General features: G+C 46.0%; 1 protein-coding gene across 1 annotated transcript; it reads right to left on the minus strand.

Annotated features, from left to right (window-relative positions):
• Positions 1 to 34,635: 34,635 nt before the first annotated feature.
• On the minus strand, positions 34,636 to 103,735 carry LOC141055972 (uncharacterized). Its single transcript, XM_073552664.1, has 15 exons — positions 103,612 to 103,735; positions 97,936 to 98,085; positions 97,627 to 97,806; positions 97,420 to 97,543; positions 97,239 to 97,336; positions 96,954 to 97,044; positions 89,745 to 90,671; positions 89,642 to 89,698; positions 89,433 to 89,490; positions 40,690 to 40,840; positions 40,381 to 40,560; positions 40,174 to 40,297; positions 39,996 to 40,090; positions 39,702 to 39,792; positions 34,636 to 37,073 (listed from the first exon to the last, which is right to left on the minus strand). Exons 2-15 carry the CDS (start codon positions 98,011 to 98,013, stop codon positions 35,458 to 35,460), a joined length of 3,870 nt encoding a protein of 1,289 aa, XP_073408765.1. The 5' UTR covers positions 98,014 to 98,085; positions 103,612 to 103,735; the 3' UTR covers positions 34,636 to 35,457.
• Between the last annotated feature and the right edge of the window lie 40,444 nt (positions 103,736 to 144,179).

The raw sequence follows: 144,179 nt of genomic DNA on the forward strand, positions 1-144,179 counted from the left end.
AAAATTATTATTAATATTATTTTTGCTTGTGGAAGTAGCACTGTGCACTTTTTCTACTTACAATGTGAGTTTATATGTATTTTTGTGTATAGCACTGTGCACTTTATCTATTCCTATTGTTAATATACCATTTCATATACTATTTGTATATATTGTCTATTGCATTTCCTTACTCAAAGTGGAGATTATTAGCATGTGCCATTTCTTCATTTTATGTTTCCAGCTTATTTTCACTTGATTCATGTGTAGTGTTGAGCATTCCGATACCGCAAGTATCGGGTATCGGCCGATACTTGCTGTATCGGAATTCCGATACCGACTTCCGATATTTTTTCAATATCGGAATTCGGCATCGGAATCGGAAGTTCAAAGTTGATTGACAGCCTGACGTCATCATGATGCGCGGTGTGTGCGCATCATGATGCGCCGTCATTTCGGGCCTTCCGGGGGTCTCTGCCGGCCTGCCGGGGGGCTGTGTGGACTGCCCGGGGTCTGTACCGGCCTGCTGGGGGGCTGTGCCAGCCTGCCGGTGGTCTGTGCACCCTGTGGGGGTCTGTACCGGCCTGCCGGGGGGCTGTGCCGGCCTGCCGGTGGTCTGTGCACCCTGTGGGGGTCTGTACCGGCCTGCCGGGGGGCTGTGCCGGCCTGCCGGTGGTCTGTGCACCCTGTGGGGGTCTGTACCGGCCTGCCGGGGGGCTGTGCCGGCCTGCCGGGGGGCTGTGCTGATGTCCGGGGGTCTGTGCAAGCATCGTCCGATGGGACTACAAGTCCCATCTGGCGATGCCTGCTACCATGACAGTGATTGACACATTAGCCAATGATGGGACAGTAGTAGTCCCATCATCCGGCTAATGTGTTAAATGTTAAAAAAAAAAAAAATACTACATACATACTACATGCATGCTACATACATACTACATGCTACATACATACTACATATATACTACATGCATGCTACATACATACTACATGCTACATACATACTACATATATACTACATACATACTACATACATGCTACATACATACTGCATGCTACATACATACTACATACATACTACATACATACTACATACATACATACTACATGCATGCTACATACATACTACATGCATGCTACATGCATGCTACATACATACTACATGCTACATACATACCACATACATACTACATACATACTACATACATACTACATGCTACATACATACTACATATATACTACATGCATGCTACATACATACTACATGCTACATACATACCACATACATACTACATACATGCTACATACTACATACATACTACATACATACTACATACATACTACATGCATGCTACATACATACTACATACATACATGCATGCTACATACATACTACATGCTACATACATACCACATACATACTACATACATACTACATGCTACATACATACTACATATATACTACATGCATGCTACATACATACTACATGCTACATACATACCACATACATGCATGCTACATACATACTACATGCTACATACATACCACATACATACATACTACATACATGCTACATGCTACATACATACTACATATATACTACATGCATGCTACATACATACTACATATATACTACATGCATGCTACATACATACTGCATGCTACATTCCCACACAGCAATGGCATAAAGTGAGACTAGGGACTTTTTTTTTTTTTAAGTGGCGGAGGAATACAGTGCGGAAGGATACCTACCTTCCGTCATTGGATTCCTGCAGCCCGTAGAGAACGGCAGCATCAGCTGATGCTGCAGTTCTCTACCCAAGATCGTCATGGGACACACTCGTGGACTGCTTCGGATCGTGGGTGAGAATTTTTGTGGTTTGTTATGTTAATATTTATTCCGGAAAAGACAATGGCTTCAGGGAACAATGTGACAAGTATTGGTAAGTATGTTACTCTATGTTATATGTACTGTATGTCTATGTATGTATTGTATGAATGTATTGTATGTATGTAGTATATATGTGGTATGTATGTAGCATGTAGTATGTATGTAGTATGTATGTAGCATGCATGTAGCATGCAGTATGTATGTAGCATGCATGTAGTATATATGTAGCATGCATGTAGTATATATGTAGTATGTATGTAGCATGTATGTAGTATGTATGTGGTATGTATGTAGCATGTAGTATGTATGTAGCATGCATGTAGCATGCATGTAGTATGTATGTAGCATGCATGTAGTATGAATGTAGTATGTATGTAGTATGTATGTAGCATGCATGTAGCATGCATGTAGTATGTATGTAGTATGTATGTAGTATGTATGTAGTATGTATGTAGCATGCAGTATGTAGCATGCATGTAGCATGCATGTAGTATGTATGTAGTATGTATGTAGTATGTATGTAGCATGCAGTATGTATGTAGCATGTATGTAGCATGTATGTAGTATGTATGTAGTATATATGTAGTATGTATGTAGCATGTAGTATGTATGTAGCATGTAGTATGTATGTAGCATGCATGTAGTATATATGTAGTATGTATGTAGCATGTAGCATGCATGTAGTATATATGTAGTATGTATGTAGCATGTAGTATGTATGTAGCATGCATGTAGTATGTATGTAGCATGTAGTATGTATGTAGCATGTAGTATGTATGTAGCATGCATGTAGTATGTATGTAGTATGTATGTAGTATTTTTTTTTTTTTTTTTTTTTTAACATTTAACACATTAGCCGGATGATGGGACTACTACTGTCCCATCATTGGCTAATGTGTCAATCACTGTCATGGTAGCAGGCATCGCCTGATGGGACTTGTAGTCCCATCGGACGATGCCTGCACAGACCCCCGAAGCCTGCACAGACCACCGGCAGGCCGGCACAGCCCCCCGGCAGGCCGGCACAGCCCCCCGGAGCCTGCACAGACCACCGGCAGGCCGGCACAGCCCCCCGGCAGGCCGGCACAGCCCACCGGAGCCTGCACAGACCACCGGCAGGCCGGCACAGACCACCGGAGCCTGCACAGACCCCCTGGCAGGCCGGCACAGCCCCCCGAAAGGCCCGTACAGACCCCAGAGAGGCTGTACAAGGCAAAAACAGGGTTTTTCTTATTCCGATACCGGAAGTCCCATAGACTTGAATGGGACTTCCGGTATCGGAATCGGCGATACCGATACTTTTTTTAAAGATCGGCCGATCCATTCCGATCCGATACTTTGAAGTATCGGACGGTATCGCTCAACTCTATTCATGTGTAATAATCATTTAATCAAGCTCATATATACTTCTATACAGTTATTAGCACCTTATAGTACACAGTCCACTTTGTGGGATTTAAATTGATGGCACGCATGTGCTCCAGCACGGGATTCCTCTGCCTTCATTTCCTGACGCATCGCACCTGCGTGGTATGTGGCTAGGCGCCAGCTGCCCCACATGAGCGTAATGAGAGTGGTGTTTGGACTCCTATTGGCTATTATCTTGTCATGTGACCGAAGTGGCATCATTTATATATTGGATGATTGCCGCGCTTAGTCTCTCCCCCTAAGGAAGCGACATTACGCAAAACACTCGTTCGGGATCATGGACGATGCGCAGGCAGGACACAATAAGTAATTCCTAGGGTTTTTTTAACAATACTTTTTTATTGATTTTTAATATCTACAATTATACAATGAATTATGTACACTTAGTTTACAAACACTCAGATTTAGTTTACTTTTTTCTATTTTCAAAATGAAAGGGTCAAAAACAGCGTAATAGAAAAATTAAAAAAAAAAACATAATTCCCTAACTCCTCTCCCTCCACCCAGACATGCAGGATATACAATTTATATTTCCACTGTTCACTTCTATCCTATCATTCTCTTGACCACAGTGACCCCTCGGATGTTGCCCTTCCTTATTTAAACTCTATACAATGTTCTGTTAGCCGGTATCTCTCTCCTCTTTTTCCTCCGCATTCGAATCAATTATTTTTATCTTCCCCAATGTTCCACCAAAGTCTTTCAGTAAATACCAACTGGTCTGATCAAAGGGCCTCATGATTTTATGATGTTCCTCCTTTGTATAATAACTGATTAAAAAGTCTTTCCATTTTATCATAAGTGATTTTTCATATCTCTCCTTATCACATTCTGCTTCCATGCACAGTTCCACACATGGAACGACATTTACCCTATTGAGACTAAGCCTGTTTTCACCTTCCTTACCGGGCCAATTTTTACAATTCTGACCACTGTCACTTTATGAGGTAATAACTCTGGAACGCTTCAACAACTGTTTTTTCGTAACATATTTTATTTTATGATAGTGGTAAAATTTCTTCGATTTCTTGTCCTTATTTATGGATAAAACGGACATTTGTCGAAAATTTTGCAAATTTAAAATTTTTATTTTTTATGCTCTTAAATCAGAGAGTAATATCGCACAAAATAGTTAATAAATAACATTTCCCACGTCTATTTTACATCAGCACAATTTTAGAAGCATAATTTTTTTGTTAGGACCTTATAAGGGTTAAAAGTCAAAATATTTGCCTAACCATTTTTTTAGGGACCACCTCACACTTGAAGTGACTTTCATGGGTCTATATGACAGAAAATACCTAAAAATGACATCATTCTAAAAACTGCACCCCTCAGGGTACTCAAAACCACATTCAAGAAGTTTATTAACCCTTCAAGTGCTTCACAGGAATTCCTGGAACGTGGAAGGAAAAAATAAACATTTACTTTTCTTTCACAAAAAATTCCTTTAGACCTATTTTTTTTTTACTTTTGCAATTTCTCCTGAGCATGCCGATAACCCATATGTGGGGGAAATCTACTCTTTGGGCAGCTAAGCTCCATTTCATTTTTTGAATGTACAATTTGATACAATAATTAGCGGACACCATGTCGAATTTGAAGAGCCACTGATGTGCCTAAACAGTGGAAACCCCCCCACAAGTGACACCAATTTGGAATCTAAACCCACCCCTTATGGAACTTATCTAGATGTGTATTGATAACCTTGAGCACCTAGGTGCTTCACACAGGTTTATAATGTTAAGCCGTGAAAATAAAAAAAAATCCTATTTTTCCCATAAAAGTCTTTTTTAGCTACAAATTTTGTATTTTCAAAAGTCCAAAAGGAGAAAATGGACCCCAACGTTTGTTGTGCAATTTCTCCTGAGTTCACCGATACACCATAAGTGGTCAAAAACTACTTTTCAGGCACAGTGCAAAACTCAGAAAGAAAGTAGCGCCATATTACAGTGCAGATTTTGCTGCACTTGTTTGAGCCCCTGAGGTGCCAGAACAGCAGAACCTCCCCATAAGTGACCACATTTTACCAATTAAACCTCTCAATGAACTCATCTAGGGGTGCAGTGATTATATTGACACCACAGGTGTATCACAAACTTTTAAACCATTGGGCAGTGAAGAAAAAATAATTTACATTTTTACCACCAGGATTGTGTATTAGCCCTAAGTTTTATACTTTCACACCAGGAAATGGGTAAAAAATGCATCAGAATTTGTTCCACAATTTCTGCTGAATGTAGAAATATCCCATATGTGGCTGTACAGTATTACTTTGCCGTACGCTGTGACTCCGGAGGGACAGAGTGCTATTTGCCTCCTGGCATGCAGATTTTCCTAGACTAGCTTGTGGATTCCATATAAAAGAGCCTGTTAGGGTTGGCGGAAAGCACCACATAGTAATAAGTTGCATTCGTCACCCGGAGTCCACCATGTAGAGATGTACAACTGCAGCTAATGTGAAGAATGGCAGCGCAGAGCTGCGAGCAAGCACCATGTAAACACCGAGTTAAACGTCACTCTGTGTGATCAGAGTGCAAAGTACCTTACTCTGTTACTCCACAGAACAGTACAACAGAGAGCACTCTAAGCTATGCCCGGTTAGATATCACAGGAGCATAGTGGTAATGACACTAGTTGGGGTCCCTATAGCTATCCCCCCAGGAAGTCTAAGCTGTTAGTTGAACCTGCTCTGACACACGAGGACGCCCGATGCAGATGCTAAGTTCAAGTGGGAGTTCCCACCCTACACTGCATGTCTAGAAACACACTCGCAGTGCTTTTAGAGGCACATGAGCACACAGTGTGGTAATGTATCCACCAACACACCAAACACATATGATCTTAGCATGCTGACGCGTGCTCCAGAGGACCTTTTATACATTCCTGTTCAAGTACAGTCAGACAGGACCTTGCTCTTGGACCAATCCTGAACTACCACATCACCCGAGCAGCTGACGACTGACCACAAATGAGAGGTCGTCTCACGAGCATGCTCAATAGAGTGATTTGTGGACTTAGTCCTAGAAACGTCTGTCCACCGCTGCCTATTGCTAGTTACTATAGCTTTGGCTGGAGAGCCAGAAGTAACCAAGCGAACAGCACGAGTCTGAGCAAAATGCTGGGACCGATGTCTTTGCTGAGCAGCACCCACTGTGGCTGAAGCTGAATGGGAGACCGCAGAGGGCGACCCAGCTTGGGATCCATCTATTGTAGTGGAAGAATCCTGGCACCTAACAGAGCCCCTAAGTGCTAGAAAAGCAGAATTGCTCCCTCAAGTTACCCCCATTTTGGAATTTATCTACAGATGTAATGATGATTTTTACTCCATGGCTGTTTTCCAGAAACAAGCAGCAGTGGATGTTGCTGAGTGAAAATTGCAAACTGTCATTGTAGTCACTGTAATGTATAATAATTAGATCTGTCTCTTTAAGCAAGCCAGACTTATGGGACTTGGAGGGTGGAGACAAGAGGGATAAGAAGGGAAGTTTCAGTTTCACTTCTGGTAGCATGGGAATGCAACTGTTATGCTGTGTGCTGGAGGACGAAGAATAAAAGATATCTAAAGTTTAATACCTTGAATTCTTCATAACGTGTGGATATTACAACTGGCGACGAGGATGGGATATAATCACCTACTGCTGTGAGTACAGACTCTATTTTACCGCTTCACACGCCAGCACCACTGAGAGACTCTATCATGGCTGACTACTTGCACACATTCCCACAGTTTGATATGACTGATGTCATTAATCTCTCCCATAACTGGAAAAAATGGCTAAACAGATTTGAGAATTTCCTAGAAGCCATGGACATAAAGGAGGAGAAAAGAAAGAGAGCTTTGCTCCTGCATTGTGCAGGCACAGGAGTCTATGACATATACAGTACATTACCTGCAGCAGAAACAGACACATACAGCAACTGCACTAAAGCTCTCACTGGCTACTTCAACCCCAAACAGAACATCAGATATGAAAGATATAAATTCAGGATTGCCAAGCAGCTTCCAGAAGAGTCCATAGACACTTATGTCACACGGCTGAAAGAGTTAGCACATGGATGTGCCTCTACAGATGTAGATGATGAAATCCTAACTCAAATAATTGTCACCTGCTCATCTAATAACCTAAGGCGTAAGGCTCTGCAGCAGGATATCTCTCTACATGATTTGCTCAAAATGGCCCGTGCTATAGAAATAGCAGATCATCAGGCTACCGTAATGGAGAATGGGGATAAATTACATGTGCATAATCTCAAACAGAAAAATTTACCAGACAAACAAGCCCAGAAACAGAAGAAATGTTATAGATGTGGACAAGATTTCCCTCACCACCAGAACAAATGTCCAGCTATGGGACAAACCTGCAGTAAATGTGGAAAAGGGAATCATTTTGCAGCTGTTTGCAAATCAGCGCACTACAAGCCTCCGCTGCCTATGACAAAATCTGCAGATGTAAAAGTGATAAATCAGGACACAGAAGAAATGTCTGCGACTGAGAACTATGTGTTCACTACCTCTGTCACTGGTTCAGTACAGTCTCCCTGTGTTACACTCTCAATCTGCAACACTGACATTACCTTTACAATAGATACAGGAGCTTCAGTGGATATCATAGATGGCACTACATATGAACAATTGAAAACAAGGCCAGTCTTACAACAAGTGCAGACTAAAATCTTTCCTTATGGATCTAAAACACCTCTAGCTATAATGGGACAATTTGATGCTGAAATTAGATATAAAGAAAACAGGCAGAAAACCACTTTCCACACATTACAAGGATCGGGAGGCTGTCTTCTCAGCTATCACACTGCCTTGGAGCTAGGGCTCATCCAGATTATTCATACCATAACTGACCCTGCGGATATGGATGTACAAACTATGGTGAACAGCTTTCCCTCCCTATTTAGTGGTTTGGGAAAACTAAAGGACTCTCAAGTACACCTTCATGTGGATGACAATGTTCGTCCAGTAGCCCAGCCTCACAGGCGTATTCCATTTCACCTGAGACATAAGGTAGAAAAGGAACTCCAATTGCTCATGGATGAGGACGTTATTGAAACTGTTACTGGTCCCACTCCGTGGGTCTCTCCACTTGTGGTAGTTCCAAAACCAAAGACTCCTGATCAAGTGAGGCTGTGTGTTGACATGCGCCTGCCCAACACCGCTATCCAGAGGGAAAGACATATCTCACCTACGATTGATGACATTATTCATTTATTAAATGGAGCCACAGTCTTTTCAAAGCTCGACCTCAATAAGGGATATCATCAATTAGAACTGAGTCCAGAGTCCCGATATTTGACCACATTTTCCACCCATGTGGGCCTCAGAAGATACAAAAGATTGACTTTTGGAGTCTGCTCAGCAGCAGAAATTTTTCAGGATGCAATAAGGAGTGTCATTCAACACATCCCAAATGCCTTTAATTACAGTGATGACATATTGGTTTTTGGTAAAACTCAAGCTGAGCATAATCGTGCTCTATATGCTATCTTCGAATGCCTGCTTTCTGCTGGACTCACTTTAAACAAAGAGAAGTGCGAGCTTGACAAGGGTTCATTAGAATTCTATGGTCACATCTTCTCGGCAAAAGGAGTACAACCAGACCCCAAGAAAGTGGAAGCTATCAGAACAGCCTCAATTCCACAGGATGCCAGTGAAGTGCGTTCTTTCCTTGGAATGGCAAGTTACTGTGCTAGATATATTCCGAATTTTTCAACAATCAGCAATCCACTACGGGAACTTACAAAACAAAGTTGTATTTTTCAATGGTCTCAAGGCTGTCAGGCCTCTTTTGAAACAATTAAAAATGAACTCTGCTCGACAACCACTATGGCTTATTTTGATCCAGCTCTTCAAACTGAACTGATTGTGGACGCCAGTCCCGTGGGACTGGGTGCTATTCTAGCGCAGTACAAGGATAACAATCAAAATCCTCACATCATTTCTTATGCAAGTAAGAGCTTAACAAACACTGAAAGAAAATATTCTCAACCTGAAAAAGAAAGCTTGGCAGTTGTCTGGGGATGTGAACACTTTCACTTATTTCTCTATGGAGCTCCCTTCACCATTGTCACAGATCATCAAGCACTTCTTACAATTTTTGGAAATCCCAGAGCTAAAATGCCTGCACGAATTGAACGATGGGGCCTACGTCTACAGGACTACAACTATAAAATTGTTCACAAACCTGGAAAATACAGCAATCCGGCTGATTATCTTTCAAGACATCCTACTAATGATAATATACCTGTGCATTCCTCCATTGAAGAATACCTACGTTTTGTTACAGATCATGCCGTGCCAAAAGCACTTTCTCTTGATCAATTTATAAATGAAACAACAAAAGACAAGACACTCTGTGCCCTAATACAAATCATCCAAAATCGAAGGTGGCATGAAATTCAAAAAGAAAAATTTCCTGATTCTGAGATCGATCTGAAAGAGTTAAAACTATTCTCAAACGTACGTGAGGAATTATCAGTCACTGAAGAACACCTCATTCTTCGAGGTACCAAACTAGTTGTACCTAAGACTTTGCGTAACTTAGTCATACAGATAGCACATGAAGGTCATTTAGGAATTGTTGGCACAAAGAAGTTACTCAGAGAAAAAGTGTGGTTCCCAAATATGGATCACTTGGTGGAAGAAAAGATTAGACGCTGTTCTACTTGTCAAGTAATCACTCCATCATCAAACTTAGAGCCATTACAAAAGTCTCCGTTACCCACTGCTGTCTGGGAGGAAGTGGCAGTCGATATATATGGACCATTGCCAAATGGCCAATACATTCTCGTAACAATTGATGAATATTCTCGATACCCTGTCATTTCATTTATCTCTTCAACATCTGCTAATAATGTCATACCAGAGCTGGACGACATTTTCTCGGCATATGGTATTCCAAGAGTGGTCAAAACAGACAATGGACCTCCATTCAATGGACATGTGTTTACACAATTTTCTGAATACTTGGGATTCAATCACAGGAAAATCACACCTTGCTGGCCGCAAGCCAATGGAATTGTGGAACGTTTTATGCGCACTCTGGGGAAACGTATCAAGGCAGCGAGTCTGGAGCACATCCCACTGAAACAGTCATTATACAAATTCATGCGTAATTACCGCCATACGCCACACTCCACTACCAATGCTGCTCCAGCTCATTTAATGTTCAGCAGAACCCTGCGTATACGTCTCCCTGATGTGACCAGCCATCCCCGACCGAGTGACTCCTCAGTGAGATCCACAGATTTCTCCAACAAACAAGCCATGAAACGTTATGCAGACAGAAGGCGAAGGACACAGTCAAGTGCCATCGAAAGGGGATGTCGTGGTGGTACGTCAAAGACCAACCAACAAGACCTCACCTGTATATGGTCCTGCAAAATATTATGTTACCAAAAGGAAAGGCAGCATGATCACAGCTGAACGAGATGGACACTCCATAACGCGAAATTCTTCATATTTTAAAGTCATACCGCAGAATGATGACAATGAACTCTCTTTGGTGGAAGATTTAGTATCCGATGGTGGAGAGGACCAACAAGAGGTAGATGGTCCATCAACAATGAACCCTCTCAATGAGCCCAGACGTTATCCTACACGAGAGAGAAGAGCTCCATCGAGGCTTATTGAAGAAGTGTAACTACAGTTTTGTTTGTGTTTTTTTGTTGTTGTTTGTTTTCTCTGGTTTTAGAATTGAACAAATAAGACAAAATGGAAATATGATTTCTTTGGACGTTTTCATGTTGTTGCATTTATCAGTAATATAGATTATTTAAAAAAAAAAAGGGGATGATGTAATGTATAATAATTAGATCTGTCTCTTTAAGCAAGCCAGACTTATGGGACTTGGAGGGTGGAGACAAGAGGGATAAGAAGGGAAGTTTCAGTTTCACTTCTGGTAGCATGGGAATGCAACTGTTATGCTGTGTGCTGGAGGACGAAGAATAAAAGATATCTAAAGTTTAATACCTTGAATTCTTCATAACGTGTGGATATTACAGTCACCAGTACATTATGCCCAGCTCATGCTTCTGGAGATACGCACTTGTTAACTAGGTGGGCTTTCATAACTACAAAAATGACAAACATGTGGGCGCTTTACATGATTTAGGCACACTGGGACTCAGAAGGGAGGGGGGTATTTGGATTTGGGAGTGGAGAATTTGCTGAATTTCTTTTGGTGGGTGAAGAGCCATTTCGATTTTCCAGAGCCTTTTTGCTACCAGTAACGTGGAAGCCCCCTATATTTCCATTAATAGATGACAGATCTGAGTGGGGACTTGCTTTTTTTGTGAATTGAGTGGAAGCTTTTATTGGAAACATTTTACATAATGTTTGGGATCACAGTTATCCGGCGCTCTACGTTGACCACTTATTTTGGGGTTTCCATCTAAATCTCTGAGTGATGTGATTCAGATGAAACCCTATAGGGATCTATTCACTATAGTGATGCAGCAGAGTTACTCTTGGCTCCGTCTGGCCTCTGTTCATCCGTGTCCTTCTTTTCAGAAGTGCACAAAATTGTGGCCGATTGGATTTTTATGAAATCCTAAAAAGACTGACACCGCCGGATCACAGGTCAGATGGCATCCACAGTGCCTCCATCTAGTTTTGTGCATTATAGGGAATCTTCCGCCGAGGGTTCTGTCTGAATCACGTATTTCAGAGATTTACACAGAAACCCCAGTGTAAGCGCTCAGCGCAGAATAAATATGCGCCGAGCCTTACTGCGATCTTTGGGAGGCAGAATGAAGAAATGAACAGCATCTGAAGAATTGGTTTTATTTTTTATGCTGTACCATGCGGTATAAGTGATTAAGCGACTTTATTCTTCAGGTCGGTGTGATTCCAACTATACCAGATTTACAGTGGGTACGGAAAGTACTCAGACCCCTTTACATTTTTCACTCTGTCATTGCAGCCATTTGGTAAATTTAAAAAGTTCATTTTTTTCTCATTAATGTATAGTCTGCACCCCATCTTGACTGAAAAAAAAACAGAAATGTAGAAATTTTTGCAAATTTATTAAAAAAGAAAAACTGAAATATCACATGGTCATAAGTATTCAGACCCTCATACTTAACTCACATGCTGTCCATATCCTTGTGATCTTGAGATGGTTCTACTCCTTCATTGGAGTCCAGCTGTGTTTAAACTGATAGGACTTGATTTGTAAAGGCGCACACCTGTCTATATAAGACCTCACAGCTCACAGTGCATGTCAGACCAAATGAGAATCATGAGGTCAAAGGAACTGGCCAAGGAGCTCAGAAACAGAATTGTCGCAAGGCTGGTGTTGTAAGACCTGACTGACATGTACCTGATGTGACTCAAGGTCAGGTGAATAAATAAATGTCATCAAGATAGATTGCCACAAATCTGCCTACCAGGTGACTAAAGATGTCATTTACAAAGTGCTGAAAGACGGCGGGCATGTTTGTCAACCCAAATGGCATCACCAGGTTCTCATAGCTGTTTTCCACTAATCCCCCTCTTTAATGCAAATTAGATTATACACTCCCTTGGGATCCAATTTTGAAAACCATTTTGCTCCTACAATCTGATTAAAGAGGTCCGGGATGAGAGGGCATGGATATGGATCTGATTGAGTTTGTGGAAATCTAGAAATGGGCGTAACCCCCACCTTCTTAACAAAGAAAAACCCCACAGAAATGGGGGATGAGGATGGTCTGATATGACCCTCTGCCAAACTTTCTGCGATATAGCCCTTCATAGCTTGCCTCTCTGGACCAGAGATATTATACAGTCTGTTTTTAGGCAACTTGGCTCCAGGAACAAGATTAACGGCGCAGTCATAAAGACGATGGAGAGGAAGTTATTGGCGCCCTTGCTCTGAGAACACATTCCCAAAGCAGCCAGGTATTTAGGCACAGACCGCCGAGTATCCAGCCCAGCAAGCCGAGTACCTAAGCAGTGTCCTTGACAATACTCACTCCACTTTTCCACTTCCTAAGTCTGCCAATCAACCACAGGATTGTGCAGAGGGAGCCAAGGAAGTCCAAGAAATACTGAAGAGAGCAGACCCTTTAGCTCATAACATAATTTACTTCATTCGTACATGGCCCCTATCTGAAGATGTAAACCTTGACTTGAGTAAAGTACCACCATCTCAAGGGGGTGGAGTCAATGGCTATTATGGGTATGGGTCTGGACAGAGTATGTGGATTGATGTCCCAGACGAACCTAGTGTCTATTAAGTTAAACCCCGCCCCACTGTCCAGAAATGCAGACACAACCACCTTAATTTTACCCAGGTGAATCTCAGCTGGCAGAAAAAATAGTGTTCTACCCGCGGAGTTGATAAGTACATCCAGATTGATAACCTCCCCGCAACCCGGGCCTCTTAGTTTTCTGGCAGTTGCTTTACTGTGAGATCGGGAAGGACAAGTGCCCACAAAATGGCCCTTTTTACCTCAGTCAAAACACACTCCCCTTTTGAGCCGAACAACAACTGTTTTCTAGGATGAGATGCCGCACCCACCAGCATTGGTTCCTCAGGTGACTCGGACCCAATCTCCCATGGTTCAGGACCTCCCGCACATTAGGATGTCTCCCTATGTCTCTGGCGGTGTGCTTGGGATCATTATCATGCTGAAAGACCCATCCATGTTTCATCTTCAATGCCCTTGCTGATGGAAGGAGGTTGCACTCAAAATCTCAAGATACATGGCCCCATTCATTTTTTTATGTACACGGATCAGTTGTCCTGGTCCCTTTGCAGAGGAACAGCCCCAAAAAATGATGTTGACACCCCCATGCTTCACAGTAGGTATGGTGTTCTTTAGATGCAACTCAGCATTCTGTCTCCTCCAAACACGACGAGTTTTGTTTCAACCAAGCAGTTCTACTTTGGTTTCAGCAGACCATATGATATTCTCCCAATACTCCTCTGGATAATCCAAATGCTCTCTAGCAAACTTTAGATGGACCCGGACATGTACTGGCTTAAGCAGGGGGATGTTATGAATGAGTCAACGAGGAGGAAAAAACAAAAAGCAAGCTAAGCCCAGAAAACCGGAGAGGTGGGTAACTAGCGTATTGCAGACCCATGATCCTATCCTCAACAACTAGCAGTAGCCGTGGAGCGTGCCTACGGTGGTCCTAGACGCCTCGTCACGGCCGGAGAACTAAATAAGCCTAAAGAAAGAAAGGGAAAATCTAAACTGCCCCAGAGCAGACCCCAAAGCGGTAGACAGCCCCCAACATGTATTGTCGGTGAAACAAGATGAAAACACAGACACAGGTAGAAAGATAGGCTGAGCATACGATGGGGCCCTCGCTAACTAGAAAGGACAGGAAAGAAAAGCCGGTCTGCAATCACGCAAAAAACCTTCCAAAAAGAATGTCCAACACGTCTGATAGAAAAAGGCCCTGAAGTCGCTAGACTTCAAATAACTATATCAGCACTCAGGTATATTCTGAAGACAGAGCAAAAGAGATCAACTGATCAGAGACAAAATGGGGATTCAGCCCAGTCCCAGCCAGGGCTGGTTGAACACAAAAACTAAGTAAACCAGACAAAAACTCATATGAACAATAGCAGAGAAAACTTAGCTTTAGGAAGGCAGGAACCAAACTGGAAACCAGGAGCCACAGTCAGGAAAAATCACCAGCAAGAAACTAGGGAGTCGGCAGCCTTAAATCCAATCAGAAACTCCTGATGTCCAATCGCAGTCCTCTTCCTCAGGTGGCCGGTCTCTGCCATTTAGATCAGCTTCATTACCTCCCTTCACCAACAGAGGGAGTCCAGATAGAGAACTCACTACTCCTCTGTCAGCACAGCCAGCTCCATAACCCTCACCAGAAGCCGGAGTCAAACATGAAAATGAGCTCATAACAGGGGGACATGTCTTGCACTGCAGGATCTGACTCCCTGACAGCGTAGTGTGTTACTGATGATAGCCTTTGTTATGGTGGTCCCAGCTCTATGCAGGTCATTCACTCACTAGGTCCCCCCGTGTGGTTCTGAGATTTTTGCTCACCGTTCTTGTGATCATCTTGCATGGAGCCCCAGATCAAGGGAGATTATCAGCGGTCTTGTATGTCTTCCATTTTCTTATTTTTGCTCCCACAGTTGATTTCATCACACCAAGCAGCTTGCCTATTGCAGATTCATTCTTCCCAGCCTGGTACAGGGATGCAATTTTGTTTCTGGTGTCTGTCAGTAACACCGCACTGCACTTGCTCACTGAGCCAGTGCACGTGTCCTGAGTAAGACAAGCTGTGCTCAGAGATACCTGGGGAGCTGGGCAGCAGCAGAGAAGCTGCATGCTTCAGACCAGCAGGAACTGAAGGACGTGACTGCTGGGGGCGTGGCCTAAATTCCAGAGAGCTAGGAGCTGCAGGAAAACTCCTAGAATGGTAACTACAGGACAAAGTTACCAAGGGGCATAGACCAGTTCAGGCTGGGGTCAAAGCACGAGATAGCACGGCAATACCAAAGGGCTAGACAGAATGGATATTCAGAACGTAGCCAAGAAGTCAGAAACCAGAGAAACAGATATACAGTACAGAATCAACAGGCAAACTCACAACAGGGGACAGAACCGGATCAGAACCATATAAGCAAGCTAGAAGACAACGAACAGGCACACAGGGGTCAACACACTCGGCCAAAGGCAAAAGTATAACTGACGGGGATTAGAGTTTCTCAGGGCTATAAGAAGCTCTTCCTGAACCAAAGAGAGGCCACAATAATTAACCCCAGGCGTGCAGGTCAAAGCCTGCACTGAGATCAAGACATTAACCCCTGACGTGCATGTCAAAACCTGCACTGGGATCATGACAGTACCCCCCTCTCAACGGGGGCCTCTGGACCCCCAGGCTTCCCTGGGTATTTGGCATGGAAAGCCCGAACCAGGCGATCTGCATATACAGAGTGAGCAGGGACCCATGAGCGATCCTCCGGTCCATATCCCTTCCAGTGGACCAGGTACTGCAAAGAGAGGTGCACCCGCTGAGAGTCCACAATATGTCAGACCTCATACTTCAAGTGACCCTCCACCAATACTGGAGGAACAACAGACTCAGAGTCCTCCTTGACAGACCCCACGGGTTTCAACAGAGATTTATGGAACACATTGGATATTTTTAAGGAGGCAGGGAGACGCAACCTATATACCACTGGGTTGACTATCTCCACAATCTCATACGGACCAATGAACTTTGGTCCCAATTTAGCTGACGGTACCTTCAAGCTGATGTTACGTGTGGAAAGCCAAACCTTCTCCCCCACCGGAAACATGTGTCCCGGGGCTCTCTTTTTGTCAGCAAAATATTTGTACCTCTCCTGGGCCCGAGAGATATTACGCTGGACTTCAGTCCAGAGGTTTTTTTAACCATTGGACGGACCCCTCTGCCCCTGGACAACCGGAATCCACCCGTGAAAACTCCCCAAAATGAGGATTAAACCCATAATTGATTAGGAATGGGGACATGTTGGTGGAATCACTCACCCGGTTGTTAAAAGCGAATTCCGCCAACGGTAACGCATCACACCAATCCACTTGTCTGGCAGAGGTCAGACACCTGAGAATTTGTTCCAGGGATTGATTGGTGCGTTCCATCTGACCATTACTCTCTGAGTGATATGCCAACGAGAAGGAGAGTGAGATGCCCAATTTCATACAGAATGCCCTCGAAAATTTGGCCACAAACTGCACACCTCTGTCAGACACCACATTCAGGGGTACCCCATGCAATCGGACCACATGCTGCACAAACAACCTAGACAATGTTTCTGCTGAGGGTAGTGCTGCAAAGGGAATTAAATGGGCCTGTTTTGAAAACCTTTCCACCACCACCCAGATCACGATATTGCCCCCGGAAGGTGGAAGACCGGTAATAAAGTCTATGGAGAGATGAGTCCATGGCCTATCAGGAACCAGTAAAGGTATGAGTTCCCCAGCCGGCCGGTTATGCGAGCTTTTGGAACTGGCACAAACTCCACAAGCAGCAATGAATTTCTTGACATCGGACCCCATTGAAGGCCACCAAAAATCCCTGGCTACTGCCTCTCTAGTGGCCGTGATACCGGGATGAGCACTCAGCCTCGACTCATGAAACTCCTGCAGAAGTCTAGGCCACAATAAATCTGGAACAAACAATTTATCCCCTGGCCTGGTAGCCGGAGCTAGGAACTGAGCCCTCAAAATTTCTTGCTCCAACTCTGATGAGATGCCCGCCACTACCACCCCTGGGGAAAGAATGGAGGGTGGCGGCTCGGGGGGAGACACCGGGTCAAAACTTCTGGACAGGGCATCCGCTTTAACATTTTTGGACCCCGGTCGAAACGTAATCGAGAATTGAAATCGTGAAAAAAAAGTGACCAACGGGCTTGTCTAGGAGTAAGCCTCTTAGCAGATTCAAGGTATGCCAAATTTTTGTGATATGTGATAACAGTGATAGAGTGAGCCGCCCCTTCCAAGAAGTGTCTCCATTCTTCAAATGCCAGCTTGACCGCAAGAAGTTCTCTATTGCCTACAAAATAGTTTCTCTCGGCGGAAGATAACTTCTTGGAGAAGAAGGCACAGGGTTTGAGATTAGTAAGGGTGGCCGGACCCTGAGACAGCACAGCCCCCACCCCCACTTCAGAAGCATCCACCTCCACAATGAATGGTTTGGACGGGTCTGGTTGGACCAACACCGGGGCGGACACGAAACATTTCTTAAGAGCTGAGAAGGACTCCTTAGCGGGTACAGACCAATTTTTTACATTAGCCCCCTTCTGGGTAAGATCCGTGAGTGGTTTAACCACTTGTGAGAAACCTTTAATGAATCTCCGGGAATAGTTTGCAAACCCTAAGAAGCGCTGGAGCCCCTTGAGATCTCGAGGCTGAACCCAGTCAGCGATCGCCAGCACCTTCTTAGGATCCATACGAGACCCCTCACAGGACACAATCAGCCCCAAAAAAGACAGTTCCTGTACGAAAAATGAACAATTTTCCAATTTAACAAACAATTGGTTCTCTCTGAGTCTCTGGAGAACTGTCCGTAGGTGTTGCAAGTGAGACTGACCGGGGAATACACCAAAATGTCATCCAAATAAATGATAACAAAACGGCCTATCAGGTCAGAAAACACAACATTGATAAAGTTCTGGAAAATAGCGGGGGCATTAGTTAACCCAAACGGCATAACCAGGTTTTCAAAGAGTCCCTCTGATGTGAGGAACGCAGTTTTCCACTCGTCCCCTTCCCGAACCCCTATCAGGTTGTAGGCCCCCCGGAGATCTAACTTGGAGAACCATTGTGCCCCAAATAACTGGTTACATAAGTCTGGGATGAGGGGAAGCGGGTAAGTGTTACTAACCGTTATCTTGTTGAGTTCCCGAAAGTCGAGGCACGGCCGCAAACCACCATCTTCTTCACAAAGAAGAATCCTGCTGCCACGGGTGACACAGAAGGCCTGATATGCCCTTTGCGGAGACTCTCAGCTATGTACTCCTTCATGGCTTGGCGCTCAGGCCCAAATTGAACAATCGAGCCTTAGGTAATTTGGCCCCTGGTACTAACTCAATGGCACAATCGTAGGGTCTATGTGGTGGCAGCGCCTCAGCCTCACTTTCGGAAAAAACGTATTTGACATCCTTCAGGTACTCCGGAATACCTTCCAGACCGACAGACGACACAGATATGGATTTAACAGAGTTAACAAGAGGTCCCAGGTTAAAACAATTATCTTTGCATCCCCATTGAGTGATCTCCCGTTACCCAATCAATGGTAGGATTATGGCATCGAAGCCAAGGCATCCCCAGTGTTACGTGTTACAGAACCGCTTAGCACCCAGAATATGTTGTATATGTATGTATAATAGGTTCTATGTGAGATGCATGTCCCTAATGCATAAGCATTCCCCTTTTGTCTGCCCTCCCCCCACCTTTGTAATTTCCACAGTAAACATCGGCAGGCTCTGGCCACCTGCGGCTTTTGTAATGCATGTCTGGCCTGACGCTTTTCTATTGACCTGCCCTCTGTATCTGTGTGATATATTCTGTGTCCTGTGAGTAAAGTGTTGTCAGACTGGAAATACATGGAGAAGCAGTGATCTTTTATATGCGCCCATGTAACCAAGGAATTCCGGCCAGCGAGATTCATTCAGACTCCAGCCAACACAGAGCGGACCTCCGAAAACACGGGGTGGTACTGAAAGAGGTACCCCAGCTTGGTAGACCCCGTTACACTGGTGGCAGACAGCGGGATTTGATACCCCTTCTACAGGAGGAAAGGAATGAATGGAAAATAACTACCAGAAGTTAAAGAGGACTACATTAAAAGATCTGGTGGAAGCCCGAGGGTTGATCGCCAGCAACAAAACAAAAGCGTATTTGAAAGCAGCCATCATGGAACACGACAGTGCAGCGCCCCCCCAATGTGAACGTGGAGGAGACCGAATTCCAGAGGGAGGAAAAGAACAGACTGGCGTTCTAGGGCCTAAATCCTGCAGTAGAGATCATACGAGAGGTGATGGCTGATGTGCGTACTGATCTGAAGGAAAAGATGGCCGAGCGGACCAGGATAGAGCTAGCCAAGATGGAGATGGCAGAGCGGACCAAAGTGGAGCTGGCCAAGATGGAGATGGCAGAGCGGAGAGCCAGCGAGCAGGGGGAGCTCTGGCCTTCGACCAGGTACCTTCAAGAGTAAGCCACAAAAAGATCTAGTATAATGCCTTCCGACAGTTGGGGAGGCAGAGGAAGACACTGATGGCTTTCTGCAGGACTTTGAGCGGCAGTGTGCCCTTCATCAAGTGAAGCCGGAGGAACGGGTTCAGATTCTGGCCAGCAAGCTGACAGGCCGGGCAGCGGACGCCTATCGCACGGTACCTGATGAGGACTGTATGGACTATGAGTGGATCAAAGAAGTGATCTTGGCCCGATATGCGCTGACACAAGAGGCCTACCGCCAAAAGTTCTGCAGACTTATAAAACGCGTAACCGATACCCACGCTGAATGGGCCTGTAAATTACAGCGGTCACTGCTACAGTGGGTACAAGGGAGCTAAGCAACCACTAAGGAGGACGTCCTCCAGCTCTTCCTGTTAGAACGATTCTTTAATGGACTAAACCCCGAGACACAGGAATGGCTTCGGGACAGGCGGCCGACTCTTGAGGAAGCCGCTCGCCTGGCCAATGAACATCATGGTGCCAGGAGGCCGCAGTTCTCCGGATCAAGTGGTCACTAGGGGCCCGCCCATGGACCTGGAGGGCCCCAAACCACCGAAGATTATAGGGGGACCAGCTAGAAACCCGGCCTACCACAGTCCCCCTGGGGCGCAATGCCACACCTGCCGTCAGCTGGGCCACCTGCAAAGACAATGCCCCAACCAGACTCGGCATACCCAGTGGCCAAAGGCAGGAACAGCTACCTTCAGCCGGGCTGCTGTACACTGCTACCAAGGTGAAACTGACCCGGCATTGGGGGCTACGACTAACCAAGGGGTGGAAAAGATGGAGGAAGTGCTGCATGAATTAGACCCCGTGCAGGCAGCCCGGGCAGATAATCGACAACAGCATCGACAGGTCATGTGGGTTAATGGGAAACGTATGCAGGGACTAAGAGATTCCGGGGCAACTTTGACCCTTGTGAAGCCTCATCTCGTCAGGGACCAAGAGAAGATGGACCGGACAGTGACATTCCGTGTAGCAGGGGGAGCTATACATCGACTACGCACTGCCAGGATTCACCTGAACTGGGGAGTCGGGGATGGCCTTGTTGAGGTCGGCTTGATGGAGGATTTGCCTGCAGACGTCTTGCTGGGAAATGACTTGGGGCCCATGTTGTCTGCATTCTCGGTGGCGGCTATAGCTGAGACCTATCCTGTGACCACATGGAGACAAGCTCGAGCTGCGGAGGCGGTATCACACTCAGAGGAGTCCCAGGTAAGACATCCCAGCCCTGCACGCATTCCCATAGCCAGACACATTTCTTGGGCCACCCCAGATGAATTTAAGAGGGAGTTACTTGAGGATCCTTCATTAGAGGGATATCGTGGGAAGGCACAGGAGGGGAGAGTACTGGAAGGGGAACAGTTTGTATGGAGGCAGGGACTCCTCTACCGGATCACAGAGCAGCACCACACAGGGACGAGCCCCACTATAAAACAACAGCTGGTAGTTCCCAAGAAGTATAGGCAGGAGTTACTGCGAATCTCTCATGATATACCCTTGGCCAGGCACTTCGGCGTCAGTCGCACCAGGCATCGTCTGACACAAAACTTCTTTTGGCCGGGGGTAACCTATGATGTTCGTCAGTACTGCCAGACCTGTGACAGTTGTCAGTGCATTGGCAAGAGGGGGGATCGATGCAAGGCCAAATTCCGCCCCCTCCCCATTGTGGAGGAACCATTTAGCCGAGTAGCGGTCGATCTGATAGGGCCGTTAGCCAAACCCAGTCCGTCCGGGAAAAAGTATATATTGACAGTGGTAGATTATGCCACACGGTATCCAGAGGCGGTTGCGTTACCTAACATACTGGCAGAGACAGTGGCGGCCGCCCTGCTCCAGGTGTCCTCACGGGTTGGATTTCCCCGGGAGATTATCTCGGACCAGGGTACCCAGTTTACAGCAGAGGTGACCAACCAACTGTGGAAGCTGTGCGGCGTAAAGTCCATTAGAAGCGCCCCGTACCACCCGGAAACCAATGGGTTGTGTGAACGCTTTAACGGGACATTAAAACAGCTCATTGGGACTTTTACCAGGACCTACAGGGACTGGGAGAAATTCTTGCCACACCTCCTGTTTGCCTATCGGGAGGTGCCCCAAGAATCCACGGGGTTTTCCCCGTTCGAGCTGGTATACGGGAGACGGGTAAGGGGACCCCTAGACTTAGTGCTGAAACACTGGGAAGGGGAGGGCCTCATAGAAGGGGTACCTATTGTACCCTATGTGCTGGAATTCCAGGACCGCCTACAGGAGCTGATTCAGGCTGTACGTGAGAACATGCAGGCGACCCAGCGGCGCCAGCGCATATGGTACGATCGGAGGGCCAGAGAGCGCACTTTGGAAATAGGACAGAAGGTCCTGGTGTTAGAGGCCACTAAGCAGAATAAGTTTCAAGCTGCATGGCAGGGGCCCTACCAGTTAGTGGGGAAAATAGCCGACACAACCTATAATGTTGCCGATTGTGACGACCCCAGGGTTATCCGCATGTTCCACGTGAATATGCTGAAGTCCTACCGGGAGCGCCCTGAAGAGATAGTGGCCATCTGTGCACCTGAAGCAGAGGATTTAGCCGGACTTCCCTTGCCGGATGTCTTAGGGGAAAGGACTCAGTCTAAAACATGGGACCAGGTACACTTGGGTGAAGACCCAGGCCCCCGGGAGAGACAGCAGGCGGAGGCGTTGTTGAGGCTGCGACAGAGGATGTTTTCAGAGAGACCGGGGTACACTCGCCTGGCCCAACACAAGGTTGAGATCCAGGATCAGACCCCCCTGCGACAAAACCCCTTCCGCGTCCCTGGGTCTGTACGAGAGGGGATGCGACAAGAGATACAAGAGATGTTGTGTTTAGGGGTCATTGAAGAGTCAGATAGTCCCTGGGCATCCCCCGTAGTGTTAGTGCCCAAGAAGGATGGGACTACACGGCTTTGTGTAGACTATCGTAAGCTCAATGAGAAAACAGTGACGGATGCATACCCCATGCGTGTGGATGAGTTGTTAGACCGGCTGGCGGGGGCAAAGTATTTGACCACCATCGATCTATGCAAAGGCTACTGGCAGATTCCCCTTAGTCCAGACGCTATTCCCAAGTCAGCATTTGTCACCCCGTTTGGCTTATTCCAGCTTCGAGTTATGCCATTCGGGATGAAGAATGCCCCGGCGACCTTCCAAAGGCTGGCTGACCGGCTTCTGGATGGTCTCCAGGACTATGCTTGTGCCTACCTGGACGACATGGCCATCTACAGTGCGACATGGGAAGAGCATCTAAATCACCTAGAGAGAGTATTGGACTGGATCCACCAGGCCGGAATCACCCTAAACCCAAACAAGTGTCACGTGGGCAAAGCAGAGGTTCAGTATTTAGGGCATTGGGTGGGAAGTGGGAAACAGTGACCAGAACCAGCCAAGATTGAGGCCATAGCCAAATGGCCCATCCCACGCACTAAAACCCAGGTCATGGCGTTTCTAGGGACAGCGGGGTATTACAGGAAATTCGTTCCCAATTACAGCAGCGTAGCCAAGCCCCTCACTGATTTGACCCGTAAGAACCAACCTCGCCAGGTAACCTGGACCTCAGAGTGTGAGGAAGCCTTCCGCCAACTAAAGGACACCCTCACCAATACAGGGGGTATTGGCCGCACCCGATCCAACTAAATGTTTCCTGGTTCACACAGACGCTTCTACGTTTGGATTGGGGGCAGTACTGAGCCAAGTCAGGCCGGACGGCCAAGAACACCCGGTAGCTTACCCGAGTTGGAAACTACTGCCCCGTGAAGATATGCGGCCATCGAGAAGGAGTGCCTGGCGGTAGTATGGGCACTCAAGAAGTTGCAACCATATTTGTATGGACGACAGTTTTCCCTCCTAACGGACCATAATCCCCTAGTCCAGCTTAATCGGATCTCCGGAGACAACGCCAGATTGCTGCGGAGGAGTTTAGCCCTACAACCTCTGGACTTCACCATCCACCACAGACCCGGCAAACAAAACGGTAACGCCGATGGACTAAGTCGACAAACGGAACTTGTACCAACCCCATAAACTTCGGTCATCCCCAAACCGATCCGTTGAGGATCAGACTGTGTATGCCGATCGCGTCGCTGAAAAGGGGGAGCCGTGTTTCGTGTTACAGAACCACTTAGCACCCAGAATATGTTGTACAGTTATATGTATGCATAATAGGTTCTATGTGAGATGCATGTCCCTAATGCATAAGCATTCCCCTTTTGTCCGCCCTCCCCCCACCTTTGTAATTTCCACAGTAAACATCGGCAGGCTCCGGCCACCTGCGGCTTTTGTAATGCATGTCTGGCCTGCCGCTTTTCTATTGGCCTGCCCTCTGTATCTGTGTGATATATTCTGTGTCCTGTGAGTAAAGTGTTGTCAGACTGAAAATACATGGAGAAGCAGTGATCTTTTATATGCGCCCATGTAACCAAGGAATTCCAGCCAGCGAGATTCATTCAGACTCCAGCCAACGCAGAGCGGACCTCCGAAAACACGGGGTGGTACCCCAGCTTAGTAGACCCCGTTACACCCAGTACCAGTCCTGCAGGCAAGCTATCTAACACAAGACAGCTTAGTTTTTCCACATGAGTGGGACCCACTTTTAAAGAAAAAGGTTCAGACCTGAAACAGATACCGTCCTGGGTAAGAGGGGACGAGTCATTTGCCACAAGTTTGACAGGATCCTGAAGCCTAACTGTCCCTATCTTATTAAGAGTCATAATTCGGGTATCAATCAGGTTCACAGCAGAGCCACAATCAACAAAAGCAGTAGTCTGAACAGGATCATAACCAAGTTCCAGTTCCACCAGAAGTACAATTTTTGCAAGTGAGGAAAATTGTACCTCAAGGTCTGGGTAGCCTCCTCGACTACTAGCCAGACCTAGTCATTTCCCGCCATCTTGGAGGATGATGGACAGGAGGGGCAGTCCATCTTCCAATTTCCAGATTCCCCACAATAGAAGCACAACTGCTTCTCCCGGCGGCGTCTTCTTTCCTTCTCATCACAGGTAACCGAGCTCACCTTCATAGCCACCGGAGGAGTCCGGGTCTCACCTCCACTGGGGAATAATGATGTTTCAAGATGCATAACACCTCGTTCCCGCAGTCTGCGATCCATGCGAACCGCTTGGCTCATGGCATCCTCCAGGGAGTCAGGTGGAGGATGGAGTGCCAGGGCATCCTTCAGACGTTCACACAGGCGTCTATGGAACAGCCCCCGAAGGGCGGCATCACTCCAAGGAATCTCGGCTGCCCAACGTCTAAATTCCGAACAGAACCACTCGGCCGAGTGCTTCCCTTGACAGACACTCATCACCTTGTTCTCAGCCAAACGCACTCTGGCTCATCGTAAATAAGCCCTAAGGCCTCAAAAAACGCATCCACAGTCATTCTCTCCGGGGCAGAAGACGAAAGAGAAAATGCCCAGGCTTGTGGGGCCCCCCTAAGCAGAGACATAACCACCCCCACCCTCTGTTTCTCATCCCCAGAGGAACGAGGTCTCAAGGAGAAAAAGAGCAAACGTATCTGGTAACTTAACCGGGGATTCGGGTGGGACTAAAATGACATCACTATTCCCCACCTGCTGAAAGCCTGCGGAAATCGCCCCCTGAACCGAGTCCGCAATCTGCCGTTGGGACTGGGCCAGAGTTTGGTGTTCCAAACTTAGCTTCTGCAGTGACTGAGTCAAGCATTTCACCTGCTCAGATAAGGCATGCATTGGGTCCATGTTGCAGTAGTGAGAGAAAAAAAGTTCACGGTCAGTTATAATGTCAGGAACACCGCACTGCACTTACTCACTGAGCCAGTGCGCATGTCCTGAGTAAGACACGCTGTGCTCAGAGATACCTGGGGAGCGAGGCAGCAGCAGAAAAGGTGCGTGCTTCAGACCAGCAGGACCTGAAGCATGTGACTGCTGGGGGCGTGGCCTAAACTCCAGAGAGCTAGGAGCTGCAGGAAACTCCTAGAATGGTAACTATGGGACAAAGTTACCAAGGGGCATAGTCAGGGACATAAACCAGATCAGGCCGGGGTCAAAGCACGAGATAGCACGACAATACCAAAGGGCTAGACAGAACGGATAGTCAGGACGTAGCCAAGAAGTCAGAAACCAGAGAAACAGATATACAGTACAGAATCAACAGGCAAACTCACAACGGGGGACAGAACCGGATCAGAACCATATAAGCAAGCTAGAAGACAACGAACAGGCACACAGAGGTCAATACACTCGGCCAAAGGCAAAAGTATAACTGACGGGGATTGGAGTTTCTCAGGGCTATAAGAAACTCTTCCTGAACCAAAGAGTGGCCACAATAATTGACCCCAGGCGTGCAGGTCAAAGCCTGCACTGACCTCAAGACATTAACACCTGACGTGCAGGTCAAAACCTGCACTGGGATCATGACAGTGTCTTTCAACAGCTCTTTGGTCTTCACCATAGTGGAGATAGGAGTGTGACTGTTTGAGGTTGTGGACAGGTGTCTTTTATACCTGATAAGTTAAAGCAGGTGCCATTATAACAGGTAATGAGTGAAGGACAGAGCAGCCTCTTAAAGAAGAAGTTACAAGTCTGTGAGAGCCAGAAATCTTGCATGTTTTTAGATGACCAAATACTTATTTCCCACCATAATTTGCAAATTAAATCTTACCAAATCAGACAAGGTGATTTTCTGGATTTGTTTTCTCATTTTGAGTCTCATAGCTGTGGTCTACCTATGATGTAATTTACAGACCTCTCTCATCTTTTTAAGTGGGAGAACTTGCACAATTGTTGGCTGACTAAATACTTTTTTCCCCACTGTAAATCTGCCACATCCAGACTGAGCTGTTGCAGATGCCCGGTCAGAGCAGTGATAGGATCCATAGTGGATTTTTTAAAAAACAGTTTCGGTCAGAGCTAATGTCACAACTCGGTTGTCGGTTGACCCGGACCAGGGGCTCTATCTCTAACACTAGTGGACGCCTTAGCTAGCCTTATTCCCGGGTTACTTCTGAAGGTGAAGATGTCAGGGCCACGTACCTTGCCTTATCTCCTGTATCCACCATCTGTCTGTACCCTTCCCCCACCCAGGGAAGAGTAGAGCAGCTGTGCAAAGCAGTACACCAAACAGACAAACAAGGCAACACAAACAAGAGCAGCTGAAAATACCAGCCTGTTATGAATGAGTCACCGTAGGAGGCAAAAACAGAAATACTAGCCAAGTCCAGAAAACCAGAGAAGTTGGCAGCTATCGGATTGCACACCCCTGAACCTATCAACAACAACTAGCAGTAGCCGTGGAGGGTTCCTACGGTGCCCTAGACCCCTCGATCACAGCCGGAGAACTGCATAGCCTAAAGACAGAAAGGGAAATCTAAACTGCCCCAGAGCAGACCCCAAAGTAATAGGCAGCCCCCAACATATGACTGTGAAGGAAGATGAAAAAACACTCACACAGATAGAAAGATAGGCTGAGCAAATGATGGGGCCCAAGCTAACTAAATAGGACAGGATAGGAAAGCTGCTGTCTGCAATCCGCCAAAAACCCTATCAAAACAAGGGCCAACAGGCTGATAGGGAAAAAGGCCCTGAAGACGCTAGGCTTCAAAAAGACTATATCAGCACTCAGGTATTTTCTGAAGACAGAGCAAAAAGGAATTCAACTCACCCCAGCAGGGAATGGCAGAAATTCAGAAAAACAAGGCAAAACAAAACAAAACACAAATGCAAAAATCAGTGCAGAAAACTTAGCTTTTGAGGAGCAGGAATCAGACTGGTCTCTTAGAATCCCTCAGAGAGATCACCAGCAAGGCAGAAGGGCGTCGGCTGCCTTATATCCAGTCAGCAATTCCCGTCACCCAGTCATCATCATCATACCCAGGTGCTTGGTAATCAGCCTCACTACCTTCCTTCACCAGAAGAGGGAGTTCATCAGACCTCAATGGTGAAGGGGAAAATGAACTCACAACACCAGGCATACAAATATTCACTCACATATAACAGAGGAATGCACTGGGAAGTGGAGGATGGGGAAAAACAAAAATAGGAGAAGGAAAGGGAATTATGAAACTTACAAACCCAAGCAAGTCACTGATAAACCCACTATACGCCTTCTCATATAACCACTAAACAACTATCCTCCCAGTCATACAGCATAAGCTAGCTCCCAACATGGCCGATTAACCCCTGTACTGCCAAAATAAATTAATACCATTTAAAAAGGTGAAGTGCTTATTTTCAGTGCAGGAGGAGTAATCAGATGCTGCGGTGTCTGTTGCAGTAACCCCATGACTCATCCATGTCCATTTTTTAGTTGTTATATTCAGAGGTTGACCAGAATAGTCTGGCAAATCTGGCTGAACGCTTTGCTGGGACAACTTGAAATTGCCTGATGATGGTGCATCATAATGTGCAAGGACAGGTGCAGGGCGGAAGACATCTGCGCCAGTGTGAACAGGGGATTGGGAAGCACGAAGCACAGAAGAGGCAATGGTGTCACCCGCTGGCATCAATCATGTACCCAGGGATTGGGTGCTTAGATGACATGTGCTTGATCACGCTGGTGGTCGTTAGGCTCTTAGTGGTAAGGTCTCAGAACTCTCTTTATAAAAGTCCCAGACTGGGGAACTTCTAAATATTTGATGGAGAAATTCACGAGTATCGGTACTCTGCGGAACAGTTGCCCACCTTCTTTCTCTGGTCATCCCACTGCTTCTTTCTGCCTGTTTTCATGCTGCTTCTACATCCCCATCAGTGAATCTTGCTCTGCATACCACCTTGGGTCAGTGACTTAGTCATCCACCATCTCACCCTGGTCCTCCTGACTTGGTGACTTAACAACCTGACTAATCAGCAACTGTGCCTCATCATCACCTTCCTCCTTAGACAAAATATGGTGCGGTAAGTTTTAAGCATCATTAAACAGAATATCCTCTTGTCCCTCCTGGAACATGCAGGTTGACAGGCCACAATCAAGAAATTATGTTCTCGGAGTGTCTTAGTGTGGGATCACTTATCTCCTAGGACCCAACATGGAACGAGGATCAGGATGAGGTTTAAGTGATCCAGACTATTGGTTGGCGAAACTGGACAGTGTGGAAGACTGGGTGGTGCTGCCAAGCATGCTGGAAGCATTATCTGCTATCCAACTGACCACCTTATCGCACTGTTCTAGCTGCAGTATTGGTTTACTTTATCTTCCTGCAATATGGGACAGGAAAATAGGTGACGTGGATGGGCTTTTTTTTGTGCTTCAGCAACAGGTGTAGTCGCATCTTCCCCATGTCCTCGGCGTCTGCGTGCACCATTATTAGCACTTAAATCTCCCTGTCTCTTACCGCATGCCTTACAAATCTTCTAACTGCTAGGTCTCTGTAAACCATGTTTATTTTTGATAAAATAAAAAGGTTTTTTTTGGAGTTAAATATCACTATAATGTAACATAAAGCACGTAAAAGTGTATGGATAACAAATTAAATTTATAAAAATTTGTCAATGCTTATTTGGAGTGTTATATACCACCAAAATGCATCACAGAGCATGTAATACTCTATGGATAACACTATAGTCTATTTTTCATCCCCCAAAAAAAGAACGTGCTCAACTGCCGTTGCTATATATTTAGCAACGCAATGTAAAGCACTAAGCTCTGCCTAGAGACTGTATTCAGCCACTCTCCCTGCTCATGCAACTGTCCCTCGCTAGGCTTAATGTAGAATGTATCTGATACAATCAATAAAGCACAAGATTAGTCCTTACAAGAACTGTTAATATGATGGTTGGGCTTCAGCACCAGTATCAACACTACAGGACTCTGATTTGTTGTACTGTGCACACACAGGCCTGTACAACCACTCTCTTCTTCCAATAAGAACTGTCCCTAAGCTATGCACTGGCATCAATGTGCAGAGCATGGTGGCACCTGGTCTTTAATAACCACTGATTATATAATACGGACAGTCAATCACAGTAATGCCTCTACCGAGATGGCTATGGCATTACAGTGACTGGCAGGCAATCCCCTGCATGTTTATTGGCTGTGTAACAGACACCAAACATGTGGAGTGGGGATTTGAACTTCAGGTCCGAGTAACAGCTAATGCTCACCGAGTATTTCCAAGCACCCAGATATTCATGTGATATCCAAGTATCACCGAGTACGTTCGCTCATCCATAGTAATTACCTTTTCTCATTTAATTATACGACTTATGTTTTTGAACAATTTGTCAATAACATATGTAATTTCTATCCGTCTGAGTTCTTTTTGATGGTCAACAAAATACGATTTTCCAGTAATTTATTTTTCACACTCTAGGTGTCACGGTCCTGTCAGCGCTGGCGTGCAGCCACCGCTGAGCAGGGACTCACCCACACTGCAGAGGGGCCCGGGGTCTGATACGGCTGGGCAGCTCAGGCAAACAGGACCTGGAGACACTGTAGTTAGCAAGCAGCGAAGGACCTACGATCATGTGACTGCAAGGGGCAGGGCTTAGCGTCCTGCTGCCAGAGATCGGCAGAACACTATACAGGAATACTCAAGTCAGACAAACAGGGTCATACACAGAGATAGCAGTAAAGTACCAGGGATGAGACAGAACGGATAGTCGGGGCCAGGCAGTGGTCAAAGCCAAACAGACGTAGAAGGTACCACGCAGAATCCAACAAGCAGTATCCAGAGAACAGATCGAGTCATAACCAAAGTATCAGGCAAACAAGAACACAGCACAAACACACTCAGGTGTCAACACACTCTGCCAAGGGCGAAAGTATAACTGACGGGGATTGGGGCTTCCTGAGGTTATAAAAAGCTTTCCCAGAACCAAGGAGAGGCCACAATAATAAGCCCCAGGTGTGCAGGTAAGAGCCTGCACTGGGATCATAACATTTAACCCCAGAAGTGCAGGTCATCAGCACTGGTTCCAGACATTAACCCCAAGCGTGCGGGTCCAACCCGCACTGAGATCATGACAGTACCCCCCTCTCAACAGGGGGCCTCTGGACCCCCAGGCTTTCCCAGGTACCTAGCATGGAAAGCCCGAACCACCAGGCAATCTGCATGCATCAACCGGGCCGGCACCCAGGACGTGTCCTCCAGCCCATACCCCTTCCAATGAACCAGCTACTGTACCGACCGCCGTACCAACCTGGAATCTACGATATTAACCAATCTCGTATTCCACATGCCCCTCAACCAAAACCGGAGGAGCAGCGGACTCGGACTCTCCCCGGACTGCTTCAAAAGGTTTCAGTAGGGATCTATGGAAGACGTTAGGGATCTTGAAAGAGGGTGGAAGGCACAGCCTGTACGCTACTGGATTGATTTTTTCCACAATCTTGTATGGGCCAATGAATTTGCGCCCCAACTTGGCTGAAGGAATCTTCAACTTAATGTTTCGCAAGGAGAGCCAGACTTTCTCTCCAACCTGAAACGTGGGACCTGGTGTTCGTTTCCTGTCCGTGAAAAACTTATACCTGCCTTGAGACCTAGATATATTCCACTGGACTTCCGCCCACGTATTCCTTAACCGCTGAACAGAGACCTCAGCCCCGGGACACCCCGAATCCAGATGAGAAAACTCACCAAAATGAGGACTGAACCCATAGTTAATCAAAAAAGGAGACATACCCGTGGATTGACTCACCCGACTATTGAAGGCAAATTCAGCCAAAGGCAGTGTATCACACCAGTCATTCTGTCTAGCAGAAGTCAGACATCTGAGGATCTGTTCCAGAGACTGATTTGTGGGTTCCGTCTGACCATTGCTCTCAGGATGGTATGCAGACGAAAAGGACATAGACATCCCTAATTTTTTGCAGAAAGCACGCCAAAACTTAGCCACAAACTGCACAACACGATCAGACACCACATTCAGGGGTACCCCATGCAACCGGATCACATGCTGCACAAACAATCTGGATAAAGTCTCAGCTGAAGGTAGTGCGGACAGGGGTACAAAATGAGCCTGCTTTGAAAATCTGTCCACCACTACCCATACCACCGTATTACCCTTGGATGGAGGAAGATTGGTAACAAAATCCATTGAAAAGAGGGTCCATGGTCTTTCGAGAACTGTCAAGGGCATCAGCTCCCCCGCCGGCCGGCTATGAGAGCTTTTAGAACGAGCGCAGACCCCACAACCAGAAATTAATTTTTTTATGGCAGAGCTAAGGGTAGGCCACCAAAAGATCCTAGCCACTGCCAGACGCGTGGGTGATATACCAGGGTGAGCACTCAGCTTGGATTCATGGAACTCCTGCAAGAGTTTAAGGCGAAGTTGCTCTGGGACAAACAACTTACCCCCTGGCTAGGCCGCAGGAGCCAGCGACTAGGCCCCCTCAATCTCCTGTTACAATTCAGACGAGACCCCTGCTAACACAACCCCAGGGTGAAGAATGGAGGACGGTGGCTCAGGGGAAGACACAGGCTGAAAACTGCGAGACAAGGCGTCAGCCTTGACATTCTTAGACCCTGGACGAAATGTAATAGTAAACTGAAAACGGGAAAAAAATAGCGACCAACGGGCCTGTCTGGGCGTTAGTCTTTTAGCAGACTCAATGTAAGACAAATTTTTGTGATCGGTGATCACAGTAACCGGGTGACTGGCCCCCTCCAAAACATGCCTGCATTCTTCAAATGCCAATTTGACTGCAAGAAACTCTCTACTGCCTACGTCGTAATTTATTTCAGCAGCAGAGAACTTCCTGGAAAAGAAAGAACATGGCCTGAGGTTGGTTAGAGTGGCAGGCCCTTGGGACAACACCGCCCCCACCCCCACCTCGGAGGCGTCCACTTCCACAACAAATGGTTTAGACGGATCCGGCTGTATTAACACGGGAGCAGACATAAAGCATTTTTTCAGGGTCGCAAAGGCCTCTTTTGCGAGCGAGGACCAATTTCTCACATCCGCACCTTTGCATGTTAGATCTGTGAGTGGTTTGACCACCTGTGAAAACCCCCGAATAAATTTGCCATAATAATTGGCGAACCCCAAGAAGCGCTGAAGACCTTGAAGATCTCGGGGTTGCGCCCAATCCGCAATGGCCTGCACCTTCTTGGGGTCCATGCGAAAACCCTCACAGGACACAATTAATCCCAAAAAAGACAATTCCTGAACAAAAAATACACATTTCTCCAATTTGGCAAACAGATGATTTTCCCTCAGTCTTTGGAGGACGGTTCGCACATGTTTCAGATGAGAATGACTGTCGGAGGAGTATATCAGAATATCGTCTAAGTAAATAGCAAAAAAATGACCAATGAGATCCGAGAATACAACGTTGATGAAATTCTGAAATATGGCGGGGGCATTGGTAAGACCAAACGGCATGACTAAATTTTCAAACAGTCCCTCGGTCGTGAGGAACGCGATTTTCCATTCATCCCCCTCCCGGACCCTTATCAAATTATATGCCCCCCGAAGATCCAGTTTGGAGAACCATTTAGCCCCTGAAAGTTGGTTACACAAATCGGGAGTCAACGGAAGGGGGTACATATTCCGTACAGTAATCTTATTAAGCTCATGAAAATCTATCCAGTGGCGTACAGGCTGTGCCTTCCACCCTCTAACGTCTTCCATAGATCCCTACTGAAGCCTTTTGAAGCAGTCCGGGGAGAGTCCGAGTCCGCTGCTCCTCCGGTTTTGGTTGAGGGGCATGTGGAATACGAGATTGGTCATATCGTAGATTCCAGGTTGGTACGGCGGTCGGTACAGTACCTGGTTTATTGGAAGGGGTATGGGCTGGAGGACACGTCCTGGGTGCCGGCCCGGTTGATGCATGCGGCTCGCCTGGTTCGGGCTTTCCATGCTAGGTACCCGGGCAAGTCTCGAGGTCCAGAGGCCCCCCGTTGAGGGGGTACTGTCATGATTCTCTGCAAAAAAACCCCAAAAACTTAATGGTCAGTTATAATCTCACGGTACTGTCAGCGCCGGCGTGCAGCCACCGCTGAGCAGGGACTCACTCACACTGCAGACGGGCCCGGGGTCCGATACGGCCGGGCAGCTCAGGCAAACAGGACCTGGAGACGCTGTAGTCATGTGACTGCAAGGGGTGGGGCTTAGCGTCCTGCTGCCAGAGATCGGCAGAACACTATACAGGTATACTCAAGTCAGACAAACGGGTTCATACACAGAGATAGCAGTAAAGTACCAGGGATGAGACAGAACGGATAGTCGGAGCCAGGCAGTGGTCAAAGCCAAACAGACGTAGAAGGTACCAAGCAGAATCCAGCAAGCAGTATCCAGAGAACAGACCGAGTCCTAACCAAAGTATCAGGCAAACAAGAACACAGCACAAACACACTCAGGGGTCAACACACTCTGCCAAGGATAAAACTGATGGGGAATGGAGCTTCCTGAGGCTATAAAAAGCTTTCCCAGAACCAAGGAGAGGCCACAATAATAAGCCCCAGGTGTGCAGGTAAGAGCCTGCACTGGGATCATAACATTTAACCCCAGAAGTGCAGGTCATCAGCACTGGTTCCAGACATTAACCCCAAGCATGCGGGTCCAACCCGCACTGAGATAATGACACTAGGCATGACAATGGTTTCTGTCTGTGTGGGATTTTTGATGTTTAAAGAGGATGTCCATTAATTGGACAATTCCTTCTCACTGGAAAGGAAAAGATTTATCCAGCTTCTACTCCAGAATGTCAAGACGTTTAAAATGATGAATTCTTTATTTTTTCAAAGTTAAAATATAGTCAAAGTCGTTTTTCTTTTTTGGTTGAAACATGTAGGAAAAATGTATTGAAGGATCATAGAGAACATAGGGAAAAGACTAATAGAATACCAAACGCGATTTGAAAGCAAGTATGTTTTCAAACTCAGTTCACCGTCTCCACCTTTGGACATATCGAACGATAAGAGTAAGTCAGAGAGCAGCCGCAGCCCTGGCTTCCTATTGATGCTCAATACATCTGAAGTAGGGGACAGTGAAGCCAGTGCTGATTGGGCACAGGGGTTCTGTTATGTAACAACCTCACATGAGCCTCGGGAACGTGAGTGCCAAGACCACCTGAACGGTGCCGGCACGGGAAATGAGTATGAATGTTTTTTGGTTTTTTTTTTAATAGGCCAAACATGAGAAATGACAAAGGGTTGTCCTAGTAATAGACAACCTCTTAAAGAAATACAATTTGTAGCTAAAACATTAACAACATTCTGAATATGAAAAACGTTTATCCCCTTTGTGACTTCTCTGATGTTAAAGAATTTTAGTGTAAAACACTTCCCACCTTCCGAACATGAAAAAGGCTTCTCCCCTGTATGAGTTCTCTAGAAGCCAACAAAAAGCAAATTATTATTAAAACAATTGCTACATTCTGAACATAAAAAGGCTTCTTCCCTGTGTCGGTTCTTTGGTGTAAAACAAGTCTGCATTTCTGTTTAAAATATTTCCCACATTTTGGACAGGAAAAAGACTTCTTCCCTGTGTGGGTTCTCTGGTGCCTATCCAAATCTGATTTCTGATTAAAACATTTCATACATTCTGACCATGAAAAAGCTTCTCCCCTGTGTGGGTTCTCTGGTGCCTATCCATATCTGATTTCTGATTGAAACATTTCATACATTCTGAACATGAAAAAGGCTTCTCCCCTGTATGAGTTCTTTGGTGCTTAACCAAATTTGATTTCCGATTAAAACATTTCACACATTCCGAACATGAAAAAGGCTTCTCCCCTGTGTGGGTTCTTTGGTGTACAGCAAGAATGCATTTCTGGTTAAAACATTTCCCACATTCTGAACAGCAAAAAGGCTGCTCCCCTGTGTGACTTCTTTGGTGACTAACAAGAAAAGATTTCCATAAAAAACATTTTCCACATTCTGAACATGAAAAAGGCTTCTCCCCTGTGTGGGTTCTCTGGTGCCTATCCAAATCTGATTTCTCATTAAAACATTTCATACATTCTGAACATGAAAAAGGCTTCTCCCCTGTATGAGTTCTCTGGTGCTTAACCAAATTTGATTTCCTGTTAAAACATTTCCCACATTCCGAACATGAAAAAGGCTTCTCCCCTGTATGAGTTATCTGGTGCTTAACCAAATCTGATTTCTGTATAAAACATTTCCCACATTCTGAACATGAAAAAAGCTTCTCCCCTGTGTGAGTTCTCTGGTGCTTAACCAAATCTGATTTCTGTATAAAACACTTCTCACATTCTGAACATGAAAAAGGTTTCTCCCCTGTGTGAGTTCTCTGGTGCTTAACCAAACTTGATTTCTCATAAAAACATTTTCCACATTCTAAGCATGAAAAAGGCTTCTCCCCTGTGTGAGTTCTTTGGTGCTTAGCCAAATCTGATTTCTGTATAAAACATTTCCCACATTCTGAGCATGAAAAAGGCTTCTCCCCCGTGTGAGTTCTCTGGTGCTTAATCAAATCTGATTTCTGTATAAAACATTTCTTACATTCTGAACATGAGAAAGGCTTTTCCCCTGTGTGAGCTATCTGGTGCTTAACCAAATCTGATTTCTGTATAAAACATTTCCCACATTCAGAACATGAAAAAGGCTTCTCCCCTGTGTGGATTCTTTGGTGTACAACAAGAATCCATTTATGGTTAAAACATTTCCCACAGTCTGAACAGCAAAAAGGCTTCTCCCCTGTGTGACTTCTTTGGTGACTAATAAGAAAAGATTTCCATAAAAAACATTTCCCACATTCTGAACATGAAAATGGCTTCTCCCCTGTGTGAGTTCTCTGGTGTCTAACAAGATATGATTTCTGCTTAAAACATTTCCCACACTTGGAACAAGAAAATCTTTTCTCCACTGTGTGAATGTTTGGATGTTTGAGAAAAGACTTTTCGATGGGAAAACGGTTTCCATATTCTGAACATGAAAATGGCTTCTTTGATTTAGGATTATTTCCGTTTTTAATGCTTATTTTGTGACTCCGATTTTCCTTAGTTGTCGCTAATGAATCAGAAGACAGGACCTGCTTCATAGGATCAGATGACAGATCTTTGCTCTGAAGGGATGATTTTATATCTGAAGTAATGGCATTCACTTCAATTGTATCCTGTGGGATCTCAAGATCATCAGATTTAAAAATTGAAGATGTCAGCTGTCCCTCTGATCTCTTGGTACAGTCATCTGCCAAGAAAGCCAATTAATTTTTAATAAAATATCTTTGAATGTCATTTAACATTTCTACTTAAACTGTCTGTAAAAATGGCAAGATATGTAAAAATATTGAATTCTTCACCAAGACAATGACAGTTCACTGTCTAATAGAAAATCTCATAGGATGAACCAGTGGAGTGTGGGGTTCAACTGTTTGCTCATTCCGCCTCCCAAATATGGAATAAAAAGCCACAAAGAAACATTATGTAGATGAACATAATATCCACAAAAACTTCTATTCATCTCACAATAAAACAAGTCCCCACACAGGTCCATCATCTGTCAGTGGAAGAACAGAGGTTTCCACATTAATAGAATCTCAAAGGCTCTTGAAAAGCAACATGGCTTCTATAAACCAATAATCACTCTCCCAAAGTGACATTTCTCCCTTGCTTCTGAGCCTTGCGGTGTGCCCAAACCACATTTAGCATATTTAGCATCCATGTTTTTAACATTACTATAGTGAGAAGAGCCCCCTTAATGTATGGTGTATGTGTGTCTCCTTGAGCATAATCTGGGCACTGTGTTGGGTAATCAAATGGCATATTTAAAAAAATTTTTCTCCCACATCCACTGTGTGCTAATTTTCAGAAAGTGCCTGTGGAATCAAAAATAGCTACTACTCTGGTTTCCTGCATTTTGCCATATTATGGCTTCTGCAGATGATGTGTCACATCTCTTCTGGGATCTGCTTCTACCACATCTGCTTCTGTCACCAGGCGTGTCCTTATTCATATGGCAGGTGGCGCAGGTAATGGAGTAGATGTTGGAACCAGAAGCTCTGGATGATGCAGGCTCGTTCCAGCCACTAAAATTAGGGTGCCTGGGACCAGTAGTACCATCCAGTCTGGCAGTATGGGTGTGTGTGCTGTCCAGCTGATGTAATCTGCTCCCTGATTCAGCCAACTGGAAATCACCATATTCTACTAAAGTTTGAAGCATACTGAAGGAAGCTGCCAGATACAGCCTTGCTCTCCTCTGGTTCACTCCTCTATGCTCAGCTCACGGCTTGTGTATTTGTTTCCTGTTGTGACCCTAGCCTGTTTGCTGACTACACTTATATTTTTTGATTCTGTGTTTTCTCTGCCCTCCTGGTTCTGACCCGGCTACCTAACTATTGTTCTTCCCATCTCACACCACCAAACAGCAGGCAACACTGTGGCCCAAGCCTAGGGGGTCTCTATGTAAGTCCAGATCCATGTAGAGGGGTTAAAGGTGATGAGAAAGACAATCCCTGGGATCAGGAAAATGGAGTAGATAGCGCCAAGCCTGTTTGTGGTGGCCATCTTTTCAGCTGCCAGGTCGTCACAAACACTGCTCCCAATACATTACATCTGAAAACTATTCTTGTAAGATCTGCATTCAAATAGCTAAATGCCACTCTTTCCCTATTTTAGGATTCAAGAGAAGTTGAAAAATAATTTGTAAGGTCCATCTGTTTGCTATTCAACTTTGTGAAAGTGAAAAAATTGGGGATTATATTTTGTGAAGAATTCTAAAATTATCACCACATAAAATGACACATATCAGATTTGAAAAATGGGCCCTGATTAGGAACACAAAACTGGCTGCGGGAACTGGTTATCAGAGTATTTTGGGAACTAACTACTGTAGTCAACAACTGTAACTATAGACAATAACATATCTACTGAAATGATCAAACAACAATCTTCATCAGTAAAAAATGAGTAACTAGTGGTGAAACCTCTCTGGAGTAATTACACTATGGGGCTTGTTGATTCTTGGCAATCTAAACTATCGTAAGGACCAATATTTTCTGTCAGATGAGTTTCAAGAAGAAATATGAGATAGTCAAAGATAAGAGTAGAGAAAGTATTAGTGCCCCCCATTCCAGGAGAGATTGTGTAGTAACCTGAATTCCTTATGATTGAAAACATAATGGAACTTATGACGAGTAGTGAATCCATGAAACCAGGGCTGGAGCCATGCCAACACATCTCCTGCAGTTGTGAATAAATGTATATTACAGCCATCAGCCACGCACAGCTTAGAGATATATCATGGGACAGGTGTAATGTTCTCTTTTTTGGTTTATCGTGATCCTGTTTGGAGTTAGTCAGTTTTAAAAGAAATTGAAAATTCAGACTCAGGATAAAGGGAAACTCTGTTGTTATTGTACAGAAATTCACACTTGGCCTCACTGCTCATTTAATGTTGTCGATCATAAAAGTGAAGTTTGGCCAAAAAGACTGGACCTAGTCTTGTAGGGACCATATGAGCACATTCATCAGCACAGAAGGGAGAGAAGGGAGATTCATCCAATAAGATATCAGGGATCTAGGAAGCCAACAGCATCATTACCCTCCACTTTCTATTACAGGCCCATTATAACATTTTTCTTCAAGTGATTTTCTAACTTGTCAGCACATTTTACGTACACTGTCATTTGGCTTCTTAGTTTACACAATTTCACAAAGTAATTTCAATATTTCCAGATGGAGGAGAATGTTGTGGTTTAGAGGCAAAATGGTGATCATACAATTGTGATACGGCCGGACTACATCACCGATAAAGCAGCCACAGCCGGTGACTGAGAGGAATCTGTGACCTTCTCTGCATTTAGTGGTTATTACTCACCTGGGTAGTCATATGTGATAATCTCCTCTTTACACCGCTCATCATAACTCACACATGTCTCTGTAGTATTAATATGGGTCAGATCTTCACCCTGAAACAAATATTGTAAAAGTCACAGACAGATGATGAAGTCACATCTACTGTATGATCAGCTCTAATCCTGCCGTCTCCACCATTCTCATTACACAAGTATAAAACATATAATACTGGTGGATAAAACAAGACTGAGCACAAGACCTTCACAGCCATCTACACATCATAGGGGAGATCTCATGACATCTTCTCTCCATCTACCTGATGATCCTGAGGAACATTGGGATCTTCTTGTTTACAGTCCTGTGGAAGAAGAAGACGGGGACATCTCTCTGTTGTTCTCTTACTGGATAGATCTGGAGGAAATACATACAGGGACTGAATTCATTCTTTACATACAGATAATTATAGGCCATGTGTAGTTAGTCCTGTCTATTACCCGGTGATACGAGGGAATGGGGAACCTCCATCATGACGTCCTTGTACAGATCTTTGTGTCCTTCTAGATACTCCCACTCCTCCATGGAGAAATAGACAGTGACATCCTGGCACCTTACAGGAACCTGACACATACAATGATACCGTCATCCCCCAGATCCCTTCATAACATTACTGTATAATGTCCCAGCATTCCCAGCAGTGTCACCTCTCCAGTCAGCAGCTCAATCATCTTGTAAGTGAGTTCTAGGATCTTCTGGTCATTGATGTCCTCATGTATCAGGGGGTGAGGTGGAGGCCCCATGATTGGGCTCAGGGGTCCTCCCCATCCCTCAGACACAGGGTCCTCACAGCGCTCACTAGAGGTCTTCTTCACTACTGTGTAATCCTGGTTATGGAGAGACACATTAATAAATCTCACTACAGACATTTCCAGAGTCCTCACCTCTCCAGTTCTGTCCATCTGTTATTCCCATAGATAAGTATGATGAAATGTGACTTCATCAGAATCTCTCACCTCTCCAGTAAGCCGGAAGAGGATCTCTAGAGTGAGGTGTAATATCCTCTCCACCATCTTGTCCCTGTCCATATCCATCCTTGACAGGTAATTCAGAAAAATTCTCTTAATATAGTAGATCAACACTGAGAAGACCCAATATCGTAGAGACCTGAATGAGAAGATGAGCCGATGTAACATCATAAAAATCCTCTGTAATAATTAAATTACTCGAGATAATAAGGGGAAACACATCAGAAGACAGAACGTGTAAATGTTGTATTCTTTAGTCTTGTATGGACTGGAACACAAGTTGAATTGCTGACTAAGTCATTTCTGCCGTGCTCCCAATCACTGGATATGTTACTCATTGCTTCAGCAACTGCTTAGTTGAAGGAATCACAAGTTCGTTAGGATTGACCAGAAAATACAGAGACTGGCGGGGACCCAAGCAGCAATGGTATTTTTAATATTTTACAACATTTTCTGTTTTCCCTGACATCTAATAATAAAATCTACTGTATATACTCGAGTATAAGCCAACCCAAGTATAGGCCGAGGCACCTAAAGTTACCTAAAAAAACTGGGAAAACTTATTGATTCGAGTATAAGCCTAGGGTGGGAAATGCAGCAGATGCTCCATACAAAATATGCCCCATATAATGCTCCATAAAGTTGATTATGGGCCCCATAAAATGCTCCATACAAAATATGCCCAATATAATGCTGCATAAAGTTGATTATTGGCCCCACAAGATGCTCCATACAAACTATGCCCCATAAAGATGATTATTGGCCCCATAACATGCTACATACAAAATATGCCCCATACAATATGCTTCTTAAAGTTCATGATGGGGTCCATAAGATGCCCATATACCACATAATGCCGCTGCTGCAGCAAAAAAAGGCATATTACTCACCTCTCGTAGCTGGGGGCCAGATGCCGGTTTCCTGAGCAGGTGGGGACACCGGTGCGCTATGGGGGCCAGGTGCGGTTGTCGCCGCTGGCTTAGGCCCCCGACACTTGCAATATTCACCTGTCCCAGTTCCAACGCCGCGCGCTGCTGTGTCTTCTGGGTCTCTGCAGTGTCTGTTCAGGCAGAGGGCGCACACTAAACATGTCACCGCGCCCTCTGACCAGAACGTCACAGCCAGAGAATGCGGAAGACAGCGGGGCGCGGCGGTGGAAAGGGGACAGGTGAATATAGCAAATGCCGAGAGCCTGAGCCAGCGGCGACACTGACACCTGGCCCCCATAACGCGCCGGTGTCCCAGCATGCTCAGCACACCGGCACTTGTCCCCCGATGCCACCCCAGGACTTGTCAGGAGCTGTATGGGGGGCACGACATGTTCCCTTCTCGGGGACCTTCACACTGAGACCGTGACTTGTCTACAAGCCGAGGGGGATCTTTTTCAACCCAAAAAAGGGGCTGAAAAACTAAGCTTATAAATGAGTATATAGGGTATATATTTTAGGCCACAGACAACAAGCAGTTTCTTCCTCAGAGTCGGCAGCTGAATACGTTTCTCATAGACTCATCTTCCATAACGCTAATTCTCGTCTCATTACAAACCGTCTATATGAATGTTTCCTGTCTTCCCCGCACTGCAATCTTCTGTCACGTTAGATCTCATGTCTGATTCACACACAGACGTTTGAAGCTTTAATAAAAGCTTTTTTGTAAGAACAAGACAGGAGTTATATGATGCCAATGTCTCCATGTACAATGATTTTTTTCTCCGGATATTAATTTTTGTATAATTTTCTTGTAGGCTTCCTTATATTACATGAAAAACATTCCCAAAAAATTAGGGATGGAGGTACTGTGAGAACATTATACTGTGTGAGGGACCCAAGAAAATGTCACTGTACGGTATCAAAAATTGGGTTAAGTTAGTATTTATTATCTAGTGCAGGACCGCCATCAGTGCATTACTGCCCTGACTGTCGTATAGGGCCCGATCAACAGAAGGGGCCGGCACCAGACCCCCTCTCTTCTGCTCACCGGCCCCCAGCAGCATGATTCTGCTGGTGCAGTAACTGAACCTGCGTCTGAGAGGCAGGTTAAGTTAAACTCTATTGCCATGCAGGCCCACACGGCAATAGCTAAAAGCCACCAGCGAATAGGAGTCTGGCAGCTGACGTTAGCACACACGTTGCCGACGTATGACGTCATTGTCATTAGCCGGTGAGTACGCGGTTGAAATGGCTGGAGGGAACATCACTGCTGGAGCGCAGCCAGATAAGGATAAAGTATTTTTATTAATATTTCTATTGAAAGCGGCAAGCCGTAAAATGTTTGGGCGGCATAATGGAGCCACATGAAACCTATGGCTCCATCCTGCCCCATGATCCTGCACCATGTGACATGGTGAAAACAGAAACCACTGATACATACCAATAATCATAATCAGGTCAAATACCTTAGCAACGGACTCACTAAATAGAAAAGGACACTCCAAGGGCAAACAAATCCTATATAAACACACGGAGTAAATGTCCAGAGAGTTGATATATTGCCGACGTAACAAAATTTATTGAAATACATAGAATTACACAAAATTCACAACAACCGGATAAAAGCAGCTTATCATGACCAAGGTATCAGAGAGCTTTTATGTGTACTGGAGACAAAAAGTACACTATTTCATACAGACTGGGTGCAAGGTGCAGCGTCACTAATTGTCCAAAGACAAAGAAGGGAGAGGGAAACTTGGTATGGGAGTGAACTACCCTCAGTATAGGTCCCTTGTGCCAACCACTAATCATAAGGACAGAGAGTAACACTTAAACCAAATGCTGCTTACCCATTGTAGTCTGTGTGTCCTGAGCAGCCCCGCGTGGGATTCCTCAGGGGGCTGTGGCTATGTCTGTCATCCCTGGATCATTATAAATGCAGTATACAGGTGTCCCACATAAGCAGCGCCATTAGCGGCGCATGTGCACTGAGTCCCGGGCCGTATATGGACGCAACTCTCCCAGCCTACCATGTGACGGGGCGGGTCAGAGGGAAATCCCTCGTGACGTCATTGACCAGCCGCGTCATCGCCCGGAAGCTGAGGAGATGTGTCCTAGAGCCGATCACAGTGGGCATGCGCACCCGCTGCAGTGGCCATGATTAATAAGGGCAAATAAATGGGAAAGACAATCCTAACAAGAAACATGTAGAGAATCAAGTTGCGAATGATATGGAAACAACTGAATGGTGTGCCCCCAGGAAAACACATGTGTGCCTCTTTTGTTGTGAGTTCATTCTCTGGTTCACCAGTTGCGAGTTCCCCTTCTGAACTCCCTCTGGTGGTGACGGGAGGTGGTGCAGCTGGTTTGATCGGTGGAGATCTGCCACCTGAGAATGAGGATGACGATTGGATCTCAGGATTCTCAGATTGGATTTAAGACAGCTGACGCCCTATTCAGTTGCTGGTGATTCCTTCTGGCTTGTCAGCTCTTGGTTTTCAGCTCTGTTCCAGTCATCTAAAGCTAAGTTTTTCTGCTAATGTTCAGACTTGATTTTGATGGTCTATTCAGTTTTTTGTGTGGTCTGCCAGCCCCGGCTGGCGGCTGAGCTGAATTTCCCCTCTTATTTATCAGTATTTTGCCAATTGGCTTTTTGTCCCTTACTAGTTCGGTCTCTTTTTGCCCTGTCTCAGAATATTTCAGAGTGCTGATATAGTGGGAGAAGTCTAGTGACTTCAGGGTTAATTTTGCTATCAGAAGTGTTGGACATTATTTTTGTAGGGTTTTTTGCAGGTTGCAGACAGTGTCTTTCCTTTCCTTTCCTCCCTACTTAGTTTGGGCCCCATCGTTTGCTCAGCCTATTTTCCTGCCTGTGTTTGTGCCTTCATCTTGTTTCACCGTCAATACATGTGTGGGGGCTATCTATTCCTTTGGGGGTCTGCTCTGGGGCAGTTAGTTTTCCCTTTTCTTGCTTTAGGCTTATGTAGTCCTCCGGCCGTGTCGCGGCGTCTAGGAACATCGTAGGCACTCTCCACGGCTACTGGTAGTTGTGTGGTAAGATCAGGAATCTGCAATCTGCAAAGTTACCAACCACTCTGGTTTTCTGTGGCTTAGCTTGTTTTGCTTTTTTCTCCTCGGTGACCCATTCATAACACTCTTTGTTTGCAAAGTAACTATACTGTACATGGGTAATTTGGATTCCCTTACCAGTTACCCCTTAACAGTAAATACAAAATGTCCTAAAGTATTGATAATTAAAGCCCCACATTTGTACAAATCCATATACACACACGTATATCGGATAGTAAAAACACATTATTGATACACATATGCCAAATGAAAAACAAAATAAGAAAAAACAAATAAAACTAAATAAGCAAAACACAAATATATTATGGCACACAGAAAATGTTACAATAGCATGTGTTGTTGGTCCCAGAGTTCCATGTGCAGAGCTAGTGTCATGATCCCAGTGCAGGTTTTTGAGCTGCACACCGGGGTTAATGTCTGGAGCTCTGTGCAGGTTTTGACCTGCACACTTGGGGTTAATGATTGTGGCCTCTTTCTGGTTCTGGGAGAGCTTCTTAAACCCCTGGGAAGCTTCAATTCCTGCCAGTTATTTTTTTGCCTTTGGCCTAGTGTGCTGACCCCTGTGTGCCTGTTTGTTGCTATAGCTTGTTTATATGGTTCTGACCCGGCTCTGTTTCCCGTTGTGAGTTTGCCTGTTGATTTTGTACTGCGTTATTATCTGTGTATGACTCATTGCCTGTGACCTGACTACTCTCTGCTCGCCCCTTTGGTACCTTGCTATCTCTGTGTGTGACTCATTGGCTACGTCCTGACTATCCTCCCTGTCTATGCCCCTGGTAACTTTGTCTCGCAGTTACCCTGCTAGGAATTCTCTTGCAGCTCCTAGCTCTCTGGAGTTTAGGCCACGCCCCCAGTAGTCACGTGCTTCAGGTCCTGCGGCTCTGAAGTACGCATCTACTCGGTTGCTGCCCGCTCCACAGGTATCTTTGAGCACTGTTTTGCTTTACTCAGGACACGCGCACTGGCTCAGTGAGCAAGTTCAGTGCGGTGTTCCTGACATTATAACTGGCCTATAATTTTTTTTTTCTCTCCTCACTTCTCCAGCATGGACCCAATGTGTGCTTTATCCGAGCAGGTGAAATGCTTGACTCAGTCGCTGCAGAAGCTTAGTTTGGAACACCAAGCTCTGGCCCAGTCCCAACGGCGGGTGGAGGACTCAGTTCAGGGGGTACTTTCCGCAGGCTTCCAGCAGGTGGGGAATAGAGATGTCATTTTAGTCCCACCCGAATCTCCGGTTAAATTGCCAGATATATTTTCTGGTAACAAGGATGATTTCAGGGCACTTAAGGAGGGCTGTAAGCTTTTTTTTTTCTTTGAGACCCCGCTCCTCTGGGAATGAGAAACAGAGGGTGGGGGTGGTGATGTCCCCGATTAGGGGGTCCCCACAAGCCTGGGCATTCTCGCTTTCCTCTTCTGCCCCTGACAGAATGTCTGTGGATGCGTTTTGAATGTCTGTGGATGCGTTTTTTGAAGCCTTAGGGCTTATTTATGATGAGCCTGATAGAGTGCGGTTGGCTGAGGACAAAGTGATGAGTGTCTGTCAGGGGGAGCACTCGGCCGAATGGTTCTGTACTGAATTCAGACGTTGGGCAGCGGAGATTTCCTGGACTGATGCCGCCCTTCGGGGGCTGTTCCACAGAGGCCTGTGTGAACGTCTGAAGGATGCTTTGGCACTTCATCCTCCGCCTGACTCCCTGGAGGATGCCATGGTCCAAGCGGTTCGCATGGATCGCAGGCTGCGGGCTAGAGGCATTATGCAATGGGAAACGCCCTTATTCTTCAGTGAAGATGAGACCCGGACTCTTACTATGGCTATGGAGGTGAGCGCTGTCACCTGTGAGGGAAAGGAAAGAAGACGCCGCCGGGAAAAGCAGTTGTGCTTCTATGCTTCTATTGTGGGAAATCTGGACATTGGAAGAAGGACTGCCCCTCCTGTCCGTCATCCTCCAAGATGGCGGGAAACGACTAGGTCTGGGTAGTAGTCGAGGAGGCTACCCAGACCTTCAGGTACAATTTTCCTCATGTGCAAAAATGGTGCTGCAGGTGGAACTGGAACTTGGTTATGGTCCTGTTCAGACAACTGCTTTTATTGACTTCGGTTCTGCTGTGAACCTGATTGATATCAAGGTTATGACTCTTAATAAGATGGGGACAGTCAGGCTTCACGATCCTGTTAAACTTGTGGCAATTGACTCATCTCCTCTTACCCAAGACGGTATCTGTTGCAGGTCTGAACTTTTTTCTCTAAAAGTGGGTTCCACTCATGTGGAGAAACTAAGTTGTCTGGTGCTAGATAACTTGCCTGCAGGACTGGTACTGGGGATGCCTTGGCTTCAACGCCATAATCCTACCATTGATTGGGTTACAGGGGAAATCACTCAATGGGGATGCAATAATAAATGTGGTAACCGGGGACATCTTGTTAACGCTGTTAAATCCGTGTCTGTGTCGTCTGTCGATCTGGAAGGTATTCCGGAGTACCTGAAGGATTTCTAAGACATTTTTTCCGAAACTGAGGCTGAGGCGCTGCCACCACATAGACCCTATGATTGTGCCATTGATTTAGTACCCGGAGCCAAGTTACCTAAGGTTCAATTTATCTGGGCCTGAGCGCCAAGCCATGAAGGAGTACATAGCTGAGAGCCTCCGCAAAGGGCATATCAGGCCTTCTGTGTCACCTGTGGCAGCAGGGTTCTTCTTTGTGAAGAAAAAAGATGGTGGTTTCCGGCCGTGCCTCGACTTTCGGGAACTGAACAAGATAACGGTTAGGAACTCTTACCCGCTTACCCTCATCCCAGACTTATGTAACCAGTTAGCTGGGGCCCAATGGTTCTCCAAGTTAGATCTGCAGGGGGCCTACAATCTGATAAGGGTTCGGGAAGGGGACGAATGGAAAACGGCATTCCTCACGTCAGAAGGACTCTTTGAGAACATGGTAATGCCATTTGGGTTAACTAATGCACCCGCTATTTTCCAAAATTTCATCAATGTTGTGTTTTCTGATCTGATAGGCCGTTTTGTTATTATTTATTTGGATGATATTTTGGTGTATTCCCCGGACAGTCAATCTCACTTGCAACATCTAAAGACAGTTCTCCAGAGACTCAGGGAGAACCAATTGTTCGCTAAATTGGAAAAATGTTCGTTTTTTGTACAGGAGCTGTCTTTTTTGGGGTTGATTGTGTCCTGTGAGGGGTTTCGTATGGATCCTAAGAAGGTGCTGGCGATCGCTGACTGGGTTCAGCCTCGAGATCTCAAGGGGCTCCAGCGTTTCTTAGAATTTGTGAACTATTACCGGAGATTCATTAAAGGTTTCTCACAAGTGGTTAAACCACTCACGGATCTTACCCAGAAGGTAGCTGATGTAAAAAATTGGTCTGTACTAGCTAAGGAATCCTTCTCAGCGATTAAGAAATGTTTCATGTCTGCCCCGGTGTTGGTACAACCTGACCCGTCCAAACCATTCATTGTGGAGGTGGATGCTTCTGAAGTGGGGGTGGGGGCTGTGCTGTCCCAGGGTCCGGCCACCCTTACCAATCTCAAACACTGTGCCTTCTTCTCCAAGAAGTTCTCTTCAGCTGAGAAAAACTATGATGTAGGCAATAGAGAACTTCTTGCGGTCAAGCTGGCGTTTGAGGAATGGAGGCACTTTTTTGAAGGGGCGGCTCACCCTATCACGGTTGTCACGGATCACAAAAATTTGGCTTACCTTGAATCTGCTAAGAGGCTTACTCCTAGACAGGCCCGCTGGTCACTTTTTTTTCACGACTTCAGTTCTCAATTACTTTTCGACCGGGGTCCAAAAATGTCAAAGCGGATGCCCTGTCCAGAAGTTTTGATCCAGTGTCTCCCCCTGAGCCGCCGTCCTCCATTCTTCCCCCAGGGGTGGTAGTGGTGGGGGTCTCAACTGAGTTGGAACAAGAAATCCTAAGGGCTCAGGCCTTAGCTCCGGCAACCAGGCCAGGCGATAAACTGTTTGTTCCAGATTCATTGCGGACTAGACTTCTGCAGGAGTTTCATGATTCTAGGCTGAGTGCTCATCCAGGTATCACGGCCACTAGAGATGCAGTAGCCAGGAGTTTTTGGTGGCCTTTATTAGGGTCCGAAGTCAAGGAATTTGTTTCTGTTTGTGGCATGTGTGCCCGTTCCAAAAGCTCGCATAACCGACCGGCTGGGGAACTCATACCTTTACCGGTTCCTGATAGGCCATGGACTCATCTTTCCATGGATTTTATTACCGGCCTTCCACCTTCCAGGGGCAATACCGTGATCTGGGTGGTGGTGGATAGGTTTTCTAAACAGGCCCATTTCATTCCCTTGGCAGCATTACCTTCAGCAGAAACATTGTCAAGGTTGTTTGTGCAGCATGTGATCCGATTGCATGGGGTACCCCTGAATGTTGTGTCTGACAGAGGTGTGCAGTTTGTGGCCAAATTTTGGAGGGCGTTCTGTATGAAATTGGGCATCTCACTCTCCTTCTCGTCGGCATATCACCCGGAGAGCAATGGTCAGACAGAACGCACCAATCAATCCCTGGAACAAATTCTCAGGTGTCGGACCTCCGCCAGACAGGAGGATTGGTGTGATGCGTTACCGTTGGCTGAATTCGCTTTTAACAACCGGGTGAGTCAGTCCACCAACATGTCCCCATTCCTGATTAACTATGGCTTTAATCCGCATTTTGGGGAGTTTTCTCGGGTGGATTCCGGTTGTCCAGGAGCAGAGGGGTCCGTTCAACGGTTAATAAACCTCTGGGCTGAAGTCCGGCGTAATATCTCTCGGGCCCAGGGGAGATACAAATATTTTGCGGAGAAAAAGAGAGCTTCGGGAGACATGTTTCAGGTGGGAGAGAAGGTTTGGCTCTCCTGACGTAACATCAACTTAAAGGTACCATCAGTTAAGTTGGGACCAAAGTTCATTGGTCCGTACGAGATTATGGAGATAGTCAACCCTGTGGCATATAGGTTGCGTCTCCCCGCCTCCTTAAAAATATCTAATGTGTTCCATAAGTCTCTGTTGAAACCCACAGGATCTGTCAAAGAGAACTCTGAGACTGCTGTTCCTCCAGTGCTGGTGGAGGGTCAATTAGAGTATGAGGTCGGACATATTGTGGACTCTCGGCGGGTGCGCCGCTCTTTGCAGTACCTGGTCCACTGGAAGGGATATGGACCAGAAGAGCGCTCATGGGTCCCTGCTCGCTCGGTACATGCAGATCGCCTGGTTCGGGCTTTCCATGCCAAGTACACGGGGAAGCCTGGGGGTCCAGAGGCCCACCATTGAGAGGTGGGTACTGTCATGATCCCAGTGCAGGTTTTTGAGCTGCACACCGGGGGTTAATGTCTGGAGCTCTGTGCAGGTTTTGACCTGCACAATTGGGGTTAATGATTGTGGCCTCTTTCTGGTTCTGGGAGAGCTTCTTAAACCCCTGGGAAGTTTCAATCCCTGCCCGTTATACTTTTGCCTTTGGCCTAGTGTGCTGACCCCGTGTGCCTGTTTGTTGCTATAGCTTGTTTATATGGTTCTGACCCGGCTCTGTTTCCCGTTGTGAGTTTGCCTGTTGATTTTGTACTGCGTTATTATCTGTGTATGACTCATTGCCTGTGACCTGACTACTCTCTGCTCACCCCTTTGGTATCTTGCAGCTATCTCTGTGTGTGACTCATTGGCTACGTCCTGACTATTCTCCCTGTCTATGCCCCTTGGTAACTTTGTCTCGCAGTTACCCTGCTACCCTGCAAGTGCAAGTTCAGTGTGGTGTTCCTGACAGCTAGCATATCATTTGTCACGATGAAGTAGATATTTCTTCAAGATGCGACTTCTATAGTTCCACATTTAATAGACCAGGGGAGGAATATAAGATGATGTAAGATGATAAAACAAGTTAAATAAAATAAATAAATAGAAGACACACAAATTAAAATCCAAACCATAGGCAAAATGACATTAACCCCTATAAAAAGGAAGAGAAACTCAATTGCTTGCACAGGCCCAGTGGAGTCATGGTGTCTGAAGTAGTTATCCAACGGCACTCGAGTTGTGCCACAGTGCGCTTCATATCGCCACCCCTAATGCCACACCGTACTCAGTGAATACCAAGGACCGGTCCTTAGGGTTACATTTATGGTGTAGCCTAAAGTGGCGAGGGATGGTCTTCAACATAGCAACATCATTCACCTCGCTTGCGGCCAGGATATCTCTGACATGTTCACGTGTGCGCACACGGAGCTCACGTGAAGTCAGGCCGATATAAAATTTATTACATGTGTATTTCGCCATATACCGTATATACTCGCGTACAAGCCAAGATTTCCATTTTTGGGGGCTGAAAGCCCACCTTTCGGCTTATACGCAAGTCATATACGCCAGGGGGTCGGCGGGGGAGGGGGAGCGGGGGTGTCACATCATACTGACCCTCCCGGCGCATCTCTGCAGCCCCCTGCTTGGCCCACAGTCTCAGGCTGCTTCCTTCAGCGGTCACGTGGTACCACTCATTAAATACCTTCCCCCTTAGGAATGTGCTCCAGTATTGTCAATACCATCCAGTGTACATCTTGCCACATGTATGCAATCCTTGAACAGCCGGTCGAGCGTACATACTGCTGTGTGAGATGTGAGCATGTTGTGCATTTGGAAGCCCAGATACTGGATCTAAATGTGCAGCTGGCAACACTGAGATCCATAGACAATATGGAAAGGAGTCTTCTGCTCACTGAGCAGACGCTCAATGGGATAGATGAGGTGGGGATGGTAGGTTGGAGCTGCAGGACAGTGAAGCAGCAAGCTGGGTGACAGTTAGAAGGTGGGATAGAGGAAAGAGCACCAGGGAGGCTAGTCCTGATCTGGCACACCCCAATAAGTTTGCTAAGTTGGCGGAAGAGGGGAGTGTTAGTGCAGGAGTAGCACTGCTGCAGCAAGACATGTCCTCTGAAAGCCGGAGGAGTGTCTGCTCCAGTAAGGGGGGAAATAGGAGAGCAGGGCAGGCCAGACAGGTTCTGGTAGTGGGGGACTCAATTATTAGAGGAACAGATAGGGCAATCTGTCACAAAGACAGGGATCATGGAAAGGTGTGCTGCCTACCTGGCGCTCGAGTCCGACACATCGCTGATCGGGTTGACAGATTACTGCGAGGGGCTGGTGAGGATCCAGCGGTCATGGTGCATATTGGCACAAATGACAAAGTTATTGGTAGGTGGAAGGTCCTTAAAGATGATTTCAGGGAATTAGCCTGTAAGCTTAAAGCAAGGACCTCCAAGGTGGTATTTTCAGAAATACTTCATGTACCATGTGCCACGCCAAAGAGGCAATGGGAGATTAGGGAGGTTAATAAGTGGCTCAGGAATTGGTGTAGGAAGGAGGGGTTTGGGTTCCTGGAGAACTAGGCCAACTTCTCAGTTGGCTACAGGTTCAACACTTGGGACGGGCTGCACCTCAATGGGGAGGGTGCAGCTGTCCTGGGGGAGAAAATGGCTAGAAGGTTGGAGGAGTGTTTAAACTAGGCACTGGGGGGAAGAATATTCATTTTATAGGAGGGGAAGACAGTGCAGATAGAGACTTGGGCATAAATAATGAAATTGGAGGTGGAAGTGGCATGGGGGTGGTTTTAGAACAGTTAATAATTTCAGAAAGAATAGAGGTACAGAGAGATACATGAAGTGCATGTATACTAATGCCAGAAGCCTCGCCAACAAAACGGAGTAATTAGAATTAATTTTGTTGGAACATAATTATGACATGGTGGGGATATCTGAGACATGGCTGGACGAGAGCCACGACTGGGAGGTTAATTTACTGGGCTATAGTCTGTTCAGAAATGACCGTACAAATAAGCAAGGGGGAGATGTGTGTTTATATGTAAAATCATCCTTATAACCCATCCTGCGTGATAATATATATGAATCTAATGAAAATGTAGAGTCCCTGTGGGTAGAGATAAGGGGAGGGGAAAAAATAGTAAATTACTGATAGGGGCTTGTTATACGTCTCTAAAAATAATGGAAGTAATGGAGAATATCCTCATAAAGCAAATAGCTGAAGCTGCGACTCAAGGAGAAGTCATTATTATGGGGGACTTCAACTACCCTGAAATACATTGAGGAATAGAAACCTGCAGTTCCAGCAAAGGTAATAGGTTTTTGAAAACTATGAGAGACAATTACCTTTCATAACTGGTTCAGGATCCAACAAGAGGGGGGGCACTGCTAGACCTAATATTAACCAACAGGCCAGACCGCATATCAAATGTAAGGGTTGAGGGTCACTTGGGTAATAGTGATCACAAAATAATAAGTTTTCATGTATCCTTTAATAAGATGTGTAGTAGAGGGGTTAGGCTGAGTTCACGCGTTTTTTTCGCGTTTCCGCAGCGGTTTTAACCGCGCGATTTTGCCGCGAAAACGCGAAAAATAAGCATCCCATGCATTCCTATGGGATTCCGCAATGCTGTGCTAATGCTGCGGTTTTTACCGCGGCGGAATCGCTTCGCGGTAAAAAACGCAGCATGCTCATTAATTTGCGGAATCGCGGCGATCCCGCACCCATAGGAATGCATTGTTCCGCTTACTTCCCGCATGTGGCTGTGCACACCATGCGGAAAGTAAGCAGTGCAATTGCGGATGGTACCCACGGTCCGGAGGAGAGGAGACTTTCCTCCGGGCTTTGGGTACCATATCCCTGTAAAAAAATAGAATTTAAAATAAAAAATATTGTTATTCTTACCTTCCGGCGTCCCACGCAGCCTTCCCGCCTCTCTCCACGCTCCCGTTCCCAGTAAGCCTTTGCGAAAATGCCCGTGATGGTGTCCGTTCTCGTGGGATCGCGAAGTCTCGCGGTCATTCGCGTGACGTCATCGCGAATTACCGCAAGACATCGTGATCCCGCGAGTACGGACGTCATCGCGGGCATTTTCGCAAAGGATTACTGGGAACGGATGCGTGGGACGTCGGAAGGTAAGAATAACACCATTTTTTATTTTTTTTTTACATTCTATCTTTTACTACTGATGCCGCATAGGCGGCCTCAGTAGTAAAAAGTTGGTCACACTCGTCAAACACTATGTTTGACGAGTGTGACCAACCTGTCAATCAGTTCTCCAAGTGATGCTACAGATCGCTTGGAAAACGCTAGCATTTTGCAAGCTAAATATGCTTGCAAAATGCTAGTTTTTCCGCGGGAAAATCACGGGAATTTAAAATGCGATTTTCCCGCGGAATGGAATTCCGGAATTCTCGCGGTAATTTCCGCGAGAGTTCCGGTACGTTGGCACTTAGCCTTACAAGGACACTAAACTTCAGGAAGGCAAATTTCCAACGGATGAGAGACGATTTATAGCAATTAACTGGGACGATATCCTGAGACATAAAAAAACGCAAAGAAAATGGGAGACGTTTATTAGCATCCTGAATAGGACCTGTGCACAATATATACCGTATGGGAATAAACATGCTAGAAATAGGAGGAAACCACTAAGGCAAAGGCAAAATAATGGGATGAATTAAAAGAGGCATAGATGCTCATGAGGAGAACATAATTTTACCTCTATATAAGTCACTAGTGCGACCACACTTAGAATACTGTGTACAGTTCTGGTCTCCAGTGTATAAGAAAGACATAGTTGAACTGGAGCGAGTGCAGAGAAGAGCGACCAAGGTTATTAGGGAACTAGGGGGTCTGCAATACCAAGACAGGTTATTACACTTGGGGTTATTTAGTTTGGAGAATCGAAGGCTTAGGGGTGATCTTATTACAATGTATAAATATATGCGGGGACAGTACAAAGACCTAATGATCTTTTTACTCTTAGACCTGTGACGGGGACAAGGGGGCATCCTCTACGTCTGGAGGAAAGAAGGTTTAAGCATGATCACAGACACGGATTCTTTACTGTAAGAGCAGTGAAACTATGGAACTCTCTGCCATATGATGTTGTAATGAGTGATTCCCTACTAAAATTTAAGAAGGGGCTGGATGCCTTTCTTGAAAAGTATAGTATTACAGGCTATATACACTAGTTTCCTTAATATTGCATTGATCCAGGGAACTAGTCTGATTGCCGTATGTGGAGTTGGGAAGGAACCTTTTTCCCCAATGTGGAGCTTACTGTTTGCCACATGTTTTTTTACCTTCCTCTGGTCAACATGTTAGGGCAAGTGTTAGGATAGGATATGGGTTGAACTAGATGGAATTAAAGTTTTCCTTCAACCTTAGTTATTATGTTACATGGTGCAGGATGGAGACAGATGGGGCAGGATCATGAGGCAGGATGGAGACAGATGGTGTAGGATCATGGGGCAGGATGCAGACAGATGGGGCAGGATCATGAGGCAGGATGGAGACAGATGGTGTAGGATCATGGGGCAGGATGCAGACAGATGGGGCAGGATCATGAGGCAGGATGGAGACAGATGGGGCAGGATCACGGGGCAGGATGGAGACAGATGGGGCAGGATGGGGAGAACATATGGGGGGCAGGATGGGACAGATCAAAATACAGCACTAGTAGATCCACTCCTATATAAATGTATTGTAGCAACTGGATGAGGATTAAAACATAACTTTTATTACACAAGTAAGATTCAAAGTGCAAGGTGCTCAAAAACAAACAACACAAACAAAGGACAGGTGTGCTAGTAGTATGCAAATCATACACCACCCAAGTATGCATAAATACTTCCATAAATATTCTGCTTTTATGAAAGACGCCTGTCAATGAGGTATTAGAAAGTAAGCGCAATGTATTGTACGCCCAAACCCCAATATTGCATCTTCTCAGCTAGAATTTCAGGTATCATAATGCACCAAAAGATGATGAGGTATTAGAAAATAGGCGCAATGTCATATACGCCCTAATACCAATAGTGCATCCTCTCGGCCAAAATTTCAGGTATCACCAACAGATGCCCTTCAAATACAGCAACTCAAAATTCTTATTATTGGTGCTCATGCATTACATATGCCCACAGAGGTAGATTCTATTGCAACTGTCCACATAGGCCTATAAATCTCTGGATTGTACCCGAATCTATTATCACAATCTATTGCAACTCTCCACATTGGCCTATTAATCTTAATATTGCAGCAGAATCAAATACAGGATATTGCATCATATTATTCCATTCCAGATACCAAATAAACGGTGACACAATGTTTAGCCCAGTTTATAAAAACTAGGTACTGCATATCATACCCAAATGCTTACAGGGAGGTATACAGTAGCTAGGAACTAGGTCTATGCATTCATATAAATCATAAAGTGCACTGTTTAACATTAGCACAGCCAGTTTCATCCCTAATTGAGCCACAGTCATCAGCTCACAGTTCCTAGCGGATTTAATGATAACACATAAATGTACAAGTTGTAGTTTAAACGTCCTGATTGAGACGTATCATAATCATGCATACCCTTATTTTGACCACATTCTGCTGATAAGGGTTAATTAACATGACATGAAAAAAGACCCTGTGGCATATAAAAGGAACGGTCTCACAGATTTTCAGGTTCTGGTCCAAAAAGCCTACATCCCCATATTGGTGAATGGATGGGACAGATCAGTATTGTAGTATTCGGTCACTATGTCGTGGTAATATATGGTCCCCGGCCATGGTATGGCTGTATTTGTTCCTTGTATGTGGCATTATAGGTCGCTATGTGGTGGTAATATGTGGTCTGGTCATGGTGTGGTGGTATTTGTTCCTTGTGTGTGGTATTATAGGTCACTATGTGGTGGTAATATGTGGTCTGGTCATAGTGTGGGGGTATTTGTTCCTTATATATGATATTATTCTGTCACTGGGGTGATAATATGTTGTCTGGTCATGGTGTGGCGGTATTTGTCCCTTGTATGTGGTATTACTGAGGTATTATTGGTCATTTTAAACATTAAAAAAAAAATAAAACTATACCTAAATTGTATTGGATATTTTAATAAATGATTAATTGGTTAGAGTAGAGTAGAGCTCGGCCAAAATAGTTGACCTTGTCGTGGTGTGAGATTAAATAATGTTTTGACCAAAACAAAAGCTGCCGGCTATATGTGTGATCTGGTGATGGGAACTGTTAATGTGTGATTGGTGAGAAAATGGTGCAGAAGTGGAGTATTTTCAAGAGAGGGCGGTGGGACTGTGGACAGTTCGAGGGGTGGAGGCAGGGCTGGGGTGGAGCCTGGTTGGAGTCTCAAGGGGGCCCTAAAATTCCTAGTGGCAGCCCTGATCTAGTGGTCTGGGTGGTAACATATTGTATGGGGCATCTTGTAATATTATCCTGTGTATGGAGGAAAGCGGTACGGGGGGAACATTATACTGTGTGGGGGCCAAGAAAGGGGAACTGGACTATGAGAGCAACACGTTTCCTTCACAAACCCCCTAAATATAACATTTCTGTACCAACCCCCCAATCTGTGACTCTTCGGGGTAAATCGCTCTCTCACCATTGGATTAGAGCTGATACTATGGAGCTAAAGTGACTAAACAGACTTTCTGTCCCCTCCATAAAGGGGCACTTTCCCGTGTTTGCCAGAACTGTCTGAGAATTATTAGAGGGGATAGTTTCCCCCAATTAGAAGGGACACCTGTGGATATTGGGGTCTTTACCTGCTACAGTCCTGGTGTGGAGCCTCCACCCGCAGAGCCGCACTCCACATATATGGCTGCTCTGTGCGCACAGGACCTGGGATGAGGTCACAGGAGGGGAGGAGTCAGCGGTCACATGATCAGGGGCCTCAGTGTATGCAGGACTCTGCTGTGCTGGTTGTCATGGTGCTGGATGAGGGGAAGTTTCTGTGTGGGGTCAGGAGGGGTTTACAGCGTGGATGTAGCAGAGCTGTGTGTGTACAAGGTGTACGGAGCGGAGTCGTGTGTGTACAAGGTGTACAGAGCAGAGCTATGTGTGTACGAGGTTTATGGAGCGGAGCCTTGTGTGTACGAGGTGTACGGAGCGGAGCCGCGTGTGTACGAGGTGTACAGAGCGGAGCCGTGTGTGTACGAGGTGTACGGAGCGCAGCCGTGAGTGTACGAGTGTACGGAGTGGAGCCGTGTGTGTACGAGGTGTACGGAGCGGAGCCGCTTGTGTATGAGGTGTACGGAGCGGAGCCGTGTGTGTACGAGGTGTACGGAGCGGAGCCGTGTGTGTACGAGGTGTACGGAGCGGAGCCGCGTGTGTACGAGGTGTACGGAGCGGAGCCGTGTGTGTACGAGGTGTACGGAGTGGAGCCGTATGTGTACGAGGTGTACGGAGCAGAGCCGTGTGTGTACGAGGTGTACGGAGTGGAGCCGTATGTGTACGGGATGTACGGAGCGGAGCCGTGTGTGTATGAGGTGTACAGAGCGGAGCCGTGTGTGTACGAGGTGCACGGAGCAGAGCCATGTGTGTACGAGGTGTACGGAGCGGAGCTGCGTGTGTACAAGGTGTACGGAGCAGGGTCGTATGTGTACGAGGTGTACGGAGCGGAGCCGTGTGTGTACGAGGTGTACGGAGCGGAGCCGTGTGTGTACGAGGTGTACGGAGCGGAGTCGTGTGTGTACGCGGTGTACGGAGCGGAGTCGCGTGTGTACGAGGTGTACGAAGCGGAGCCGTGTGTACGAGGTGTACGGAGCGGAGCCGTGTGTATACGAGGTGTACGGAGCAGGGTCGTATGTGTACGAGGTGTACGGAGCGGAGCCGTGTGTGTACGAGGTGTACGAGGTGTACGGAGTGGAGCCGTGTGTGTACGATGTGTACGGAGTGGAGCTGTGTGTGTACGGGATGTATGGAGCGGAGCCGCGTGTGTACGAGGTGTACGGAGTGGAGTCGTGTGTGTACGAGGTGTACGGAGCGGAGTCGTGTGTGTACGAGGTGTACGAAGCCGAGCCGTGTGTACGAGGTGTACGGAGTGGAGTCGTGTGTGTACGAGGTGTACGGAGCGGAGTCGTGTGTGTACGAGGTGTACGGAGCAGAGCCGCGTGTGTACGAGGTGTACTGAGCGGAGCCGTGTGTGTACGAGGTGTACGGAGCAGGGTTGTATGTGTACGAGGTGTACGGAGCGGAGCCGTGTGTGTACGAGGTGTACAGAGTGGAGCCGCGTGTGTACGAGGTGTACGGAGCGGAGCCATGTGTGTATGAGGTGTACAGAGCGGAGCCATGTGTGTACGAGGTGTACGGAGCGGAGCCGTGTATGTGTACGAGGTGTACGGAGCGGAGCCGCGTGTGTACGAGGTGTACAGAGCGGAGCCGTGTGTGTACGAGGTGTACGGAGCGCAGCCGTGAGTGTACGAGTGTACGGAGTAGAGCCGTGTGTGTACGAGGTGTACGGAGCGGAGCCGCTTGTGTACGAGGTGTACGGAGCGGAGCCGTGTGTGTACGAGGTGTACTGAGCGGGGCCGCGTGTGTACGAGGTGTACGGAGTGGAGCCGTATGTGTACGAGGTGTACGGAGCAGAGCCGTGTGTGTACGAGGTGTACGTAGTGGAGCCGTATGTGTACGGGATGTACGGAGCGGAGCCGTGTGTGTATGAGGTGTACAGAGCGGAGCCGTGTGTGTACGAGGTGCATGGAGCAGAGCCATGTGTGTTCGAGGTGTACGGAGCGGAGCTGCGTGTGTACAAGGTGTACAGACCGGAGTCGTGTGTGTACGCGGTGTACGGAGCGGAGTCGCGTGTGTACGAGGTGTACGAAGCGGAGCCGTGTGTACGAGGTGTACGGAGCGGAGCCGTGTGTATACGAGGTGTACGGAGCAGGGTCGTATGTGTACGAGGTGTACGGAGCGGAGCCGTGTGTGTACGAGGTGTACGAGGTGTACGGAGTGGAGCTGTGTGTGTACGGGATGTACGGAGCGGAGCCGCGTGTGTATGAGGTGTACGGAGTGGAGTCGTGTGTGTACGAGGTGTACGGAGCGGAGTCGTGTGTGTACGAGGTGTACGAAGCGAAGCCGTGTGTACGAGGTATACGGAGTGGAGTCGTGTGTGTACGAGGTGTACGGAGCGGAGTCGTGTGTGTACGAGGTGTACGAAGCGGAGCCGTGTGTACGAGGTGTACGGAGTGGAGTCGTGTGTGTACGCGGTGTACGGAGCGGAGTCGTGTGTGTACGAGGTGTACGGAGCAGAGCCGCGTGTGTACGAGGTGTACGGAGCAGGGTTGTATGTGTACGAGGTGTACGGAGCGGAGCCGTGTGTGTACGAGGTGTACAGAGTGGAGCCGCGTGTGTACGAGGTGTACGGAGCGGAGCCATGTGTGTATGAGGTGTACAGAGCGGAGCCATGTGTGTACGAGGTGTACGGAGCAGAGCCATGTGTGTACGAGTTGTATAGTGCGGAGCAGCGTGTGTACAAGGTGTACAGAGCGGAGTCATGTGTGTACGAGGTGTACGGAGCGGAGTCGTGTGTGTACGAAGCGGAGCCGTGTGTACGAGGTGTACGGAGTGGAGCCGTGTGTATACGAGGTGTACGGAGCAGGGTCGTATGTGTACGAGGTGTACAGAGCGGAGCCGTGTGTGTACGAGGTGTACAGAGCGGAGTCGTGTGTGTACGAGGTGTACGGAGCGGAGCCGTGTGTACGAGGTGTATGGAGCGGAGCCGTGTGTGTACGAGGTGTACGGAGCGCAGACGTGTGTGTACGAGGTGTAAGGAGCGGAGTCCTGTGTGTACGAGGTGTACGGAGCGGAGCCGTGTGTGTACGAGGTGTATGGAGCAGAGCCGTGTGTGTACGAGGTGTACGGAGCGGAGCCATGTGTGTACGAGGTGTACAGAGCGGAGCCGTGTGTGTATGAGGTGTACAGAGCGGAGCGTGTGTGTACGAGGTGCACGGAGCAGAGCCATGTGTGTACGAGGTGTACGGAGCGGAGCTGCGTGTGTACAAGGTGTACAGACCGGAGTCGTGTGTGTACGCGGTGTACGGAGCGGAGTCGCGTGTGTACGAGGTGTACGAAGCGGAGCCGTGTGTACGAGGTGTACGGAGCGGAGCCGTGTGTATACGAGGTGTACGGAGCAGGGTCGTATGTGTACGAGGTGTACGGAGCGGAGCCGTGTGTGTACGAGGTGTACGAGGTGTACGGAGTGGAGCCGTGTGTGTACGATGTGTACGGAGTGGAGCTGTGTGTGTACGGGATGTACGGAGCGGAGCCGCGTGTGTACGAGGTGTACGGAGTGGAGTCGTGTGTGTACGAGGTGTACGGAGCGGAGTCGTGTGTGTACGAGGTGTACGAAGCGGAGCCGTGTGTACGAGGTGTACGGAGTGGAGTCGTGTGTGTACGAGGTGTACGGAGCGGAGTCGTGTGTGTACGAGGTGTACGGAGCAGAGCCGCGTGTGTACGAGGTGTACTGAGCGGAGCCGTGTGTGTACGAGGTGTACGGAGCGGAGCCGTGTGTATACGAGGTGTACGGAGCAGGGTTGTATGTGTACGAGGTGTACGGAGCGGAGCCGTGTGTGTACGAGGTGTACAGAGTGGAGCCGCGTGTGTACGAGGTGTACGGAGCGGAGCCATGTGTGTATGAGGTGTACAGAGTGGAGCCATGTGTGTACGAGGTGTACGGAGCAGAGCCATGTGTGTACGAGTTGTATGGAGCGGAGCAGCGTGTGTACAAGGTGTACAGAGCGGAGTCATGTGTGTACGAGGTGTACGGAGCGGAGTCGTGTGTGTACGAAGCGGAGCCGTGTGTACGAGGTGTACGGAGTGGAGCCGTGTGTATACGAGGTGTACGGAGCAGGGTCGTATGTGTACGAGGTGTACGGAGCGGAGTCGTGTGTGTACGAGGTGTACAGAGCGGAGTCGTGTGTGTACGAGGTGTACGGAGCGGAGCCGTGTGTATGAGGTGTATGGAGCGGAGCCGTGTGTGTACGAGGTGTACGGAGCGCAGCCGTGTGTGTACGAGGTGTAAGGAGCGGAGTCCTGTGTGTACGAGGTGTACGGAGCGGAGCCGTGTGTGTACGAGGTGTATGGAGCAGAGCCGTGTGTGTACGAGGTGTACGGAGCAGAGCCGTGTGTGTACGAGGTGTACGGAGCGGAGCTGTGTGTATACGAGGTGTACCGAGCAGAGCCGTGTGTGTACGAGGTGTACCGAGCAGAGCGCTGTGTGTACGAGGTGTACGGAGCGGAGCCGTGTGTGTACGAGGTGTACGGAGCAGAGCCGCGTGTGTACGAGGTGTACAGAACGGAGCCGTGTGTGTACGAGGTGTACGGAGCGGAGCCGCATGTACGAGGTGTACGGAGCCGTGTGTACGAGGTGTATGGAGCAGAGCCGCATGTGTACGAGGTGTATGGAGCAGAGCTGCGTGTACAAGTTGTACGGAGCGGAGCCGTGTGTGTACAAGGTGTACGGAGCGGAGCCGTGTGTGTACGAGGTGTACGGAACGGAGCCGTGTGTTTGAGGTTTACGGAGCGAAGCCGTGTGTGTAAGGAGCAGAGCCGTGTGTGTATGAGGTGTACGGAGCATAGCCGTGTGTGTGAGAGGTGTACGGAGCGGAGCTGCTTGTGTACAAGGTGTATGAAGCGAAGGCGTGTGTGTACAAGCGGAGTTTCTTGTGTTCAAGGTGTACGGAGCGGAGGCGTGTGTACGATGTGTACAGAGAGGAGGCGTGTGTGTACGGAGCAGAGGCACGCGTGTATTGGGTGTACGGAGCGGGCGTGCGTGTATGGGGTGCGCGGAGTGGTCGTGCGTGTGTACGGAGCGGAGGAGTGTGTGCGAGGTGTACGAAGCGGAGCCGCACGTGTGTACGATGTACATGTTCCCCGGAAGAAGGCTAGCGTCGAAACGCGTAGGTACCTGAGCACATTCACTTCTAGGTAGGTATGAGAAACCGATAAATATGTTTATTTTGTCATATGCCAGCTTTCATTTGTGCTCCTAAGCACTGCGGCACTTATTATACTTATTGCACTGCAGCGCTCTGTATTTTAATTTTAAAGGGCCATACATTGGGATTGACCCAATATAATACCAGCACTATTGCACTTTTTTTGTGACAGCATAGCAGCACTTTTTTATGAGCTTTAATGAAATAGGTTTGACTTAATATAACACACTGTTGTTTTTAGCACATCAGCACTTTTTTGTATATCAATTTTAGTGGATTATTTCATTGGTTTATATTTATTATATCACACATTGCTATTTTGCATGTCTTTTTGCACTTGTAATTAGTATGTGTTTCTCTGGTTGTGCAGATATAGTGGCACTTTAATGTACAGTATATATAATATTAATATATGGTATTAATAGTAGAGTGGTTTTCATTGTAAGAATGGTATATTGATATATTTATTTTATATATATATATATTCTGGTTTCTGTACAATATTATTATATGTGCTCTTATTTCAGCTGTATATATACTATATATTTTTAACAAATTATATTAATTATGTGATATTTTTCAAATTCAAATTTATTTAATATTAATATTTTAGTCTTTTGTTGCACTTATCATTGGGAGGATTTTATTGTAGATTTTGTGCAGGACATTTTGTTTTATATACAATTGTTTTTTCTTCTGATTTAGTGTGTACGATGTGTACGGAGCATACAGAGAGGAGGCGCACGTGTACGAGGTGTTCGGAGCAGAGGCGCGTGCGAGCTGTACGCAGCGGAAGCACGTGTGGACGGAGCTGAGGTGCGCATGTACAAGGTGTACGGAGCGGATGCATACGGGGTGTACAGAGTGGAGGCGCGCGTGTATGAGGTGTAGGGAGTAGAGGCGCACGTTTACGAGGTGTACGGAGTAGAGGCGCACGTGTACGAGGTGTACGGAGAAGAGGCGGCGCATGTGTATGGGATGTACAGAGTGGATGCGCGCACATACATTATACAGGGTGTATGGAGCGGAGGCGCGTGTGTATAAGATATACGGAGTGGAGCTGTGCGTGTGTATGATGTGTACAGAGCGTACAGAGAGGAGGCGCATATGTATGGAGCAGAGGCGCGTACATGTATGGGGTGTACAGAGCGGAGGCACAAATGTATACGGAGCAGAGGTGTGCGTGTATGGGATTATGGAGCAGAGGCGCACGTGTACGGGGTACACGGAGTGGGCGTGCGTGTACGGAGAGGAGGCGCGCGCGTGTACGAGGTGTGCGGAGACACGCGTGTGTACGATGTTTACAGAGCATACAGAGAGGAGGCGCGTGTGTACCGAGCGAAGGCACGCACGTGTACGGGGTGTACAGAGTGGAGACGCGCGTGTACTGGGTGTATGGAGCGGAGGCCCACGAGTACTGTGTGTACGGAGCGGAGGCACGGGAGTACTGGGTGTACAGGGCAAAGGCGCACACGTGTACTGGGTGTATGGAGCAGAAGCGCGTGTGTACGAGGTGTACGGAGCGGAGGCGCATGTGTACGAGGTGTACGGAGCGGAGGCACGTGTGTACGAGGTGTACGGAGCAGAGCCATGCGTGTGAACAATGTGTACAGAGCATACAGGGAGGAGGCGAGTGTGTATGGGGTGTACAGAGCGGAGCAGAGGCGTGCGCGTGTACGAGTTTTATGGAGCGGAGCCGCATGTGTACGAGGTGTACGGAGCAGAGCTGTGTGTGTGTACAATGTGTACAGAGCATACAGAGAGGAGGTGCATGTGTATGGAGCGGAGGCGCGCGTGTACGGCGAGTACGGAGCGGAGGCGCATGCATTGTGAGATGTAAGGAGCGGAGGTGCGCGCGTGTACGAGGTGGAGGTGCGCGCGTGTACGAGGTGTATGAAGCGGAGTCGCATGTGTATGAGGTGTACGGAGCGGAGCCATGAGTGTTCGGAGTGGAGCCCTGTGCACAGAGCCCTGTTCGCGCAGACCCGTGTGCATGGACCGTTCTTTGTATGCTGTATACACCTGTACACCCTGCTTTTTTCGCAGACCCCTCTGTGTACGTTGTATACACCAGTATACCCCCAGCTTCGGTCGCAGACCCCTCTGCGTGCGCTGCATACACCTGTACACTCCAATTTGGTCGCAGACCCCTCTGTGTACGCTGTATACACCCGTCTACCCCCAGCTTCGGTCGCAGACCCCTTTGTGTATGCTGTAACCCCCAGCTTCAGTCGCAGACCCCTCTATGTACACTGTATACACTCGTCTACCCCCAGCTTCGGTCGTAGACCCCTCTGTGTACGCTGTATACCCCCAGCTTCGGTCTCATGCCCCTCTGTGTATGCTGTATACACCCGTATACCCCCAGCTTCGGTTGCAGACCACTCTATGTACCCTGTATACACCTGTATACCCCCAGCTTTGGTCGCACTCCCCCTGGCTCTCTATCCCCCTGTAGAACTGACCCTGGACACACACGATAAAAGTTGCGGTCGTCGGTCTCTCGTCTCTCGCACATATACTGATAACATAAAATGGAGTCAGACGAACCCTCCTACAAAACGTGAGAACTAAGTCATTACTACAGGACTGTATGAGAAAGGGATTTATTCTACAAGAAACGCTGGAGCCACAAATGAGAGCATCCTGGCCCCGTGTCTGGATACTCCGGGCCCCCAGCGTGTTAGGTCCAGATGGGGTCTTTGTCCCTGGAGCTTCTCTACTCGGTATAATGAGACTCTGATCTTGGTCATATAAAGAGGGTTGGAGTAAAATAGAAACTGCCTGAATATGAGACCTTGTCTGATCTCTGTGTCCTGTGTAAGAACTATGGAGATAGCGCTATTCTTCTGTATAATGGGTCATGGAGCTGGGGTCCTAAAATTTCTGTACAAGGGTCTCTGGCGAGATAATGTCACCCCAGCATTCAGGATTGGGGGAAGGGAAAAAGGGATTGGGGACATTTTACTGCAATTTGCGTTAATAAAAAATTGCTGATTTGTTTTCTCCCATTATGTCTGTAGGAGAGGTAAAGAGCCACTACTAAAGATGCTTTATCTCCAGAAGGTTACAAAAGAGGGAGGATTGGCAACTCCAAATGTCATTGTCTGTTTTGGGATTGGGAGTTAGGAAAAGGGACAGGCGGACATAAATCTTTTTTTTTTTTATTTGGGATGGATGCAGGGGAGCCGGTAAAATCGTGGGTGGCGGCCGTTTCATGTCAGACGGTTCAACGGGTCCCAGAAGGTTTAAGTTCCAATGACCTCAAAGTGCAACTTGCTCCTTTTTTCCCCCTCGGGATTCTACACAGACGCGGTTTCACCTCAGTGAAGCATCGGGTCTGAAAAGCTGACGGTTCCTGTTGAAGGCTGCAAAAGGTACAAGTGCTTCTTACTAAAAAGCATATCATCAAAAAGTTATTTTATTTCAGTTCTTCAATACAAAAAGTGAAACTCATATATTATATAAAGTCATTACAAACAGAGTGATCTATTTCAATTGTTTATTTCTATTAGTGTTGATGATTATGGCTTACAGACAATGAAAACCCAAAAAGTCATTATCTCAGTAGATTAGAATAATTGCCAAAACCACCTGCAAAGGCTTCCTAAGCATTTAAAAAGGTCCCTTAGTCTGTTTCAGCAGGCTCCACAATCATGGGGAAGACTGCTGACTTGACAGATGTACAGAAGGCAGTCAATGACACACTCCACAAGGAGGGTAAGCCACAAAAGGTCATTACTATAGGAGCTGGCTGTTCACAGAGTGCTGTATCCAAGCATTTTAATGGAAAGTTGAGTGGAAGGAAAAAGTGTGGTAGAAAAAGGTGCACAAGATACCGGGATAACCGCAGCCTTGAAAGGATTGTTAAGAAAAGGCCATTCAAAAATTTGGGGGAGATTCACAAGGAGTGGACTGCTGCTGGAGTAATTGCTTCAAGAGCCACCACACACAGACGTATCCAGCACATGGGCTACAAGTGTCGCATTCCTTGTGTCAAGACACTCATGACCAATAGACAATGCTAGAAGTGTCTTACCTAGGAGAAAAAACTGGACTGTTGCTCAGTGGTCCAAGGTGTTGTTTTCAGATGAATGTAAAGGTGGCATTTCAATTGGAAATCAAGGTCCCAGAGTCTGGAGGAAGAGTGGAGAGGCCACAATCCAAGCTGCTTGAGGTCTAGTGTGAAGTTTCCACAATCAGTGATGGTTTGGGGAGCCATGTCATCTGATGGTGTAGGTCCACTGTGTTTTATCAAGACCAAAGTCAGCACAGCCGTCTACCAGTAAATTTTAGAGCATTTATGCTTCCCTCTGCCGACAAGGTCTTTGGAGATGGAAATTTCATTCCCCAGCAGGACTTGGCCCTGTCCACACTGCCAAAAGTACCAATACCTGGTTTAAAAATAACATTATCATTGTGCTTGATTGGCCAGCACACTCGCCTGACCTTAACCCCATAGAGAATCATAGAATGGTAGAGTTGGAAGGGACCTCCTGGGTCATCTGGTCCAACCCCTTGCTCAAAGCAGGATTCCCTAAATCATCCCAAACAGATATCTAATCTGTGTCTCCTCCCATTCAGTTTCATCCCATTGCTTCTAGTCTTTCCTTTTGCAAATAAGAATGAAGATGATCCTTCTACAATGTGACAGCCCTTGAGATATTTGTAGACAGCTATTAAGTCTTCTCTCAGTCTTCTTTTTTTGCGAGCTAAACATTTCCAAATCCTGTAACCATTCCTCATAGGACATAGTTTGCAGACCGGTCACCATTCTGGTCGCTCTTATCTGAACTTGCTCCAGTTTGTTGATGTCTTTTGTAGAATGTGGTGCCCAAAACAGAACACAGTATTCTAGATGAAGTCTGACCAAAGAGGAGTAGAGGGGGACAATGACTTCACGTGATCTAGACAGTATGCTTCTGTTAATACATCATAGAACTGTATTTGCTTTTTTTGCTACTGCATCACACTGTTGACTCATGTTTAGTTTATGATCTATTAGAATACCCAAGTCTTTTCACATGTGCTGTTGCTTAACCCTATTCCTCCCATTCTGTATATGCTTTTTTCATTTTACTACCCAGATGTAGTACTTTGCATTTTTCCCTGTTAAAAACCATTCGGTTAGTTGCTGCCAACTGCTCCAGTTTATTTATATCTTTTTGAATCCTCTCTTCTCTAGTATTAGCTATCCCTCCTAACTTTTTGTCATCAGCAAATTTAATCAGTATAAACTCAATTCCTTCATCTAAATCGTTGATAAAGATGTTGAACAATACAGGGCCCAGGACAGAGCACTGTGGTACCCCACTTGAGACATTCTTCCAACTGGATGTGCAGCCATTTACGACCACTCTTTGGGTCCGATCACTAAGCCAGTTATGAATCCACCTAACATTTGACTGGTCCATTCCATACCTAGTCATTTTTTCAATAAGGATGGTGTGAGATACTTTGTTAAATGCTTTCTTGAAGTCAAGATATACTATATCTAAAGCATTTCCCTGATCTACCCAGTCAGTGATTCCGTCATAGAAGGAGATTAAGTTAGTCTGACATGACTTATTAGTTACAAACCCATGCTGATTCTGGTTAATCACTTCATTCTTATCCAGGTACGTATATACATGTTTAATAATTTGATCAAAGATCTTTCGTGGTATAGAAGTCAGACTCATTGGGTTATATTTCCCTGGGTCCACCTTCCCCTTTTTGAAGATAGGAACAATCTTTTGAAGATAGGAATCTATGGGGTATTTTCAAGAGAAAGATGAGAAACACCAGACCCAACAAAGCAGACGAGCTGAAGGCTGCTATCAAAGCAACCTAGGCTTCCATAACACCTCAGCAGTGCCACAGGCTAATCACCTCCATGCCACATTAATGCAAAAGAAGCCCCAACCAAGTAATGAGTGCATTTACTGAACATACATTTCAGTAGGCCAACATTTTGGATTTTAAAATCATTATTCAAGCTGGTGTTATAAAGTATTCTAAGTTACTGAGATATTGACTTTTGGGTTTTCATTGGCTGTAAGTAGTGTTGAGCATTCCGATACCGCAAGTATCGGGTATCGGCCGATACTTGCTGTATCGGAATTCCGATACCGACTTCCGATATTTTTTCAATATCGGAAGTCGGCATCGGAATCGGAAGTTCAAAGTTGATTGACAGCCTGACGTCATCATGATGCGCGGTGTGTGCGCATCATGATGCGCCGTCATTTCGGGCCTTCCGGGGGTCTCTGCCGGCCTGCCGGGGGGCTGTGCCGGCCTGCCGGGGGGCTGTGTGGACAGCCAGGGGTCTGTACCGGCCTGCCGGGGGGCTGTGCCGGCCTGCCGGTGGACTGTGCACCCTGTGGGGGTCTGTACCGGCCTGCCGGGGGGCTGTGCTGGCCTGCCGGTGGTCTGTGCACCCTGTGGGGGTCTGTGCCGGCCTGCCGGGGGGCTGTGCCGGCCTGCCGGGGGGCTGTGCTGATGTCCGGGGGTCTGTGCAAGCATCGTCCAATGGGACTACAAGTCCCATCTGGCGATGCCTGCTACCATGACAGTGATTGACACATTAGCCAATGATGGGACAGTAGTAGTCCCATCATCCGGCTAATGTGTTAAATGTTAAAAAAAAAAAAAAAAAATACTACATACATACTACATGCATGCTACATACATACTACATGCTACATACATACTACATACATACCACATATATACTACATACATACTACATACATAACACATATATACTACATACATGCTACATACATACTACATACATACTACATATATACTACATGCAAGCTACATACATACTACATGCTACATACATACTACATATATACTACATACATACTACATACATACTACATGCATGCTACATACATACTACATGCTACATACATACTACATATATACTACATGCATGCTACATACATACTACATGCTACATACATACTACATATATACTACATACATACTACATACATACTACATGCATGCTACATACATACTACATGCTACATACATACTACAAATATACAACATGCATGCTACATACATACTACATGCTACATACATACTACATATATACTACATACATACTACATATATGCTACATACATACTACATATATACTACATGCATGCTACATACATACTGCATGCTACATACATACTACATGCTACATACATACTACATATATGCTACATACATACTACATATATACTACATGCATGCTACATACATACTGCATGCTACATACATACTACATGCTACATACATACCACATATATACTACATACATACTACATGCATGCTACATGCTACATACATACCACATACATACTACATACATACTACATACATACTACATGCTACATACATACTACATATATACTACATGCATGCTACATACATACTGCATGCTACATGCATGCTACATACATACTACATACATACTACATGCTACATACATACCACATATATACTACATACATACTACATACAATACATTCATACAATACATACATAGACATACAGTACATATAACATAGAGTAACATACTTACCAATACTTGTCACATTGTTACCCGAAGCCATTGTCTTTTACGGAATAAATATTAACATAACAAACCACAAAAATACTCACCCACGATCCGAAGCAGTCCACGAGTGTGTCCCACGACGATCTTGGGTAGAGAACTGCAGCATCAGCTGTTGCTGCCGTTCTCTACGGGCTGCAGGAATCCAATGACGGAAGGTAGGTATCCTTCCGCACTGTATTCCTCCGCCACTTAAAAAAAAAAAAAGTCCCTAGTCTCACTTTATGCCATTGCTGCGTGGGAATTTCCCACACAGCAATGGCATAAAGTGAGACTAGGGACTTTTTTTTTTTTTAAGTGGCGGAGGAATACAGTGCGGAAGGATACCTACCTTCCGTCATTGGATTCCTGCAGCCCGTAGAGAACGGCAGCAACAGCTGATGCTGCAGTTCTCTACCCAAGATCGTCGTGGGACACACTCGTGGACTGCTTCGGATCGTGGGTGAGTATTTTTGTGGTTTGTTATGTTAATATTTATTCCGTAAAAGACAATGGCTTCGGGGAACAATGTGACAAGTATTGGTAAGTATGTTACTCTATGTTATATGTACTGTATGTCTATGTATGTATTGTATGAATGTATTGTATGTAGTATGTATGTAGTATATATGTGGTATGTATGTAGCATGTAGTATGTATGTAGTATGTATGTAGCATGCATGTAGCATGCAGTATGTATGTAGCATGCATGTAGTATATATGTAGTATGTATGTAGCATGTAGTATGTATGTAGTATGTATGTAGTATGTATGTGGTATGTATGTAGCATGTAGCATGCATGTAGTATGTATGTAGTATATATGTGGTATGTATGTAGCATGTAGTATGTATGTAGCATGCAGTATGTATGTAGCATGCATGTAGTATATATGTAGTATGTATGTAGCATATATGTAGTATGTATGTAGTATGTATGTAGCATGCATGTAGTATATATGTAGTATGTACTGTATGTAGCATATATGTAGTATGTATGTAGCATGTAGTATATATGTAGTATGCATGTTGCATGCATGTAGTATATATGTAGTATGCATGTTGCATGCATGTAGTATATATGTAGTATGTATGTTGCATGTAGTATATATGTAGTATGTATGTTGCATGTAGTATATATGTAGTATGCATGTTGCATGCATGTAGTATATATGTAGTATGTATGTTGCATGTAGTATATATGTAGTATGTATGTTGCATGTAGTATATATGTAGTATGAATGTAGCATGTATGTAGTATGAATGTAGCATGTATGTAGTATGCATGTTGTATGTATGTGGCATGTAATTTTTTTTTTTTTTTTTACATTCAACACATTAGCCGGATGATGGGACTACTACTGTCCCATCATTGGCTAATGTGTCAATCACTGTCATGGTAGCAGGCATCGCCCGATGGGACTTGTAGTCCCATCGGACGATGCCTGCACAGACCCCCGAAGCCTGCACAGCCCCCCGGCAGGCCGGCACAGCCCCCCGGAGCCTGCACAGCCCCCCGGCAGGCCGGCACAGCCCCCCGGCAGGCCGGCACAGCCCACCGGAGCCTGCACAGCCCCCCTGGCAGGCCGGCACAGCCCCCCGGCAGGCCGGCACAGACCACCGGAGCCTGCACAGACCCCCTGGCAGGCCGGCACAGCCCCCCGAAAGGCCCGTACAGACCCCAGAGAGGCTGTACAAGGGAAAAACAGGATTTTTCTTATTCCGATACCGGAAGTCCCATAGACTTGAATGGGACTTCCAGTATCGGAATCGGCGATACCGATACTTTTTTTTAAGATCGGCCGATCCATTCCGATCCGATACTTTGAAGTATCGGACGGTATCGCTCAACTCTAGCTGTAAGTCAAAATCATCAACATGACTTTTGGATATGGGACGGATTCCCACTCCTTCTTAAAATAACCATGACTACAGTAAACCTAGGCACTAGAATAAATACACAAAACACACTATTTTGGTTGTCAAACTGGCCGCAGCTTTATTTAAATCACAAGATTAAAACAACCACAGTAGGAGTCAGGTGAAGTGCTTGTACATTGGGATTCACAAGTACTGTGATTCCCCCAGCTGTCTGACATATAGCACCAGGACAGCTATAAAAGGGGTGGCACGCCCTGGCTTGCCATTCAAGCATAGCCAGTAAACTTTCAGGGCACCAATGACCCTATTATCCTCACTCCTGTGCTTAACCACTGTGCCCGCCCCTGATTGACGTTACCATTACAACATCCTTGAGGCTGGCCACCAAAGCCGAGCCTGTTCACCACCATGAAGTTTTTACCTCCTCTATTAGTTAAAAAGAATCCACCTTAACTTGTCCGCAACTTCCACCTGACTCCTAAACCACCACCAAGAGGCCATTTGACACCTTAAATGGACTCGACCGCCATCAACCATTTCTACATGCTATGGAAAGACTGCCTACAAGTAACACAATTCCAGAGCTCCAACAGAATAATTTATCAATGCAACGCTACCAAATTATGATCGATAATACTGTAACTAACGCAAAATAACAGTCACTAGACATCCTGCAATGAGGATCCCATCATGGGGAATGTGAAAAGTAAACCATAATAAAGGTGGTAGCCACAGTCTGGATACCTATAAAATGACATCTGTCATGCCTCAAAAACTATTATGCTGCATGGATCGTAGCCAGCTCTAATAATTCACCAATTCACAGATTTTTGGTTCTAGCAACCACCACTATATACAGTAACTGTGCTGGGCAGGAATCATTTCTTAAACCCACTTACTACTACTACCGGAAAAGTGATGAGTATACAGTATATAAAGAGAAAGATACTATAAATAAGGAGTAATTAAAAGCTATACACAATACAACATCAAAACCGACCCTTAAATAACTTTCATAATATTTAGGACATAGTAATTGGAATAAACCTATAGCAGAAAAAATGTACGAATGCATTATGAATAACCCTGCCACACCATTGTTGATTGTTTTAATGCACTTGATGACATTCTCTGTTAACCGCTCTAACTGGGTCAAAATCATCAGGGAAAACATCTTGTTTGATCACTTCACCCTTATGGTATCGTTACACTAAACGACGCATCAGCAAGGATCGTTGGTGCGTCGCTACATGGTCGAAAGTAAGCTGTCAAACGGGCAGATATATTCAAGGACGCAACGATCCAGCGATCCGTATAACGACCTCGGCAGTCGTTGGTACCTTGTCATACAGCAGCTATTCTGATGACTCACGCTTGCGTCCCTGAGTTCTGCGTCGCCAACAAGGTCGCTCGTCGGCAACAAACACAGCGATGCATGCTGGCCAGCGGGACGCCAACGATCAAATAATGGCCTGGGACATTCGAGCATGATCAACTATATCCAGCGGGGGGGCCAGTCGCCGCTATGTGTCACACGTAGCGAGATCGCTGTTGCGTCACAAAATCGGTGACGTTTCAGCGATCTCGCTAAAGATCTCGTTATGTGAGACGGGGCCTTTAGTCACTCCCCACTGACTCAAGGGCACTTAGATTAGGTATACTGTTCTTCAGTTTAATGCACTGCTTTATCCAGAAGACAACCTTAAAACAAACAAGAGTTGGTCTATATAAAGAGTCAAAATTAGTGCCTCAGCAATCTCAAGTCACATGAACAAAAAAGATGGTCCTTGAAGTGACAGATTGTATTGAAAGGCTTGTTTTTTTTCTCTTTTCTTTTTCCCTCCCCTCTATTCGCTGTTCCTAGCTCGGAGGAGCCAATTGTAATTTATTTATTTATTTTTTAAGCATGCAAAATATGATTGCCATGACCCCAAGGACTTTACCCTAACAGGGTCTTATAGGCTATGAATGCTTCTGGAGACCGGGGTGCCATACCGTAATGGTCACCCTGGATAAATACAGTAGGCCACAGCAGACAATGAAGCAAAAAGAGGGGAGGGGTAGGTAACCAACCCACCAAACGGACCCCCTACCATCACCTGGCTCTCCACAGATTCGTTCCCCACCCAAGATGGTTGCCCCTCCACAGAACATTAAACAACATTAGCAGCCCTGTTTATTAATATATTTACATTACAAAAAGAACATATCAATATAACATAGACAAATAAGGAAGCAAGTCAATGGAAGCCATGCACCAGCTTTTTTGATCCAACAGCCGCAACTTAGGCCCTCAACCGCACCACACTGGTTCGAGGACCCGCCTGCTTATGCCCTCAATCGCACCAGTTCGAGGACCCTACTGAATGGCACTACCAATTAAATTGTCCCGCTGAGACCTCTCCCAGTAGGGACCCCTTTTATTTAAATTAAACTCTGGCCACCAAATGAAGCAAAAAGAGGGGAGAGGTAGGTAACTGCCCCACCAAACGGGCCCCCTACTCCTCTCTTCTACAGAAGCGAAAAGGAGGAAGCTTAGTCTAGTGGAAGAAGGGAATGATGACTCAGGAGGAAACGTCAATCCCAGACGAACCTCTGGAAGAAGGAGGATTAATCCTGGACCCAGTGGTCTCCCCAACAGGAGAGATATTATTTCTCCTCAGGGAATATAGAACTGCTCATGGCTGTAAGGAGGACCATGGAGATTGAGAAGACTGCCCAGATGGTACAGGAGGAAATGTTCGGGGGTCTCTGTTCTAGGAAGCAGGTGTTTCCCATTCAGAAATACATCCAAGACCTGGTGCCAGAGGAGTGGGAATCCCCATAAAAGAGGCTAACCATTCCAGCAGAGATGGACAGGTTCCCTGTGGATGACGAAATGGCACCTTGCTCCAAAAGTCGACATCCAGATTGCACGGGTAGCTAAAAAAATTACACTATCATTTAAGGATGCCTCACAGCTGAAGGACCCTCTGGAATGCAACATGGATGGGTTACTGAGGAAATCATGGGAGACCTTGGTATCTTTATTAAATACCAACGCCATATCTACCTGTGTGGCCTGATCGATGTACCCGTTGGCAGCTGGAGGAACACCTGTCCACGGGTACTCCTAGAGAGGACATGCTAGCTTTTCTACCTCTCCTCCAGAAAGCAACAGGGTTCTTAGTAGATGCCTCTGCAGTGTCATGATACCAGTGCTGGTGGACCTGCACTTCTAGGGTTAATGTTTTGATCTCAGTGCAGACTCTTACCTGCACACCTAGGACTTATTATGGTGGCCTCTCATTGGTTCTGGGAAAACTTCTTATAGCCTCAGGAAGCTCCCATCCCCGTCAGTTATACTTTAGCCCTTGGCAGAGTTGTTTTGACCCCTGAGTGTGTTTGTGCTGTGTTCTGGTTGCTTCATACTTTGTTCTCTGTTCTCTGGATATTGCTTGTTGGATTCTGCTTGGTAACTTCTATGTCTGTTTGGTTTTGACCCGTTTGGCCCCGACTATCCGTTCTGTCTCATCCCTGGTACTTTACTGCTATCTCTGTGTATGACCTCCATTTTGCCTGACTCTGAGTACTTCTGTATAGTGTCCTGCTGATCTCTGGAAGCAGGACGCTAAGCCCCGCCCCCTTGCAGTCACATGACCGTAGGTCCTTCACTGCTTGCTAAACTTCAGCATCCCCAGGTCCTGTTTGCCAGTACTTTCTGGCCGTACCTGACCCCGGGCCCCCCTACAGTGCGGGTGAGTCTCTGCTCAGCGGAGGCTGCACGCCAGCGCTGACAGGACCCTGACATTATAACTGACCAGTAAGTTTTTGGGGGCGGTTTTTGTGCAGAGAATTATGGATTCCATACAGTCTCTGGCTGACCAGATGAAAAATCTGAGTCAGATGTTTCAGGGTTTATCTCTGGAGCAGCAGCAGGTTTCTGAGACAGTGCGAGGGGCTTTATCTGCTGGCAGTGCTGGGTCTCTGGGGGCTGGGGCGAGGGATGTTGTTCTGGTGTCCCCGGAACCACCTGTTAAACTGCCTGACTTCTTTTCTGGGAACAAAAAGGAGTTCAGGATCTTCATGGAGGGTTGCAAACTTTTTTTAGTTTGAGACTACGTTCCTCTGGGGACGAAAATCAGAAGGTAGGGGTCATTATATCCTTATTAAGAGGGTCCCCACAAGCTTGGGCTTTCTCCCATTGCCCCTGAGAGTGTCTGTGAATGCATTCTTTGAGGCCCTCGGGCACATATATGATGAGCCTGACCGAGTGCGATTGGCAGAGGACATGGTGATGAGCGTCTGTCAGGGGAAACACTCGGCTGAGTGGTTTTGCACTGAATTCCGCCGTTGGGCTGCAGAGATCTCTTGGGGCGACTGTTGTGAACTCATTTTCTGGTTTACCTCTGGCTTCTGGTGAGGGTGGTGGAGTTGGCTGTGTTGACAGAGGAGTCGTGAGTTCTCCATCCGGGCTCCCTCTGGTGGTGACAGTAGGTAATGAAGCTGATCTAAATGGCAGAGACCTGCCACCTGAGGAGGAGGACTGCGATTGGACATCAGGCATCTCTGAGTGGATTTAACCTACTCCCTAATTTTGTGCTGGTGAGTTTCCTGCCCTGAGGTTTCTAGTTTCCAGTTCTGTTCCTGCCTTCTCAAGCTAAGTGTGCTCTGCTATTTTTCACTTGAGATTTGGTCTGGTTTACTCAGTTTTTGTGGTCAGCCAGCCCCCGCTGGGGCTGTGCTGAATTTCCATTCTTATGTCTCTGTTTATGCCAGTTTGCTTTTTGTCCCTGATCAGTTTGGTCTCTTTTTGCTCTGTCTTCAGAATATACCAGAGTGCTGATATAGGGAACTGAAGTCTAGCGACTTCAGGGTTTTTGTTATCAGAAAGTGTTGGACATTTTTTGGCAGGATTTTTGTGCATGATTGCAGACAGCATCTTTCCTTTCCTGTCCTTTCTAGTTAGTGTGGGCCCCATCGTTTGCTCAGCCTATTTTTCTATCTGTGTTTGTGTTTTCATTTTGTCTCACCGACAATACATGTGTGGTGGCTGTCTATTGCTTTGGGGTCTGCTCTGGGGCAGTTCAGATTTCCCCTTTTCTTGCTTTAGGCTTATTTAGTTCTCCAGCTGTGACGAGGCGTCTAGGATCATCGTAGGTACGCTCCACGGCTACTGCTAGTTGTGTGGATAGGATCAGGGGTCTGCAATCCGCTTAGTTACCAACCTCTCTGCTTTTCTGTGGCTTAGCTTGTTTTTGTTTTTCCTCCTCGGTGACTCAATCATAACAGGCGAAGCTGCACTTCGAGGTCTCTTTCGGTTAGGCTTGTCCGAGCGGCTGCAGGATGCCTTGGCGTTACATCCCCCACCTAACTCTCTCGAGGACGCCATGACCCAGGCCATCCGGATGGACCGCAGGCTGCGGGCCAGAGGGGTGATGCAGATGGAGACTCCATTGTTCCCCAGTGGAAAAGAGACTGCCCCTGAGCTCATGGACGTAGGCGCCCTCTCCCTGAAGGATACGGAGAGGAAACGCCGGAAGGACAAGCAGTTATGCTTTTACTGCGGTAAAACGGGGCATTGGAAAAGGGAGTGTCCTGATTGCCCATCTTCGACCCGGTTGGCGGGAAACGACTAAGTCTGAGTAGTCAGCGGGGAGACTACTCAGACCCTTAGGTACCCTTTTCCTCGTTTTCTAAAGTTTTACTTCATGTGGAACTGTTTGTGGACGGTAGTTCTTTTCCCTCTACAGCCTTCGTGGACTGCGGATCATCCATTAATCTCATTGACTCCCAATTGGTCACACGTTGCAAGATAGGGACAGTTAGGCTCAAGGTTCCGATCAAGGTGGTGGCCATTGACTCCTCCCCCTCATTAAAGAGGGAATTCTTTTCATGTCTTATTTATTTGCGCTCACAGTGGGCGCTACTCATGTGGAAAACCTAAGTTGTTTGGTTCTGGACAATCTATCTGCAGGGTTGGTGTTGGGCATGCCCTGGTTGCAACGCCATAACCCAGTTATTAACTGGAAAACGAGGGAGATTGTTCAATGGGGGTTTAATGATTTTAAGTTGTGTGATAAATCCGCACTGCTGGTTGAACCTGTTAAATCTGTGTCTGTATCATCATGTCGAGCTGGAAGGTAGTCTGGAATACCCGAAGGACTTCGAAGATGTATTCTCTGAAAGTGAGGCCGAGACGTTACCGCCACATAGACCCTTTGACTGCGCTATCGAGCTGGTCCCGGGGTCTAAATTACCTAAAGCCTGTCTTTTTAATTTATACGGCCATGAGCGCTTGGCTATGAAGGAGTACATTGCTGAAAGACTGCGCAAGGGACACATACGTCCTTCAGTCTCAACTGTGGCGGCAGGTTTCTTTTTTGTAAAGAAAAAAGATGGCGGGTTACGTCCCTGTCTCGATTTTCGCGAGCTTAATCAGATTATGGTACGGAATACATACCCCCTTCCATTGATTCCCGATTTGTGTAACCAACTATCAGGGGCAAAATGGTTCTCTAAACTGGATCTTCGGGGGGCATATAATTTGATAAGGATCCGAGAGGGGGATGAATGAAAAACTGCGTTCCTCACGACCGAGGGACTGTTTGAAAATTTAGTCATGCCGTTTGGTCTTACCAATGCCCCCGCCATATTTCAGAATTTCATCAACGTGGTATTCTTGGATCTCATTGGTCACAGATCTGACATGCAAAGGTGCGGATGTGAGAAATTGGTCCTCGCTCGCAAAAGAGGCCTTTGCGACTCTGAAAAAATGTTTTATGTCTGCTCCTGTGTTGGTACAGCCAGATCCGTCCAAACCATTTGTGGTGGACGTGGATGCCTCCGAGGTGGGGGTGGGGGCAGTGTTTTCCCAAGGGCCTGCCACTCTTACCAACCTCAGGCCATGTGCTTTCTTTTCCAGGAAATTCTCTGCTGCTGAAAGAAATTATGATGTAGGCAATAGAGAGCTTCTTGCAGTCAAGTTGGCGTTTGAGGAGTGGAGACACTTTTTGGAGGGGGCCAGTCACCCGGTTACTGTGATCACTGATCACAAAAATTTGTCATACATTGAGTCTGCTAAAAGACTAATGCCCAGACAGGCCTGTTGGTCGCTTTTTTTTTCTCGTTTCCAGTTTACTATTACATTCCGTCCAGGGTCAAAGAATGTCAAGGCTGACGCCTTATCTCGCAGTTTTCATCCTGTATCTGCCCGAGCCACCGTCCTCCATTTTGCACCCTGGGGTTGTGTTAGCAGGGATCTCATCTGAATTGGAATGGGAAATTGAGGGGGCCCAGTCGCTGGCTCCTGCAGCCAAACCACGGGGCAAGCTGTTTGTCCCAGAGCAACTTCGCCTTAAACTCTTGCAAGAGTTCCATGAATCCAAGCTGAGTGCTCACCCTGGTATATCAGCCACGCGTCTGGCGGTGGCTAGGATCTTCTGGTGGCCTACCCTTGGTTCTGATATAAAGAAATTCATTTCTGGTTGTGGGGTCTGCGCTCGTTCTAAGAGCTTTCATAGCCGGCCGGCGGGGGAGCTGATGCCCTTGGCAGTTCCCGAAAGACCATGGAGCCACCTGTCCATGGATTTTATTACCAATCTTCCCTCTTCCACGGGTAATACGGTGGTATGGGTAGTGGTGGACAGATTTTCTAAGCAGGCTCATTTTGTACCCCTGTCCGCATTACCTTCAGCTGAGACCTTATCCAGATTGTTTGTGCAGCATGTGGTCTGCTTGCATGGGGTACCCCTGAATGTTGTGTCTGATCGTGGTGTGCAGTTTGTGGCTAAGTTTTGGTGTGCTTTCTGCAAAAAATTAGGGATGTCTCTGTCCTTTTCGTCTGCATACCATCCCGAGAGTAATGGTCAGACGGAACGCACTAATCAGTCTCTGGAACAGATCCTCAGATGTCTGACTTCTGCTAGACAGAATGACTGGTGTGACATACTGCCGTTGGCTGAATTTGCCTTCAATAGTTGGGTGAATCAATCCACGGGTATGTCCCCTTTCTTGATCAACTATGGGTTCAGTCCTCATTTTGGTGAGTTTTCTCGTCTGGATTTGGGGTGTCCCGGGGCTGAGGACTCGGTTCAGCGGTTAAAAGATACATGGTCAGAAGACCAGAGGCGTATATCTAGGTCTCAAGGCAGGTATAAGTTTTTCGTGGACAGGAAACGAACGCCTGGTCCCGTTTCAGGTTGGAGAGAAAGTTTGGCTCTCCACACGAAACATTAAGTTAAAGATTCCGTCAGCCAAGTTGGGCCCCAAATTCATTGGCCCGTACAAGATTGTGGAAAAAAACAATCCAGTGGCGTACAGACTGTGCCTTCCTTCCTCTTTCAAGATCCCTAACATCTTCCATAGATCTCTACTGAAACCTTTTGAAGCAGTCCAGGGAGAATCTGAGTCCGCTGCTCCCCCGTTTTCGGTTGAGGGACATGTGGAATGAGATTGGTCATATCGTAGATTCCAGGTTGGTACGGCGGTCAGTACAGTACCTAGTTCATTGGAAGAGGTATGGCCGGAGGACAGGTCCTGGGTGCCGGCCCGGTTGATGCATGTGGATCGCCTGGTTCAGGCTTTCCATGCTAGGTACCCGGGCAAGCCTGGGGGTCCAGAGGGGGGTTGAGAGGGGGGGTACTGTCATGATACCAGTGCTGGTGGACCTGCACTTCTAGGGTTAATGTTTTGATCTCAGTGCAGACTCTTACCTGCACACCTGGGACTTATTATGGTGGCCTCTCATTGGTTATGGGAAAGCTTCTTATAGCCTCAGGAAGCTCCCATCCCCGTTAGTTATACTTTCGCCCTTGGCAGAGTTGTTTTGACCCCTGAGTGTGTTTGTGCTGTGTTCTGGTTGCTTGATACTTTGTGTACGACTTGGTCTGTTCTCTGGATATTGCTTGTTGGATTCTGCTTGGTAACTTCTATGTCTGTTTGGTTTTCACCCCTGCTTGGCCCCGACTATCCGTTCTGTCTCATCCCTGGTACTTTACTGCTATCTCTGAGTGTATGACCTCCGTTTTGCCTGACTCTGAGTACTTCTGTATAGTGTCCTGCTGATCTCTGGAAGCAGGACGCTAAGCCTCGCCCCCTTGCAGTCACATGACCATAGGTCCTTCACTGCTTGCTAAACTTCAGCGTCCCCAGGTCCTGTTTGTCAGTACTTTCCGGTCGTACCTGACCCCGGGCCCCCCTACAGTGCGGGTGAGTCCCTGCTCAGCGGAGGCTGCACGCCGGCGCTGACAGGACCCTGACATGCAGAATCAGTAAGAATAGCAGCAAGATCATCAGGGTGTCACGTGCACCCGTCCGGTGTGACGAGACCAGCAGGCCGGTAACTAGAACAACAGGACGCAGCACGTGATATTGTCCTGTGTGACACGGCTCGTAGGCCAGTAACTAAAACAACAAGACAAGGGGGTAGGGAAACAGTTACAGCGGTGGGCCCTGTGATAGGTACAGGGGACGTGGAGACCTCCTGCACTCCACTGAGTCAGTGTCCCTAACGTTCCCTATGCCGGTTCAGCACCGGGCGCCGATCACGAACCTGTCGCCCTAGCACACCCTACACCTATCCCTTGCTAGGGAGCTGGGTGGCGCAGGCACTGGCCCCACCGTTGCACTAATACTGTCAGCACCGCTCCCCGTTCCGCTGCCCCCGCTCCCGCTGCCATACTCACTGCCTCCGCTTCCGGTCCGACTCCCTCCCCTGACGCGTCCTGGACGCGCCCCCCCGCTCTTCTCGCTTTCCGGCGGCCGGCGTCCCGACGCACTCCTCCACTTCCCTCGGCCGCGCGCACTGTGCCTCTGCGCACGCGCCGGAGGGTTAGGCCGCGCGCCTCTGCCGTCAGCCACCTGCCTTGCGTGACCTGACCCGGACCAGCCTCCTGACCTATCAGAGCCCACCACCAGGTATATCAGGCCGCCCTCCCTTAGTGGAGGCGCCTGACTATTGAGTTACCTCTCTGTTGTCTAGGCCGCGCTCTCTGCTGCTAGTTCCTTACGTGCAAGCTTGCGCTCTGGTTAACCCCTTGAGTCTCGTGCCTTTCCTTCCTGTTAATCCCTGTGTCTCCCGCCTGTGTCTCCTGTGTTCCCCCTGAGACTCCTGCCTGTACCTCCTGGTAACCCCTGTGTCTCCTTCCCTTTTCAGTTTGCCTCCTCCTGGTCCCCGCCATCCTCCTCCGTCCTTCTCCACCTCCTTCAGCCTCTGGACCCTGGTCATCCTGTTTCCGCTCCGGATCTTCCTCTGCTCCTCATCTTCTGCTCACCCTCCTGAGCCGACCCCTGGTCCTGGCTGCCGTGGCGCTTGAACTCCCCGAGTCTGTTCCCTAACGGTCCCTGTATAGGGGTCGGTCCACTTGGTGCGCTCGCTCGGGGAGGGTTCGGCGTCACGGCCCAGAGGGTCCACTCTCGCTACCGTCATCCACAGCGTAACAAATACACACTAAGGAAAAACGCAAACAGGGAAACACCACTTAGCTTTACTCTGTTGCACTTGCTCCTGGCAACAGAGTCCACCACCAGCATGAGCTCTCTTCAGAATCGCTGCCACCAAGCTCTGTCAGAGGTAAGGAAATCCCCTATAACTCCTTTCATACCAGGCTCTGTCAGAGCTGCTCTCCAGCTCCTTCCTCCACCAAGGATGGTTGAAATGAACACTATCACCAACACTGATTGCAACACCTGTGACTCTTTTATAGCAGAGCCAGCAATCACACCTGCATTAATCATGTGCACTTAATTAAAGAACCCAGAGTGCCATGACGCTCACCACCACCGGGGCAAACTCAGAACAAATGACACCACAGTGCAATACTCCTAATGGCCACCGGGGGCAAAAACACCTTAAGCACAGCTTAGGGAAAAAAAAGGTTACCTGTGCTTTTATTATGTCCTGATCCAGCATGGATCATGACACAGGGTTATCAAACTCTGTGAGATGGGCACTCTGGCGAAGATCCTGGGGGAGGGACATGACTTAAAAAATGAAGTTGTGTTCTATCCCCTTCAAAGGGAAATACATGTTTGGTCCTGCCCTTGATGAGCTGCTAGAGAAGGCATCAGATAAAATGAAGACCTTACCTGAACCTAGAAAAACTAGGAAAAGGTTCTTTCGCCCCCGCAAGAGCACACATCTCAGTACAAGGGGAAGGGCAAATCAGGTCGCTGGAGCTACCCAAAAGGGGGAAAAGGCAGGAATTTTTTTCTTTGCCACTCCCAGAAACAAAATTTTCCATGACGCCAACACAGTAGGAGGTCTGATCCAGACTTCCTTATACTGTGGCACAAGATCTGTTCAGACCAACAGACTCTAACATCAGTCAGGGAAGGAGTAAAGATAGAGTTTGCCTCATATCCTCCAAGAACAATAAAGACAATGTGACTCTCCTCTCCAGAGCTACAGTCCACCTTGAGTCCTCCTAAAATCATCTGTTTTGTGAGGTGATGGATACATACATGAATTCTGAGGTAATATTAATCCCATACATGATGTAGGAGCTGAAACTACACAACTCTAGCTTAAAATCTACACCGCTATACACACAACTGCAGGAGTTAAAAGATCTACCCATCCCAAAAGTCATGCCCCACTGCTGCGTCTATTGCTCCGGTGGTTTCTTTAACAGAATATAACATATGAGTTTCACTTTTTGTATTGAAGAACTGAAATCTTTTTGATGAATCCTACAATGTCTGTCTGCTATTTCATCCTTCTTCTCCGCTAGTGTCACGATCCATGCTTGGATTTGTGGCAGCTCTGGTGCCTCTCAGTTTAAAACTTTTTCCTTTCAAGCCATTGGGGGTTAATGTCAGTTTTTTCCCAGCTGGTGTAATCGCATTGCTGCTGGGTTTGCTGATGTTTGGTGACCACTCCCACATCCTTTAAAAGGTCACCTGATGCATCAGCTGACTGTTGGTGATACAGGTCCTATCTGGAGACCAACCTAGCAGAAGCAACTCTCTACTGTCAGCCATGTTTGGTGTTAAAGGGAATCTGTCACCTCAATTTGGCGCGGTATGTAAATGAGTTGTGTCCGGTCCGATGGGCAGTGTTTTGGCTCCTTCCCTCCACCCCTCCTTGGCCGCTGTACACAATCTTTAAGGTAAGTTCCGTAGTTGTCGTCCGGATTACGCACGTGCGCATTGCAATCTCCAATTGCTCATGCGCAGCATGCTTTGCCCAACTGCGGGCAAAGCCAAAAAGCATCAGTGCGCATGCGCCGGTGAACTATGTCCCGGAAGTATTTCGCTGCCATTTCTGTGTTCCGGGACATAATTCACCAGCGCATGCTAATGCTTTTTGGCTTTGCCCGCAGTTGGCAAAGCCAAAAGAGTACTGTTGCTGGTGATATCTGCAGTGTGGAGGTTTGCAGCAGTGCATATTAGCTAAGTGCTGTATTTTTGTTACCTCATCCTTTCTGCGTCTGTTCCCCTCCCCCTGTCTTTCTTATTAGTAGTGTGTAGGCTAGCGTCCTATGCCGGCCAGTGCACTAGTGAGGGCAGTTTATAAGGACGAGACATCCTGACGTCGGCAGGGGGAAGGATCTGCACAGGGTGTTAGGTGAGAACAGGGAAGGCTCAGGTTGGAGCTCACAAGGTGACCGTCCCTGATTTCCCATTGTCAGGCCCTCCTCCCCTATTCCATCGGTGTTATGTTGCTGTGTTGTTAGGTGACCGACCAATCGTTGGGTTGTGTCACACTGGGCCAGTCACTCCATGACAGCTAGATTTCTAAAACTTAACATGGACAAAACCGAATTCATCATCTTTCCCCTATCTCACTCGACCCCCAAAACGGACCTATCGATTACTGTAAATGGCTGACCACTCTCCCCCATCCAACAAGCTTGCTGCCTCGGGGTAATCCTCGACACTGATCTCTCCTTCAAACCATGTATCCAAGCCCTTTTTACTTCCTGCTGACTTTAACTCAAAAATATTTCCTGGATCCGCACATTCCTCAACCAAGAATCTGAAAAAACCCTAGTCCATGGCCTCATCATCTCCCGCCTTGACTACTGCAACCTCCTGCTCTGTGGCCTGCCCTCTAACACTCTCGCACCCCTCCAATCTATTCTAAACTCTGCTGCCCGTCTAATCCATTGTCCCCCCGCTCTTCCTCAGCCTCTCCCCTCTGTCAATCCCTGCACTAGCTCCCCATTACCCAAAGAATCCAGTTCAAAACTCTAACCATGGAATACAAAGCCATCCACAACCTGTGTCCTCCATACATCTGTGACCTCGTCTCACAGTACTTACCTGCACGCAACCTCCGATTCTCAAAGAATCTCCATCTCTACTCCTCTCTTAGCTTCTCTTCCCACAATCGCATACGAGATTTCTCCCGCGCATCACCCCTACTCTGGAACTTGCTATCACAACATATCAGACTCTTGCTTACCATGGAAACCTTCAAAAAGAACCTGAAGACCTACCTTTTCCAACAAGCCTACAACCTGCAGCAACCACCGATTGACCAAACTACTGCACGACCAGCTCTACCCTCGCCTACTTATGTGGAGTCGGGAAGGAATTTTTTTCCCCAAAGTGAAGCTTACTGTTTGCCACATGGGATTTTTTTGCCTTCCTCTGGATCAACATGTTAGGGCAAGTTAGGATAGGCTATGGGTTGAACTAGATGGACTTAAAGTCTTCCTTCAACCTTAATAACTATGTTACTATGTGTTAGGGACGGTGGAACGCACTAAATAAATAAATAATAAGTGCGTTCGCTGCCCGGGGTCCACCGTGCAGTAGGTGTTACACCGCTGCTAGATAATGGGAGACGCGCTATATGGCGGTATATCGCACGCGGGTTGAACGTCACCCGGTGTGCGCTGGGCGTACTCTGTTGATTCACAGAGGCGCCAAAGTAATAAACATAAATACCGAGCCTGTTGGACTCACAGGTCTCAGCAGAATGCACGCACGGTATATGGTCACAGAACTAGGACCCAAGACACAGGGTCAGTGTCCGTCTAGACCTACTGTGCGTATGGCGTCGCTACCGCGGACGCCGACAAGTGCTGATGACTGCAGCGCGGTGACTGACACAGCCGCTATACGACAATGCCCAGGAGATGGTGCACTGTGGGATGCTAGTTCTGTGGAGATATGCACTGTGGCCTGCAGAGTGCCACTGACTGGCGCTGACTCTATGACTAATTCCTTATCCACACACATAATATCAGAGGAAGGGGGATCTTAATGAGTCATTCGCAGGTTCATGCATCCGTCATCATTCACACAGTTAGCAACTAGAGTCTATACTAGCGCATGGCCGAGCGGCCATGCAAACCTTTTATAGCCTGGACCGTTCCAGAAGCTTCCAGATCCCTGAGATGGAGCAATCAGATTCGGAGAAGGACCTGTGCATGTGACTCCCGATCGTCTTGTGAGCATGCTCAGTGGAGCGACGGAAGGGCTTAGCCTCTGGAGCGACTTGCTGCTGATCAGCATGCGCTGCTATTGTTGGCCCAGAGGTGGCAGCAATAGCCAGACCCACAGAACTGGTCTGAGCAGAGCGTCGGGAACAACGGGGCTGCTGAGCAAGCTCCTCTGCGGTCGGTGGAGATTGGGAGACCTCAGAATGTGAGGCTCTGGTTCCCTGCTGTGCAGTTGCAGGAACCCGACGCCTAACACTATGTTACTATGTTTCTGTATCCTTACCCATCCTTTGTAGATTGTGAGACCTCGCAGGCAGGGTCCTCTCTCTTCCTGTACCAGTAGTGACTTGTATTAAGATTACTTTACTTTTTTTTTTTATGTATACCCCTTTTCACATGTAAAGTGCCATGGAATAAATGGCGCAATAATAATAATATTCTAATTTAGTGAGAAGCACTTGTATTTCTCGCGTTGTTTGGTGCAGGCTCCTCTCACGCATAGAACCCTCTGTATTTGCTTTCATTGTCTTCTGTTTTATGGTGGACCTAGACACTGAAACCCGTACATCTTGGAAAGTGTGCTTCACTAATAAATGTGCCTCTGCTATGTACAGTATAATGGCTGTGTCTGACCGTACAGTTTCTTTATCTAAAACCAAGTGTGTTTGGAATCATTGACTTGCTAAAATGTAAACTCTCATTTCATCTTCATCATCCTAGTAGATGGCAGCAGATTTTTATCAAGAATGTCTCTGTACATTTGTCCATTCATCCTTGCTTCAGTTATATGAAGTTTGCCAGTGGCGTATGCTGAAAAACAGCCCCACACCATGATGTTCCCACCTCCAAACTTCACTGTTGGTATGGTGTTTTTGGGGTGATATACAGTGCCGTTTGGTTTCCAAACATGGTGTGTATTATGGCATCCAAAGAGTTAAATTTTTGTCTCATCTGACCAGACTATATTCTCCCAGCATTTCACACTCTTGTCTAACTGTTGTTGAGTAAACTTTAAATGCTTGAACATACTTTTTGATCAACAATGAAGTCTTGCGAGGTGAGCATGCATATAGGCCGTGTAGATTGAGTGCATTACTTATAGTTTTCTTTGAAACAATTGTCCCTGTCTTTGTAGCTCTTCTTGGGTAATCTTTGGCTCTTGGACAATTTTTGGCATAGTTAATTTCTTTCTGAAATTGCCTGAAACCTGGTCGTGGCGGTTTATGATGAAATTATGTTCTTTCAACTACTGGATTATTGCCACAACAGTAAGATTAGAAAGGTCTTGAGACAGTTCACTGACATTCTGGTGAGAATTTCATGTCAATAGCACCTTTAGAAAAATATTTACTTAGAAAATTGGTGACATAAGTGAAGGAAATATATAATTGTAAGGGAGATGTAGAACAGCAGTAAAATAACTAGTTAAGCCTGCATCCACATAACTGTCTCCATACAAAGGACATAATGTCTGCCTACTCTTATTGCAGGAACTCAGAACTATAGTGGGGTCTCCTGGAAGAATACTGAGAGGTGTCAATTGTGACACCTTGGTCTACTGAGCCAATCTTCAAAGTGTTGACAGATGGTGATTGGAGCCAGACTGGATATTCCCTACTTATTATGTTGAGGGGGGTGGATGAAGATTCAAACTGTTTAAAATGCTAGGTGTTTGCACCTAAATTAGCCCAGGATCCAGTCACAGACCACCAATTGTAATATTATAATCCAGGATGTTTTGGAAACATGAGCCCAGGACCAGGCATATAAAAGATGGGTTGCACAAAAGAAAGTTGTTCACATGTGAGGACCTACATATGCCAGTGTGAACCATAATTCATCTCCTTCCCTTAAGGAGGCAAAACATAACTGTAGATGGAAATGTTAAAAGGTATTTCTGCTATTTATCCCATTTTATTTTGGAACTGTTTTGCATATTTGTGTGTCGTTTAGTTTTTGACTTTTTATACCTTTATTTGTAGGCACTGTATATTTTTATATTAAAGCTTAGGATCTAAGGGGTAAGATTTCTCCTTGTGGAGAGTGACATGCCGGTTCTGGCATACCAGGATGAGGAGGCTTAAACGCCATGCATACTCCTCTAGGAAATTAAGTATACAAATTGTCTCTCCAGAAAGGAAGAGGCCTTGAGCTTTTTGTATTAAAGATATCAGTATCTGCATATATTTTTATTTCTAATATACTGTATTTTTTCGGACTATAAAACACACCTAACCGTAAGACGAATCCAAGGTTTAGACAGCAGAAAAAAGGGAAAACATTTTTCCTAATACTTAAATCTTCCATGATGGTGTAAAATAGAGGAGTGAATATTCCAAATTTTAAATCACTAGGATAGAATATGGAATTAATATTTTGTTCGTGTTTTTCTGCACCATGTGTTTTAATCACATATAGCTTCATAGCACCAACATTAATGAAGACACTACAGCACACATATAGATACACACAGCACCGCTGCATGGATAGTGCACGCACTCAGCTCTGCTACAAATGAACATTTATATACACACAGCTCTGCTACCACGCATATTTACATATATTCACAAAACTGCTACATACACACAGCTGTTCTGCGAGGGCTGTGGAGTCTGAGTCGTGGAGTCGGCTTCCATTTTGGTGGAGTTGGTATAAAATGGACCGACACCAAAAATATATAACAAATTGGCTACAGTAGTTCAGTGCAGTATGTGCTGTAAATGTTTTCACACGAATTTGGGAAAGTTATAAAATGTCCTGTAAATGTCTGTTCTGACTTGGGCTTTTAGTTTAGAAACTTTAGATGAATGTGCTGCACTTTATGTACATTCTCAGTAGTGAGGCAGCGCTGTGGAGTCTGGAGTCAGGGAAATTGAAGAGTCAGATGCTTGGCTTACCGACTCTACAGCCCTGTCTGCTACATATGCATATCGTCATAAACACACAGCTCTAGTACAGATGCACAATTATATATACACACACACATATCTCTGCTACATATGCACATTTTCATGCACATATTAGTACGGTTCTAATAAAAACACAAACTAGTCTCCCATGCCATCATGCGTTCTTGGGGCTCATGTGCTGTTGTTAAGTCATGTGAGCCTTGACCCCAATCGAACATCAAGAGGAAGTAAGAGAGCAGCCGCAGCCTTGGCTTCATGTTAATGTTCAATAAGTCTGAAGACAGGGACAGTGAAGCTGGCACTGTTTGGGCGTCAGAGCTCTTGTGATATAATTTGATTTATTTTACCCAGGCTAAACATGAGGAATGACATGGGGTTGCCTTAGTAGTGGACCGCCACTTTAAGAAGATACAATTTTCAGTTACAACATTTCCCACAATAAGAACTTGAAAAAGGCTTCCCCAATGTGATTTCTTTGGTGACTAAGAAGAGATAATTTCTTTACAAAACATTTTCTACATTCTCAACAAGAAAAAGGCTTCTCCCCTGAGTGAGTTCTCTGATGTCTGATAAGACTTGATTTCTTAGTAAAACATTTCCCACATTCTGAACATGAAAATGGCTTCTCCCCTGTGTGGGTTCTCTGGTGTCTATCAAGATGCGTTTTCTGGTTATAACATTTCCCACATTCTGGACATGAAAAAGGCTTCTCCCCTGTGTGAGTTCTCTGATGTCTGATAAGACTTGATTTCTCTGTAAAACATTTCTCACATTCTGAACATGAAAAAGGCATCTCCCCGGTGTGGGTTCTCTGGTGGCTATTAAGATTTGTTTTCCATTTAAAACATTTCCCACATTCTGAACATGAAAAAGGCTTCTCCCCTGTGTGAATTATCTGATGTTCAAAAAGATTTGATTTCTGTACAAAACATTTCCCACATTCTGAACATAAAAAAGGCTTCTCCCCTGTGTGAGTTCTCTGGTGCCTATCAAGATGCGCTTTCCGGTTAAAACATTTTCCACATTCTGAACAGGAAAAAGACTTCTCTTTGTGGGCTCTTTCGTGTATAACAAAATCTGATATCTGGTTAAAACATTTCCCACATTTGGAACAAGAAAATCTATTATCCGCTGTGTGAATTTTTTGATGTTTAAGAAAAGACTTTTCGAGAGGAAAACTATTTCCATATTCTGAACATGAAAATGACTTATTTGATTTAGTAGCAATTTGTTTTTTAATGCTTATTTTCTGACTTGGATTTTCCTTAGTAGTCGGTAAAGAATCAGAAGATAGGACCTGTTTCATAGGATCAGATGAGAGATCTTTGCTGTGAAGGGATGATGGTATATCTGGAGTAATGGCATTCACTTCAATTGTATTCTGTGGGATCTCAAGATCATCTGGTTTAAAAATTGAAGGTGTCAGCTGTTCCTCTGACCTCCTGGTATAGTAATCTGCCAAGAATAAAACCAATTATTACTTTTTAAATAAAATATCCTTGAATTTTATATTTTTGAACATTTCTACTGAAACTGTGGGTAAAAAAGGCAAGTTATGTGAAAAAAAATTGAATTAATCACCATGATAGAGAGTTCACAGTCTAACCTCATAGTTGAACACCATACTACACTGGTTCATGCTGTTTGTTCATTCTAAGTGGAAATAATACCAATATAATCTACTCATCTCACTAGAAACAAGTCCTGACTCAGGTCCATAATCTCTCAATGGAAAAACAGAGGTTTTCACATGATTAGTGGCTGAAAGGCTCTTGAAAAGCACCAAGGCTTCCAAAAACCAGTTCAGCAATTTTAGCTTTCCCAAAGTCAAATCTCCTCATCCCTTCTGAGCTTTGCAGTTTGCCCAACTACATTTAGCATCCATGTATTTGGCATTACTGTAGTGAGAAGAACCCACTTAATTTAGGGTTTGTGCGTCTCCTGGAGCAAAATCTAGGTAACTTAAAAAAACCTTCCTGCTATATACACAATTTTATTAAAGATTATCACAAAAAGGGGATATATAATTATGGTGCTTGAACCTCTAGGAACAAGCAACATATTGTAATCCGATTTCTTATATTTTATTATTATTTTTGTACTACTCCGCGTTTTCTGCTGTTAATGCAGTGGCCGATGTGGCTACCGAGGTGCCGAATGTGCCAAAGTGGCTACCAAGTGGCCAAAGTGGCTACCGAGGTGCCGAATGTGCCAAAGTGGCTACCAAGTGGCCAAAGTGGCTACCGAGGTGCCAAATGTGCCAAAGTGGCTACCAAGTGGCCAAAGTGGCTACCGAGGTGCCGAATGTGCCAAAGTGGCTACCAAGTGGCCAAAGTGGCTACCGAGGGGCTGTGTGCACCAAAGTGGCTACCAAGGATTCCTGCATGCCAAAATGGCTACCAAGGAACCAAAGTGGCTAACAAGGGGCCCCGCACATGAAAGTGGCTACCAAGGGGCCAAAATGGCTACCCAAGGGCAGGGCCTTGCATGCCAGACTTGCTCCTGAGTTTCATTGGCACCAAAGTGGTTTCTGAGGGACCCTGGGAACCAGACTGGCTCCTGAAGGGGCCCGCACAACAAAGTGGGTCTTGGGCTTCACATACTAAAGTGGCCCCTGAGAGGCCTCGCATGCCAGACTGGCTCCTGAAAGGCCATTAAAGTGGCTGTTGAGGGGCCACATGATCCCAAGGTGGTTTGTGAGAGGCTGTACTATGCCAGTCGCTCTGGCTTTTACCAACCTAAGATGATTCACACCACAAGAATGTCCACAAAATATTTCCATGAAAACGCGATATGCGCTTTTGTCCATTTTTATTTTTCAGGAGTACAGCTGCAATTAAATGGTTGCTATCATTACTAAGGTCCCTATCACACTGAACGAGCATCCGATCCATGATGTTTCAGCAGTACCCCGCTGTGACGGCAGCAACTGCTGCGTGTGACAGTGGGATACATCATCGCAGGGGGCATTCCTGAGCATGGCAGATCCCAGTCCCGGACGTTTTCATCGCTGGGGTGTCATGCATCATACACTCCCAGCAAAGAAAATTTTTCATTGTGACCGCTGCGCTTGCAACGCTGCGATGTCGGTAAGCGACGTTGCAGCATCACAATCGTCAGCGGTATCATTCAGTGTGAAGGGACCTTAAGGACTTACTAGTCCACTAATTGTACAATTTTATTGAGTAAATAGGGACCACTGCACTGCTATAAGAAATGAATGTGACAAGGTTCCCTGATTTCTATAACAAATGTTAGTGACCTGATTAATGAAAACTGCCTCAGAGTAAAACCATTTTGGTTGTCCATAGCAACCAGAGGTCAGCTTTCATATTTGAATAATGAAAATAACTTGGCACTCAACTGAATGATCCTTTGAAGTTTTTATTTTTTCATATATTTTTATGCAGTCCTAGAGAGACGTTTCGGCCCACAATCGGCCTTCGTCAGTCTGCTGCTTTAAGTAATAAATCTATATTGTGCCTCCTATGATAGTTGAAGAAATGTACTGGTAAATGAATATATATCCAAAAAGGTATATATAAATCCCATTCGAGGGTATTGTTGATAATGGCCTGTTTGGGCTGTTGCTATGGGACACAATAGAGGACAGAGTCCATGTGAGACATGTAGAAGAGAGGTGTCAGCGTGCCAGGCTAGACGCGGTTTCCTCCGCTCGTCTGAAAGTCGAAAGGCGGTATATTGCTCTCGGAGGCAGGACATTAGCGGGCCTTATTGTGAACTTGCACCATTTTATTTATTTATTACTGATTGATTTATTTTTTTCTTATGATTTTGTTAATTTATTTTTATTTTTTAACACAAAATAAGATGAAAAAATAAAGACATTTGATAACATTGGAATGTTTTTCTTGTGGAAAACCTGATGCGGCCCAGCCTCACCCAGATTCTACCTCCAGCGGCCCCCGGGTAAATTGAGTTTGAGACCCCTGCTCTAGGGGTTGCTGTATGTTCCCTCTGTTAGGAACGGCGGAACGCACTAAATAAAAAACTAATAAAGTGCGTTCGCCGCTCGGGGTCCACCGTGCAGTAGGTGATATAACCGCTGCTAAGTGGTGGCAGAAGCAATATGGCGGTATTGTGCACAGGGTTAACCGTCACCCAAGTGCACAGAGCAATCTCTGTTAAATCACAGAGATGCCTATGAACATAAACAAAAGAGCTGAGCCTGTTAAGGTCACAAGTACTCAGAGTAGTTACACACACGGTATAAGGTCACAGGAATAGCCAAAGATGGCGGTACTAAGTCCTTCTAGACCTACCGTGTGTGTAGCGTCGCAGCCGCGAACACTTAAGTGGGCTGCTACTGCAGCGCGGCGAAGGACACTGCCGCTATATGACAATCCTAGACGCAAGCGCAATGTCAAACACTAGCAGCTGTGGACAATATAAGAAAAGAAACACGAAATAAGGAGAAACAGCGAAATTTACAATATAATAAGATAATGCTATAAATAAAAATAGTATATCGCCGGAGAATGATGGACTGTTTAAAGGACAGTCGTGTTACAAACACCAAATTTACACAAAGAAAAACGACCAAAAAGTCCCAGAAGGATAATATAATAAATCAGCTGTGGACAATGAAGCAGAGGCGCGCTGGCGCTGAACTAAATCCCTCACACAAGTGTAATATCAAAGGGTAGGGGTTTCAAATGAGTCATTCACCAGAATCATGCATTCATCGTCGTTCATAAGGCAGCAAGTATAGTCTATACTAGCGCATGGCGAAACAGCCATGCGCACCTTTTATAGCAGCCGGGACCTTCCGCACGCCTCCAGGTCTCTGAGATGGACAAATGAGATTTGGAGCAGGACCTGAGCACATGACTCCCGATCCCCAATGGGAGATCATCCCATGAGCATGCTCAGTAAGAGGGCAGAAGGACTTAGCCTCAGGAGACATTTGCTGCAAGGCAATCTCCTCTGCAGTGGATAAAGAGCAGGAGATTGTAGAATGTGAGGGTCTGGCTTCCTGCATAGCGACCGCAGAAACCTGACTCCTTACACCCTCCAGGATGCACACGGAGGCATATTGAGGTCATGAGAGGGCATTGCATTCAAACAAAATAGGAAACACACTGTAGCGCCATAACATGCAAACATGAAATATGAAAAGTGAATTGCATTACTGCATTGGAAGTATGAAATATTGAGAAAGTTTAGTGCATAAAATGGCCAATTTTATGTGTACCTGGAAGCCACGGTAAGGCATTTCTCGTTTTCCAGGACCCTATCTATGACAATCCTCACTTAGACTGAAGTGTTCATCTGAATGGGAACCTATGCAAATCCTCTGTTTAGACTGAAGTTTATATCTCTGTGGAGGGGTAGTGGCCCTGCTTTAATTAAAAACGCCTGTGGCTAACAGGTGGAGTGCTCAGTCAGAAGGTTCATGAATACAGATTTCAAAACCTTCTGACTGAGCACTCCACCTGTTACCCGCAGGCATTTTTAATTAAAGCAAGATCTTGCCACCTGCGGAAGACGGCGTCTGGCTGTCGAAACACTGACCTTCCACCTTTTAAACCATATAACTCCTTGTGGCTTTATCCTCAGCGCTCCCTGGAGACCACAATCTCATCCTCTCTTAATGGTGCATATCTGACATAGTTCATATCAGTTGAATCCATATATATAAATATACATGATACTTATCATTTCTTCAAAGTATAACACACCATAGCTCCCAGCTTCCGACAGGTTTCCCCCCTTTATTTCAAGGGGTTCATCATGGAAAAGGGTTTCAGATTAGTTACCCAAAGCAATCAGAACATGGCTTCGGTTCCACTGGATGATAAATATATCAATGTCACTTGGTAGTGTGGACATATTTAAGATCCATGCTGATATAGGGGCATCTTTTGAGGCAGTTACAGGTCCAGGCAAATTCCCCCACCGTGACTTTATTATAATTATAAATCCCCCTGTTTATGATCATTAATAAAATTCTGAATATAGTAGGAGGGTTTTCTTTAGTTTAAATTGATTTAATTTTTGGGAACCCTGTCCATCTCATTCAGTGCTTTAGCACAATCTGGGCATTATGTGTTAGGTAATAAAATGGCAAAAATGCAATTTTCACTCTCCAACATCCACTGTGTGCTAATTTCTGAACAATGGCTGTGGAGTCAAAATATTCACTATCTTCTCTGGTATCTGCTTCTGCGACATCTGCTTTTGTCACGAGGAGTGGCCTTATTTCATTCTGTAGGCGGCACTGGTGATGGTGGAGACGTTGGAACTAGAAGCTCAGGGCGGTGTAGGCTCTGTCCAGCCACTAAGAGCAGGGTGCTGGTAGTAGCATCTTGTCTGTCAGTATGGGTATGTGCTCTGTCCAGCTGAAGTAATCTGCTCTTTGCTTCAGCCAATTGAAAAGCACCACACACTAGAATCATAGAATCATAGAATCGTAGAGTTGGAAGGGACCTCCTGGGCCATCTGGTCCAACCCCCTGCTCAAAGCAGGATTCGCTAAATCATCCCAGTCAGATGTCTGTCCAGCCTCTGTTTGAAGACTTCCATTGAAGGAGAACTCACCACTTCTCGTGGCAGCCTGTTCCACTCATTGATCACTCTAACTGTCAAAAAGTTTTTTCTAATATCTAATCTGTGTTTCCTCCCATTCAGTTTCATCCCATTGCTTCTAGTCTTTCCTTGTGCAAATGAGAATAAAGTTGATCCTTCTACAATGTGACAGCCCTTTAGATATTTGTAGACAGCTATTAAGTCTCCTCTCAGTCTTCTCTTTTGCAAACTAAACATTCCCAAATCCTGCAACCTTTCCTCATAAGACAGGGTTTGCAGACCGGTCACTACTAAAGCTCAAAGAATATTACTGGAAGCTGCCAGATACAGCCTTGCTCTCCTCTGATTAAGTGCTCTGTGCTGAGCTCCTGGTTTTTGTATTTGTTTCCTGTTGTGACTCCGGCCCATTTACTGACTACTCTTGTGCCTTCTGATTTTTTATTTTCTCTGACATCCTGGTTCTGATCTGGTTACCTTACTATTCTTCTTGCCATCTCACACCACCGATCGGCAAGTAGCACGGACGCAAATGCCTAGGTATCCTTGTGTAAGCCCAGATCCATGTAACGAGGTTAAAGGGTGATAAGTAAGACAATACCTGGGATCTGAAAAACGGAGTAGATAACATCAAGCCTGTTAGAGTAGCCATCTTTTGAGCTACCAGGTGACCATGAACAGCGCCCCCAAAACATTGTGTCTGCAAACTATTCCAGCAAGATCTGCATTCAAATAGCTAAATGGCGCTTCTTCCCTTCTTAACCCTGCCATGTGCCTAGATAGTAGTGTACAACCACATATAAGGTATTGCCGGATTCAATTAAAGTTGGAAAATAATTTGTAATGTCTATTTTATTCCTATTATCCTTTGTGAAGAATTATAAAGTTATCACTACATAAAGAGACACATGTCAGATATGAAAAAGGACCCGGACAATTAACATAAATCTGGCTGTGGGAAGTGGTTAAATCAAAGTATTTGGGGCAGTAACTACTGTAGTCAACACTGACTATAGTCAATAACATCTAATGATCAAACTGAACATTTTGGGTGGAGGAGAATGTTGTGGTCTAGAGGCAAAATGGTGATCACACAATTGTGATTCAGCTGGATTATACGACCGATAAAGCAGCCACAGCCGGTGACGGAAAAGAATCTGTGACTTCTTTGTATTTAGTGGTTACTACTCACCTGGGTAGTCATATGTAGGAATCTCCTCTTTCCATAGCTCATCACCTCTCACATATGTCTCTGTAGTATTAATATGGGTCAGATCTTCACTCTAAAACAAATATTGTAAAAGTCACAGATGAAGAAGTCACATCTTTATTCAGCTCTAATCCTGCCATCTCCACCGTTCTCATTACACAAGTATAAAACATATAATCCTGGTGGATAAAACAAGACTGAGCACAAGACCTTCACAGCCGTCTACACATCATAGGGGAGATCTCATGACACCTTCTCTCCATCTACCTGATGATCCTGAGGAACATTGGGATCTTCTTGTTTACAGTCCTGTGGAAGAAGAGGATGGGGACATCTCTCTGGTGTTGTCCTCTTACTGGATAGATCTGGAGGAAACACATACAGGGACTGAATTCATTCTTTACATACAGATAATTATAGGCTGTGTGTATTTAGTCCTGTCTATTACCTGGTGATGTGAGGGGCTGGGGAACCTCCATCATGACGTCCTTGTACTGATCTTTGTGTCCTTCTAAATACTCCCACTCCTCCATGGAGAAATAGACAGCAACATCCTGACACCTTATAGGAACCTGACACATACAATAATACAGTCATCCCCCCGATCCCTTCATAGTGTTACTGTATAATGTCCCAGCATTCCCAGCAGTGTCACCTCTCCAGTCAGCAGCTCAATCATCTTGTAGGTGAGTTCTAGGATCTTCTGGTCATTGATGTGCTCATGTATCAGGGGGTGAGGTGGAGGCCCCGTGATTGGGTTCAGGGGTCTTCCCCATCCCTCAGACACAGGGTCCTGACAGCGATCACTAGAGGTCTTCTTCACTACTGTGTAATCCTGGTTATGGAGAGACACATTAATAAATCTCACTACAGACATTCCCAGAGTCCTCACCTCTCCAGTTCTGTCCATCTGTTATTCCCATAGATAAGAATGATGTAATGTGACGTCATCAGAATCTCTCACCTCTCCAGTAAGCCGGAAGAGGATCTCTAGGGTGAGGTGTAATATCCTCTCCACCATCTTGTCTCTGTCCAGATCCATCCTTCAGTGGTAAATCTTGAAAATTCTCTTATATAGAAGATCTTCACTTAGAGGATCCGATATTGTAGAGACCTGAATGAGAAGATGAGCCGATGTAACATCATAAAAATCCTGTGTAATAATACAATTACTGGAGATAATAAGGGAAACATATGAGGAAATTTATTATTTTATACTATTTAGTTTTATTTTTTACTTCTATATATAAAACAGAAAATCTGTGTATGGTAGCCCGTTGGATACAAACTACACTTTTTACCCAGTTTGAGTGAAATTTTGAACGGCCCGTCTTTAACATCAGACTAAAAATACTGTGAACATTAAAACTAACGAGATTTGGCCCCCAGAATTAAGACTCTATAGAAACAAAGGAGAAAATGGGTGTCTGTGTAATGAATGCAAAACGACAGTTGTTGCCCAAAAAGTCCTTAAGATTTAGAGGGACAGCGCCCAAAGAGTCGCTCTTAAAGGGCAACCTGAAAAGTCGCTCTAAAGTCTGTAAATATAGGAACAGCTGTTGCAGAAGTAACTGTGAATTGCCTCACAATAACATCATTTTCGTTAGCTATAACAACCAGAGCGCAGCTCTCAGCATTGAAGCTGCTGAGGTAAAGTGAAAGCTGAGCTCTGATTGGCTGCTATGGACAACTAGAATAGTCTGACTGTGAGGAAGTCACACATTTACTGCTTTATATATATAGACTCACCTATTAGGTCTCTGGTCAGAGTGAGGTGATTAGTAAAGGTCATAATACCAAGAATTGGTTTTAAAATGTCACCCAAAAAAACGACCATCTATTGGGTAAGCTAATCGAAAAGCTAAGAAAGCAAAACTGTCTCAAACAGCTGAGACAAGTGAACAATGTGAGTCCTGGCTTGAAAGGAAACAGATGACACAGGCTGAATCAAAGGCAGCTGAAATATCTGAGCAACGTGACCGTCGTCTTCAGGAGAAACTGATGACACAGGCTGAATCAAGGGATGCGGAAATATCTGAACAACGTGACTGTCGCCTTCAAGAGAAACTGATGACACAGGCTGAATCAAGGGATGCGGAAATATCTGAACAAAAAGCATGAACGTCATCAAAATGACATAGACAGCCTGACTTGAGTTTGGAAGCGTTTCTCTACGACCCAATTCAAGACTATAGGCTACATCTTAGGCAGGGATCACTCGCACGAGTCTCTGGTATCAGCACCCGGCGCTGCCGCCGGCACTCAGGACCGGAGCTGTGGCTGCATAGAAATATCTGTATGAGAGAGACTCGTGCAAGTTTCTCGCATCACGCACGTAGTGTGATCCCGGCCTTAAAGTCAAAGTCCATGCAAAATGGACCTAATATGAGAACATTGTCAAGCAAGAAAATTTAACTTTAAATCGCCTGGTATGTGTTGGTCAAATGGTAAAGTCAGTTTGCCATCTTTAAAGGGAACCTGTCAGCAGAATTGTGCACAGTAACCTACACACAGTGTCAGGTCAGCGCTGTTAGGCCTGTTTCACACTTCAGTTTTTTGCAATCAGTCAAAATCCGCCAAAATTTGAAAATGGCGGATACGCTTTTCCTGGCGGATTCTGTCTGAGGTGGACGGAGTTTATTTTCAGTTTTGTGTTACTGATATGCTCGTGTCCTAAGGCGGGGTTCATGTATGTGGTGCTCTTATTAGCTATTCATAATGCAGACTGCTGACAGGTCACTGCTCCTTCACTGACCTGCCCCCTAGTTTGCATAATAAATACCATCACATACTGAATAAAAAAAACCAAAACACTTCTGCAGGAAGGTGCCGGCCGTGGCATCTGCGGTGCAGCATAATTACATGGTTAATGTGCACTTAATCCCTTTCGAAGGTTTACTTGAGCGAGGAAAAAGAAAAGTCATTTTGAAAATGAAATCTGATAGCTGCTATTGCGCAGGCGCCGGCGGCGCTATCTTGCTGGAGAAGAAAAACGTCCTCCACCAAGATGACGCCGCCTGCGCCTGCGGAATAACAGCTGTTGGCGATCTCCAAGAGCTGAAATTGCGCAGACACGGGCGGCGCCATCTTGGAGGACTTGTTTTTCCTTCTCCATCAAGATGGCACCACCGGCGCCTGCGCAACAGCAGCTATCGGATCTCTATACAAAATGATAGTTGCTACTGCGCAGGCACCCTGGGCGCCATTTTCAAAATTACTTTTTTTCCCTCGCTCAAGTAAATCTGCAAAAGGGATTAAGTGCACAGTAACCATGCGATTACGCTGCAGTGCATGTGCCACGGCCGGCACCTTCCCGCACAAGTGTTTTTTTTAATTCATTGTGTGATGGTATTTATTATGCAAACTAGTGGGCAGGTCAGTGAGGGAGCAGTAACCTGTCAGCAGTCTGCATTATGAATATACAAGCAGAGCACCACATACATGAATCCCGCCTTAGGACACCAGCATATCATTAACACAAAGCTGAAAATAAAGATTAAGAAACAGCCACAAGGCGGATTTCATCAACCAAGGTATCATTTTATTCAGTACAACGGCACTGACCTGACACTGTCTGTAGGTTACTGTGCACAATCCTGCTAACAGGTTCCCTTTAAGTCTACCTCCCGAACCACTTTTTTCATACGTCGGGAACAACTCCTGAGTCTAAGCATTTACTGCAAATTATTAGAAGATACAATTCATCTTTCCAGATGACATCCTCTGGTATGACAGCTGGACTTAACAAAACAGCATTTATGGCGTCTTTTAGGCTATGTGCCCACGGTGCGTGTTAAAACGTACACCAAAAACCGGACTCCTTCCCAGAAATCGAGCGTTTTTTTCCGCGCGATTTCACCGCAATTTTGCCGTGATTTTCGTGTGCGATATTCAAGCACTTTCCAAGCGATTTGAAGCATCGCTTGGAAAGTGATTGACAGGTTGGTCACACTCGTCAAACATAGTGTTTGACAAGTGTGAGCAGCTTTTTACTATTGAGGCCGCCTATGCGGCATCAATAGTAAAAGATAGAATGTTAAAATGCTAAAAAAAAAAATCGGGGTATATTTACCTTCCGGCGTCCGGCGCTGCATTCCCGGGCCACAGCGTTCCCAGTAATGCCTTGCGAGACCTGTGATGACGTAGTCTCGCGTTGCTATAGCGATCTCGTGAGACCGCTAGAGTCACGCGAGACTACGTCATCACTGGACCGTGCCGCAAGGCATTACTGGGAACGCTGAGGCCGGGAATGCAGCGCGGGACGCCGGAAGGTAAATATACCCCGATTTTTTATTTTGTATTCTTTTTTTTACAGGGGTATGGTACTCAGGGCCTGGAGGACAGTCTCCTCTCCTCCACACCGTGGGTACCAACCGCACATGAGACGCTTAACTTCCCGCATGGTGGGCATAGCCACATGCGGGAAGTAAGCGATTCTCATGCATTCCTATGGGTGCGGAATCACAGCAATTCTTTGCGATTCCGCACAAAAGAATGAGCATGCTGCGATTTTTTTCTGCGATGCGATTCCGCCACGGAAAAAAGCGCAGCATTAGCACAGCATGTGCGGAATGCCATAGGAATGCATAGGGTGCGTTCTGTGCACGATTTTTAAACGTTTTCGCGCTGAAAATTGCAGCAAAAACGCTTAAAAATCGCTACGTGGGCACACAGCCTTAAAGTCCAGGGACAAATATCACAAAGTAGGTTTGATGCTTCCTGCAGCAAATCAAGACCCAATTTACAAATTTGCTGTTTTGGAGATGAACAGATGCAAACTGATCAACACTGTGAAGCCATACCTGAGACACAGACATGGTTTTGAATTTACAAAGATTTTTCCATCAACGCAATCAGTTAGTAAACCTTATTAATACAGCCTTAGAAAGAATGCCAAGTGCGGAATATCAGGGTGAATAAGAGCAGACAAGACGTTGGTGAGCAGAAAAGGAGATTTAATTCTCCCAGAGTTAGTGAAGCAGCTATTGTAATGGTTGGACGGGACTTTCTAAGCCGAGATATCATTATTCAGCGACGAAGGGAAAATCTTTAACGTATTCCAGAAACACATAGATCATATGATCCTCTACAATATCCGATAATATTGTGGAATGGCCAAGATGGCAATCACTATAATCTAACGCAGACTGATCCCAACACTGCGAGGCCAACCAGTAACCAACCAATAACAAATATCACCTATGGACTTCTACACCTACCAAATAATGATCAGACAACAATGTAGGCAACTTTTTCATAAATGTACAGCAGATATGTATGTCAAGGTGGAAAGCGAGAGTCTTTTGTGCAACTGAACCAACAAAACTTACAGGGAGCCATGCCAAAAGCGTGGTCTGATGGAGGATGCTCCACACCGGGACATTGCAGGAGGCGTCCCTCATTCACTTCCCACCTCACCCTCGAAGCCTGGTCCCTATAATAACTACAACCTGTGCTCCTTCCAATCCCCGGGCTCTATGGGACAAATACAGAGAATGTCCTAGAGAAGATATTCATAGAGAGGTAATCCGGACTGAGACATAAATGTCACTGCCGACATATTCACCAAAGTCCTCCTGACTCCAGAAGAAAGGAGCGAATGTATCAGTAGGAAAACTCTAATAGCATTAGGGTTAGCGGCACCAGCTCCACCGGACTCCGGGGTTATGGGCAGAGAGATTCTGAGAGGAAAGCCGTGATTTGGGGAAGATGATAGAAGGTGTCCCCTTATATAAGCCTCTATTGGTGATGAGCACAGATCGGAGGATTCGGCAATTATGGCTCAGACTCCAGTGGAAATGGGAGACTAATTTTCCTTGATGCCCCAGGAGGTTCCAGGAAAACATTCTCCATAAGGCTACTTTCACACATCCGGTGTGTGGGGTCCGGCGGCGTGCGGCGAAAAGCCGGGCCGCCGGATCCGGCCTGCAACCGTGACACCGGATGTGTATGCGGCAAAAGATACGGCTCGGACATTATTTAAAGGAGCCGCAGGAGGAGGTGGACAGAGGTAGCCGATGAGAGACAGCTGCTGAAAGGGAGGGGAGGAGAGGATAGGAGAGGGGAGGGGGGTGGAGAGAGAGAGAGACATGGGGGGTTAACACTTAGTATCCAGGCAAGAGAATCTCTCTCTCTCGCCGGGCACTTGTGGGGTTAACATTCACAGAGTCCGGGCATGCGCTGTGGAGAAAGCCGATCCGGCGCTGACAAGAAACGTTACAGGGAACGTTTTTTGCAGATGCCGGACGGCTAATTTATGCCGTGTCCGGCAACAACCGGACACGACGCATAACCATCCGGCACGATGCGGCGACCATGAAAGCTTATGGGACAAAACCAGATCCGGTTATTAAAAATTTCACCGCATCGTGCCGGATTACAAAAACCGGATGTGTGAAAGAGGCCTTAATCTACTGCTCCCAGAAATTCCCTCAATCACTAACATTGCTCCGGCCGCTGCATCGTCTGGGATTGTGGCCGCTCTCTAACATGGAGGCCGCACGGCTAATTCAGCACCAGGATCACCCCTGAATCTAGCGCTCATGGAAACTCCCGTCTGTAATATCACTAAGATTCTTCATAAATCTAGCAGGATCCAATCACTTAATGGGGGGAATTGTTCTACTCTATACAATGTTACCTGCTCTTAAAGGAGCAACAGCAGCAGACGACCGAATACAGCACAGCAGAGTCCTGCATACACTGAGGGCCCTGATCATGTGACCCCCTGACTCCTCCCCTCCTGTGACCTCATCCCAGGTCCTGTGCGCACAGAGCAGCCATATATGTGGAGTGCAGCTCCCAAGTTTGCATTTCAAAGGTGAGTTGTGTACTGGGAGTGTAAGGGGAGTGGCAGTCTCTGAGAGCTGCAGCCGCTCATTGGCTGTGCCGCTCATTGGCTGTGCAACTCAGTGCCTTGATTGCATGTCAGGCCGCTTTTGGCCTGACTGATTGGTTCATCAGGGCAGCGAAGGCACACACAGGAGCGCACAGGACCTGTGATGAGGTCACAGGAGGGGAGGAGTCAGGGGTCACATGATCAGGGGCCTCAGTGTATGCAGGACTCTACTGTGCTGGTTGTCATGGTGCTGGATGAGGGGAAGTTTATGTGTGGGGTCAGGAGGGGTTTACAGTGTTAATGTAGCAGAGCCGTGTGTGTGCGAGGTGTACGGAGCGGAGCCGTGTGTGTGTGTACGAGGTGTACGGAGCGGAGCCGCGTGTGTACGAGGTGTACGGAGCGGAGCCGCGTGTGTACGAGGTGTACGGAGCGGAGCCGCGTGTGTACGAGGTGTACGGAGCGGAGCCGCGTGTGTACGAGGTGTACGGAGCGGAGCCGCGTGTGTACGAGGTGTACGGAGCGGAGCCGCGTGTGTACGAGGTGTACGGAGCGGAGCCGCGTGTGTACGAGATGTACGGAGCGGAGCCGCGTGTGTACGAGGTGTACGGAGCGGAGCCGCGTGTGTGCGAGGTGTACGGAGCTGAGCCGCGTGTGTGCGAGGTGTATGGAGCGGAGCTGCGTGTGTACGAGGTGTACGGAGCGTAGCCGCGTGTGTACGAGGTGTACGGAGCGGAGCCGCGTGTGTACGAGATGTACGGAGCGGAGCCGCGTGTGTACGAGGTGTACGGAGCGGAGCCGCGTGTGTGCGAGGTGTACGGAGCTGAGCCGCGTGTGTGCGAGGTGTATGGAGCGGAGCCGCGTGTGTACGAGGTGTACGGAGCGGAGCCGTGTGTGTACAAGGTGTACGGAGCGGAGCCGCGTGTGTACGAGGTGTATGGAGCGAAGCCGCGTGTGTACGAGGTGTACGGAGCGGAGCCGCGAGTGTACGAGGTGTACGGAGCGGAGCCGCGTGTGTACGAGGTGTACGGAGCGGAGCCGTGTGTGTACGAGGTGTACGGAGAGGAGCAGTGTGTGCGAGGTGTACGGAGCGGAGCCGTGTGTATGCGAGGTGTACGGAGAGGAGCAGTGTGTACGAGGTGTACGGAGCGAAGCCGCGTGTGTACGAGGTGTATGGAGCAGAGCGGCGTGTGTACGAGGTGTATGGAGCGAAGCCGCGTGTGTACGAGGTGTACGGAGCGAAGCAGCGTGTGTACGAGGTGTATGGAGCGGAGCGGCGTGTGTACGAGGTGTATGGAGCGAAGCCGCGTGTGTACGAGGTGTACGGAGCGAAGCCGCGTGTGTATGAGGTGTACAGTGGAAAATGAGGATGAATGAACTCATGGAGATCAACATCCAACACTGCGGAGACACCATCACATGTTTCTCAACGCTTGCTTGCGTTGAGAAACGTGATGGTGTCTCCGCGGCTGTTGATTTACATGTTTTTGCATATTTCCCATAAGGGATGGGGGCATTGCTCTAGCATCACTGCGTTGAGAAACGTGATGGTGTCTCCGCAGTGTTGGATGTTGATCTCCATGAGTTCATTCATCCTCATTTTTCACAGTGTTCTACTAGGCATTGCTCCTACTAGCCAGTTTCCTACTCCACACTGATGAGGGGCAATACCCCGAAACAGCTGTCTGGGGATGGATACCATGTTTTGGAATAGGTGATTTCCTTCATTGGAGACTGCCCTTCCCTTGGTTGTTCCTTCCCGGTGAAAGACCTGGCTAGTCATTGCTTGCGTTGAGAAACATGTGATGGTGTCTCCGCGGCTGTTGATTTATATGAGGTGTACAGAGCAGTGCCATGTGTGTATACGAGGTGCACGGAGAGGAGCAGTGTGTACGAGGTGTACGGAGCAGAGCCATGTGTGTACGAGGTGTACGGAGCGGAGCCACGAGTGTACGAGGTGTACGGAGCAGAGCCGTGTGTGTACGAGGTGTACGGAGCAGAGCCGTGTGTGTACGAGGTGTACGGAGTGAAGCCGCGTGTGTATGAGGTGTACAGAGCAGTGCCATGTGTGTATACGAGGTGTACGGAGAGGAGCCGCGTGTGTACGAGGTGTACGGAGCGGAGCCGTGTGTGTACGGGGCGGAGCCGCGTGTGTATGAGGTGTACGGAACGGAGCCATGTGTAGGAGGTGTATGGAGCGGAGCCGTGTTTGTATGAGGTGTACGGAACGGAGCCGTGTGTATGAGGTGTATGGAGCGGAGCCGTGTGTGTACGAGGTGTACGGAGAGGAGCAGTGTGTACGAGGTGTACGGAGCGGAGCTGTGTGTGTACGAGGTGTACGGAGCGGAGCCATGTGTGTATGAGGTGTACGGAACGGAGCCATGTGTACGAGGTGTATGGAGTGGAGCCATGTGTACGAGGTGTATGGAACGGAGCCGTGTGTGTATGAGGTGTACGGAACGGAGCCGTGTGTATGAGGTGTACGGAGCGGAGCCATGTGTGTACGAGGTGTACGGAGTGGAGCCGCGTGTGTATGAGGTGTACGGAGCGGAGCTGTGTGAGCAGCACATGTACAGCGTGTACGGATATTGGCTTTGCTGTTGATCATGCTAATGTGTTTGGAGATCCTTCTCCTGAATTCCTGATTGTTTTTCCAATGTGTAACTTTGGTCAGACAATTTTTATATGTATTCTCCTTTCGTCCTTTATTCTATCTCTGATATTGAATTTCCGATTGTCATGGAGATTCGTAAATTCTTTAATACTGGGCAGGTATTTTCAAAAGTCGTAGGAATTGGAGGGATAAGAGCCCATTTGTAGTTTATTAGGCCAATTACCCTGTGCTTGTGGTGTCCTTATTGATGTAAAATGGCTCTGTAGCAGTTGCTCATGTAAGTTTGGCCCTCTCCAATAGGACACTGATGGATATGAGCCAATTGTATCTTTCAAGTCAGGATCTGCCTGCAACAAATGCCAGCGCAGTATACAGTATTTAGAGCTTCTGGGGTTTGGTCATCATAGGTCCCTATGGATCTAATGATAGAATTTTCTCTTGCTTGTCTCTTGAGTCCAGTAGAGGAACTCTCTTTGTTGATTTTGCTTTATTAAATGCCTTATATAAACCTTTTTTGGGGTAACCTCTAGCTGTAAATCTTTCAAAGAGGTTATGTCCCTCTCTACCAAAACTTTCATTCTCTGAACCGTTTTGGCGAGCCCTCGAATACTGTCCCACTGGTGTTCCTGCTTTTAGCTTTGGGGGTGACAGCTGTTCCAGTGGAGAAAACTGTTTGTAGCCATTGCTTTCCTGAGAATATCCGTGCGGATGTAGCCATCATCCTGAATACCGATCGTCAAATCTAGGAAATTGATGCATTTGTTTCCAATTTCATGTGTTAAGAACTTGCCAATTTTATTCCTATTCAAACCTGTAACAAAATCAGAAAATAACTAGACATCACCATCCCAAAGGATAAGTACATCATCAATGTACCAACCCCCCAAAAAAATGTGACTTCTTCATGTTTCAGAATCAATACTATCTTCAGTCACATGGCTGTACACAGGTACAGCCATGGGCTCAAATGTAGCCCCTCCATATGCCAACTGCTATATGGCTGACTTTGAAAAAAACATTATGACGCCCCTCTATTCCAGGAGAACTTCCTGATATGGAAACGCTATATAGATGATGTCTTTTGCATATGGAGTAGATCCATTAACGAATTCAACTCTTTTTTCACTATCCTAAACACCTCCTGGCCTGGTCTTAACTTCATAATGACTTATGATACCAATAGAATTAATTTCTTAGATACCCTTGTCATCAAAGATGCCAAAGAAAACATCTCGATGGATCTCTATATCAAAAATATGGGGGGCGTGGCTATGTAGCTGAGGAGAGAGGACGCATCTTAGGAGAGCTCCTGCAATCCTGCAATTATCCTGCACTGTAGACCGATTACCAAGGCATACTCACTGGCTTCGGGTCCCCTAGACTCCGGGACATCTCTAGGCCCCTGCAGGAGGACGCTGAGAGGCTCTGGTAAGCTGGTAGCTGAAAAGGCCTGGGGAGACGGCGGGGCCTGCATGAGGCGGTGGCCATCTTCTAAGGTGTGCGCTCTGACAGTAAGAGACGTGGCGCCAGCCCCCATCACTGCAGCGCTGCTCGGGAGGTGAGCGCATATCCTGAGGATCTAAGGGGGACGCGCGGTAAGTGCTCTGAAAAATTGGGCCCCACGCTGCCCCACTGATAAGACACTTAACCAGTCGGCGCCATTACTTTAGGGGCCCCTGGACCCCCCTGCTGCTGTCTCTGCGAGCGCTGTGGATCCCCCTGGCTACATGAAATCCTGGTAATGACTCAGTACCTGTTATAATCTCCATAATTTTACACAGTCCAGCTGCTTTGCGTCGTTCTTGGGACATTAATACTACAAAATAGCCCTGCTGTGTTTATGACTGGGAGTGAAAAATCCCCATAGCATATAATTTCAGTTATCTTGCTGTGCCATATTGCTATTGATCATCAATCGCCCCAGGGGGTCAGGAGCTGCTGAAAAAATAAAAGAGTTTGCCAGAACTGATCCCTCTGATACTGCACGATCCCTCAGAAATAATTTCTCACAGGTTCAGCGTAAAAACCGTCCCTCTGAGGGTGTGGAGGAGAGTGATCAGGAAGAATGGTGGGCACTGATCTGATTAAGGAAAGTGCCACTGACTGGGTTTGCCTTTCCTACCCTCCCCTTACCCCTGTTTGGTTCAGGCATGGCAGCTGCCCTCCCATGATTTAGTAGGGTGGGGTTTAGGTATGGGGGAGCCAATTGGGATGAAGAAGGGGCTAGCACAGCCCCTTCCTGCGTATATAAAGTCCCTGGATGTTAACAGCCCTTCCTCTTCCTCCTTTCACTGCGGTCCTGGAAGTGCTTTTTTAGCACTGGCAGGAAGATGGCAGACCCTCTGATAGAGGCCCTGCTAGCTCGGGTTCTACAGGAGGGTGAGCCTTGGTTTCGGACATTGGTGGAGGGGATCAACGCTCACCTGTCCTCGGCGGTTATGCCCCCTAGCGCTGTTCAAGCGGCGGTGGCCCCGGCCGCCGAAGCCGCTGTGGCTCAGTGTGTGCAGCCGGCGGCGGGGGGGCAGGGAGGAGGCAGGCGGTCCGAGCGCCGAACCCGCCCTCCTCTGCGTCTTCGGGAGGCCTCACCGGTGCCTGCCAGGGTTCATGGGCGGCGCGCGGTGAGGTGGAAGTCGCCACCCCCTCACTTCCGGTCTGACGCCGATGCACGTGAGGCGGCGGCGGCATTACAGGACGTGGCGCCCCGGTCCCCAACAGCAGCACGCCACAGCGCAAGTGTGTGCGCACCACGGGCGGCGTCTAAAGAGGCGGGTATAGGGAGGGAGGTGTGGGGTCAGCGCAGCGTGGAGCTGCCGGTCACAGCGGCGGGTCCCATTATGGGGGACAGGAATAGTACCTCCTCCGCTGGGTCGGCGGAGGAGGCGATGAGAGAACAGGCCACGGTGGCATTGGGGGGGTACAGGGCCAAGCCACAGCTTTGCAGCAGCCGCGGGCCAAGCCCTGTCCAGCCGCCTTTGATTACGCCCGTTAGTGCCACAAGGGGTAGCTTAAGTACAGGGGCAACTGGGGCTCTGTATAACGATGCCCATTTTCCGGCGGCCCTGGCACCGAACGTTGTGGATGCAGAAGGGGTTGCAGAGGTCCATGTGGGGGTAAAGGGTTCCCCAGGTAGGAGGGAGGACAGGCGTAGGCGCCGGAGATCCTCGTCCTCTTTTTCGTCGTCCCCACATTCGCGGCGGGAGCGTCACACATCCCAGAGGAGTAGGAAGAGGTCTCGGCGGTCGGGGCGCAGGGAACCTTCTCGTGGACGTCATCATCGTCGGTCCTCGAGGCGTGGCTCCCCATCTTCGGTGACGGAGGTGTCCAGCACGTCTGCGAGTCCTGAACATGACCGGGGCCCTCCTCCTAGTCAGCGGGAGTCGAGGGCACAGTCAAGGATTTCCAGCCTGGTCGAGACAACCGTACCTCCCAGGGCTACAAGTCGCAGCACGTTCAGCCAAGAGGTGTGTCCAGGAGCCGGAGTACCTCCATCGATGGGAGTCCCTCCATCAGTGGACCCGGGTGAGTGTTCCCTTTTGGGACTGCAAAGTGCGGATAATGCTGTGGTCCTTTCGGCTCTGAAGGCGTTGATTGGGCAATTGCCATTAACATCCGGTGTTGCACAAGACAAAGCAAAAGTTGATACCGCGCCAGCGGGAGTGTATAAAGATACCATGTTTTGCGGGGTGAGTGCACTTGGGTCGCACATAGACGAGGAAACTAAAGCAAAAATTTGGAATAATGGTTATATAGATATTTGGTCGCTAATTGCAGTGGACCAACATACGGTGGATAAGGAAAGGAGAATGTTTGAGAGATTTGCGGATAAAGGGCGCCAGAAGGTGGCGAAAACCATGAACAATTGGTTGCAGGCTTTTGCAGTGCTGGATTGCATTATGGGGCAGAAGCATCCGGGTCGTTGTTCGGAGCTTTTTATTTACCAAGATTTGATTTACAGCTCTTATAAGGCTCATGGTGGATCGGCATGGTGGCGGTATGACGAAGAATTCAGGAGGAGGTTGGCTCTACATCCAGATATTGGTTGGGGGGTGAAAGCGACCCAGGTTTGGTTAAGGCTGATGATGACATAAAGGCAATCTCCCTTTCCATCAGCAGCTGCTGGACAAAGCTCAACAGTCTCCAGTTCAGTGGTCGTGCGGAGACCCGGTGCCTGTTGGTTGTTCAATGAAGGGCACTGCAGATTCTACGGCCTCTGCAAGTTTAAGCATGAATGTTCGGCATGTGGCGGTTCCCATCCAGCATGTAAATGTTCGCGACCAGCAGGAAAGTTGCCAGTTAAGCCGCAGCAAACTGATAGGAAGGACGCCGGTGAGCGTAGTCGAGATGGGACCGTGGTTAGACCGTTATCCTAATAAAGAAGCAGCAGGTCAGCTGCGTTTTGGTTTTTCTGAGGGTTTTTTCATTCCGTTCAGACTGCATAGATACAGTGGTTTCCCGGCGAATTTGAAATCAACTCGGGAACATCCAGAGGTTCTTGTTGAGAAGATACAGAAGGAGGTTCACCTTGGTAGGATGGCTGGCCCCTTTTCAATTCCGCCATTTCAGGAGTTTAGAGTGTCGCTGTTAGGGGTTATTCCAAAGAAAGATCCGGGTTCGTTTCGATTGATACACCATTTATCGCATCCGAAAGGGTGTTCTGTCAACGACGGGATTTCGCCTGAAGATGCGTCGGTGTCTTATGCATTGTTCGATCGGGCGGTAACGTTGATCAGAGCTGCGGGAGAAGATGCTTGGTTGGCAAAATCGGATATTGATTCGGCGTTTCGTTTGCTGCCAGTGCACCCGGATTGTTTTCATCTGTTAGGATGCCAAGTAGACGGCGAGTTTTACTATGACATGTGTCTCCCTATGGGATGTTCTATCTCTTGTTATTATTTTGAGCTTTTTAGTTCATTTCTGGAATGGGTAGTGAGATGGGAATCGGGTAGCAGGTCCGTTACCCACTACCTGGATGATTTTCTTTTCGTTGGCCCAAAGGGCTCAGATTTATGTCATAGGTTGCTTGCGGCATTCACGTCCATTGCAGAGAGATTTGGTGTGCCGTTGTCCCAAGAGAAGACCGTTGGCCCGGTGCAAGTTTTATCGTTTTTAGGCATTGAAATTGATACGGTCGCAATGGTGTATCGTCTTCCCAGTGAGAAGGTTCAAAAATTGATGTCGATGATTGAAGGATTCATGTCAGTTAAAAAGGTTACCCTCTTACAGATGCAATCGCTGTTAGGTCTCTTTGTTTTTGCCAGTAGAATCATGCCCGTGGGCAGGGTTTTTTCGCGTCGGCTGTCATTGGCTACTAAAGGTGCGTCTAGCCCCCATCACCGGGTGCGGGTTACTAGGACTATAAAGGCAGATTTGGAAGTGTGGCGGTCATTTTTGGAAACGTTTAATGGTCATACCTGTTTCATGTTGCCTCGCCGCATGGCTCGCGATTTGGGTTTACGTTTCACAGGAGATACAGATACTGGCTTTCTGGCGGTTTTCGAGAACAGGACATGTAGGGAGCCGTGGCCGGATGTTTGGCGGAGTTCGGAGTTATGTCGTGATGGGACATTGTGTGAGATTTTTGCGATTGTCGTATCAATTGAGCTTTGGGGTGAGTTACTCGGTAACCAGGAAATTCATCTGCAGACCGCTGATTTGCGTGTGGCCAGATGTATCAATCATATGTCGTCCAAGTCGCAGCCGGTATTGAGCCTGCTGCGCCGGTTGGCTTTATTGTGTCTGAGATTTAATATCTGGCTTTGAGCTCAACTGGTACAAGAAACTGATCTTTGCATGTCTAATTTTTCCATTCACCCTGATTTACAGGTGCTATCAGGTACTTGCCCCAATGCTCTCCCGGAGGTTTTCCGATGTCCGCTACACCTGTGGGAGGTGGTCACGAACAGCTGATGTCACTGGTTCGCTCGTCGGTGACCGCGTCTACGTGGCTAGCTTACGGTAAGGCGTGGATGGAATGGTGCTAATTGGCGGGTTCCAGGCCCGTGCAAGTTTGTGGGGATGCGAGATTACAAGTTACAATAGAGTACTTATGCCATTTGAGGGAGAGGGGTTTGTCGGGGACCTCAGTACAGCAGCGTTTGGCGGGCATCGCTTTTCATTTTCAATTATTGGGTTGGGTGGATGTGACGAAATCCTTTATTATTCGGCAGGCTATTAAGGGGTGGAAGAGGATTCACCCTACTAGCGAGTGCCGGCGCCCTATCTTACTAGTCTTACTGGGCCAACTGATAGATATTTCGCAAAAGGTCTGTAGTTCGAAGTTCGAAGCGACTCTCATATCCGCGGCTTTTAGTTTAGCATTTTTTGGCGCCTTAAGGGTCGGGGAATTGGTTCCGCGGGGAAAACACGGTTCAGAGGGTGGTTTACTAGTTGGGGATGTGGTTTTCTTGGATACAGCAGTGCGGGTACGCATAAGGAAGTTCAAAACTGATACATTGGGACGGGGTTCTTGGGTTTTGCTGAATGCCTCAGACTCCCCAACGTGCCCGGTCGCTTTGCTGACGGCATACTTGGTTATTAGATGCGGTGGTGAATTCTTCACACACGCAGATTCTTCGCCATTGACTAGGTATCAATTTCAGGCTGTGTTCAACAAATGTCTAATGCCGGTTCGTGATTATGGCACGCATTCTTTTCGCATTGGGGCGGCTACGGAGGCTGCTAAGGAAGGTTTGCCTGATGCTGAAGTGCAGCGGATTGGGAGATGGCGTTCAGCGTGTTTTGCTCGGTATATTTGCCCGGATTTATTGTACTAACGTTTTAATTCTTTCTGCAGATTCGGTTAGACCAACGGTGTGGCTGCTGGGACACTCATACATATTTTGGGCAGCGCAGCGAGCGGAGTGCCGCCCTGGTGGGAGGCATTTAGGTTTTCGAGATGTGTCCTGCATGTGGAGAGGCATCAGGGGTTTGCAATGGCCGCAAGTTCTCCCGGAAGTGGTGTCAATTGCAAGAGGAACCAGGGGTCCGACAATTTTGGTCTTGCATGCAGGAGGAAATGATTTATGTTCCCCACCAAAATAGCAGAGCTTCTTACGATGATGCGAGCTGACATGGAGCGATTCCATGGTTTTTTTCAAGAATTGGTGTTCGTCTGGTCAGAAATTGTTCCAAGGGCGGTGTGGCAAGGAGCGAGGGATGGTATGGCAGTGGAGCGCATCAGGAGGAACATAAATGCTCGGATTTCTAAGTTTGTTTGTGAACGTTTTGGAGTAGTGGTTAGGCATAGACAGTTGGAAGGGGACAATGCTGCGTTGTTGAGACCCGATGGGGTACACTTGAATGATATCGGGCTCGATATCTTCCTCTCTGGTCTCCAAGATGGCATTGAGCAGGCATTGCTTTTGATGGGTGGGGGTCGGAGTCCTGTTTGAGGACAGGATCCTCCGTGGCGGTGGAGAAGTTATGGCACTAAGCTACGGCTTGCTGGCTAACTTGCCTGCGTCTATGGAGCAAGGCATTTAGCGGCTAGCGCGTTTTAAGAAAGCTAAGTGCCTGTTTTTCAAATGGTTGTTAAATTTTATAAAAGAGGTTTTAATAAAGCTGTGACCGACTTTCACCCATCATTCGGTTTCCGTGTCTAATTAATAGTGGTTAAGAGGGGCTGAGGAAATGCGTTAAGGGTTTACCTTCCCCTTCCCTTAGGTCAACACAGTCTTGACCCTTAAGCAGGTGTCCGAACAGTTAATGCAGGCCATCTCCTTAACCAGAACATCCCTGACTGGGAAAATAGAGGATGTGTACACTGAGGTGGGGCGTCTTCGGCAAGACATGCAGATCATGAGGGGGCGCATTACGGAAGTGGGGACAAGAGTGTCCCAGATAGAGGATACCATTATATCTATGGAGGCCAAGCTGACAAAAGTGGCAGGCTCTATAAACGCCTGGAAGCAAAAAGCGGACGACCTAGAGGATCGACTGCATCGGAATAATATCCGGATCATTGGTCTGCCAGAATGCTTGGAAGGTCAGCAAACTGAGCAATTTTTAGAAGGCTGGCTTAAAGCTTCTCTGGGAGATGAATTATCCCCAACGTTCTCCGTAGAAAGGGCTCACAGGGTTCCTACAAAACCCCTTCCCCTGGGAGCCCCACCTTGACCTTTCCTGGCACGTCTCCTCAACTGTAAGGACAGAGATGCTATTCTACGTTTGGCACGGCAAAAAAGTCCCATTGAGTTTAATAATGCCACGATCTCGATCTTTCCGGATTTCTCTATGGAACTTCAGAAACAGCAGGCACAGTTCATGGAAATTAAGAAACTACTTAGAGAAAAGAATGTTATGTATTCAATGATTTATCTGGCTCAGCTCCGAGTTGTCCACAAAGGTTCTTCCATTGTTTTTACGGATCCAGTGGACGCAGCTGAATGGCTGTGGTCCCATAAGGGGTCTATTGCAAAGGAATCCTAATATACCCACTGTCAAGCAGAATTATTTTACTAATGGTTTGATTGGAGCTTTTTCCGCAGGCGTCCGGTTTAACAACAATTCCGTGCGCTGAGTTCAGTGATGGTATCCCCTTGTCTATTTAATGATGGGAGCACAGGACTTTGCTCCTATATTGTTTGGTTCTTACTTTGTTTTTTCTTTCAGATTGGTTATATTTGTTGTTTATGTAGAAGCCGCAGCCAACAGCAATCTCATTTTCTGTGAGATGTTTCTAAATTTTATTCAAGTAATAATGTGCACCATATCTAGATGAGTTAGCATGGGGTCTGAAATAATATGCGTGACTTGGAATGTGAGGGGTATTAAATCCACCGAAAGAAAATCAAAGTATTTTCGCAGATTAGGCATTATCACTCTCCCATTTTGGCCTTGGTGGAGACGCACCTGACCGGGGATACAGCTCCGTGCGTACAGAAACCATGGGTGCAATGGTTCATCCATGCATTTCATACTAGTTACTCGAGAGAGGTTTCATTATTGATTCATAGAGATGTTAGGTGGGAGGCCAGTGAGGCCCTGAAGAATCCTGAAGGTCGCTTTGTTTTTGTATATGCACTGATTAATTCTAGGAAATATGTCACACTGTGTGTTTATAACCCCCCCCCCCCCCGCTAATACGTCAATTCTCCAGTTGGCGATGAGTTTCGCCCTAAATTATCCGGACGCAGATGTCATCTGCATGGGAGACTTTAATTTAGTCATGAACAATTGTCTTGATAAACTGAGATTGGGTGATGGGATACCTGGGGAGACTCCCTCTCTGGCTCCATCCCAACTGGCACAGTTCATGGAGGGTAGTGGATGGTTGGATTTGTGGAGGGTGCGTCACCCTGAGGTGAAGGAATATACTTGTCACTCATCCACTAGGTGCTCTTTGTCACGCATAGATTATATATTCGGATCCAGTGGTCTAGCGATCTGGGTGGATAATATAGAACATGGCAGTAGGGGGGTCTCAGATCATAGCCTGGTTATTCTTAAACTTAAATATGGGCAACTAAATAATGGGATAGTCTGGAAGCTGAACCCTTTCTGGCTGAAATTAATAGGATCTCCCGATAGAACAATCGATCAGTTGAATTACTTCATCTCGTCCCACCCAGAACCTCAGAATGTCAATTTGTTTTGGAATACCCTTAAGGCATATTTGAGAGGTTGTTTATCCCCTATGATTTCTTATATCAAACGGGTAATCTCGAGGGAGGATGATGAGATGGAGCGACGATTGAAACATTCTGAAGCTGCATACATTTCTAATCAGACAAATGGCAATAGAATCGAGTGGCTAACTGCTCAAAGGTTGTACACCCTATATATAGACACTAAGTCTAAACGTAAATTATTCTTTACCCATCAGTCCTATTTTGAATTAGGAAACCAGGCAAGTACATTTTTGGCCTTTCTGGTGCGCCAACACAATACATCTAATACAATACTACAGATTCACGCATCATATGGTTCATTGGTGTCCTCAACTGAAGAAATACTTAACTGTTTTCATGATTACTACAGGTCATTATATAAATCTAAAAGTGGCTCTGATAATTTGGAATGTTTAGACAACCTATCAGATATAACATTTCCCACATTCAGTCCCGCCCAGCGGGCCTTTATGGACGCTGAGTTTATTTTGGAGGAGATAGAAAATGCCATGGCAGACATGGCCACCGGGAAGGCTCCTGGGCCGGACGGGTTTCCCATTGAACTATACAGGAAATATCGGGATATATTGGCGCCGCTTCTGTTAAAGGTATTTCGGGCAATTTAGGGGGGAGAATCTATGCCAGAGTCCTTTTACGAGGCAAATATCATTGTACTTAGGAAGGAGGGGAAGGACCCTTTGGAATGTGGATCTTATCGTCCCATATCGTTAGTAAATGTGGACTATAAAATCTTTACTAAGGTCCTGACCACCAGATTGAATTCAATTATATTGGACCTTATACATCCTGATCAAACCGGCATTATGCCTAGAAAGAGTACTTCTATTAACATCAGGTGAGTCCAGTCGGTGGTCCAATATAGCTCCCTGATACCAGACAGCAAGTGGGCATTGGCATCGCTGGACATGGCCAAGGCCTTTGACTCTCTTGAGAGGCCTTTCCTGTCTGCATGCTTGCAGAGGTATGGCTTTGGTGATAAATTTTTAAAATGGGTCAATGTACTATATATGAAATCCAAAGCTTGTATTATTGCAAATAAGTCCATATCTAAGTCATATTCATTACACAGGGGGACCCGTCAGGGTTGCCCCCTTTCCCCGGCCCTCTTTGCTCTTGCGATTGAGGCATTGACAATATGCATAAGGTCTTCCCCTGATATTAAGGGTATAGATATAGCAGGCCGTGTAGACACCATTGGCTTATATGCAAACGAGATGGTGATATTTATGGATAGGGCGGAGGAAACATTGATACACGTGATTGCCACCATAGATAGATTTAGTAAATATTCGGGCTTATATATAAACTGGGAGAAGTCTGCCCTATTGCCCCTCTCCCGTACCCCGATGTCCCGACTTGGGACCCTCTCCTCGCTGCCTTTGGTGTCTAGCTTGAAATATCTAGGTATCCACATATCTCAATACAGTACACTCGACTTACAACTTAAAGTCTACCCACTGCTGGAACTAGTTAAATTTAAATTTGCAACTTGGAGTAACTCCCGCTATCTGTAGCTGGTCGCATTAACCTGATCAAAATGATATTGCTCCCTAAGCTCAGCTATTCTCTTCAACACAGTGCTGTACTAATACCTAAATCCTTCTTTGCGAATTTGAATTCACAAATTACGTCTTTTATATGGGGAAAAACTAGACCCAAACTCAGGTTATTCGCCCTGCAAAGACCTAAACAGGGAGGTGGAGCGGCGTTAACAGATTTCATTCTAGATTATTTGGCTGGATAGGCTAAAGCCCTAAGTAAATGGATGCCTGGTAATTATCTCCCTAACTCTGAAAGTTGTCTTGCTTCATGCTGCACGAACTGACTACCCACTGGGTTTCCTGGAGTTGGAAAAAATCAATGTCCCTCATCTATTACCCCTACTCCGACTCGCGCGATTAGTATGGAGGCAAATTAAGAATGTAATTGGATTTAAGGACATCATAGCTGAAATGCCGTTATGGAACAACAATTATCTTCCGGCCCGGTGCTGTTGAACCACCCATTCACTGACTTCTGGATTCTGTATAATGTCTCCTCGATATGTCATTTGTATGATCATGGGACCTTAATGTCTGTAGAACTACAGGTTAAATATGGTATCCCGAGGTCCCAATTTTTTCTCTACTTACAGCTAAGACTGGCCTTTCAGTCGCACATAAGATGTATGGACGTGAACTGTGCTATCTCGTCTCTGCCTTTGATAGGAATCCTTAACTCACAGGGTCTTCAGGGCCTTATCTACTCCTTGTATACATACATGCTATCAGTGGGAGCTGAATGGGCCATAAATTTGATTAAGGAGAAGTGGGAAGGGATCATCCCCAATGTGCAGGAAGAGGAATGGGAAGAGATTCTGGGGTCTCCAATCAAGGTGTCCCCATCTATTAATAATAGAATGACACAGGTATATATAATATACCAATCATATTTGACTCCGACGCGACTTTTTAGGATGGGTCGATTCCAATTATCAAAATGTCTGCGATGCCACTCATCAGATGCATATTTTATTCCTATGATATGGCAGTGTCCTATTATCCTACAATACTGGAAAGAGGTGACGTCGTTATTGACATCCCTGGTGCAGGTCCCTGTTCCTCTTGAACCACTGGTCTGTTTGTTTGGGGTATGGGATGAGGAAACTTGGGGTCACTATGTTGTTATTTTTCTGCGAGAGACGCTATTTATGGTACGAAAGGTATTGGCACTACGATGGATGTGGGGTTCACGTCCCTCCCTCAGAACCTGGATTGAATTGGTGAACTCGGTTATCCCATATGAGCGCAAACTGTATCAGAACAGGGGATGTCCGGGTAAATTTGATAAAATTTGGGATAGGTGGAGCTCTTCTCATCTTACTCTACAAGGGCTTGTATAATTGAATGATACATAAATATTTCATAGTGTACAGCCTATTGTCCTTTACATATATTCTGTAGGTTACATATGTATTACCTTGAATATAAATAAGAGTGCACATTTTGTTTTGTGTTCAATAATATACGTGAGTATGTGTGCTCTGTATAATGCTTACCACTGTATGCAAATATGTATATTGTACTTTTTTTTAGGTTAAATAAACGAATTACAAAAAAAAATACGGACCGCAACAGTCTCCTACATTTTAGGAGCCTACACCCTACCCCCATGAAATCTTCAATACCAAGGTCACAATTTCAGAGGGTCAATAAAATTGTATCTGACACCACACTACGGACACTCAGACTAAAAGTAATGCATTCTAAATTCCGGGATAGAGGCTACCCTGATCATATACTGGAAAAATCTCTCAAAACTCATACTACTGAGCTCCAATAAGCAAATCCCCTTTGTACATTCATTCCACCCTTTTGCCTATAAGTTACATAGGACCGTTCGCCAACAATGGCAGTTACTTGGTGAGGCACATCCGGATATTCCAGAGTTCAATGAACCCTTCTTGCCATGTTTTAAACGAGCTGCCAATTTGAGGGATAAACTTGTAAGAGCAGATATGGGGAAATCTATTAACTCTACTACACAACAATTCCTGAAAAAAACAAAACCAGGTACCTTTCCCTGTCTGAGATGCAACCAATGCAATAATGTGGTCAAAGGTGACACTATTTACCACCCCCATTCTGGCAAAACCTTTACAATTAAAGATGTTTCTACCTGTGATACATCATACATCATACAGTCATGGCCAAAAGTTTAGAGAATGACACAAATATTAATTTTTACAAAGTCTACTGCTTCATTTTTTCTAATGGCAATTTGCATATACTCCAGAATGTTATAAAGAGTGATCAGCTTAACAGCAATTACTTGCAAAGTCAATATTTGCCTAGAAAATGAACTTTATCCCCCAAAACACATTTCAACATCATTGCAGCCCTGCCTTAAAAGGACCAGCTAACATCGTTTCAGTGATTGCTCCATTAACACAGGTGTGGGTGTTGATGAGGACAGGGCTGGAGATCAATCTGTCATGATTAAGTAAGAATGACACCACTGGACACTTTAAAAGGAGGCTGGTGCTTGGCATCATTGTTTCTCTTCTGTTAACCATGGTTATCTCTAAAGAAACACGTGCAGTCATCATTGCACTGCACAAAAATGGCCTAACAGGGAAGAGTGTCGCAGCTAGAAAGATTGCACCTCAGTCAACAATCTATCGCATTATCAAGAACTTCAAGGAGAGAGGTTCCCTTGTTGCCAAAAAGGCTCCAGGGCGCCCAAGAAAGACCAGCAAGCGCCAGGACCGTCTCTTAACCCCTTCCTGACATCAGACATACTATCCCGTCCATGGGACCCGGGCCCCTATGCCCATGGACGGGATAGTACATCTACCGCGATCAGCGGCGCCCACGTGGTGAGCGCCGCTGATCGCGGCCGGGTGTCAGCTGATTATCACAGCTGACACCCGGCACAATGTGTCAGGGGCGGTCACGGACCGCCCCCGACACGTTAACCCCTTGCACACCGCGATCAAACATGATCACAGTGTACCGGGAGTTAAAGGGAAGCATCGGCAGGGAGGGGGCTCCCTCCGTGCTTCCCTGAGCCCCCCACGGCAGCGCAATGTGCAGCGCTGCTGCCGGGGGCTCCTTTCCTGCAGGCCCCCGAATCCAAGATGGCAACGGGGGCCTTCGGGGGCCTGCAGGAAGCTGGCTTCCTCAGTGCCTGCAAAGCGCAGGCATGAGGAAGCCTTGTGCACTGCCTGTGACAGATCGCTGATCTGTCACAGTGATCTGTGATGTGACAGATCAGCGATCTGTCACAGAACAGTGATGTCCCACCTGGGACTATTTAATAAAGTGAAAAAAAAATAAAAATAAAGTGTTAAAATAATTTAAAAAAAATCGCCAAATAAATTACAAAAAAAAAAAAAAATATTCCCCCAAATAAATCCATTTTTTGAAAATAAAAAAAAACAATAAAAGTACACATATTAGGTATCGCCGCGTCCGTAACGACCCGCCCTATAAAACTGTCCCATTAGTTAACCCCTTTAGCGAACCCCTTAAAAAATAAAAATAAAAAACGAAGCAAAAAATAATGATTTATTATCATACCGCCAAACAAAAAGTGTAATAACGCGCGATCAAAAAGACGCATATAAATATCCATGGTACCGATGAAAACGTGATTTTGTACCGCAAAAAACGAGCTGCCACACAGCATCATCAGCGAAAAAATAAAAAAGTTATAGCTCGCAGAATAAAGCGATGCAAAAATAATTATTTTTTATATAAAATAGTTTTCATTGCATAAAACCGACAAAACATAAAAAAATGACCTAAATGAGGTATCGCTGTAACCGTACTGACCCGAAGAATAAAACCGCTTTATCAATTTTACCGCACGCGGAACGGTGTGAACGCACCCCCCCAAAAGAAATTCATGAAATGCTGTTTTTTGTTCATTCTGCGTCCCAAAAATCGGAATAAAAAGCGATCAAAAAATGTTATGTGCCCGAAAATGGTACCAATAAAAACGTCAACTCGTCCCGCAAAAAATAAGACCTCACATGACTTGGTGGGTCAAAATACGGAAAAATTATAGCTCTCAATATGTGGTGATGCAAAAACTATTTTTACAATAAAAAGCGTCTTTTAGCGTGCGACAGCCACCAAACATAAAAACCGCCATAAAAAGTAAATCAAACCCCCCGTTATCATCCCCTTAGTTAGGGAAAAATAATAAAATAAAAAAAATGTATTTATTTCCATTTTTCCATTACGGCTAGGGTTAGGGTAGGGTTAGGGTTAGGGCTAGGGCTAGGGTTAGGGCTAGGGTTAGGGTTAGGGCTAGGGTTAGGGCTAGGGCTGAGATTAGGGTTAGGGGTGTGTTGGGGTTCGGGTTGGACTTAGAATTGGGGGTTTCCACTGTTTGGGCACATCAGGGGCTCTCCAAATGCAACATGGAGTCTGCTTTCAATTCCAGCCAATTCTGAGTTGAAAAAGTCAAATGGTGCTCCTTCCCTTCCAAGCTCTGACATGCGCCCAAACAGTGTTTTACCCCCACATGTAGGGTATCAGCCTACTCAGGACAAATTGCAAAACAATTTTTGGGGTCCAATTTCTCCTGTTACCCTTAGGAAAATAAAAAATTGGGGGCAAAAATATCATTTTTGTGGAAAAAAATGATTTTTTTATTTTCACGTCCGAGCGTTATAAAATTCTGTGAAGCACTTGGGGGTTCAAAGTGCTCACCACACATCTAGATAAGTTCCGTGGGGGGTCTAGTGTCCAAAATGGGGTCACTTGTTGGGAGTTTCAATAGTTTAGGTACATCAGGGGCTCTCCAAACGCACATGACACCCGCAGACCATTCCATCAAAGTCTGCATTCCAAAACGTCATTACTTCCCTTCCGAGCCCCGACGTGTGTCCATACAGTAGTTTTCTCCCACATTTGGGGTGTCAGCGTACTCATGACAAATTGGACAACAACTTTTGGGGTCCAATTTCTCCTGTTACCCTTGGGAAAATGAAAAAATTGGGGACTAATTGATCATGTTTGTGGAAAAAATACGATTTTTTTATTTTCATGCCCGGGCATTATAAACTTCTGTGAAGCCCTTGGGGGTTCAAAGTGCTCACCTCACATCTAGATAAGTTCCTTAGTGGGTCTAGTTTTCAAAATGGGGTTATTTGTGGGGGGTTTCCACTGTTTAGGTACATTAGGGGCTCTCCAAAGGCAACATGACACCCGCAGACCATTCCATCAAAGTCTGCATTCCAAAACGTCACTACTTCCCTTCCGAGCCCCGACGTGTGCCCATACAGTAGTTTTCTCCCACATATGGGGTATCAGCATACTCAGGACAAATTGGACAACAACTTTTGGGGTCCAATTTCTCCTGGTACCCTTGGGAAAATAAAAAATCGTGACTAAAAGATCATGTTTGTGGAAAAAATACGAATTTTTTATTTTCACGCCCGGGCGTTATAAACTTCTGTGAAGCACTGGGGGGTTCAAAGTGCTCACCACACATCTAGATAAGTTCCTTGGGGGGTCTAGTTTACAAAATGGTGTCATTTGTGGGGGGTTTCCACTGTTTAGGTACATCAGGGGTTTTCCAATCGCGACATGGTGTCCGATCTCAATTCCAGCCAAAAACGTCAAATGGCGCTGCTTCCCTTCCAAGCTCTGCCATGCGCCCAAATAGTGGTTTACCCCCACATGTGGGGTATCAGCGTACTCAGGACAAATTGCACAATAACTTTTAGGGTCCTGTTACCCTTGGAAAAATAAGAATTGAGGGTGAAAAGATCATTTTTGTGGAAAAAATATGATTTTTTAATTGTACGGCTTTATGTTATAAACTTCTGTGAAGCCCTTGGGGGTTCAAAGTTCTCAACACACATCTAGATAAGTTCCTTAGGGGGTCTAGTTTCCAAAATGGTGTCATTTGTGGGAGGTTTCCACTGTTTTGGTACATCAGGGGTTTTCCAATCGCGACATGGTGTCCGATCTCAATTCCAGCCAAAAACGTCAAGGCGCTGCTTCCCTTCCAAGCTCTGCCATGCGCCCAAATAGTGGTTTACCCCCACATGTGGGGTATCAGCGTACTCAGGACAAATTGCACAATAACTTTTAGGGTCCTGTTACCCTTGGGAAAATAAAAATTGGGGTGAAAAGATCATTTTTGTGGAAAAAATATGATTTTTTAATTGTACCGCTGTACGTTATAAACTTCTGTAAAGCCCTTGTGGGTTCAAAGTTCTCGCCACATATCTAGATAAGTTCCTTGGGGGGTCTAGTTTCCAAAATGGGGTCACTTGTAGGGGGTTTCCACTGTTTAGATACATCAGGGACTCTCCAAACGTGCCATGGCGTCCGATCAGAATTCCAGACAATTTTGCATTGAAAAAGTCAAACGGCGCTCCTTCCATTCTGAGCTCTGCCATGCGCCGAAACAGTCGTCCCCCCACATATCAGGTATCAGCGTACTCAGGACAAATTGCACAATAACTTTTGCAGACCAATTTCTCCTGTTACCCTTGGTAAAATAAAAAAAATTGAACCTGAAGTACTTTTTTTGTGAAAAAAAGTTAGATGTTCATTTTTTTTTAAATATTCAAAAAAATTCCTGTGACGCACCTAAAGGGTTAATAAACTTCTTGAATGTGGTTTTGAGCACCTTAAGGGGTGCAGTTTTTAAAATGGTGTCACTTTTGGGTATTTTCTATCATATAGACCCCTCAAAGTGGCTTCAAATGTGATGTGGTCCATAAAAATAAAATGGTGTTGTAAAAATGAGAAATCGCTGGTCAACTTTTAACCCTTATAACTTCCTAACAAAAAAAAATTTTGGTTCCAAAATTGTGCTGATGTAAAGTAAACATGTGGGAAATGTTAGTTATCAAGTTTTTTTGTGTGCCGTATCTCTGTGATTTAAGGGCATAAAAATTCAAAGTTGGAAAATTGCGAAATTTTCAAAATTTTCGCCAAATTTCCGTTTTTCTCACAAATAAACGCAAGTTATTTGAATGAAATTTTACCACTAACATGAAGTACAATATGTCACGAGAAAACAATGTCAGAATCACCGGGATCCATGGAAGCGTTCCAGAGTTATGACCTCATAAAGGTACAGTGGTCAGAATTGTAAAAATTGGCCCGGTCATGAACGTGCAAACCACCCTTGGGGGTGAAGGGGTTAAGTAATAAATCTATATTGTGCCTCCTATGATAGTTGAAGAAATGTACTGGTAAATGAATATATATCCAAAAAGGTATATATAAATCCCATTCGAGGGTATTGTTGATAATGGCCTGTTTGGGCTGTTGCTATGGGACACAGTAGAGGACAGAGTCCATGTGAGACATGTAGAAGAGAGGTGTCAGCGTGCCAGGCTAGACGCGGTTTCCTCCGCTCGTCTGAAAGTCGAAAGGCGGTATGTCACGAGAAAACAATGTCAGAATCACCGGGATCCATGGAAGCGTTCCAGAGTTATGACCTCATAAAAGTACAGTGGTCAGAATTGTAAAAATTGGCCCGATCATGAACGTGCAAATCACCCTTGGGGGTGAAGGGGTTAAAAGTGTTTCAGCTGCGGGATCGGGCTACCAGCAGTGCAGAGCTTGCTCAGGAATGGCAGCAGGCAGGTGTGAGTGCATCTGCATGCACTGTGAGGCAGAGACTCTTGGAGCAAGGCCTGGTCTCAAGGAGGGCAGTAAAGAAGCCACTTCTCTCCAGAAAAAACATCATGGACAGACTGATATTCTGCAAGAGGTACAGGGAGTGGACTGCTGAGGACTGGGGTAAAGTTATTTTCTCTGATGAATCCCCTTTTCGATTGTTTGGGACATCTGGAAAATGGCTTATTCGGAGAAGACCAGGTGAGCGCTACCACCAGTCTTGTCTCATGCCAACTGTCAAGCATCCTGAAACCATTCATGTGTGGGGTGGCTTCTCAGCCAAGGGAATGGGCTCTCTCTCAGTCTTGCCTAAAAACACAGCCATGAATAAAGAATGGTACCAGAATGTCCTCCAAGAGCAACTTCTCCCAACCGTCCAAGAGCAGTTTGGCGATCAACAATGCCTTTTTCAACATGATGGAGCACCTTGCCATAAAGCAAAGGTGATAACTAAATGGCTCAGGGAACAAAACATAGAGATTTTGGGACCATGGCCTGGAAACTCCCCAGATCTTAATCCCATTGAGAACTTGTGGTCAATCATCAAGAGACGGGTGGACAAACAAAAACCTTCAAATTCAGACAAAATAAAAGCATTGATTTTGCAAGAATCGACTGCTATCAGTCAGGATTTGATCCAGAAGTTGATTGAGAGCATGCCAGGGAGAATTGCTGAGGTCCTGAAGAAGAAGGGTTTACACTGCAAATATTGACTTGCTGCATTAACTCATTCTGTCAATATAACCTTTTGTTACTCATAATATGATTGCAATTATATTTCTGTATGTGATAAAAACATCTGACAAACACACATAAAAACCAGAGGGCAGCAGATCATGTGAAAATATAATATTTGTGTCATTCTCAAAACTTTTGGCCATGACTGTATATCTCATCAAGTGCCCCTGTGGTCTTATGTATATAGGTGAAAATACACAACCAGTCAAGGATTGTATATCCAAGCACAAATCCTCCATAAGATGCAAACATTTGCTTCTGCCGATCCCCCACCATTTCATTACACATCATTATAAGATTTCTTAGCTCCGCTTTCAAGTAATTGAACGAATACCAAATCTGAGACGAGGGGGTAACCATATTAAATTACTTAAAGAGAGGCATACTGGATACACACCCTAGGTACGTTAGCACCAAAGGGCCTTAATCATGATTATGACCTTCTATCATTTCTTTAATTATCATTTCTTTAATTACTATTGTGTCACTTCCCCTTTAAGACTTGGATGTTACCATATACCTTAACAAACATTTTATCATCAGGTATATGATACTGCTATTGTCATTGATTGTTTCCTGCATTGTTTATTTTGGGTGATGTCTCTATGTATTTACTAATACTCTTATGTCCTTCTGCAGAATCGATTATATTGATTTCCTCTCTGGATCCCTATCATCGCATATTCCTGCCAACAACCCCCCCTTTTTCTTTTATATGTCACAGTCCTACTTCCTGCCACCTGGAACGCATCGTGAGCACTGTGACACGCACCAATATGGCCGCTGTAACGCAAGTGGAATGCACGGCCATACTCTATTCCACTTACGCTATTCAATGTTAGAATGCTGGCATGCGAGTGGAACGCACGGCCATGTCCATCTCCGCCTCCGCTACTCATTGATAGGCTGTCGGTGAATGTAGTCCCACCCTCTTCTTATATCCTGTGTGACACCACGCTATCCTCTACAGCTGACGAGCGGGGGATACCACGTCGTTGCAGGACACATAAGGGCACTGTCTCCCACCACAGGTGAGCATTCTCTCCTCTTAGTCTTCTATTTACAATTACCACACAATTTCTAATACTCTTTATACTGCTCTATTTGTCCTACAGGCCCGAATGGCTGTATTTAATTCTCTGGACTACGGTTGTCCTTATTTACCATGCTTATTTAAAGTGGTATGCCTTTTTAATTGCCACTTTAACCATTTCTGAACCAGTCTTTGCCTTTAATCACTTACCTACGGTATATTACCTCATCATAGGTATATGGCTTTTTTCTGGATACACTGCATTAGACCAGATCACGTCTATCCATTGCAGTCTGGTAGGTCTCTCTCCTCATTTACTCCTCCTGGTCCCCTCTTAATTAAGGGTGTTTCCCTAATTATACTTACCTTGTCATAACCATGGATGGTTCATTTCTTGTTACAAATTTGTGCAATTAATATTGTTCATTCTGCACTGTCTCCAATTATAGCTACTCCATTTCATGATGATTGTACCTATTTTGAGCTCATTGTACATACTTTCTTTTTTTGTGTCTTTTTTGTTTCTGTTCATTTATTCTCTATATTTACTGATAATGTAAATTGATATTATTTTCTTTAATTTCTATTTCTAGTAACTGACCGAATTACATTTTATTTGAATTTTTTACTGCATTAAATACCCAAAGAATCCTCAAAAGTTGAGTACCAAGTTTTCTTTCTTATAGAATTTTATGATGCTATATATGGGGCATATTATTCTATGGAGCATCTTATGGGGCTATCAACTTTTATGGAGCATTATATGGGGCATATTATTCTATTGGGCATCTTATGAGGCCATCAACCTTTATGGAGCATTATATGGGGCATATTATCTGTGGAGCATCTTATGGGGCCATCAACTTTTATGGAGCATTATGTGGGGCATATTATTCTATGGAGCATCTTATGGGGCCATCAACTTTAATGGAGCATTATATAGGGCATATTATTCTATGGAGCATCTTATGGGACCATCATTAACCTTTGTGCAGCATTATATGGGGCATATTTTAACATGGAGCATCTTATGGGGCCATTGTTAACCTTTGTGCAGCATTATATGGGGCATATTTTTGTATGGAGCATCTTATGGGGCCCATCATGAACTTTATGGATCATCTTATGGGGCCCATCATGAACTGTATGGAGCATTATATGGGGCTCCTGATTCAGTATGGATATTCAAAAACATTTAACCTACTGATGTCTCAATTAATTTTACTTTTATTGGTATCTATTTTTATTTTTGAAATTTACCATTAGTTGCTGCATTTCCCACCCTAGGCTTATACTCAAGTCAATAAGTTTTCCCAGTTTTTTGTGGCAAAATTAGGGGGCTCGGCTTACACTCGGATCGGCTTATACTCGAGTATATGCGGTATTTATTTTCCACCATAATTTGCAAAATAAATCTTGCCAAATCAGACAAGGTGATTTTCTGGATTTGTTTTCTCATTTTGACTGTCATAGTTGTGGGCAACCTAAGATGTCAATTACAGGCCTCTCTCATCTTTTTAAGTGGGAGAACTTGCACAATTGGTAGCTGACTAAATACTTTTTACCCCACTGTACATATTCATCTGACCACTAGTGCTATGTTATTTTCACACAGCTCAACTCACAGCCAAGAGACGATATACAGCCGACTACCTTGTTGCCAAATCATATCAGATCCGCAACTATTATGTCATTTTAAATCTATAGAACATATGCGATTCATGTCTCTTTGTTGCAGCCATTTTGCGAAATCACCAACTGGCAGTCATCTACTCTCATAAGGGTCATGTGTTCTGATCCATTAGGTCTGATAACCTACTATATTCCAGTTTAAGACTATTGATTGTGTTTTAATTCCACTCATCACACATTGTTATGCTGGTTTAAAATTACGCAGCCATTAGTCTCCCCAACATGTTTCGCCTTACGGCTTGCAGCATCATCAGGGGTTGAGACTATAATGAGCTGGCCGAGCTACAAACAACCATTATATAACCTGGGTTATGAAGTCATCATCGAGGGTCTGCCAATTGCTAATCTCCTCACATTCAACCAATAATCTCCATTATTAGGTCTGACCAATTACAATTCCCATTAGTATGGAAATAACCAACCAGGCTCCATTTACTATAGGCTAATGTCGGAGAGCCAATAGGAATAGTGAGAGTAATACTCACGTTTCCCTTATTTGTAGTTCCAATTAGCTACTCTCAGCAATTAACAGTTCCAGGACCTTTTTCAGACATCACCTGATCAGACCATCCTCCATGTTCCCAGAGACTGACAATACTCTATGCTTCACTGCCATTTTTCGTGTGAGATAGAACATCGGCACAGACGCGAACTACGCAATAACCGGGTACACTATAGAAGGACCCAGATCTGTTGTTATAGTTATACTCACTGATAATAAACATATGTGGCAAGATCAAACACATTTTTGCTAGATATAATTGCTTTTTCCCAAATAACAGCATACTATCCACGCACATATTTATTATTTAGCAAATGTAATTAATCATCCCATATTTATTAAAGACTATTCCCTTACACACATATCTCAATCATAATAAATGATTAGAATTAACCCAGGCTATTCTATTGTGATTACATTTCCAATTTATTGAAAATCTATTGTGTATGATGGCTAAGGCTAATATTTACAAATATTAGATCTATTATACAGGTTCTCCGCACAGGAACTCTCCTCCATCAAAGGAACGCTGTGAAGGTAAATCCTTCATTAAGGCTCACTGTGGACCACGTATTTAGATGGTAGATCCATTTTGCCTCTTCTTGTAAGAGGATCTGATCCAGATCCCCTCCTCTGGAACCTAATGTCACTTGTCTTATCCCCCATACTTTCAAGTCCAGTGGGTCACTAGTATGGTTACACCTCATGTGGATGGATAGGGGGGTGTCTAGCTCGGTGTTTATAGAGATGATGTGTTTCGACAACCTCCTCCTTAGCTCCTGTATCGGTTTTCCCACATAAAGTTTCCTACATGCACACATGATGGCATATACTACTCCCTTACAATTAATTTGATCTTTAATGTATTCTTTTCCATCAGAGGAGTTTATGAAATTTGCCATGTCTGGAAGGAACTTACAGAACGTATAACTTCCACAAGGGTGTGATTCCTTGTTTTTGCACTAAATGTTCTTTTAAATTCTTCCCCCTTCTATATGTAACACTGGGAAAACTGCCAATAGCTTCACTTATATCAGGGTCGGCTTTTAGAATTGGCCAATAACATTGCAAGATCTTTCCCATATTGTTGGCCTGTTCATCAAAGGTGCCGATAAAACGGATGACCTTCCATTCCTTTATCCTCTCTGTCTCATTTAGTAGGGCTTCTCGATTTGCCTGCTTTAAGGGCGGGAGGATGCCAACTTTTCCAATGTAGCAGGTTATTCGTAGATGTTTTTTTACGGTAAATATCCGTGAACACTTCACCGCCTTGTCCGATCGTTATTGTCAAATCAAGAAAAATAATACTCCTCCCACCGACCACATGTTAAAAAAACAAACCTATCGAGTTATGGCTAAGAATAGAAACAAAGTCCAAAAATAAGGAGGTGTCACCATCCCACAAAATCAGCACGTCATCTAAATAACAACCCCAAAACAAAATGTGGCATGTGGAAAAAAGAAAGATCCTCTCCAAAAAACAAATTATTTTCCCACCACCCTAAAAAAGGTTGGTGAAAGTTGGTGCACAAGAATTTCCCATGGCGGTACCACATATCTGATGATAGAGAGTACCACCAAAGGTAAAGAAGTTATGTTTCAACACAAAGGATTGGAGACTGAGTACGAAAGCACTATGTTGTTTATCTTGATTTGCTCTAGTTTGAAGGAAATGGGACATGGCTTCTGTGGAGAAACGGGTGTAAGTGGGTGCTCTCGTCCACTGGCCCGGCTGTCTTTAGCAAGACTGCATGGACCAGGGCTCATACCACTAAACGCCCACTCTCTCTCCCTGTGGGCAGAACACTACACAGACAACGCAGGATTAGGGTATAACAGTGTGGCAATACTTTATTGAACCACAACACCCAATAGCAAACAGAATAATCCCAGCAATTACCCCAAAGATGGTGCACATTCGAGGGTCTCACCCTTCCGCTGATTTGCCGGGATAATGGTAGATGATACGTCAGAGCTCTCAGAGTCACTATTCCACCTGTGATACACAGAGAAGAAGTAACGACAAGTGTAGAGGGATGACCGAGAACAGTCCATAGAGTCCATACCAGGTCCAAAGTCAGTTGATACGAGAGTCACCATCTGGCTTATCCGACCATCTCCATGGAACCAGGTGACCAGCAGGTCCCAAACATGGCTTTCTCCAAGTGTTTCCCTGGTTCAACGATACTCAATGGATCAGATCTGTATCCTTCCAACTGGAGCCAAAAACCGATAGGTTGTTTCCTATATAATCATAGATCCGTGTCCTTTGTGCTGAGGCCATGATTAATTGGCTGCAGTCCTGTTTCTCGTCCGTTGAGTGTTTTGCAGAATGTCCGACTGGTAGCTCTGTGTGATGAGATCTGAGTCTTTTTATACCCAAGGCATGTTTTTAGAATTACCGAGTGTCCGTCAGTCCACCCTCACATTTTCTCCCTCTCTACTTTCGAAGTCAACAAACTGGTTCCAGAATAAAATGCACAATTAGCACATTGGCACACCTCAATAAACAAATATAAACACACACTATGTTGTATGGTATATCAACTTACAAGTCACTATTATAGACTTACACAGTACTTTAAATGGTACATCAGCCGGCAAGTCTGTCCTCCTGACCCACTAGAAATCAACACCAAAATCCAAAAGCCAATAAACAGAAAAAAGTCAATTCTTCATGGTTGGCAAAAAACATAGTCGTCTGGGTAATTAAGATATACTCTTGTTTCTTCACAGCTTCCAATCCTAGATCGTGTCCTATATTGCTGTATAGCGCTTTCACGTCAAGACTTAGTAATTTTGTAGTCTCAGATACTGTAATTCCTTTTAATTTACACACCATATCCATTGTGTCTCTTACATAAGATGGGAGAATGGGGACAAAGGGATCTAATGAACATAGCGACCCGCACCTTCAGTTAAAGAGTTGTTACCCAATACAATTGGTCTTCCGGGTATCGATCTCACCATCTTATGCACTTCAGGTAGTGCATAAAATGTCGCTAGAGTTGGAATTCTATTAAATATCATTTTAAACTCGTCTGTTGTTATTAGATTATTTGCCTCCGCCTCCCTCAACATCTCATTTAACTCCCCAAGATACCTATCTGTGGGGTCACTTTTTAGGATTTGGTATATCCTTCAGTAATGTTTCAACCATCCGTACTTAATCCTCTGTATCCAAAGTCACTATATTTCCACCTTTGTCAGAAGGTTTCAAAATAATATCAATATTGTCCTGTAATTCCTTGAGTGCCTTCATCTTCCCCGGGCTCAAGTTATTGACATTAGTCATTTTCAATTTTTTAAGGTCATTCGTAACCATAATGACAAAGGTAGTGATACTGGGAGAAAGGAAGAGAATTCTCATGCTTTGGTTTAAGGTTCGAGTAAGGTGCCCCAATTGGGTCAATAGTATGAACTGTACCTAATTCAAGTTCCTCCAAGGTCTGTATTGCCTCATTTTCTCTTTCTCTCGGAGTCAGAGGATCACGTGATTTGATGGCGTGATATTTATGTAAGGCCAACCGATTAACATCATTAGTCCAGAGGAATGGATCAAATATAGGGATTTTGGCGTCGGTGTGAAAGAAAGACCCTTTTTCAATAATGAAACTTGCGCATCACTTACTGTAGTACTGTTTTAGACAGATTAACCCCTTCACGACCAATGACGCCATATAGGCGTCATGAAAACTGGTGCCAATCTGACCAGTGACGCCTATGTGGCGTCATGAGTGACTTTAAAGCCCCCCAGCGGGTCGGGTGACCTAGGTCACTGAAAGGTCACCCGACCTGCAGATACAGGTGGCTTTGTTCTTCACCATAGGGGGCGTGGCTTCGCCCCCACGTGACTACGATCACTCTGATTGGCTGTCTCACTTTTAACAGCCAATCAGAGCAATGGTAATATTTCATCAATGAAAATTGATGAAATATTACAATCCAGCCATGTCCGACGCTGCTGTAGCATCGGACATGGCTGGTGACAGCGATCCGACCCCCCTACCCGTTAACGGGGGCGATCTGCCCCCCGCCACTGAATGACAGCGGCGATGTGCCGCCGCTGTCATCATCTCCCCCCGCCTTCCCTCCGCTCTCCCCCGGCTTCCGATCGCCCCCCCTCCCACCCCCGGTACTCACCGAGTGCCGTTATGGCTCCCGGTGTCCCGCGGTCCCGGACCATGGGCGCCGCCATATTGGAAAATGGCGGGCGCATGCGCAGTGCGCTCGCCGGCTGCAATTTCCATTCATTCATTTTGATCACTGTGATAAACTCTCACAGTGATCAAAATAGAATGAAAAGTTAATAAACCCCCCGTTTATCACCCCCATAGGCAGGATCAACTAATAAAATAAAGAAATTATTTATATTTTTATTTTTCCATTAGGGTTAGGGTTGGAAAGAGGGTTATCGTTAGGGTTGGAAAGAGGGTTAGGGTTGGAAAGAGGGTTAGGGTTGGAATTAGGGTTAGGGTTGGAATTAGGGTTAGAATTAGGGTTAGGGTTGGAATTAGGGTTAGGGTTGGAATTAGGGTTAGGCTTGTGGTTAGGGTTGGGATTAGGGGTGTGTTGGGGTTAGGGTTATGGTTAGGGTTGGGATTAGGGTTAGGGATGTGTTGGGGTTAGGGCTGTGGTTAGGGGTGTGTTGGGGTAGGGTTGAAGTTAGAATTGTGGGGTTTCCACTGTTTAGGCACATTAGGGGGTCTCCAAACGTGACATGGTGCAACCATTGATTCCAGCCAATTTTGTGTTCAAAAAGTTAAACGGTTCTCCCTTCCAAGCCCCGACGTGTGCCCAAACAGTGGTTTACCCCAACATATGGGGTATCCGCGTACTCAGGAAAAATTGCACAACAACTTTGGGGGTCTAATTTCTCCTGGTACCCTTGGGAAAATAAAAAATTGGGGGCAAAAAAAATATTTTTGTGGAAAAATTTTTTTTTGTTATTTTCACGTCTCTGCGTTATAAACTTCTGTGAAGCACTTGGGGGTTCAAAGTGCTCACCAGGCATCTAGATAAGTTCCTTGGGAGGTCTAGTTTCCAAAATGGGGTCACTTGTGGGGGGTTTTGTTTAGGCACATCAGGGGCTCTGCAAACGTAATGACAACCGCAGACCATTCCATCAAAGTCTGCATTCCAAAACGTCACTACTTCCATTCCGAGCCCTTACGTGTGTCCAAACAATGGTTCCTCCCCATATATGGGGCACCAGCGTACTCAGGACAAACTGTACAACAACTTTTGGGCTCCAATTTCCCCTGTTACCCTTGTTAAAATAAAAAATTGCGCACTAAAAAATAATTTTTTGAGGAAAAAAAAATATTTTTTATTTTCACGGCTCAGCGTTATAAACTTTTGTGAAGCACTTGGGGGTTCAAAGTGCTCACTATGCATCTAGATGAGTTCCTTAGGGGGTCTAGTTTCCAAAATGGGGTCATTTGTGTGGGAGCTCCAATGTTTAGGCACACAGGGGCTCTCCAAACACGACATGGTGTCCTCTAACGATTAGAAGTAATTTGCATTTCAAAAAGTCAAATGGTGCTCCTTCCCTTCTGAACCCTGCCGTGCACCCAAACAGTGGTTCCCCCCCACATATGGGGTACCAGCATACTCAGGACAAACTGGACAACAACTTTTGTGGTCCAATTTCTTCTGTTACCCTTGTGAAAATTAAAAATAGCGTGCTAAAAATCATTTTTGAGGAAAAAAAATTATTTTTTATTTTCACTGCCCTGTGTTATAAACTTTTGTGAAGCACATGGGGGTTCAAAGTGCTCAATACACATCTAGATAAGTTCCATAAGGGGTCTAGTTTCCAAAATGGGGTCACTTGTGGGGGAGCTCCAATGTTTAGGTGCACAGGGGCTCTCCAAATGCGACATGGTGTCCGATAACGATTGGAGCTAATTTTCCATTCAAAAAGTGAAATGGCGCTCCTTCCCTTCCGGGCTCTGCCGTGTGCCCAAACAGTGGTTTATGACCACATATGAGGTATCGGTTTACTCAGGAGAAATTGCTCAACACATTTTAGGATCAATTTTATCCTGTTGCCCATGTGAAAATTAAAAAACTGAGGCTAAAAAAAAATTTTTGTGTAAAAAAAGTACTTTTTTTTTTTTGCAGATCAATTTGTGAAATACCTGGGGGCTCACACTATGCATCTAGATAAGATCCTTGGGGGGTCTAGTTGCCAAAATGGGGTCACTTGTGGGGGAGCTCCAATGTTTATGCACACAGGGGCTCTCCAAACGTGACATGGCAACTGCTAAATATTCCAGCATATTTTCCATTCAAAAAGTCAAATGGTGCTCCTTCCCTTCTGAGCCCTGCCGTGTGCCCAAACAGTGGTTTATGACCACATATGAGGTATCGGTGTACTCAGGAGAAATTGCCCAACAAATTTTAGCATCTATTTTATCCTGTTGCCCATGTGAAAATGAAAAAATTGATGCTAAAAGAAAATTTTTGTTGGAAAAATTAAAATGTCCATTTTTTCTTTCCTCATTGCTTTAGTTCCTGTGAAGCACCTGAAAGGTTAATAATCTTCTTGAATGTGGTTTTGAGTAGCTTGAGGGGTGCAGTTTTTAGAATGGTGTCACTTTTGGGTATTTTCTGCCATATAGACCCCTCAAAGTGACTTCAAATGTGAGGTGGTCCCTAAAAAAATGGTTTTGTAAATTTTATTGTAAAAATGAGAAATCGCTGGTCAACTTTTAACCCTTATAACTTCCTAACAAAAAATATTTTGTTTCCAAAATTGTGCTGATGTAAAGTAAACATGTGGGAAATGTTATTTAGTAACTATTTTGTGTCACATAACTCTCTGGTTTAACAGAATAAAAATTCAAAATTTGAAAATTGCGAAATTTTCTAAATTTTCACCAAATTTCTGATTTTTTCACAAATAAACGCAAAAATTATCGACCTTAATTTACCACTAACATGAAGCCCAATATGTCACGAAAAAACAGTCTCAGAATCGCTAGGATCCGTTGAAGCTTTCCTGAGTTATTACCTCATAAAGGGACAGTGGTCAGAATTGCAAAAAATGGCCAGGTCATTAAGGTCAAAATAGGCTTGGTCATGAAGGGGTTAAAAATCTGAACATCATTCTCATCTTGATCTGTCCCTAAACCATTCACTTGCTCCCTAAAAAAGTAAAAGGTTGTCCAGCTGCTCCTATCATTGGTACAGCTGGCGTTTTTGCTGTCGACAGTGATGGAGTTTGCAAAGAATTTACTATACTTGTTGGCACTGCATTTGCAAACAGGGTTGATATAGTTGCAGCCAATATAAAATCCTCACAATATAATGAATATTGATCCCTTCATGCAACAATGACCGAACACTAAAAGAGAACAATTGAAGGAACAATCAAAGAAACGTATGAAAAAGTAATAAATTTTTTATTAAGCAAATAATACAGAAAAATTGAAAAAAATAAGAATAGGACAAAAATTAGTGGGGACAACCAACACATGGCTAAACAGCAGCAAAAAACTCCACAAGACACATCCCTCTATTATCAATGTTGCATATATAAAGCATTACTGAATGTGGTTATGGAAAAGACCTCAGTATTTAAATATAAATTGAATGGACTAGGTTTGAAAAAATACACTAAAGTGGCTGCAGTGCATTAAAGACAAATACCATATAATGCAATCATATAAATACAGGGTGGGCCATTTGTATGGATACACATAAATAAAATGGGAACAGTTGGTGATATCAACTTCCTGTTTGTGGCATATTAGTATATGGGAGAGGGGGGACTTTTTAAGATGGATTTTGACCATGGCGGCCATTTTGAAGTCTGCCATTTTGGATCCAACTTTATTTTTTCAATGAGAAGAGGGTCATGTGACACATCAAACTTATTGAGAATTTCACAAGAAAGACAATGGTGTGCTTGGTTTTAGCGTAACTTTATTCTTTCATGAGTTATTTACAAGTTTATGACCACTTGTAAAATGTGTTCAAAGTGCTGCCCATTGTGTTGGATTGTCAATGCTACCCTCTTCTCCCACTCTTGACACACTGACAGCAACACCGCAGAAGAAATGCTAGCACAGGCTTCCAGTATCTGTTGTTTCAGATGCTGCACATCTCGTATCTTCACAGCATAGACAATTGCTTTCAGATGACCCCAAAGATAAAAGTCTAAGGGGGTCAGATCGGGAGACCTTGGTAGCCAATCAACTGACCCACGATGACCAATCCAGTTTCCAGGAAACTGTTCACGTAAGAATGCTCGGACTTGACACCCATAATTGATAGTATGGTGTGGTATATGGGGTACAAAGATAGTGAGGCCATTCTATGTCAATGGAAACCTCAATGGCACTGGGTATCTGAAATTGCTGCATGATGATGTGTTGCCCTCTTTATGCACTGAAGATGGCACGTTCCCTGAGTTTTTCCAGCAAGATGGTGCACCACCACATTATGGGTGTCTGGTCCAAGCATTCCTACAAGGAATCTGACCCCCTTAGACTAGCATTTCTTCTGCGTTGTTGCTATCAGTGTGTCAAGAGTGGGAGAAGAGGGTTCCGTTGACAATCCAACACAATGGGCAGCACTTTGAACACATTTTGTAAGTGGTCATAAACTTGTAAATAACTCATGAAAGAATAAAGTTATGCTAAAACCAAGCACGCCATTGTTTTTCTTGTGAAATTCTCAATAAGTTTGATGTGTCACATGACCCTCTTCCCATTGGAAAAAAAAAAGTTGTATATACAAGTTTATATTAAATGTTAAATATACAATGCGCTAACATAAAAAAAATCTAAATACCCATCTCAATAAATTAATCAAAGGTCTTAATGACCAGAATGTATAGTGCTAAATCAATAAGACAGCAAAAGACCAGCATTAGATTAATGAAGCCACACCAAACTAACAATAGAAATGACCTGTGTCCATTATAGATGGGATATAGGGGCTGCTTAGACGCACCTCGACGCGCATTTCAACGCCGCATACAGTTAAGCCAGGAGGGTTGATATAGTTGGTTGTCCCACTATATTGTTGGTCAGTTCAGATCTTATTGTTGTCAACATGGAAGAGAAAATAGAAGATGAGGGTTCCGAAAAATGATTTTTCACCCTCAGCTGAGCTGATTGTCCTGTAGTTTGTGTTCCCCATGGTTTAGAGAAAGGTAATGTCATGACTCTGGACAGGATGGTTCCGCCTCCATTCTGGTCAGGTCAGGGTTAATTCTAGTTTGCCTCTCTTTGGTTTTGAGGCGGCTATTTAACTTTGGCAGTTCCTGGATTTGGCGACGGTGATACTTCCGTGTACTTAATTTGTGGTTGCTGACCCAGGTTACTCGTCCGTAAACATTGTGCCTCTGTGCGTGTGTGTTTTGATGTGTATGAACCGGTTTGTCCTCTTTTGCCTCTGTATCATGCTTTGTACTGCCCTCTATTTCCTGGTTATCTGACCCCTTGGCTCGTCTCTGTTTTCTCTTTGTCTTATCCCTAGGTACCACGCTCGTTTGGCTTTTGACCCTCGGATCTCCTTTGACTACGTTAACTTTCTGTGCCCTGTACTCCGCGTGCACTAGAGTTGAGCGAAACGGGTCGAAAAAATTCAAAAGTCGCCGACTTTTGGCTAAGTCGGGTTTCATGAAACGAAACCCGACCCTAGGATGAGGTCGGCCACGAGGTCGGCGACTTACGCGCCAAAGTCGCGTTTCAAAAGTTTGTTTTGCGCTCTTTTTCAGCCAATCAGGATCCACGGACACTGTGGGCAACGTGATGACATAGGCACGGGTCACCACCATCTTTCAGAAGGGCATGCAAGTGATTGGCTTGCTTTGGTGGGCGTCACAGGGGGTATAAAAGGGCGTGCACGCCGACCGCCATCTTACTTCTGCCGATCTTAGTATAGGGAGAGGTTGCTGCTGATTCTGTAGGGAGAGCGTTAGGCAGGGAAGAAGACAAAAAAACTGCTTCTGCTGCTAGCGATTTGGCCTGCACAACACACAAGTCACTGTGTGTGCAGTGCAAGGGGAGGCTATATTGTGGTGTATCAGTGGTGTTGGTTGTTGGGCTGCCTTCTAAGGCTTCCTGACACGCTGGCATTGCTGTTTACCCACTGCTCCGCAAACTGCTTTTTTAAAAGCAATCCAATCTCCCTTATCCTCTCGTCACTTTGGTCACAGGCAGCTGTGCCATCGAGCGTGTCACATAGCGCTCAGATATCAGTGGGCCGCACACAATCCACAAGTGTCCAGTGTCCAAAAGTGTACGCAGAGATTCAAAATCTCCATTATCCTCTCGTCACTTTGGTCACAGGCAGCTGTGCCATCGAGCGTGTCACATAGCGCTCAGATATCAGTGGGCCGCACACAATCCACAAGTGTCCAGTGTCCAAAAGTGTACGCAGAGATTCAAAATCTCCATTATCCTCTCGTCACTTTGGTCACAGGCAGCTGTGCCATCGAGCGTGTCACATAGCGCTCAGATATCAGTGGGCCGCACACAATCCACAAGTGTCCAAAAGTGTACGCAGAGATTCAAAATCTCCATTATCCTCTCGTCACTTTGGTCACAGGCAGCTGTGCCATCGAGCGTGTCACATAGCGCTCAGATATCAGTGGGCCGCACACAATCCACAAGTGTCCAGTGTCCAAAAGTGTACGCAGAGATTCAAAATCTCCATTATCCTCTCGTCACTTTGGTCACAGGCAGCTGTGCCATCGAGCGTGTCACATAGCGCTCAGATATCAGTGGGCCGCACACAATCCACAAGTGTCCAGTGTCCAAAAGTGTACGCAGAGATTCAAAATCTCCATTATCCTCTCGTCACTTTGGTCACAGGCAGCTGTGCCATCGAGCGTGTCACATAGCGCTCAGATATCAGTGGGCCGCACACAATCCACAAGTGTCCAGTGTCCAAAAGTGTACGCAGAGATTCAAAATCTCCATTATCCTCTCGTCACTTTGGTCACAGGCAGCTGTGCCATCGAGCGTGTCACATAGCGCTCAGATATCAGTGGGCCGCACACAATCCACAAGTGTCCAGTGTCCAAAAGTGTACGCAGAGATTCAAAATCTCCATTATCCTCTCGTCACTTTGGTCACAGGCAGCTGTGCCATCGAGCGTGTCACATAGCGCTCAGATATCAGTGGGCCGCACACAATCCACAAGTGTCCAGTGTCCAAAAGTGTACGCAGAGATTCAAAATCTCCATTATCCTCTCGTCACTTTGGTCACAGGCAGCTGTGCCATCGAGCGTGTCACATAGCGCTCAGATATCAGTGGGCCGCACACAATCCACAAGTGTCCAGTGTCCAAAAGTGTACGCAGAGATTCAAAATCTCCATTATCCTCTCGTCACTTTGGTCACAGGCAGCTGTGCCATCGAGCTTGTCACATAGCGCTCAGATATCAGTGGGCCGCACACAATCCACAAGTGTCCAGTGTCCAAAAGTGTACGCAGAGATTCAAAATCTCCATTATCCTCTCGTCACTTTGGTCACAGGCAGCTGTGCCATCGAGCGTGTCACATAGCGCTCAGATATCAGTGGGCCGCACACAATCCACAAGTGTCCAGTGTCCAAAAGTGTACGCAGAGATTCAAAATCTCCATTATCCTCTCGTCACTTTGGTCACAGGCAGCTGTGCCATCGAGCGTGTCACATAGTGCTCAGATATCAGTGGGCCGCACACAATCCACAAGTGTCCAGTGTCCAAAAGTGTACGCAGAGATTCAAAATCTCCATTATCCTCTCGTCACTTTGGTCACAGGCAGCTGTGCCATCGAGCGTGTCACATAGTGCTCAGATATCAGTGGGCCGCACACAATCCACAAGTGTCCAGTGTCCAAAAGTGTACGCAGAGATTCAAAATCTCCATTATCCTCTCGTCACTTTGGTCACAGGCAGCTGTGCCATCGAGCGTGTCACATAGCGCTCAGATATCAGTGGGCCGCACACAATCCACAAGTGTCCAGTGTCCAAAAGTGTACGCAGAGATTCAAAATCTCCATTATCCTCTCGTCACTTTGGTCACAGGCAGCTGTGCCATCGAGCGTGTCACATAGTGCTCAGATATCAGTGGGCCGCACACAATCCACAAGTGTCCAGTGTCCAAAAGTGTACGCAGAGATTCAAAATCTCCATTATCCTCTCGTCACTTTGGTCACAGGCAGCTGTGCCATCGAGCGTGTCACATAGCGCTCAGATATCAGTGGGCCGCACACAATCCACAAGTGTCCAGTGTCCAAAAGTGTACGCAGAGATTCAAAATCTCCATTATCCTCTCGTCACTTTGGTCACAGGCAGCTGTGCCATCGAGCGTGTCACATAGCGCTCAGATATCAGTGGGCCGCACACAATCCACAAGTGTCCAGTGTCCAAAAGTGTACGCAGAGATTCAAAATCTCCATTATCCTCTCGTCACTTTGGTCACAGGCAGCTGTGCCATCGAGCGTGTCACATAGCGCTCAGATATCAGTGGGCCGCACACAATCCACAAGTGTCCAGTGTCCAAAAGTGTATGCAGAGATTCAAAATCTCCATTATCCTCTCGTCACTTTGGTCACAGGCAGCTGTGCCATCAAGCGTGTCACATAGCGCTCAGATATCAGTGGGCCGCACACAATCCACAAGTGTCCACTGTCCACAAGTGTACGCAGAGATTCAAAATCTCCATTATCCTCTCGTCACTTTGGTCACAGGCAGCTGTGCCATCGAGCGTGTCACATAGCGCTCAGATATCAGTGGGCCGCACACAATCCACAAGTGTCCAGTGTCCACAAGTGTACGCAGAGATTCAAAATCTCCATTATCCTCTCGTCACTTTGGTCACAGGCAGCTGTGCCATCGAGCGTGTCACATAGCGCTCAGATATCAGTGGGCCGCACACAATCCACAAGTGTCCAGTGTCCAAAAGTGTACGCAGAGATTCAAAATCTCCATTATCCTCTCATCACTTTGGTCACAGGCAGCTGTGCCATCGAGCGTGTCACATAGCGCTCAGATATCAGTGGGCCGCACACAATCCACAAGTGTCCAGTGTCCAAAAGTGTACGCAGAGATTCAAAATCTCCATTATCCTCTCGTCACTTTGGTCACAGGCAGCTGTGCCATCGAGCGTGTCACATAGCGCTCAGATATCAGTGGGCCGCACACAATCCACAAGTGTCCAGTGTCCAAAAGTGTACGCAGAGATTCAAAATCTCCATTATCCTCTCGTCACTTTGGTCACAGGCAGCTGTGCCATCGAGCGTGTCACATAGCGCTCAGATATCAGTGGGCCGCACACAATCCACAAGTGTCCAGTGTCCAAAAGTGTACGCAGAGATTCAAAATCTCCATTATCCTCTCATCACTTTGGTCACAGGCAGCTGTGCCATCGAGCGTGTCACATAGCGCTCAGATATCAGTGGGCCGCACACAATCCACAAGTGTCCAGTGTCCAAAAGTGTACGCAGAGATTCAAAATCTCCATTATCCTCTCGTCACTTTGGTCACAGGCAGCTGTGCCATCGAGCGTGTCACATAGCGCTCAGATATCAGTGGGCCGCACACAATCCACAAGTGTCCAGTGTCCAAAAGTGTACGCAGAGATTCAAAATCTCCATTATCCTCTCGTCACTTTGGTCACAGGCAGCTGTGCCATCGAGCGTGTCACATAGCGCTCAGATATCAGTGGGCCGCACACAATCCACAAGTGTCCACTGTCCACAAGTGTACGCAGAGATTCAAAATCTCCATTATCCTCTCGTCACTTTGGTCACAGGCAGCTGTGCCATCGAGCGTGTCACATAGCGCTCAGATATCAGTGGGCCGCACACAATCCACAAGTGTCCAGTGTCCAAAAGTGTACGCAGAGATTCAAAATCTCCATTATCCTCTCGTCACTTTGGTCACAGGCAGCTGTGCCATCGAGCGTGTCACATAGCGCTCAGATATCAGTGGGCCGCACACAATCCACAAGTGTCCAGTGTCCAAAAGTGTACGCAGAGATTCAAAATCTCCATTATCCTCTCGTCACTTTGGTCACAGGCAGCTGTGCCATCGAGCGTGTCACATAGCGCTCAGATATCAGTGGGCCGCACACAATCCACAAGTGTCCAGTGTCCAAAAGTGTACGCAGAGATTCAAAATCTCCATTATCCTCTCGTCACTTTGGTCACAGGCAGCTGTGCCATCGAGTGTGTCACATAGCGCTCAGATATCAGTGGGCCGCACACAATCCACAAGTGTCCAGTGTCCAAAAGTGTACGCAGAGATTCAAAATCTCCATTATCCTCTCGTCACTTTGGTCACAGGCAGCTGTGCCATCGAGCGTGTCACATAGCGCTCAGATATCAGTGGGCCGCACACAATCCACAAGTGTCCAGTGTCCAAAAGTGTACGCAGAGATTCAAAATCTCCATTATCCTCTCGTCACTTTGGTCACAGGCAGCTGTGCCATCGAGCGTGTCACATAGCGCTCAGATATCAGTGGGCCGCACACAATCCACAAGTGTCCAGTGTCCAAAAGTGTACGCAGAGATTCAAAATCTCCATTATCCTCTCGTCACTTTGGTCACAGGCAGCTGTGCCATCGAGCGTGTCACATAGCGCTCAGATATCAGTGGGCCGCACACAATCCACAAGTGTCCACTGTCCACAAGTGTACGCAGAGATTCAAAATCTCCATTATCCTCTCGTCACTTTGGTCACAGGCAGCTGTGCCATCGAGCGTGTCACATAGCGCTCAGATATCAGTGGGCCGCACACAATCCACAAGTGTCCACTGTCCACAAGTGTGTGCAGAAATTCTAAAACTCCCCTGTCCTATAGACACCTTGTACCTTGTTTTACATTACTATATAGTTTGTTGGATTTTGTCTACATTTCTACCAAAAATGAGGAAGGCTGGTGGAAGAGGCCGTGGAATTGGGCGGGGGTTGGCAGCTGGTAATGATGGTAACACCGTCTGAGCCTGCCTCATGCTGTATAGACATATATTTTGAATGTGTACGCTATCCATACATGTTATCCGGGGATACGGTACCCCTTCTAAC

The sequence above is a fragment of the Dendrobates tinctorius genome, unplaced genomic scaffold, assembly GCF_039654945.1.
Source record: "Dendrobates tinctorius isolate UK_male_01 unplaced genomic scaffold, ASM3965494v1 ptg000192l, whole genome shotgun sequence".
Classification (NCBI taxonomy): Eukaryota; Metazoa; Chordata; class Amphibia; order Anura; family Dendrobatidae; genus Dendrobates; species Dendrobates tinctorius.

What these genes read in the sequence shown, in the direction of transcription:
- LOC141055972 (XM_073552664.1), bottom strand. Translation starts at nt 98,013, where the DNA reads ATGGATCTGGACAGAGACAAGATGGTGGAGAGGATATTACACCTCACC. An exon ending in ATGTTCCTCAGGATCATCAG is followed by an intron (nt 97,045 to 97,238) that starts GTAGATGGAGAG and finishes TATTTGTTTTAG; the next exon opens with AGTGAAGATCTGACCCATAT. An exon ending in TTCTTATTGTGGGAAATGTT is followed by an intron (nt 89,491 to 89,641) that starts GTAACTGAAAAT and finishes CCCTGTCTTCAG; the next exon opens with ACTTATTGAACATTAACATG.